Here is a 116,150-nt window from a genome sequence, read left to right as displayed (position 1 = left end):
GAACATATTGTTTATGCTAAATGCAGTACCTCTGAGGGTTTCTGGACAATATTTGTCATTGTTTTGTGTTGTTTACTGATTTCCAATAATAAATATATACATACATTTGCATAAAACAAGCATATTTACACACTCCAATGTTGATAAGAGTATTAAATACTTGACCAATCTCCCTTTATTTTTTTTATACTCTATTTTTTCCCTTTTTTCAAGGCTGTTTTCATTTATGCAATCCACTGTTTGTAATTACAACAGTCTATAAACCAACTTTTAAGTTGACAAATTTCTTAAGACAAATCTCCCTTTAAGGTACATTTTGAACAGATAGAAAAAATGTGTGATTAATTTGCGATTAGTCATGATTAATCACAGACAATCATGCAATTGATCGTGATTATATATTTTAATCGATCGACAGCTCTGATAATATTATATTTGTGGACAATGCCATTTATATCAAAAGCTATTTATTTTTTGTATTAACCAAATACACATTTATGTATAATTTAAATATATGTCATGATGCATGTAATGAAATGCATCCATCTGAAGTGGGATATGACATGATGATGTCATGCTGAATTAGGGTATACTAGCACCTGTATTTGGTCCTGACTACTATCATGCTTATTGGAAACACCACATCAATATAACAGTAATTGTGAATTATGACAGAGAATGTTGGCGCTTCTTTCAGTCTGTTCATTTCTTTTATGTAAGATGATATTGAAGTGGGTGCACTGTGCGGAACCTTCTCACTCGACCAGTGCTCCCACTCACTCACCCAGCACTCAGTACACTATCTCACACACACACACACACACACACACACCGAGAGCATTTTCTGTCTGTCTGTCTTTCATTCATCCCTCCTGGTGAAGGCTGCTGCTGCTGCTGCTCTCACTTTCTTCTTCTTCTTCTCTCCCTCCCTCCTCCTCCTCCTCCCTCCCTCACGCTGGGATATCTTACTTTGTTTTGGTGTTCCCTCCGCGGTGCCTTTCGGTCGGAGGAGTAGTAGTGGATGATATCAACAGAGCTACGCTTCTTCTTCTCCTTCTTCTTCTAATAGCTCCAGCGATACTACAGCACGGACCGGAGTCGCTAGAGGACACGCGCATCATCACGACAGCACGAGAGCAGCGCGAGGGAGTTTATTTTTTTTATTATTTTATTTTGGTGCGATTTAAAAAAAACAAGAAAATAAAGAGATCTGTATTGAAGAGCAGCGTCACCACGGACGCTCCACCGCCACCGGACCAGACTCGCGTTAAGTTTGTACGGATTGTACGGCACAGGTGCGTTAACGGAGTAAACCCAGACATTAGGCGGATGGTTGTCGGAGAGGAGTCGCTGCCTCTGCGCAAGGTGAGTGATGGACTACTGGTGGGAGATACTGACAGGAGTGTTTGCTCAACAGATGAATTATTGACCTGTATTGACCTCCTTGCTTTGACGTCTGGATCATTCTTCTGTCTGTTTTTGGCACCTTAAATCACTCAATATCTCTCTATGGGGATTCCTGCTGGGATATAGTGAGTGTCTGTGGAGTTTGTATAGCAACCTCTTGCAAACTTTGTTGTTTTTTTAATCTGTAGATAAATCTGAGGCATGATCTACATTTCCAAAAACGTACAGCATCTAACTTGCTGCATGATATAGTTTTTTCTATTGTGCTTATAATATCTTTCGTTTTATAGAACAATTTCTCATAAAAAAGAAGCATGTACAGTAGGTCCATGGGTGTGTTTCTGGAGTGTCTCAGGATGCTGACCATGAGGTGTTGGGACTAATGTAGTTTACGGCTGAAACTAATGATCAGTTCTGGTCAATAAAATGTCAGAAAATAGTGGCAAATGTCCATCACAGTATCCCAGAGTCCAAGTGTGAGATCCCCCTAAATGTGTTGTTTTGCAACAGTGCAAAAAGCCCAAAGATATTCAGTTTCCAGAGACACAAAGCAAGAGAAAAGCAGCTCATCCTTACATTAGAAAAAGATGAAACCAGAGAATGGCTGGTGTTTCTGCATGATAAATGACTTAAATGATTAATCGATTATCAATATAGTTGCATAGATGAATCTTCTGGCGATGGACTATTCTAATGATTAATCTTATTTCATTTCAGCTCTAGTTTTGAATGCATTTAGAGCAAGTTGGCAGCCCACTCCAGTTTGAATTAGATGCAGGGATTTTCCTCATGATTCAGAAACTTTTCACAGCGGTGCAAATCCAAGCTCTGGCACACCTTCAATAATGACTTTATGTAAAATATGAATATGAGACACATGTCAGATATATTATGGATTAGGTCTGATACTTGCTGCGTCTAGTTTCACTGGCTCCTATCCACCTATTGAGAGCGCGCTCATTGCAACTATTTGTCACTTTGGGAAGAATGCGTCAGTCTGGCACTGGGCATCTGTGGCAGGATGATACCAGCTTATGGCCTTTACACAGCACTCGCCTGCCTGTCACCAGGACTGACCCCACACACACACATACAAACACACACACACACACACACACACACACACATATACACACAGTGCAGGCTATCTCCAAATATCAGTCATTCAGACACAATGAGGTGTCATGAAGTAATAATTCAATGTATTTGTAGAAAAAATGCCTCACTGCAGTCTATACTCTGCCTTTTTAATTCCACTGAGTTGCACTGGGTCTATTTCCACATGTAGCCTGACCGCCTGTGCTGAGCTGTGCTCTGTTTACATACAGTTATTGATCAGCATGCGCCGTCTTCTACTGTACATCAGGTCACTGCAGCAGACAGAGAAGAGCAGAGTGTCTCAGAGGTTTCAACAGGAGAGAAATGCACCTTATACACCATATAGGAGCTGCAACTGATGATTGTTTTCGTTATAGTGAATCTTCCAGGTAATTAATTAATCGTTTGGTCCATAAAATGTCAGACATTTGTGAAAAATGCCCAGAGCCCAATAACACATCTTCAAAATGTCAACAGTTCTAAACTAGAGCTGGAACGATTAGTCGATTAATTGATTAGCAGCTAATTTTGATAATTGGTTAATTAAAAGTAAATTCAAGAAAAAAAATGACAAATATATCCCAGTTCCAGCCTCTCAATTGGGAGGATTTGCTTCTTTCTTTGTCTTGTGTGATCATCAACATCTTTATCTTTGGTTTTTGGAGTTTAGTCAGACACAACAAGACATTTGAAGATGGCATCTCGGGCTTCAGGAAATTGTGATGGACATTTATCACAATGTTCTAACTTTATGTAGAACAAATAATTAATCGATTAACCAAGAAAATAATTGGCACATTGATTGATAATGAAATAATCATTGATTGCAGCCCTATTATAAACTCAAAAACATTCAGTTTAGTATCTTGAAAGACAATGAAAAGCAGGAAATAACATTAGCGAGGCTGAAACCAGCAATTTGTCTTCGACTTTATGACTTTAAAATTAATCAAAATTGTTGCTGAATGCATTTCTGTAGATCGACTGATTGTTTCGGCTCTACGCCATATTCCATTTAGTTACAACTGAGGAAGATGTTTTTGTGTTTTTCATTATGCGACCCCCTTTTAAGTTTCGTAGAATATGCAGCAACACAGTAAAGGTAATGATACTGATTGTAACAGCTCGTATTTATGTCACTCCTCATGTACTGCCCTGTATGTAACTTCAGAGCTGATAAGTGAACATTTTAAGAGGAGCAAAAATGACAAAAGAAAAATAAAGCTAAGTTAATTAGCATGTTCACAATGTGGAACATATGCAGAGTAGCTGCTGCCAGCTCTGAGTCGTCTAGAAGTACAGGAGCCTATTTCATTCTCCCTCTTTCTGTCTCTCGTGAGGTGATGAACTGCATCTGGGGGGAGAATCTGATTAACCGACTGGCATAATTTACACAGTCCTGAAGGAATAAACGGAAAAGCCATGTTGTTCTTGCAAAGTGCCCGCTTGCCTTCTATACATACAAATAATGCACACACACATACATACAGAGTCCGAGAGCAATAATTGAGGCAGTGATGCTCCTGAAAAGTGGCGGCTGCTTCTTCATTTTTTAATAGGACATGGATTGATTGAACGGATGCGTACGTGTGTGTGTGTGTGTGCGCGTGTTTGTGTTCATCGGCGTGCAAGTGCTCTAGTTTCCTTAAGATTGATAGCGCATCATGAGTAGGTGTGTGTCTTTTATGTGTGTATGTTTTCCTCCAGTAGTGCTCCATAGCAACAGGCAGCATATCTTCTTCAAATATCTTTTTTCTCACACAACGTATGCTCTGACCTTTCTGCTGACTGAGTGCATGCGAGTCTTTGCATGGGTGCATCTGTGTTAATGTGTGTGCGTCCATGTACATCAGTGTGTGGGCCATTTGACCTTTCTTGGTGTACAGTCATTAATAGCTGCATAATGGCTAATATGGAGCCGCCCGCTGTGCCTGTCTACACGATCAAGTTATTGAATCGGTCTGTCTCATAGCAGCATCAGTGTGGTGCCAACCTTTTGCCAAAGAGGCTTTTTGTGCCTCTTTTCCCGCTCAAACAAAGCAGATATCGCCACCATTGTGCAGTATTGATGATAATTTGGCATGCTTTGAACAAGTGGCAGTTTATCTTTTTTAGCCTATTCCATGTATCCCGCAGTGGGAACAAGAAAGACATCTTAAATATATATCTTGACACGTTTTGCCTTGTTATGTTAATATCAGTGTTAGCCTAATATAACTGGTTGCATATTTCATATCCGGGAAAGAGCAGACAGAGCTCTTTAGAAATCAATTTTCTTTTGCTCCATCACCATGTTCGGAAACTGGCCTGCTGCCAGATAGGGAGGGGATGAGGGAAGGAGAGGGGGGATATTGTGGGTACATTAGTGAATGAGGAGAGAAAAATATGCTTATCAGATGTGAAATTCACGCTTTCCCATCTTTGAATTTGTCTAAATAAGTTATTCGCTTTCTCAAAACTTCATAGATATTCTCAAAAAACACACCAAGGAATAGATGCAAGAAGAAGCACAGTGCATGCACTTGATCATATGTCAAAGCTTCCTATTTATATAGGCTAGGGTCCTGCAAGGTCATGCCCTATTTAATCCATGCCAGTGTGTGTATGTGAGTGTGTGTCGCACAGCATGCGGTCCAAGCTCATACAGCAACAGCATATTCCTTTGTATGCATGAATGTGTGTGTGTGTGTGTGTGTGTGTGTGTGTGTTGGAGATGCACAGCATGCAGTCCAAGCTCATATCGATAGCATATTCCTTTCTGTGCATGTGTGTGTGTTTGGCCATAATTTACACAGCGCATGAGCACAGCGCAGTATGATGTTTATCTGTATGCTGTCTTTGTAGATGAGGGTACTGTTTGCATGTGGAGACTATATTATATATTATATACTCGTATAACAAATAACTCACCGCTCTATCGTAGAATCTGTGTTGTATGCATAAAGGCTGATGGTCTCTCGCTTTTCTTGGAAATGGTTCTGCAAGAGTAAAATAAACAAATGTTACCTTCTCATTTTTGCAATTCCCGTATCGTACTCATATTTAGAAAACATATTGTATTCTGTGAATCAAATTGCAAAAGGAGGCAGACTTCATGTGACCGACACTGGCAGTTGTTTTGTAGGGTGGTGTGTGGGTGATACTACAGTAGTATTATTATTATTTTTCTCATTTGACCTTATTTGATTGCTTAAAGGAGCAGTGCGTAGGATCTGGCAGTATCTTGCGGTGAGGTTGAAACTGCAACCAACTAAAGGAGAGATACAGTGGCACGACGAGAAAATTCAAATGGCCCTCTCTAGAGCCAGTTGTTGTAGTAGCGTCCGTTATTTGGAGCAGAGCCAGTGGTTAGAGTGTGTGTGTGTGTGTGTACGAAGGAAGTGAGTGGCGAAGCAAGAGAGAGAGAGCAGCAGTGACAGGAGCGAGTAACGTTATTGACTCCGGCCCAAGCATAGAAAGTTAAGTGTTTGGTTTGTCCGTTCTGGGCTACTGTAGAAACATGGCGGAGCAACATGGCGGACTTTGTGGAGAGGATCCGCTCCCTATGAAGACATAAACGGCTCATTCTAAGCTAACGAAAACACAACGATCATTATTTTCAGGTGATTATACACCAATAAAAACATATTTATTAATAGTATATTCCATTTCTGCTAATAGATTCCCCTAATTGTTAAACGCTGGTCCTTTAATCTAAAATAGCTCAAAGTTTGAGTTGCTTTTCTTTTCGTGTTGTTTTCAACATGGACTTTATTTCCTTTGTTTGATCACTTGATTGCCGTGATCAATGATCATTGATTGCCTCTCTGCTCTTGTAGCTCCAGTTTAGCTGGAGGCACTGTTCTCTAACAAACTCTCAAGGACCAAGCAAGCTCTAACAGTTGAACCCAAAAGCTAAAATCAATTCTTTCAATGTAACAACACTCACACTGTCTTAGAGAACACAGCTAGCTGCAAACTGAATAAGCAAAAATCTCTACAGTGTGAAAATTACAATCAATCCCGAGGATCGTGTAGTCAGCCCAGCGCGAAAACAACTGAACTTGTCCTTTAACACTATTGCACTTGCCTTACTTTACCCTGAACTTGACCTGTTTAATTATTCCAGCACAGTTGAACGGTAGGTCATGCAGGCGGCCATGCATACAACAGAAACCAAGGGTGTATTTGTGAGGTTTTATAAAAACACTGTTAAAGACACACGGATGCAGAGACACACACCTCTTACAAAAGGTGCATTTAATAGGCTGTTTTTAACCTTCGGCTTATTGTTGGGATGCCTGCAGGCATGACAACTTACATTCACTCAAGTTAACACACACACACACACTGACAGACACTTAAACACATATAGGAGACCTGTGATTGACAGTTGATCCTACAAGGATATTCGTGTACACGTCCCCTCAGGACCAAAATACATCGTTAACTCTCAGCTGTGTTGCACTAAAACTATTTATACACCTGCTTTATAGTCCAACCGTCATCTTGCCGTAATATTGGTATTGGTCGAGCCTTTTGTGCAACAGAACTATGAGCTTATTTTACTAATTAGTAGGAGGGAAAGTGTCATATTGTTAATTAGCTGTTTGCAGTCATATCAGTTCAATAATGGAGACAAATAGAAAGAGAGTGAGAGAGGATTGAGATTTGGAGAGAGGAAAGTCATTACAAAGCATTGTTTGGCTTGTGTCACTTCAGTTGTTCCACTTATTGCAATTTTATGCCTGATTTGTTTTCCTATTTTGCTTTTCTATATCTTTTTATTTAGTTTATTAGTTGTATGTCTCACTGCAGCCCAGTCTCTTAGGTAATGAATGTCTTTGTGTTGAGGTGCATGTTGCCTCATGGGAAATCTGTTTGCTCCCTCCTCCATTTTGCTCCAATCTGCCCTAGTGGTATAACACATACTGCAGGGCTGGACATTAAGCTTTTTCAGCCCTTCAAGCAAGTAGCTGAGATGTTTTACTTGACCGATAGCCAAACTGACTTGTCCGAAATGGAAAATATAGGCCAATTGAAAAATAAAACTAAATCAACAGGGATGTGGACGATTATTATAATTTATTATTATAGTACAAAACATGTTTTTGATATGCTCTCCTCAAAGCCACCAGACTCCATTGACAGAAAACATTAATTTTAAATTAATTGTAAAACACACATCATTCAAACTCGACAGAAACACAACAAAACTCATCGAAACTATCTCCTTTAGTCTTTCCACTGTTCCAACGATCACCAACTCTGTCTGCTTTCTACAGAAGAATGGCATTAGTTAGTTTTAATTATGTATTATAAGCTGTTTAGAGCTAGTGTTAGGAAGTTAAACAGGTCACAATTCCCTCTTTAATATATATATGTTATATTGCTGTGAAAACATCTCCTTCAAACAACTATATTTAACCAAGTTTCTCGCCAAAAACTAGATTTTACAAGATTATATTTCAACACATCATGATAGGGTTATAATTTACACTTGCCCATTTTACCATTTTTACTGAATAGGGCTTGATTATAATTCAACTCAATGTAATCGCTGTTAACGTTAGCTGTTAGCTCCGTTATTTAGTCAAGCAAGACTGTGTGTGCTGCCCAACGGCTGCAAACAGCTAACAGCTAACATTAACTAGCTCTGCTTCTGCCAATTTCAACACAGATTTGTTGTTCACAATGTAGCATTATCAAAGATCAGCGACTAGAAAGCATTAATGCCGATCTCCTGCTTGCATATTTTTCCGAATATCGGCCGAAGATCACATTTATTTTTCACTTGCCCGAACACAGAGTTTACTTGCCCCGGGCAAGCGTTAATGTCGAGCCCTGTATTGTACTTGGTTACTTACAATATAAGATTGCTCAAGTGCGGGTTTTTGTTTGGGTTTAGGAAAACACACAAGAAAATATTGGATTATAATATTATCATTATGTGCTCTGCACTCTCTGCTTATCAAAGGCAATGTGTGTATAACTGTGTGTGTATTATACTCAGACGACCACATGCTGCCAACAGTGAAAATCCTTGAAGTAAGTGCTTTTATGCTTAGCTTAATACCATTCTTAAAGACCCTCTTTTAATCGATCGCACCAATGCCTTGCTTTTGTTGAATCCTCCAACTTTGACATCAGTGCGGTCTCAGGTCCAATAAACTTGGTATTGAATCTGTGTGTTTAGTGCAAAAACACCAAGACGCTGTTTAGTCTATAATTGCTCTGCCGCTTTCAAGGGGAAAATATGGAGATGAGAACTGTGCCAGGAAAGTTAAACTAAAAAGAATAAGAACATTTTGGACAGAATGTGCCAGAGTATAAAAACATTGCAATTAGTTGCTAATGGAACAGATAGACCCCAACAGTTTTGTTGCCATTCAGCATAGCACCCCCCATATGGTACAGTAACATAACAACCACCGTTCAAACTTCAGGCTGCCTTCGTCTCCCCCCATTAACTCAGTTACTGAACACACACACTCAGATAGACACAGGGGGGTGGAGATGTGCTCGGTTAAACTGGGAAAACTCAACTTTGCCCGGGATAATAGTCTTCATTCACCCTCTAATGAATCCATATTGTGGCCTTAAGCGGTAGATCTGCTATTAATACCATTAACAAGTAATGGCCCAGAGAGAGATTTTCAGAGATAAAAGCACCACAGTACCCGCAGGAATAAAAAGGTCTGATAAAAGCAGAGAGGTTACAAAGTCTATCAAATAAATAAATAAATGAGATGAATAGAGTTGACAAATAGACAGCTTGCTTCACAAACTGCCTTGCCCTGAGAGAGCACTAGTGGGGACCTCCTGTTCAATCTCATTTATCCACTGATGAACAAATGTTCTTTACAACTGTAGAAACTCAACAAAGAGCCACGAAGAAATCAAACTTGTTTACTGTGCTATTCCACTGCAATATCTCCTATAAATGTGACTGAGACGGAACAAAAGAAGTGGTATCCAAGGACTTATTGCACTACTTATGCAATGTGTTGCATTGAGCTATCTGCTAACATCAGCATGCTGACATGCTCACAGTGACATTGCCACCAAATGTTAACATTTGCTGATTAGCACTAAGCACAAAATATAGCTGAGGCTGATGTGTCATTAAACCCAAATATTGGACAAATTGACATTTTTACCTGCTGATGGCATGAGAAAGGTCAGATGACCAGCAAAGTTATAACAATTCATCCTGGGAAGGGCATGAATGTGAGTACCAATAATTCATAGCAATCCATCCAATAATTTTTGAGACATTTCACTCAAAAAAAACCCCAAACAAACATAAATTTGCACTTCATGGTAGCGTTAGAGTAAGTGTTATGGGATGACTAAAGTCTAAGAAGCACAAATGTCTGTACAAAATGTTGTTGAAGAAGATTAATTATACGCACATCATGTACTGTAGGTGCGAGGCAATCAGAACAGCGTCAGTAAAGAAAAAGGTAACGCCTGCACACCACTCCATGCCACAATATTTGTATTGACTACGTTTCGATCCTGCTTGGATCTTCGTCAGGTCAAAGTGTTTAGTGCGCTAAGCTTAGCCGTCATAGAGCTTGTTTTGCCTATTGGTGTGCTTTATGTATAAATATGGGTACGGTTTCCACTTTTTCATATACTTTGACCTGATGAAGATCTAAGCAAGAACAAAATGTAGTCAATAAAAATATCGTGGCATGGAGTAGTGTGCAGGCGTGACCTTTTTCTGTACAAAATGTTGCGCCAATCCATCAAGTAGATGTTGAGATATTTCACAGCATAAGTGAAAGGGAAGTAAAAGTGAGAGTATTGTCGGACCCATCGCACATCCTCCACTCTGAGTATGAGCTCTTAAAATCTGGTAGAGGATACAGAGTCCTCAAATGCAAACTGAACCGTTTTAAAAACTAATTTGTGCCCATCTCGATCAAACTTTTAAATCTTAAATAATGTTTCCTGAGGCTGTAGGGTTGTGCACTAGCGTCATGGTGTTCTTATTCATGTTTTTTATCTCTTATTTATGCTGTTTTATATAGATCTTGTGCAATATGGGTAATGTGCAATATATGTTGTTTGTGGTTTACATTTTTATGTGTTTTTCTGTTTACATGTTGATTGATGTTTGCTTTTAATGTTTCTATTTATTGATACTACTGTTGAGGCAGCTGATGGTGTGCAGCATTGAGTCCAAGACAAATTTCCCCAAGGGGACAATAAAGTGTAGGCCTATCGTATTGTATCGTATCGTATCGTAAAACCTTGAACTGCTGGATCATCAAAGTCATTAGGATTCATAGCAGTATTAGCATGTTTCCTAAACTAAAACAGTTAACATGAAAAAGTCAGGGGATCACTAAAGCTATTACAACTCATCCTGAGGGGTACATGAATGTCTGAACCAAATTTCAGAACAACCCATCCAAAAGTTGTTGAGATATTTCAATATTGACCAAAGCGGTGGACAGACTGGCCGACCGATATTGCCGTCAATAGAGGCACGATGCTAGCGTGGCTAAAAAGACTACGATTCCAACATGCATCCAACACTTGGTTGTTTGATACTCTTCAATAGGCACATTTCAGTCGATGCCATATATGTTCTGTCCAGTCCTGGGGGTATTAACAAAAGCAAGAGTAATAATGCCTTTTCTTGTTTTTAGGCTGTATTTATTCAGTTTTGAAAGGGAGACTGTACACCCATCTAAAATATGATAAGGCTTATCTGCAAGTATCTCGAAGAGGAATTAGTGCCTCTAACTTCAAGTTGCATTGTAATTCATTCTAGTTGTAAGGTGCATAATACAGTAGCTTATCTACTTTTCTTTTGCAAGAGTAGATAAGTCGAGCCTACATCATTTCTCATGAATAATCCCTGCCCTCAAGGCCACAGTTCCACCACTGGGAGAGAAAAGAGCTAGAAGAGATGGGGAAACGGAGACAGAAAGATGACGAGCATAGAGTGAATATCTGTGACTGTTTTTGAGTTTGTCAATATCAAGATGCTCCATAATAACTCAGACAAGTCCAAAATAGAATTTGGGGCACGCCAAGCAGTGAGCAAAGGGAGAGAAAGAGTCATAAAAACACAGACACACACCCACTGACTCAGGGGGAGGAGTGTGTGACCTGACCTTGGCATTAAATGTGCTTTTTGTTTCCGTACCACACTCTGTCTCTTCCCAAGAATATCGTACCCTCTTGGTTTGACTGTGCTGAAGTGAACAATGGGGGAATACACAGGAACCCTAATCACATATTTGTCACTCATTTTGGATATTTAGCTTTTAGCTCTTAGTTGTATTTTCCATTGCGAGACTTGTGTGTTTGTACCCTGGCTGTATTTGAGTCTGTGTATGTTTGCAGTTTGCAGCTTTGAGCAAGAATAGTACAAAGCGAGCTCCTGCAGTGGAAACAGAATGAATGTGGATTTGGGTTCAGACTCGGGCTCCGGCTCCTTTGAAGATGTTATTCCCTCAGTCTAGTACCTTTGATTGCTACTGTACAAAGGGTAGGGTTGGAGCGAGTGTGAGGGGGGGGGGGGGGGGGGGGGGGGGGGGGGGGGGGGGGGGGGGGGGTGGTAGACGAAGGGAAAAGTGTCTGAAAGATTACATTACCAAGAGTGAAACAGGGAAGGAACTGTAATGTGGAACATCAAAGTGTCACGGCAGAATGCCTTTGCAATATAGGGGTTCCATATTATTAACCCTGCAACCCTTTCTCTTGTTATACCCACTAGTGACTCATTAGACAGGTCATTGGCTCACAGGCTGGTGTCAATATTTCATTGTCTGTATGCATAATTTGACAGTTAAATCAGAGCAGCACTTTCAAACGAGAAGGGAACTATTATATATAAAATGGGAGCACGGAAAGAGGGAGTGGGGAACAGAGTCTAGTTAACAGCCACTCTTCTGATGGGGCATAAATTCGAAAGATCGAGGGAACTTAAAGGGTAACTTTGGTATTTTTCAACCCTATTTGCCCATGTTTGTTGTGTCTAAGTGACGAATGGGGACAACAATTTCTGAAATTGCTCCAGTATTGAGCGAGAATGCTGCAGACGGCAGCGGCTAAACGGGCTGCAATGTAATCATATCGGGCAATTCCGCACCATCAATTTACGTCCACTAAAAGTGCTTGTTTTTGCCACTGGCAGGCTCAGATTGTTATTATAAGAGTCTGACAACAATATGGAAGGGACCCGACAGAGAAATAAAACATTTTTCTTTACCTTTCGCTTGATCCGGTTTGTTTGTTATTGTTATTGTGTCCTTTGACTTGTTGCCAGAAGAGTGAGTGAGAGTTAGAGAGATGAATGCCGGTGTTGTCAGTGGTTTTGTTGTGTTGGAGTACAGAAAGCGTACCTAAGTGTTATCTAAAATATTTTCAATGTCATGGCTGGATATTCAGCGGATTTCGACAATGTGGATGCCATGCAAGATTTCAAAAAGAGACTTCTCCTTGAGCGAGTCTTGGTTAGACACAAACACACACAAACAGACCGGATCAAGTGAAAGGCAAAGAAAAAAGTGTTTATTTCTCTGTAAGGTTGTTTCCATATTAGACACTTATAATAACAATCTGAGCCTGTCAGTGGCAAAAACAAGCACTTTTAGTGGACGTACACTGACGGTGCGGAATTGCCCGATATGATTACATTGCAGCCCGTTCAGCAGCTGCAGTTCTTGTTCAATACTGGACCAATTTCAAAAATAGTTGTCCCCATTAGTCATTTAGACACAAAAACATGAGATAAAAGGGTCCAGGTTGAAAAATACCAAAGATACCGTTAATAAGAAGCCCATCTGCCCCAACCACCTGCTGTTCTCTCTCTTTTTATCCCTCAGTCTCTAAGTGTGTGTGTCTCTCTCTAACTCTGTATGGTGTGGCACATTTTTTTGTCATTCACTAGTTCATCTCTTGTGTTCGTTATATCAGTATACCAGGGGCGTCAGTAGCTCAGTCCGTAGGGACTTGGCTTGGGCCCCGGACGGACAAGGTACATAGTGTGGACTGGTGACTGGAGAGGTGCCAGTTCACCTGGGCACTGCCGAGACGCCCTTGAGTAAGGCACCGAACCCCTAGCTGCTCGTGGCGCTATACTGCGGTATGTGTAAAACAAGAAAAAGAAAACAGCAGAATGAAAAAAATGAATTTCAAGGGGACAAATTAAGAACATTATTATTACCAATAAAGGTGTGTTTTCAGTTCATAACTGAGGATGTTAGGAGTAGAGTCTCTAAAGCTCCCCGTTGGTATAAAACATTACACTATATCACTGTCACTACAATAGGGCTCTCATTAACTACAACGCTATCTAGTTGCAAGTAATGCTACAAACTAATTAATATTCTAAGCCTATGCGACAGAGAACAGTCTAAGTGGTTGCATTTACTAGACAAGAACAGAAAGCCACGTCCAATTCAATGCCAGCTTTTTAATGAACGATGGGCCAGAGGCTGAGATTTGAGGGAGGGCTCAGAGTTCACATCCATGTTAAATACTTGATGTGGTCTTAAAGGAGAATCCCCTTAAGGTTCATTCTGTCTTTAGATGCCTCGGGCTTTCCTGCATTCATTAAGACTCATCTAGGTTTTGTAATCCTGTTTTTAATTGAGTTTTGTGCTTTTTTCATTTTTAATTTGAGCTGTAACTTTCATGTCTGTCCTCTGTCTGTCAAAGTTCAGAAAAACAACAAACAACAAAATCTAGTTTTTTTTAAAGTATTTAACACTGGGGTTTAAATTCTATACTAATCTGCTTCATCAGGACTGTGTGGGTGTAGTTTCATTTGATTGACAATGGCCTGACAACCCACCAACTGTCTTCAGATTGTGAATCACATATTGCAAAATCCTGCTTGGCGCAGTATGTAAATTTTTCTTACTGAGCTCCCGCCGACATAACAGCAAAGACAAGCTGTGGCTAGTATCGTCCAATCATACTCATGAAGGTGTATAACACGGCCAATAATACCTGACACACCAACACCGCTCCCTCCGCAACCCCAACTCCATCCTTATACGTGAGCTATATTTTTGGTGTTGTTGACTTACTAACATTCAATAATCATGTATGACTAGTTCTCCCGGCAAAATCACAGAATGTCAACATTATGAATGAAGCTTTGGACCGTATAGCCCTGGAAAACACCTGCTCGGATGATAGGCTATGACATGTTGCGGGTATGCAGACGTATTGGCGGGCCAGCTTTGCCGGTCTGGGAAATCTCCCCGCGTTGACTTTCCACCGTTCTGTCAGCTTAGTATTCCGTAAAAAGTTCTCAACCTTGTGTCCACGCTGCCAGCTAGACACATGGTGGAGGCCTGATGCACGGCTGCAGCTCCTAACGCTGCTGACTGAGCATCTCTGTCGGGCGCATCCAGGGCCCTCTGGTTGCGAATGTGAGTCACATGCTTTGAAAATACTCCATTCTGCTGATATCTAGAATATTACTACACATTGTTTTATTTCAGATCTTTATTTGATAGTAGATTGATTCAATTTCACGTGCTCAATCAAATTCTTAACGACCAATTAATCGAGCGTCGATTAATCGTTATCATCCCGACACCGAATGCACAACGTGCTCATTTTTTGTGGAGGCAAGCCTCGCCCTGGAAACAGCGCAGCGGAGCTCTTTGCTTGATGGAATTAGACGGGAAGACGCTTATTGTGACCAATCAAACTGTGGTTTGCATAGCTTGGTTCTCATGACTGGTAGTAGACGGTCAAACAATGGCGAATGTCAAGTATTTGTGATCATAAGCGGCAAAGCCCACTGATAATAATATATTTTGAAGGGAAGGGGTTGATAAACGTCATAAGAGTTCCCTCAAAGAGCAGAGCCTTTTCCGCCAAATCTAACTGTATAGTCTTTGCTATGACTGCTCAATAAATTTGGTCATCATTGATGACATAGTTTCCAGTGACCTCTGTGTGCATCTGAGCGGAAAATAAGATGTTAATTATACTGTAACTCTAGAATGCTGAAATATAAAGAAGGAATCGTAAGATGAACTGAAGTATCGCAGGTACTAAATATAACACATACCTATTTGTGGTTCATGCTGGTTTAGAAATTGCTGCTAAAGTTGCAATAATTAGAATCTCATAACATGCAGTAACAGCCCATTGAACAACTGCTCTGGTCTAATATGGTGGGATTGAAACCAGTTTTCCATTAAGACCTCTAAACCCTTGTAACATGAAGACATCACGTCCAGCGCACCAATTATAAACCTCCAGTCCCCCTCCCTCTCTTTTTTCCTCTCTCCTTACCTCTTTCATTTCCCCCCACTATCTGTCCCTCCATCTTTTCGCTTCGTTAGGCCTGCCATGCTATTAATCTCACCAACAGATTGCCTCTATTAATTAGTCTACATCTCTCATCTTGCATGTAATAATCGGAGGTAATAGAGATATTAGGGAGATAAGGACATTTCTGCCGTCACATTCACTTTTAATTAGCCTGAAGATTAAAGATAGGCTGGCTGACGTCCAGACAGACAAGGTCTTTTTCTTGCCACAAAAACTCTGGGAGGACACAAATTCTGCAGCAAATCCAATGTGTCAGTCTGCAAAACATATCTGTTCCATCGTGTCTCACAGGACACCTCACATAGTGACGGTAATAATGCGTCCATGCCTCTCTAGACAAAACAAGTTTCCAGCTTGTCATCAGTGACATTTTCAGAATGAATATTATCCCTCACAGACACGTATAACTCACTGAGCATACGTAAAGGTAATAATTCTAATTCAAATGTGTCTGCATTGCCATTTAATTTGTATGTACGTGGGTCGTACTGTACTGCAGGATCAACTAGATAATTGAGGAAGTGTCTATACAGCATGTCTGCGGTTAATTGGAAGGTCCAGGGTGCACTAAACAGACAGGGAGAACAGACAGGGGTAATTACCAGTAGTGTGTGTTCTCATATGTGTGTGTGTGAGAGTGTGTGCGTGGCTGTGCATTGGCTAAAAGGTAATTACACACTAGACTTGAAATAAATAATACCAATTACTGTCACAACTTTTCCCTGCTGACACATGGAGTAGATTTTATCTGATCTCATCACTAATGTTGCAATTCTCAGGATACCGTGTTGGATAAAAGACCCTATTCTTCTCAATGTTACTGGAGCTGACCTCTGCAGCATTCATGTATCGTGCTCTATAAAACACTTCGCCCCCGCAAGCACCCCTGTCCTGTCGCTTCCTCGGGGCGAGGGGCTCATCCAGTTTAATGGTTGATGTTCCTGGACCGTTCCCTCCAGACCCGTTACTCACCCTAACCCTGTCAGAGCACTGCCTACGGGGCACACATAATGAAGAGAATAGAAAATTGAACACAAGACCACAGAGCATCATTAAACCATTTTCTATTACGGTACTCAGTATAAAAGTGAAAGAAAACACTGCTGCCAGGTTGTTAAGAACCCAGAGCCACGGCTCCCAGTGGGATACTCAGGTCTCTATGGTTTTACTGGTTGGGGCAATTGTAGCGCCGACAAGGTTTTAAGACACCGTTTCTCACCGGGGGAATCTTGCTGGAGACCTTTTAACAATTTACTTCAGAGACTGGAGTCCTCACCGAAGTTGCTATTGGCTATACTGTACCGCTCTACGGCATGATTATTTCCTGCCACTGTTCAGAAATGTATGCAGAGGGTGAGAATGGTGGATAAGTATTTCTTAGCTTGCAAAATTGAACGTCAAAATTCTAATTTGGGTTGGCAAGACATGCTTTGTGATTGTTACTCACGAGAGCCCAGTGCACAAAAACTGTTGGAAAGTTGGGAGTGGAGCCGCAGAGCAGAGCTTTGGGAGGACTGTATGCTGACTCAGCGTGGAGTTGAAGAGATGAAAGTGTTTATCGCAGAAAAGCCAAGATATGACTTCTTTTTGAGTCCTCTTTGTTCTATTCACTTAAAGGCAGAGTCTGTGATCTTGAGAAACTATCTTGAGTAGACTAGATTTTTAAAAATGGTCCAACCAAAAAAAACTAACCCAGTGTTGCCAACTCTTCTTCCATTGAAAGTAGCGAGCAGCACTTGCTCCAAAAGTCCCTAAGTCTAGCAAGAAAGTTGCCAAGTCGGCAGCACTGACAGCCTGTCGCTTCAGGCCTCACTCCAATGCCACTCCCCCAAAATTAACATAATGAACGTAAACAACGAACATGGCTATTGTTAGCACTCACAACTGTCACAGCTTGTGGAAGACTCCAGTGAAGGGCAATGAGTGCACGGGCAGGCAGACAGGTAGCCCGTCCAATCATTACATTCGGGCCAAATGAAATTATTGGACGCTTATTACAGTCCCATGTCAACCAAAGATACCAGATTATTTTCTTTTTTTTAATCAGAGTATTTGATTTATTGATTGCTGTCAGGATGTAAAGAGAATTTCAACTAATATAACAAAAAATGTTTGTAAAATCTACCAAACCTTCCTTTAAATGCCAACACAATGATTACAATACCATCAATACATACGATGAGAGTGAATAAATACTGACAAAGACAACTCCTAATACTTCAACTGATACTCACCATTTCCAACTTAGAGCGCAAAGAAGCAACTGATAAAGATGGCTGGCAATATTTGGTCTTATAACCCGGCCGGAAAGCTAAAACCCAAGTTTCTAAAACTCTTAAAACAATGTTCCTTTGTTTAATTTGTATTACTGAAGGCAGAGGTGGAACGTGTCTAACATCCTGATTCACCACTGTTCAATTCACAGGGTAATATTGAAGTTGTGTTACTCCAATTTGTTTTTTATTGTAGTTAGTAGTTATATCACAGATTATTCTTTTATATACCAAATATATACACTGATAAATGTGATGCGTTTTTATAACTTAAACTCTCAACAAGGCATTATGTAGTTAAGATTAGGACCAGCTTGACCAACTACAACATAAACGTGCTTATAACACATTTATGTATCAATAAAGCAACATAAAAGGGCCCATTCTTTACAATGAGTACAGTACATAGCCTATACTTTTGATAATTAAATATTACTTTATAATGGAATGTATTTACATTTTGTTTTTGAAACAATTTAGATTTCACTGGTCTTTACATTATCAATAACCATAACTAAGGTCATCTTGTTTCTAACTCCATGTTGAGTGTTTTTTTAAAAGTTTATTGAGAAGTTAAATGCAGAAACTCAAGCCAGAGCCTCGGGCCACTGTTTCCAAGGCTGTAGCCAAAATCACCCATGAGAGGATGTTCTGACAGAGAGGATCAACGTATATTTGAGCTGGACTGTCACGATGAATCTGTCATTCTGAAGGAAAACTATTTCTAAATTGAGACGAGATACACGCATGCTCATGCACACCTCTAACACGCACTGTAAGGTTCACTGACATTTTATCCCGTCCTGCATTTTAATCATATTCATATCTGCGTATGTTTGGGCGTGTGTGTTTGTGTAGTCCCAGATGAAGATGAAGTCTGCGGGCGTCGTGGATGGAGGCTTGTTCACAGAGAGCTATTGTAACATCTGCAATGCCCAGCTCATCTCCGAGTCCCAGCGCACCGCTCACTACGAGGTGAGTCCGTCTCCGCTCACACAGGAATGTTCGCACAAAACAAAAACAAAAATGTTGCTGCGATCACTGCGTTGACGAGCAGATTCCTGCACTGTACACTTCATAAGGCATCAGCCTTATTTGTACCAATTTGTTCTAAGCAGTGCTCATCCATTATACATAGACTTAATGCAGCATGGTAATGCTAGTCAGTTGCACACAAACAAACAAACACACACACACACTTTTTTGTTTTAATGTAGTCTACCTCTCAGCAGACTCTCTAAGAGTAATTTAATGAATGGCCATTCAATAATCAGCCTTCTGCATTATTTAACCAGGATGTATTTGTGTGTGCATGTGTGTGAGCACATACGCGCGTGCGCTTGCGTGCATGCACTGCATTGAGGTTTTCCTTGATTACAAGACACAATTGGGATTAACAAGCATACTAATGAGGGCTAGACCCTTATCGGGAGAGAGTTAAGCAAGGACGACGACATTGTGCATTTGTCTGAGTGTACCGACCACATTCAATTGAAAGTTATCTTTGTCTGCCTCTCGACACGAGTCTGACAGGAACACACAGTCTTGAGTTGTGCGGGGAAATGGGCAAGCTGAGTCAGTGCATTTCCTCAGTGTCGCCCTTTACAAAAAAAGTCTCTGTAGAGGTCAGTAGATCAAGAAGACAAAGCAAGAAATCATCTGAAGGCAGGGAGTTTTTGCGTGTTAGTTTCAAGGATTCAAGGATAGAAGGCAAGGAAAGGCACATTTCAAACACAGGGTAACTGTTTTACGTAAGACGCAGAGGCAACAACAACAACAACAGGCTAAAGAAAGGAGTACTATCATGGGGGATGAATTATTGAGGAGTCCAGGGTTCAGGAGTTCTTCTCTACTTCAGACTATGACAGTAATGCACCTGAAGCTCTTCAATAACTGCCAAAAAAACAACAGAAGAATGGCTTGTGCACTTCAGCGGTTTAGTTACAACGAATAACAGTTAGTAATTCCAGCTAGCTAGCAACGACTATCCATAAACTGACTGACACATAGATGGACTACGAGTAAGACAAAAGTTTGAGTCTTGCTCATGTTGCTGCCTCACCTTTACACATCAATCCTCTCACCTTTAGATTATTCAATGTTCAAACTGTTCAGGGATCAGATAAAAACGCTGCATCAAACTCGTCATTTGAACCCCTGACCCCCATAGACAGTCAATGCACACCACTGTAACGAAATAGTGCAGTTCTTGGTGTTAAGGATGTGAATCTGATCGTGTGTGAGTGAGATACATTCTGCATGTGCATTCTACACAAACACGCAATGATGACGCAACATTTCATGATGACATTTTTTTATTATTATTTGTCCTCTGCCCTGCATGTCTGACTCCTCCAACTTGATTTGACACTAAAAACCAAGGAAGATGAGACAGAGAGACGTGCACAGTCCATTAGAGGAGGGTGTGCATCGAGGGTCAGTGCAGGGTAACCATGGTGACACAAGGTCCCGCTTTTAGCCCATATCCCAGAGCCATCAACTCCATGACCATTTATTTATACACCTATAAACACAAGGATACACTCAGCCACACAAACACACACTCGCACAAGCACTGACAAAATGCATTAAAGTAGTCTGACAAGTGAGGAGGCATGTGAGGTAGCGAGAGAGACGGGGGGCGGGGGTTTCATGTCCCGAGGGCAGACGATCCAATCTAAGCGCTGGAGCAGCAAGTACAGTGTCTTGTCAGAGTCTCCCATTTGCTTTCTTTGTGTCCTGTTCGGCCATGATATACACTTTAACTTACAAGTACATTTTCTTCTACAAAGCTTAACTCCACCAATCACATGATCCATGTGATTGGTGGAAACAGTAAAGTGATTCCCTCACAGGGACTTCTTGTTCTGGGTAAAGCCATCTTAAGACATTTGACACATTTGATCCAAAGTTTGACATTTGTCACCCTTGATTAAGCACAATCTTGTATCCCTGCATTCTGCCGTACAATAATATGTATTTGATTGCATGTGTGGCAGTAAAGATACAGCGTAAACACTTGCTTCTGGAAAATTGCCCCAGCCGTGGAATTCATAGATAATAATAGTTGTTATATGGTAGGCTGAATGTCACAGAGCTTGCCAATAAAAGGATAATGTATAGCGCAAGATAGCTGTGTCAACCTTGTACACAAAGAGCTGTCTAAAACACGTACACATGCACTAATCTTTAGCCGGCAGTATGGCCAGTGATTTTCAATGTTCTGCATTAAAGTGAAAGTTAGCAGCTTCAAGGACGGCTCACTGTCCTTTCATAGAAACACTACTTTACTGTATAGTTCTGCCCATTACAGATTACAGAGTTACAGAGGCAGACAAGAACACCCACAGACGGGTTGGTTGAAAATACAACAATAACAAATGACTTAGCAGCACGAACACACATCGACAGTACAGATGTGCACTTGAACCATCTTCTCACCCATAGCTTTTAATATGATGCAGACTCATTTCAGTCTATATATTAATATCTACAATTCTATTAATTGTTGATTCCACAAAAATAGTTTTTTAGAGGCACTTGAATATCATCGTTTCAATTTTACTGTAATTTGTGTAGGGCTGTGTATTGGCAAGAATTTGGCAACACAATTCGTATCATGATACAGGGGCTATGATTAGGGCTGTCAAAGGTAACGCGTTAATGCAAATTCGTTTTAACGCCACAAATTTCTTTAACGGACTCAGTCTTAAATCTAGAGTGAAGAGACTGGCATCTATGAAACTAGAAAACCTAAGGAATCCGTTGGTACAAGCCATATCATACTAGCTTGTTGCAAAGGAGGTTAAATAACGCTCCAATCATGCGCTAAATTTTGGCAAGAAAATACTGTCATGGCTATTTTCAAAGGGGTTTCTTGACCTCTGACTTCAAGATATGTGAATGAAAATGGGTCCTACGGGTACCCACGAGTCTCCCCTTTACAGACATACCCACCACCATGTTGATAAGAGTATTAAATACTAGACAAATCTGCATTTAAAGTACATCTTGAACAGATACAAAAAATGTTTGATTAATTTGCAAATAATCGCAACTAATCATGGACAATTGTGCAATTAATCAAGATTAAATATTTTAATCGATTGACAGCCCTAGTTACGATTCAATATATTGCGATATTTGCAATACTGTAAGCAAGGGGGGATATATTGTGATTTTTTAAATACATTTTTGGAAACCTGTCATGGTATAAAGAATACACCGCCATATGCATAAAATCTGAGTAAAAAAAGTTAACTTTTTTATTCAATCAGAACATTAAGATCTGCATTTGTATGTATCACAGTCCCTGTAACATCCAACATCACAGCACTACTTTGAGAGGGCTCACACACTGAGGAGGCAAATCTCTTTGCAAATAAAATAAAGTATTGACTGAGTTAATCTTTGCATATAAACTATTAATTAAAAATCAATACAGTGTTTTTAAGAATCTATACAGTATCATAAAACATAATATTGCAATACTCAATATTTTCTTACATGCCTAAATTTGAACCTTCCAAATTATTGCCTCACTTCCTTTGGCACATGTAACTCCGAACCACTTCCGCTTTCCCAACATCTTATTAAGGGGTTCCCAGAAAGCTGAGGTTGGCACAGGCCATTAGTCAACAAGCCGGGGGCAAAATGTCTGCTAGCATCATCAGCTGAAACAGAGATAAAAGCTTGGAGGGAGTAGTCAAGGTGGAGTGACAGTTATTGATTTTTGTTTTTCCTACTTGGCTCTCTTGATAAAATAAAACTCAGTTCACTGACTGACACTCTTTCTCTCTCTCTCTCTCTTTCTGTCTTTCTCTCAGAGTAAGAAACATGCCAACAAGGTGCGCCTGTTCTACATGCTTCACCCTGAAGACGGAGGACCACCTTCCAAGAGACTGCGGCCAGATAACCCAGTATGCTCCCACTGAGTGTGTGTTTCTGTGTCTGTGTTGCATAACATATTGTTTGAGATTTTCTCACTTCAAATGTATATTTTCTAACTTAATTCAGACTTTCAAGCTTTTAAGATTCATTCATGAACTAAATGACTCACAGATGTACCTGTTTAGATAGTGTAATCGCAAACTGAAGTAACTGAAGACAACTATTTGCATGCTGAACTGTGTGGAGCATGTTTTCATGTATGTAGATGACCTTAGTTGACTTTCCTCAGTCTAATCCTTTCCTGGGCCTGGCCACACTCAGGCTTGTCCACTGCAGCCAAATGGGAATATTTGTTTGATCTGCTGGGCAGTTGTGGGCTATAATTCTCTCAAGAGAGGCTATGCCTTAGCTGTGGTGTTTCTGGCAAGATTTAGTGGAGGCAGACGCCACCAAGCAGCTCTATATCAGACTATTGCAGGCTATGGCTAGGGAGGCCAGTGCTTTACCAATGTTTGTGTGTCTGTCTGTCTGTCTGCGGGTGTTGTAGGTGGGCCATTGTGTCTGTATATTTCTAGGGCCCTGTTCTGCAATTGTGGCGAATGCTGAGGCTGCATTTGCGTCCGAGGTGAATTGTTGGGCTTCGAACGTGAAGTGCAACGGCTATTTAGAGGGTCTTTGTGTGTGTTTATGAAAAAGGATTGTGAACGTAATAGACTATTGTGAAGGGGGAGCTTTACTATAGTACGTTGTGTGCCCCATTTATCCGGCAAGCCTACAAGTCCCACATGGCATAATACACATACACACACAGAATACATACAGTACACACTTTGAGGACACAGCTGGTGGAAAAATAAAGCTTATCAAACTAACTGACAAATCTAGCTGTGCCAGAGAGAGAGAGAGAGAGAGAGAGAGAGAGAGAGAGAGGAGGAGGAGAAAGGAGGGGAAGAGGTGGAGCGTCTCCAAAAACAGCGTAGTGCCACAGCCAAGACCCTGAGCCGGAGAGCAGGGCCAATTATCTCTGTACGGCAATGACCCCTCTGTCCTCCACTGACAGGAAAAGAGGACATTCATAATAAAAACTAAGAAATTAAAAATGGTTGCAACTTGATGAATGAGCAATGCAAAGTTTAAAACCCTGAAAATTACTGTTTGCGGCTGCAAGAAAACATCTTCAAAGGGAAACAGATTAAAGTTATTTCAGATTCCAACTCTCAATTAAATCCAGCAAGGCTAAAGCATAAAGACACATTCGGTTTAACTGTTTCAAATATCAGGAGCCATCTGTTTTGGTCACGTCATTGCAGACCAAAAACAAGCAAGCGGCAGAGTGTTGATCGATTGATGTTCTTTGCTCTGTTTTACTAATCGGAAATTCCTTGTGTCCATGGATGGGGTTTTTTTTCCTCAGAGTCGAGCTCGTCCACATTCCCAGGGCGTTGAATAGTGAGGCGATGTCACGGCCGTCCTTTGGTATGAAATGCTCCGGGCGTTCCATTAATTACAATGTAAACCTGCGGCAACAGTAAACGATTCGAGAAAGTGCGCCGGGAGTGTGGTGACGTAGTTTTAAGAGCGAAAAAGACACACACTGGGCGGGTGGGAGGGGGGTGAATAGGTCCAGCAAGCAAGGCTTTCATCCAGGAGACCGCTGTTTGTGTTCCGTGCGTCACGTTACAATCAGCTGTTCGTTCATGTCCTGTGTTCGCAACGTTCAGTGTCATTTTCACCGTACAAACGTAGTAGTTTTAAGCCCAACTGTGTAGTTCTTTCCTGAACCTAACTGTAATGGTTTTGATGCCTTATCCTAAAGTAACGCCAAGGGTAATACAGTGCTTTTGATGCTGAAAATAAAGCGACGCCAAGGGACGGCGGTATGTGATGAGTTGGTTATGACAACGTGTTGCACAGTCACATGTAGCGTGCGCCTCAGGGCTCCATTCTCTCACCATTTCCTTTATCCATATTTATCCAAAGTCTCTTTACATAATCAGCCAGAAACGCTCTCGGAATAGAACGCCATTACCCTTTTTTATCCACAGCAATGAGATCAGTCCTGAATAGTAAAACATTAAGGGCCAGGTTATGCTTAAAAAGAACTAGCTCGTATGACTCATATGGTGTGACAAGCCGGTCGTCAAAGAGAGGAGAGAGATAATTGCTTAAATGTTCGAATAACGCTAAATATTTAGACAGTCTCTCCTGGAAGGCATTTATAAAGTTGTCACTTTTGTACACATGAAAATTGCTGTGTAAAGAATAAAAAAAGGAGAGCTTGAGAGAGAAGTTCAAACCTGCTTACTATCTCACTGCCGCACGCCTGGACAATGGCTGTGTGAAGTGGGTGTGAAAGTTGGATTGTCGGCATCGGAAAGTTACAGAAATTGGCGGACACAGCCCTCCCGAACTCCCGACAACGGAGAGCTGTGGGGGAAAGTGGGTTTTTCGAAGCTGTTCAGAATCATTTCATACTCTCAAAGTCTTGGAATGGGAACGTATTATGTTTCTTACTCAACCAGTTTCTTAACACAAGCTGTGCACTAGATGTAAAAAAAGGTGATGCACGTGCACCACACTGCAGACACACAGGCATGTCAAGGGCACATGGGTTTACACAAACACACTCACACGTACTGTACTGTAGAAATATACACACCTGCGCCTCCATCTGTCTCCCTAAGTGAATAAGACGTGACTCAGCCCCTCCTGGCTTTCACCTCATATGGGACACTGAATACACACCAACAGATCGTGTGCACGCACAAGCACACACTCGCGTCATCTGCCGTACTGTGAGCGCCACAGCTAGCAATTTGTTCATAACCTTTCACGCGGAGATGTGACATTGATTATCTGACAATGCTGGAAAAACTGATATAAGATGAACGCTTCTCCAGAGATGAAATTCTCGCCAAACTATTTGGAATAAACTTCTTTCATCTCTTTCATCTTATTTTTCTCCCAGGGGAAGTTTGGCAAATCTTTCCTCTGCACTTCATCTTAGTGTTTTTGCCCCTCTGTTCCCGTACTGATGGACATGGTGCAGTCCAATGGGAACAGCAGAAAAGGATTTTCCGCAGAGTGAAGGAAATGCCAGCGTCTACCCAGTGTAAAAATGCCATGCCTTTAGGGTTGTGTTGTTTATGTGTAGGTGAAAGTGTTTGTCATAGAACAAAGATAGAGAAAGTAGGTCGTAAAGGTGCTCCCAGATGAAAGGGGAGGGGACTTTATCCCGTTTTCTCCCCTATTCTCCACCCTTCTCTCTCTCCGGCAGTTTTCAACCTGCGCAAAGGGCAAGAGATAACAAAACGCTTCTTTTTTTTTCTCGCCTTTTATTCTCCTCTAATGCTATATTTGCACTGTCGGTCCTTTCAATTTACACTTTCAACGCTTCTTCAAACTCCAAAGGAGAGCGTCTGTTTCCCTGTGCTGCTCCATGTGTATATTTAGCAATGTTTCCCACAGCGCCTCGACACTGAGCAGGGGGAGAACTAAGGAGGAGCGGAGAGAAAGCAAAACAGAAGGAGAGGAAGATTAACACAGCTAATTAGGAGTCTATTGTTAGGTGCATGAGCAGGATGAAGCCACCCAAACACAAAATATTCTGCGATACAGGCTCACTGTCTGTGATAAACAGGCATACATGCAGCGTGTGCGCGCACAAACAGAAGCACACTCTCGACAATTAGGTCGCATGCAAATCAGTCACAACAGATGTGCGAGGTGCGACAGGTAGAGACAGCGAGGGGCAAAATACAAAGATGAATATTGAAATGAGTGAACGCAGGAATCTAGAAATCAAAAATGAAGAAACGGAAAGGTTGATGACTTCCAGCGGAGACAGACGATGGAGGAAAACAGTGAGTCAGAGATGCTGTTTATTGTTTTAAGTGGTTCAGTAGAGTGGCAGCTGTAATGAGCTGACAATTATTCATATGTCAGTCACCCACACATACTTGTTTAAAACTTTCCCCGCACTGTCACTAAATCCCTCGTGTAACATCTGCCATTGAGCGACGGGACTTGTATTGCCGCCTTCTTTCAAGGAGATGCTTCTTTGTGTTTCAGTTCCATCTCTGTCGACTGATCCTTTTTACTTTACAGTGTGTTTTGACAGGTGAGACCACTGCAGGCTGCCACAGAGAATCATCTCAGCCTCATTGTCCAAAAAAGTCAAAATCCACAAAAAAAAGCATTCAGTTGTGGGACATTGGCTCACTACGGTATATTTTCCTCATCCTGGTACAAGAAGATTTGGGTAGAACAAGATCTCAGCAGCGCTGCCCATGGGAGGGAAGAAGTGGACGAAGTAGGCGATGGGGGGGGAGTGGAGGGAAAGAACAATAGGATGAATAGTGCAAGAGACAAGAGGAAGAGCAGAAAGTACATATTAGAGAGGAGGTGGAACAGAACAAGGAGAGATGGTAATGAGGAAGCAGGGGAGATGTAGGTGAGAGGGATGGATGGAGTGAGGGGGAGGGGGACTTTCTTTCAGAGGACAGGAGAGGAGACTTGTCCTCATGGGCGCTAACTAGGGGTGGGAAAAAAATCGATTCACCTATGTGTAGCAATTTTTATTTATTTTTTACGATTTTGAAATTGATTTTTTTAATGCCGGAATCCAACTTCATTTGAGTCGATGAGGAGGGAAAAGGAAGTTACCGCTTTTATTGTTGCAGTCTGAGTAACGTGACATCATATCAGTTCCGTATCCATCAACCAAAACAAACCACAGCTGGCTGCAACGAGGAAGTACAAAGCAGCGGAGGGTCCGCGTGGATACGACTTGAACCCTCACATATTAAATCCAAAGTGGTAAACACTACACATACAGTGAAGTATGGAAACACTTTGCCAGGAAAAGCAGAGCTAAACATCACGGCTAAAGCTGCATGCTAACTCTATCATGGACAGGAAACGTTATCCTATTGCGGTAGCGTGCGGTCAAGCCGGCCGTCACTCGCATCTCTGTGGTCAAATCGGCCGACGCTACAACTGTAGAGCACCCATGTACTGACATTTATGTTAAATGCATTTAAACGGAGCTGACCATGGATGTATAAAGAGAACAGAGCTGACGGGAGAGCTAGCGACGGACTTGGCAAAGATAGCGGAAGTATACATTTGTGACTACGTTCGGTTTTCAAAATAAGGTGTTAACAAAAGGAACTGTATATACTGGACAAAATACTTATATGGAAGTAAGATTGATGGATTATAATCACCAGAAGTATAAATGACAAAAAAGACAATGACTGATATATTTGACTACAGGACATTTCTGACTATGTACATGCTGAAAATCAAACATTTTAATGTATTAATTTAGATATTTTCCAAAGTAAAGGTCCCTAGAAGTGTATGATTCAACTTATTCTCATGGTCTAGTGTTAAAAAAGTTATCAATAATCACAATAAATCGCAATATCAAATCGCAATACATATCAAATTGGCACCCAAGTGTCGTGTATCGTCCCAGCCCTAGCGCTAACCATTTCTCCCATGCCATGAGACAATCATGAAATAAATATAGATAAGCTGTTTTTAGTACTTTATATACAAACACACTCACACACCCAAACAAATGTGCCTCTACTTTCTCTTCCTTTGGCAACATGAGACAATGCTTCACGCGCTAATAAAGCACAACGAAATTAATTTGTACCAACTGAGAAGGAGAAGTGAATTGAGTTGCTGGTGGAAATGGAGGAGGTGGGGTACGGGACAGTTCAGAGCAAGTCTTTAACATGATCACAGCGGGGACAGACACGGGGGAGGAGAAGAGGCGAGGCGGTGGAGGAGGAGGAGGAGAGGGGGTGGCGAGGGCCTGCCAATACAGATAAATATTTCATCCCACAACACAGAGAGAGTCACTGAGACTGGTGCCCAGAGGGGGAGGGAGGATGCAGGGAGGGAGAGAGAGAGAGAGAGAAAAAGGCTGAGTGAAGGCGAGGCAAAAAGACAAAAAGCTAGAGAAGAACAGAGCGAGAGAGAAAAAAAATAGAGAGAAGAAAAGAGAAAGAGAGAGATGGGACAGCTGAGGGACAAAGCTAGGCCTCGGAGGTAAAGGTGTCCTTAACTCTCACATCCACTGTCCGTGATGCTAACCAGGGCTGACACGAGACACACACACACACACACACACACATTCACACACCCACACACTTAGATATGGTGTCCCAGACACTTTTCTATTATTGTCCTCTATCTCGCCGAGACTGAGGTTTCTCTCCGTCGACTCGACTTGACACCTGGACTAGAGAGAGCGCTGGTGTGAAAAGAAAGAAAGAAACAAACACATAGAGAGAGAGTTCAGAAGAGGCAGACAGACTTAAAGAGAAATAAAGCCTGGATGAACAGACAGTGAGAGGGTGGAGGTTCAATATGAGCAGCGAGATGAAATAAGAAAGTGTAGAACTTAAAAGATTGCACTGAGAGCGTGAAATATTGCTTCACTTTGAAGACATACAGGATTTTTTATTTTTTTTTTACTTTAAGCCGTCCCTGTTTTAATTCACATATTTAAGTGTGTGGGCTGCCGAACATCACACCCATATGTGATTGTTTACAACAAGATCTCATTCCAACACCATGGATATTAATATGCTGTTCCTCTGGCAAGGCTGCCCACAAGATTTTGGAGCCTGGCTGCATGGATTTACTTCAGTTCAGCCGCAAGAGCATTAGTGAGGTCAGGGGCTGATGTTGGATGATACAGTAAGGTCTGGCTCACAGTCTGACCTGATGCATCCCAAAGGTGTTGGATGGGGTTGAGGTCAGGTCTTTGTGCAAGTTCTTTCTCTACAAACTGAGAAAAAGGATGTTTTTCTAAAAAGCTTGCTTTATGCATGGAACCAGGAAAGAGCCTTCCTCAAACTGTTGCCACAAAGTTGAAAACACACAACTATGTATTATTGTATGCTGTTTTTATTGTATAGCATTTTGATTTCCTTTAACTGGAACTACAAGGAGCTTAGCCCAAACCATGAAAAACACCAAAATATGTGGACACACACTTATAGTGTCTATATGACCCCCTTTACACCTTGCATTACAAGGCATATCGTATCCAGATTGTATCTATACAGTATATGATTAACATGCTGACATTTACACTTGGTGTTAATATGTCTCCCCAGTGTCCACATTGATATTCAATGATTTTCTCACATCTGTCCTATGGTTTGGCTGCCTGGTCCCAGGCCAACCTGTCTGTAGTAAAAATCCATAGTGTGTCTTTACAACAGGGCTCTGAAAATCTTGGACAAAAAGTAAAATAAGGTTCCATCATTGCCGCATTTTGAGTAAATACAAGATGTTAAGTTTTGCGAACTTTATTGATTACCATTATGTAAAGCTTTTGTTTAAATGTTTGAACGGACTTGCTCCTCTGCCTCTCTGCAAATACATCATGAGACTATAGGGCTGTAGTAGATCCACCAGAGCAGCTTCAAGTGGCAATTGTGAAGTTCCATTCTACAAAACAGCTTTTGCCCCAGACAGCTTTTTCTGTGAAAGGAGCGAAGTCTTGGGAACTCGTAACCTGATCACTTGAAATTTGCTGCAAACTTTACCACTTTTAAGAGAGCAACCAAATCCTGTTTAATTCAGCGACAAACCTGTACTCGTGTCTAATTTTGAAATGTGTGCTTTATTGTATTTATTTATTTTTCCTGTTCTCAGTTCTGTTTCAATCTCTTATTTTCACAAAAAGCCCTTCTGGGGACAGGTGTTGCAAATTAGCATCCGCTATAAGCATAATTGCATCAGATAGACGTTTTTAAGTTGTCTATGTACATTGCATATGTCCCTATCAAATAAACCATGAAATGAAATGATCCGATTGAGATCCGATTGAGATCCGATTGAGATCCGATTGAGATCCGATCGCTCTGTCTGAAAGGGCTGAGAGGAAGGCTGCATTACGCACAGGACTGCTGCTGGGCTCTGCCAGAGAGGTGGTGCGTAATGTGCGAACACATTAGCCTCAAAACGGCACTGGGGAAGAGGGCCAGTATGTCTACACTCGCACACAGAGAGGAGGAGACGAAGAGGAGACGCTGAGCACAGACAAAGCGATGATCTCTATGGTCACGGCGGTGCAGTGACTGGATGAGTGCACTGCAGGTTGAGCCCGGCGGAAGCTTTGAATATTCGCTGTTGATTACTACCGAAGCTCCAGAGCCTAAAAAATGGCGATCGGGACAACACTAGCATTACGCACTTTCGTCCACATAATTATTGTATGTGGATTGAAAACGCAACTGCATTTACGCTGGTGTTCAATGTGGTCACAATGTGTCCCTGAACACCTCCGGAGGTGGTTTGGCCGCTTGGATCACAATCAGTCCTCAATGCATTTTGGGTGCATTTACACCTGAACTTTCATGTGGTTAAGCACTATCCGATCACCCAAAACACATTTTAATGCCAGGTGTAAAGAGGGTCTCACTCTTCAAGCAGATCTTTGATATTCCCCTGCTCCGTTTCGTTCAACGCAGTTTTTGTTAGTAGTTTTGTGTTGTAGTTTTTCACATTCAAGAGCTTCTGTAGGGTTATTTCTCAGATTTTCTGAGTTATTAAACATGTGTGCCTGTTAAGGACAAGGTTTTTTTAGGCAAGTGCCATGATTCCATCAATCATTACTGGTAATTTCGGATGATTTAAAAAAAAAATGACTGGATTGGTGTCATTATTCCTGACATGCAGCCTACAGTATATTTTAGTTTTTCCTTGAGTTTAGTTAGTGTTTCTATAACGATGGGCAAAAACAAACAAAGAGAATCTAGAGAGAAGGAGGAATATTGCTTGATTTCATGTGCGTGTGTGTTTGTGTGTGTTCTTGCGTATTTGCATGGGTATTTGTGTTTGTACATTTGTGTCAATCAGGCGGTTGGTCTTTTTGTTTGTGTTCCCTCCCTCCCACGGGGAGCAACTCCCCCTCATCATTAGTAATGAACCAGCAGCGGTGAAAGGGCCAAGCCACAGTCTCAGCCCAGAGAGACAGATGAATATTTGATCAGCCTTCTCTTTGCTTTTGCGCGTGTGTGTGTGTGTGTGTGTGTGTGTTTGTGCGTGTGTGTGTGTGAGAAACAGACAAAGCCCACGAGGTCAGTGCAGAGTGTACAACTTTCCATTTCTCATCTTCCCTCCTTTTCTCACCTTCACCTCTCTCTGCCTCTCTTTTCACATCATGCCTTTCTCCTCCACCACCCTTTCCTCACCCGTGGTCCATTTTTGTCTCATAACACCTCTCCCTCTCCACCACTCTCGTTTACCATCTCCCCCTCCTCTCCTCCTGCAGGACTGTGCAGAGACTGAGGTGGACAGGAACAAGTGCTGTACCTTGTGTAATATGTTCTTCACCTCCGCCATTGTGGCCCAGTCACACTACCAGGGCAAAACCCATGCCAAGAGAGTCCGCCTGGTGCTGGGGGAGCCACCCAGCCTACCCACAGCCATGACCAGCCCTACAAACACAGGTATCTCTCACCTCCTACCTGTCTCGCTCGTAGCAACAAGATCAAACTCACTCTAACAGTACTACATCTAGAGCTGCAATGCTTTCATCTTGATCACAGCAGGTATACAGCAGCAAAAGAACTTGAAGGAGTGACTGAGTGCCAGTTGAGTTTTGGGAAAACAAAGAGAATAGACTATCAGTGCCAGTTAGTCTTTGTCTGTCTGTCTTCAAGTCAAACATGAAAGTGAAACTTGACACATCTAATCTTTAAAACATCCAAATATAAACTGGTGCTTTGCTGATCGATCAAGCCTTTCAGTCCTAGCTGATCAATACCTCTATTGGATTCCAATCATGGTGTTTGCACACAGCGCCTGTCCTCCCTCAAGACCAAGGCAAATAACTTGGTCGGAAAACACACCCTCACCTCTGCTCGCACATGTCCGTGTAATCCAGACATCTAGTATTTACAACATGTGTCGCTGGACTGCGAATCATTTTTAGTTCAAAGCGTATATTTTTATCGGAAGTGGATTCGGAAAGCATTAGTCATGCTTCAGTCAAAACGTCTAGCCTGGATATCAGAGGGAAATGTCTGCTAACGTGCCAGAGGCCAAACAAGTAAAACTTTGAAGGTGAAGCGCACAGGCAGCCTTTCATTTATAAAGGTCTTACAATTAGTAAAAAAAAATCCCCTTAACAAATCGAGGCATCCGCAAATTAATATTTTTGCTCATGATTGTTTAAGATTAGCTTTTTTTTTTTTTAAAGTGTCAGCGCTGGTGAGTCGTCTCCAGGGGAGCTTTACATAATGTGATTCAAATTGGATTCAAAGTGAAAATTCTCACAGCTATATGCACGCAATCGCTACAAAATGTGAGTGTTATAATCTAGCCCCTGAGTGACTTTTGCTAAACTTTGGCCTACTTTTTTGGAAAAGTGTCACTTCTGCGCAGCCGATGCCGTGGAGTTTCCGTGGGTTTTTGTGACAGTGGAACCTGGAGGAAAAGAAACAAGAGAACGAGAGCAAGAAAAGAGAGGAAGAGTGACCTGGGAGAGATGAAGAGGATTTCAGGAGAGATTAAAGTCAAAAGGAGCCTTCATGATCGCTCTGAGATGAGCGCTCCTACACGAGACGCACAGCCAAGTTGACAGGCTTGTGCACATAGAAACGCACACATGCAAGATGACTGATGCATGCAGATTCATGCTAGATATTCACATACATCTAAGGACACATGGACGCTAACATACATACAGAAACATACTCAAACACAAACCACAGTGAGGAGCGGGAAAGCAAGGGCCATGTGTGTTGGAGAAGCCCTTGAGAGGTGGAGAGCAGAGACTGTACCTGAGTTCCCCCTCCTTTCACACATCACACCACACACTCCAAACCACCTCCTCCTCCTCCTGTACACACACACACACACACACACACTATCACGCACACTCTCTGTGCCCCACTCCATGAAAAACACTTACTTCTGCTCCAGTGTGCAGAGATCACAGTCATGGGAAACGAAAGGGTGGGAAAACATGGAGGGATGGAGAGGGAAAATACACCCGAGGATCTCTCTCCCTGTTGCTGCCGCTCAGCACGTGTGCTGTACCACAGAGCTGTCACAGCTCAGGAGCTTCACTCATGCACGGGCACACACAAGCACACAGGAAGGCTGCACCAGAGAATTTAGGACGGCCTCGTCTTTGAGATTAATAGCAGAAAAACGACAGTGAAAGAGTTACAGGGTTGTAAGCGAGATGATGGTGCGGCGGCGAACACAAGCGAAGGGAATGTGAGTGGGTGTGGTTGGTGAGATGAGCGGAGACACAGCCATAGATACAGTAACTATGTGAACAGAGCCCGAAGACACATCAAGGTATGAGCAACCAATCAGCGTGCAGGGCTAGAGTCAAGTCAACACAGGCGCCGCACACACAAAAAAAAAATTATACATAAGCTAACACACCTCACACTCACTGACCTCGCAGGTCAACACTTCACGCATACTCTTCATTTGTTAGCAGTGAGCTGATGGTTGTTGTGAAAGAAGTGGTATGACTCATTCGGGCTTAAAAGCATGTGTGAGCGGGCTTTTATCCATGATATAAAATGTTGAAACATGCTGTATTGTGGCTGTGTAGTCACAGTCGCTAGAACTCTAGAGTCATTGACACATTGTACATGGCGAATCGGCACATTTGGACGAGCCATCTGGCATTATGAGCTTTCTCACACAATTTGGCTGTGGACCTAACACCCCCTCACTGTGATCAAATAAACAGTTTGAGCAGGGATGATGTCTTTGGTACACGTACTGTACCTTATACACACACAAGCTGCCTATTCTGGAGCTTCATTCATGCACACACACACATACATACAAGCCTTCACACATTTGCTCAAGCGTGGATTATACATTCAATCCGCCACCCAAACACCCACATGCACACGCAGACGCACGTGTGCAGCCGCACGCACATTCGCAGTCTTCGCTGCGTGAGCCACAACCGCGTCCTGTGGACAAGTCAGTGCCTGTTGGCTATTAATGGGCAATCACCATGGTAACCAGTGTCGTGTCACGAGTAGCAGGTCACCTGGAAGTCTGCCTTTTTTTTTTCATCCCCCAACAGGGAGGAGAGGAGAGAGGAGAGGAGAGGAGAAGAGAGGAGAGGAGAGGAGAGGATGTAGGAGCGGAGAGGAGAGGAGGATGTAGGTTAAAACAAAAAGATGAAGCTGTAAGATTCAGACGCTCAGTAGAAAGCCCTTGCAGACTGGTCCCTGGGGTGCTGATGGCTCCCTCCCGACCGTCGTCTATGTTCCACAGATGTGGCCCGAAGCAATCTATTGCTCTTTGCTTTCAGTCTCAATCAGTGTGATCTAAACCTAGAGCTTTCAAATGTACGATGTGTGTTTCATCTGTGTCTGTGAGAAAGACAGTGTGTGCATCTGTGCGAATTTGAATGCATTAACATTTTCATGTTAATGTAATGTCATGACACTATTTTCCATTTATGTCATTTTCGCCTTAAAACTCCATCTGCATTTGATTTTATGTTAATATGATTCCCAAATCTCTTCCTTCTTTTCCCCCCCATCCTCCCTCTGCAATCCCTCACCCCCCATCTCTACCTCCTATCTGTTCAATTCTTCCCCCAGATTCCTCCCCTTCCACCCCGCTGCCCACAGACCCCGCCGCGTGCCCCCCTCCTCCCCCTGACCTGGCTTGGCCTTTGGCGGTGGTCGGCGGGAACGGCGGAAGAGAGGCCGGGAAGTACTGCTGCCTGTGCGGAGCCTGGTTCAACAACCCGCTGATGGCCCAGCAGCATTACGAGGGCAAGAAACACCGCAGGAACGCAGCCAGAGCACGCCTCCTGGAGCAGCTAGCGGGCAGTCTGGATGCCACGGAGAGCACAGGTCAGCCACTTGGCCCCGCGCCCGACACAAGCGACAAGTGAAGGGCAGCATGGGGTGTTACGACTTTGTACGATGAAAGACGATAAGGGGGAGATCACATTCAAGATCTGTGGCAGTGAGGGTGGACTTCTGAAATGTTCCTATGCCTTTCAATGTGGTGTACATTTCACAGATATTATACTGAGGTAAACCACACCAGTTATTCACGGGTAAAATTAGCACCATCACCCCGTTAATGTAACGATCGGCTCAATCACAGTCACCAGACATTTGGATAAAAACAAGGGCTCTATGTGACCTACTGCCTTTCTCCTGTGTCCTTGAACCAAATGTGTTTCCATTAAATCAGTCCAGAGCTTCTCTCTTGGATCAACCCCCTCTACTGTCCCATTGTAGTAAAGGCTTTATAACCCACAGATGGCTGGAATACCTTCTTTAAATTTAGATGCAGAATTGTAAAGTTTTATAGTTTTGTGGGAGGGTCGTCATAATGTGAACTTTCCTGAATTAAAGAGGGACTCCAGTTTTATATGTCAAAGTCTGTCTGTGTGGAAACAGTTGTATAATGTTATTTGTGGCTCTGAAGGAGCTTTAACGACATTATCCAGATATATTGGCTTGGGTTTGGAGGCTATAGATTTTTATTAGAAAGCCTACGTAACAAACTGGGGCATGTAGTTTGAAACACATGGACGATTAACAGGTGTGGATCCAACGAGAAGACGCTATTGAGTTGCATTATTGTACCTGTAGGAAACAGCATTTCTGGGGCTTGACCCTTATTAGGGACACTAAGGACTATAAATCAGCATATCTCGGCGTCTGCTGAATCAACTCTGAACATTGATTTTTTAGTCCCTAATAGGGCTGGGTATTGTTTAAAAAATGACGATGCCAGTGCCAATACCAGTACCCTTAAAGTGATACCGATACCAATAGAGTACTTCATTCGATTCCCATCATGTAAATGGAAGCTGCGTGTGTCACACTGGCTAGCTAATAATGTCGTCACCCAACCCACAGTTGCAGGACAACCTTAATGGCCACCCTCCAGTCCCCCCCCTTCATGTTAAGTGTTAGCTCTGTCAGCGCTCTTGAGCAATGTTAGCTGCTAGCTGTCGGCTCAGAGATCTCCGTGTTCAGAGCCAAGTGCTGGCAGGCAATTCGGGCTGTATGACCCATACAGCTGCTGTAATAGTGGGCCAATCAAATGTCACAATAAACGGAAGGAGATTGCTTTGCTTTGCTTGCAGCCAATGCTTGGCTGCAAGCAAAGCAGTCATCTTTTTCTAGATCTGGGCACAAAAAGGATCAATGGCAGGTATCGTTTGACTGGAGAAGTTTCAATACTACTTGGTACTGGGTTGTTTCGGTTGACACCTCAAAGGTATTGAGTACCGGCACCCAGCACTAATCCCCAACTTAATGGAAATATAATACTAAATCATTAAAGTACTCTTTAAAAGACATTAACTGTGTAAATAATCTTATGGGTTGGACCCTAAGCAGATCAAATTAAAGAGCTCATCCATCATCACAAGCTAATAGTTGTCTCTCCCTAATTACCAGTGTATCTCAGCCCAACTGAAACGTTGACACATCATCTGTTTGCCACAGTCTAACCTTTCCATGTCGGTTGTCTGGGTTCACAGCCCGCCTCATATTACAGAACAGCTTTCACACTTCGTAGTACTAGCATTGCCATGTGTTAGACTGTCAAAAAAAAGTAATGGGACCTCTGTTGGCATGCTGTATATACTGCATACAGAAAATACGCTACACAGTGCAAACGCTCAGGCAGCTAAATAACAACACACTGATATTTCTGCTGAAGTTTGAACATAAGTCCCACATAGCATGTTACAATCAGGAACTTAAGTAAACCAAAATTATTTCTTAATGTACATTATTAATTGGTTAAACTGAGAACAAGTTACAGTTATCATAGCAAGTCCTGGGTTTTAATTACTATTTCATGTCTTCCTCTCCCCCTTTATTCCTCCCCTCTCCCACACAAACACTTCCACGCACAAATGTAGCAGCAAGAGGCCACTGATTCACATGCTCATACACACATTTATGCCAGAAGGGTATTCTAATGAAATTATTAATAGTCTTTGGCGCAGAAAGTGCTTTTTCCTTTTCTGGTTCCTATGAGTGAGATCGTCTAACATCATCCCACTGCGACACGCAGCCCAACATGCAGCATTAGTGCCACACTACACCTCCGCTGCACACGCATTCAAATTTGACGCACTCGTACCGCACGCATAGAGAATTCAAGTCCTCCGTGAGCCGAAGCCACGCCGTTCACTTTGTGCTCCAGGTGCCATGACACAAACCATCATCTCAAGAAGCCAATCATATTAAAAGCATGAGTCATGTTGCCGCCTACACTGGCTTAGAGGCTTTAAGTGGTGTCATGTTGGATATCGTTCTCCATCCACACACTGTGACCCACATCCCACAACCTCAGCTGTTTTTTTGGAGGTTTTGACTCCAAATCTCAGCATATACGTAACTACAGACGACATTTACAATTGTAACTATATAGCAGACATAAAAGTCAGACTTTCCTTTTGTTTGATCAAAGATACTTGCACTCAGCGATGCTCTACTGCAAAATCTATTACCCGTCTTCTTTTCAAGGGCAATGAACTGGTTTAAGATTTCTGATTGAGCTCGCCGCTGACGTGATCTATTATATGTGCCATCAATCAAGTGTTTGTTCTGGTGCCTTGAGTCTGAAACACTTTGCTCATCCTAATACGGCTCTGTTGTCAGCAGTCGTTTGTTCTTCTTCAGCAAGGCACAATTCCATTGGTGAAAGATTCTCACATCTGATTGGCTTTTGTCACCACTTCAGGTGTGAAGTCACAGGTGTGCCAGGTGTAATCTCAGAGGGAGGGTCGAAGGCGAGGTGGCAGCTGAGCTAAGAGAGAGAGAGGGGGGGGGGAGAAATGAGGAATTCTGTCTCAGCCAAGTTTCATCTCTGTCCTTTTGTCCTCCTTTTCCCGTTGTGGAACCGTTTTCTCTTTACACTCTGTTTATTCTTTTCCTACCCCCTTCGTGCTGCTGTACTCTGTCTTGTGTCCGTGCCTGTTGTTTCTGTGGTGGTTTTGTGTGTAAATGTGTGTGTGTACACCACTAGGGGCTCCGATCTCTCGTCATGTCTCATCTGTCATCCTCATTAGCTCCCCACGAGGCACAGGTGAATTATTTACACACCAATATTTCCTCTCTCTTTCTCTCTCCGAACCATGGCTGGAGAGCCTGCCTCGCTGTATTGTCTGGTTGTGTCCTATTGATGATACTGACCTTTACTTGTACTTGCATATTCTCTCTTTGTCTCTCCCCCTATTTGCTGCCCCCCGCTTTCACACTCTCACGACCGATACATTTCACAAAATCCCCATGACATTTATATCAACACCGTTTTTTACTCTTGGATTTTTTCTGGTGTAATTGCGCGGACAGGGCACAGGGGAGGCTGTCGTTATTTTCCACGGTTAGGTGCCAGACAAAACCCTTGGAGATGGATTACGTAGGTGGACGAGGGACTTGCGGTGGGGGTGGCTACTGACGTGGGATGGAGCCCGGCTGACACGGCTGTGTTTTTACATAAATCACGACAGGGGTAGAAACCCCTCAAGACAGATGCGGCGCATTGTCTCCTCTCTCTGGAGACTCAGTAGATAATTAGAAGCAGTGAGATAAGCGTCTAGGACTGGAGTGTGTATGTATGTGTGTATGTGTGTGTGTGTGTGTGTGTGTGTGTGTGTGTGTGTGTGTTTGCGTATGTGTGTATGCGTGAGGGCCCGAGAGAGGGTAAAGTACCAAAGCAGAGAAAATTGTGTGTAATTGATGACTGTGCCTGAGTTGGGAGACAGAGTTGACCTCCACTCCCATGAGACAACACTCGCCGTGACACAGTCGCACAGGCAAATCAAGCTTATATACATGCACACATAAACAAGATATGCTGTAGGCATTGTAGATCCTACATCTGAACTAGGTCTGGGTATCGAAGCTCAATAGTTTTTGAGTATCAACCGAAATGTGTCATTAACATCAAGTATTGAAAAGTGTCAAGTATTGAAAATTGGCATTTCATTCTTAGGCTTGTTTACTTATTCTTTGATCAGATATTTCCTGATTGACGTTAAAAATTCCTAACTTTAGACAAAGGTCTTATTTAAAGCTGCACTAACCAATATCTTTATGTCAACGATGGTTCAAATGACTACGAGCGAGGAGGGTGACTTGTAGTGAAAAAACTACAGAGAATTATCACCCGACTCTGCGGTTCCTCTAGGCTCTACGGAGCATTTTAGCGTTAACTTAGTAACTTCAGTGTTTTGATTGACTCTCACAGCTCTCATCAGTGTTGTTTCCAGATGCAGCTGTTTTCAGCAAAAAAGCTCTGCTGAACACACTAAATTTTGACGTCATGGCCCTATGGGAACGTCCACCTGGAGGGAAAAACAAAGCTGCACTCCACCGTCCGCTAATGACAGCTCAGCTTTTACAACACTGTTAGCCAAATTATTAAATAGTTGTTGTTCAATTTGATCCACGAACTGAAGAGAGGACAAGCCTGGGTTGTGCAGAATGAAAACCCAGAGGGGAGGAATGTGGATTTGTGCAATTAAGTTAGATATGCTGCCGTCCTTGGCGAGAGGCACACTAGCGGACTACACTGACTGAAACTGAACGCCCATGCAACCAATGACTACGACCAAGTTAACTGTCTCTCCCATTTCAATGGTCAAACTAGCTCATTTCATTTACATCATTTTCCAGATATTGCGTCGCGAACTACGTTACTACGTCTGCTCTGCCTGTGTCTGTCTCCAACTTTAGCGGCGGCTGGTTTAACCACGGTGATGCGAGTGACAGCTAGCTTGACTGCAGTAACCAAAATTAATTTATTGTCTTTGGCCTCTCAAACAAAAGCATTAGTGACCCATCCAGATCAAAAGAACTGATAACTGTAATGTTACACTTTCATCTTGGCAGCAGTATAAGGGATGGAGTCTCCACAAGATATAACGTTATGTAGCTAAACATCGCCAACGTACAGCTCCGGTACTAGCTAGCTACACTAGCTAACGCTGTTTGGTTATCGACTCCTTGATTATAACAGAATATAGTAACTTTCATCACTGCTCATTTTAGAAAGGCCGCCGCAAGAAAACGTCTTCTTTATTTAGATTATCAAACAGACAATGGATCATAGCTAGCACGCTAGCGAGCTAGCAAGAATTCATTTTCCCAGGATCGTGTCCAGTGGCAGACAGAATTGCATAGTGAAAGCGGAGCTTATAGGAAACTAATCTAAACGCACATTACATAAACAAAGAACACGTTTTCTTGCGGCGGCCTCTCTAAAATGAGCAGTGGTGAAAGTTATGACATTCTGCTATGATCAAGGATTCGGAGGTGAAAAGTTGTCTACTTCCACTTAAATGAGCAGGTACTGTATACAAGTCACACATGCCTACGACTTAAGGTTTTTATATATATCTTTGTTTTTCCTCATTTGAGAGGTGATCTAAACACTCGTGGGTTGTAAAAATGATTTGACAGGCTTTTGCAGTATCTCTATGGAGTTCCCAGTATTGGCTGCAAAGTTGGAACAGTGTTTTGCCTTCCAGGCTCTGCACCAGTCACGTGACTGAAACCTATGAATTGGCAGACAGACAGCAACAAGCTGCTGAACAAATTGGAGCATTTAACAGCTGAAGAATTCAATATTTCCCTCAGGAGTTGGTGGAGAGCGGATATTGGACATACACTTATCACCATCATCATCATCATCAGTTACATTGTGTGAACTACATGTGTAAATAAGCAACTGTTTGCAAACCATATCATCTTTCATACTGTATGTCTATCAATCTGTCAATTATTTACTTGCTTTCACAATGATGACATAAGCAGTATGGCATTTAGTTCAATGAAAAGGGGTTAAAGCATGTTTATATTTCCCAAACTAAGGTATTGAAAAGTTTTATTGGACGGTTTTGATATCAGTCCCAAAACTCAGGTATCCGATTGGTACTGATCAACACATCAAGCATATTGAAACAATACCCAGCCTCAATACATTCTATAGTCTACTTTGAGGAATGATTAATTGGTTAAGATGAGACAGTGGACAAACAACACAAACAAACTAATGAGCTTTGGCGTCAACCTGAAAAATGTAGAAGAATCTAGTCATTATATTTTGTGTATGATAATTTTTTTGTCTAAAACTGATAGTCTTTCCAATTACTGTCACGTTCTCTGCAAAACTAATTAGTCTCTCTATAGGTCCTTCAAAGTTTGTTGCTTGGTAAAATTCCACTTGGATTCAATCCTACTCTCACCCGAAGCTCAACCCCTCTGTGCTATGGTATTTGTGATATATTCCAGTGAGACGTACTGTCAAGCCTCTGCTTTGCATGCTGTTGGTTTTGATTGCATCTCAATGGGCCTCTTTTTGGATCCAGTTCCTTTTTAATCTTGCAAAGCGCATGGTGTACCACAGCACAAAGGCTCCGAGGAGCTCTGAAAACTATTATGCCTGCGTCCTCTGTGAATAAAACTACAGAGGAATACCATACAGTGAGATTCTCATCTGCAGTCCCGGCCCCATAGGAAGGGGAAAATAGAGGAAACTCTACCTTGAAATTATCCATATGTGACCTGATGTTAAGCAGTGGTTGTACAGTGTGTAAGGCTAATTTACTCTCTGCATCTTAAAACCATCCAACTGTTTAACCAACAATGTTCACGCAACACTACATTTTACAATCGTCAGCGCTGACCACGACCTATAAACCCTTGAGAGTCACAAACAAAAGGCTGCAGTTAGAGCTTGGCAGCGTCCTAATGGAAAGAGCCATGAACATCAAGCGGGGTCATTAATGTTGCTTGAGCTGAGACTTAGTTACACATATATCAGACTCTGAAGCTGCAGGAAGATGTTACATTTCTTTGCAACAAGGCTCTTGAAAAGAAAAACATTTCCCCAATTTTCTGTGCGCATAATGCAGCTCATTACTTTTTTGACAAGCATTTAGGCGTCTCTATACCAAAAGTGCCAGCAATGCCAGAGGACTCTGTGCATTAAACGACAGTCACCAAACTTCTCCACACCCACCGCCTCAGCTCATCTCACCCCCTCTTTTCTCTCTCCCTGGCATATCTTCTTGTGTAATTAACAAGGCTTAGAGCACCATCACAAATACTGCTCATGCCCCCCAAAAAAAACACATCCACAACCCAGTGCTGCATGCTGTCAGTTGCATCGCACACACACTTTCCCTGCATGTAATTAACATGGATTAGGGCACAGTGTTTTTTTATGCCGGGACTGCTTTATTAACCAAAAGCGCAGTGACACACACACATGGCCACATGCACAGACACTGTGCATGTGGCCATGTGTGTGTGTGTGTGTTTATGTTCAAAAGACTGGCACACGCGCACATTATCTGGCACAGACACAAACTGCAGCATATTGTACATCAGAGCTACTCGGCCAGGCAGTGGGGAGGTGACATCAATCAGGCTAAAAGCAGGGAAGCTGCCTTTGTGTGCGCGCACACACACTTAATCGTGTATACAAGAAAAGACCTCTTTGTGTAATCCTTGCAGCGGTATAGAATTACGAGGAAGAAAAAGGGGAAGGAGAACAAGTGAGAGAATTATCATTTCTTTCTTTTGCTAAATTATCTCGTTTCCAATTAATAGCCTTTTCATTAAGAGAGAACAGAAGTAATGGCATTTTGGCAGAAGAGGATGTACTATCTTATTTTTTTCCTCTCTTTCACGCATGCAGACCTGCTACTAATAGATACAAAATATCAACATTTAAGCCAAGACAACGCTTTCTCCAGGCAACTAATTCAGTCGTGGCTTTTTTGTAAATGTTTGTCCTAATCCCCCCACCCCCCTCCCCTGAAACAGACAGAGCAACTTGGACAACAGGGAGTAGATATGCCACATTATGCAGCTCCAGCCCAGTCTAAATGACCTGCCGCCACTCCTAACTATTTCACAACTTCATCTCCCAACATGCTTCACCAATTACCGCCGCAGAAGGTCAGAAAGGTGATGGAATACACAGACAACTCATAAATCTGAAGGACAGTAATGACAGCAGAGAAAAGGGCACCCACAAACAAGCGAGCACACCCAATTTCAGCCACCACACCCAGAATTACACAATCATCGTCAGAAAATTAAAAAAAGAAAACAAGGAGGGGAGGAAGCGTGGACAGGCGGGGGGGAAAGGGCTTCAAGCAATTAGTTTTTGACTGTTTTGTCACACAACCCTGAAGTGTCAAGGTTGTTCATCTCCGATGTCAGATCTGCAGTGATGGCTCTGCAGTGTGCAAAATGAGAGAAAACAAAAAAAAATAGCACTTCATTGCATCTCTGACAGAGAAGAATACGCAGCCAATTATGTCCTGTTGCTGATTGGCCTATGCTCGTCAACACAGAGAGCATTTCCTCCCGCTTCCTCTGCCCTCCTCGTGAAAGAAAGACGATTTGTGCTGCCATGCCGTAGTTACCACATGTGTAAGAGGATGTTTTTTGGGGGTGGGTGGGTACACAGGTCATGTTTCCTCCTGTGGTCATTAAAGCCCAGCGTACATTTTACATCACTGCCGCTGTGTGACAACTCATTATCCTTACCACGTCTCCGTTTCCTCCTTTTTATTCACATCTTATTCTTCTCCGGAAATGTTCCTCTTTTCACTCGTTCCATCTACCTAACCCTCCGCCTGCCCCTCCTCATCTCTCTTCACCCCACTCTGCTCCGTCAGTATCCCCATCCTCATCCATCTATTTTTGGGTGTTCATCTCGACCACCTGCAAACCCTCTAATTAGTTCACATCTGTGTCTGAGCCGCACCATCTCAATGATGCATTCACCGATACACAGAGCTACACATGTACACAACCCTAATGCACTGTTCTTTTCTTAACCCATAGTGTCCTAATTCGTCTCACCCTGTTGAAGTTCAAGTTTCAAAAGGCACCTTCACACACACACACGAACACACACGAGCACTAAAAAAGGAGCAGATGATCTAAGGATCTAAAAATGTAACTGGCTTTCTGCTAATGATCAGTCTGATCAAATCTTCCTCCAGATGCACTCTAATTAGGAAAATTACCCCGCACTGTGGAGTGTAAAAATAAGACCGTCTAAATAAGACTTGTCAGTTCAAATTTAAATTGTTGCTCATGTTGGTCTCACTGCTACTGCTGCCGATGATCCAGATGATGATGATGACCAGTCACACTTATTGAAAGTGCCCTTACAGTAACCGCTGTATCTGTGTGGTTGTGTCTCTCCAGGGCTGCGCAGTAGTTACTCTTGCAGTGTCTGCAGTGTGGTCCTCAACTCCATCGAGCAGTACCATGCGCACCTCCAGGGCTCCAAGCACCAGACCAAGTGAGTACAACGTAACGCTTGACTGGCTTCCCATCCAAAATGCTAAGAAAGTGAGACTTTCCAGAACAGACTATCCGACAATCACGTCCACTCTGTGCAGCGGTCGGCCAGGTGTGTGGAGGTGTGAGAGTAGGCAGGTTTGAACTTCACTCTCAAGGTCTTTCATTTTTCACACCACTTTTCATTGACCTGAGACTAAAAAGACACAAGCACTCTCAGTGAGAGAGATAAGGGAGGCAGTGTGGCGGAGGAGGCTATGACGACAAGGCTTTTCACCTGCAAGTTCGGCCATTTGAAACACGCAAAACCACTTTTAGAACTGAACACATATTCCTTTTCCTGTCCTGCCCTATAGAGTGTTCCAGGGATGACGTATTATTTGTAGGCCAACCAGGAAGTTAGCATCGCCCTGGTTCCCTCAACAAAAAGCCAATGATGATACTTACACATTTTGACACATAAAGGCTTCAAAATTCACGAGTGGGATATTTACTGATGTGGAACTAAATGTTAAAATCTCTAAAGCTTAAAAAACCCATTCAAAAAAATACATTGACTTCCAGAAAGGGGGAACCGGAAGTGCTAAAATGCTAACTCATTTCCGGGTTTTAGGACTCATACCTGTAGCACTCTATAGAGGTGATGCATATGATGTCACACTATGGTCACTGTCTGCCAGTGTGCATTCACATGAAAAAATAACGCAATGGTAAAAATCTGTCCTGCAATCAACTGTACAAACAGGTTGAGTAAGAATAAAGGTCTTTGCACACATATGTTTTATATGCGTTTTTTAAATCCGTCATCCGATAAAAATTGTTATGCACAGAAACCTTGCACACTCAGTCTGATGCGTTTTATTATTTCCTCTGTTGCGAAAATTCGCAATACGAGACAAAACTGAATTAATTATGTGGGTGCAATGGATAGCGCTAGTCCCAAATGGGGCTAATGAATGAATGACAATAGCAAGAAGCAATCGTAGAGAACATCACTACTGTCTAATCTTTGGTACAGCCTTTGTTTTGCAACTATTCCCGATTCCAAGCTGTTCTGTTCTTCAATCACCTGCCACAATCTATCTTTAAATCCTGCATCTCTGTATTCTTTTATTTCTTTATTGTAAAGTGCTTTGTACTGGGAGACAAAGTGAATTAACTTATCCGATGCCAAGTTGGATGACAACGTTTGCTCGAACGGTGATTCTGAGTGGTCAAACAACCCTCTTTTGCCTTCAGGGGGATGCGAAAAAATGCAGAAAATCGAACCTTTCGGGGAAACTTAAATGACGGCCGAAAGTCTCAGAGTTGGTGTTTTAACGTGATTGACACAATGTGAGGTCGTATTTATTTTTAAATGTGCCACAATTTCAGACAAAAAAATACGGATTTGGTGTTTAAAGGAATTAAGAATACGTTTTGTACAAACTGTCGAGGGCTAAAGACACAATGCATGGTTGGCATGGTTTGTCATTAATCATTAATCATTATTGATCCAGATGTATCCAAACATTAGACTATTTTAAACATGTAGGTTTCTTTCAGACAAGAAGATCATAGCCTCAGGATTTCTACTGCGTTTTTTGGTGGACAACAACACAGGGAAACAACTGATAGGACTGCCAGTTCCACTGGGCAGCATTAGATATTGCTTGTATTACAGTGTCGGATGCGGAGGGGTACATTTGAAATATCTGATGAGTGAAATGGCACAGCTGACATCCACTGAATGAAATTCATTTTTAATACACATATAAGCATGTGGAGCGCACTGAGGCAGCATAATGGAAACAGGGTTATTTATTATAAAGAATGGCGGTCGCACAATGAGATTTGGACGTTTTTCATTACCGATTTTAAAGAAATGTTATCACAGCCAATGTGAGGGAAATTATATTCAGCAGCATGGAAGACAGTGTGATATGGAACAGTTACATTTCATGCATTTACCATGAGATAGCTGTGAGCGTGGTTATAGGCGGTGTTGTGGCGTGTGTGCATGTGTGCATCCCTTTGTATTAAAAGCAATGTAATGGAAATTAAGTGTGTTATGAATGGAGTATTTCTTAGATAAAAGGTTGCTTGAGGATAAAAGTTTGTTGTTGCGGCTGTTTCTTCTTTTCCTTTTGTCTTTTTTTTTTTTAGAGAGAGAGTCAAAGCACTTCAGCTGAATTGTCTGTATTTATCCGCCCTAGAGCATAACTTGTCTGGGCTGCACATACCAAACTTCTGCAAACAAGTTAACTGTTAGAGAGTGGTGGGTGTAGTGAGAATAACAACGGCAATAACAAGGATGAGAAAGGCAAAGGCAGAGAGGGAAGGAGGGCAAGACGAGAACAGAAAGTTTCTAAATCCAAATGCTGGTCACTGGAAGGAGCAGAAGATTTATATTATTTAGATAGGAATCAGCTACATAGACTATACAATACAGTGTGTGCAATACACTGATCAGCCATAACATTATGACCATTGAGAGGTGAGGTGAATAACGTGGATTATCTCGTTACAATGGCACCTGGCAGTGGGGTGGAATATATATATTAGGCAGCAAGTGAACATTTTGTCCTTGAAGTTGATGTGTTGGAAGCAGAAAAAAAGGACAAGCGTAAGGATGTGAGTGACTTTGACATGGACCAAATTGTGCTGGCTAGATGACTGGGTCAGAGCATCTCCAGAACTGCAGCTCTTGTGGGATGTTCCCGGTCTGCAGTGGTCAGGACCTACCAAAAGTGGTCCAAGGAAGGAAAACTGGTGACCGGCGACAGGGTCAGACCCGAGGCTCATTGATGCACGTGGGGAGTGAAGGCTGGCCCGTGTTGTCCGATCCAATAGAAGAGCTACTGTAGCTCAAATTGCTGAAAAAGTTAACGCTGGTTCCGATAGAAAGGTGTCAGAACACACAGTACATCACAGTTTGTTGCGTATGGGGCTGCATAGCCGCAGACCGGTCAGGGTGCCCATGCTGACTCGTGTCCACCGCCAAAAGCGCCTACAATGGGCACGTGAGCATCAGAACTGGACCACGTAGCAATGGAATGTATCCTGGTCTGATGAATCACGTTTTCTTTTACATCAAGTGGATGGCAACGAGTTCGAGGTGTTGACTTGGCCTCCAAATTCTCCAGATCTCAATCCAATTGAGCATCTGTAAGATGTGCTGGACAAACAAGTCCAATCCACGGAGGCCCCACTTCGCAACTTACAGGACTTAAAGGATCTGCTACTGACGGCTTGGTGCCAGATACCACAGCAGACCTTCAGAGGTCGAGTGGAGTCCATGCCTCGACGGGTCAAGGCTGTTTTGGCGCCAAAAGGGGGACCTACTCAATATTAGGCAGGTGGTCATAATGTTATGGCTGATCGGTGTAAATGGACAATAGCTATAATTGTCACATTTTTCTCCTGTCCGATGGGCCTGACAAAGCGTCCGTAATTTACGCTCTGGGAATGAGAACGGACTGGCAGTGCTCCATTTAAAATGGTTTGTTTAAGGACACAATTCTTGATATAATGGTCAACCTCATCTGAACTGAAAAACTAAATTTGTGTAAATGAATGACGCTAAAGCTAGAGGTGAAGTATAGAGGTAAAATTGTGTCAAACTGGGCTGAAAACAGCACAACCTAAGACATTCAAGGGAAAGTTTAACCCGAAGCCCAACAGTTAAACTTATTTTTCTCATACCCAGAATACTATCTGTCAATTCAGAGAGCTTCAGTGTGATTTGCTGAGGTGCAGAGATAGCAGCTCACATCGGTACAACAGAACGTAACTGGAATTTGGTTTATGGACGTCAAAGCATCAGAAGGTACATTAAACATTTTCAAACAGAATTGAAAGATTACTTGATGTACTGCACAGAAGCTCATGTGTTTTTTCTTTCTTAGCAGAGATAGACATTTGTCAGGTGTAGTTTGGTAGAAAGTTCTCAGCAAAACTTCAAGACAAGGTTTGGAAATGTCCATAAATAACTGCATTATCATATTCGCAAAGAGATGTTGTTGAGTAGCAGGAAAGTATGTTTTGTGTTTTTAGATGAGACTAAAGGTTACAGAATTTATGTTTGCAGAAGGCATCATCAACTACCACATGCCACTAAGCCAGATACTGAACGCCTAATACAGCTCTTCACTCACTCTAAGTCAGCCTGGATATGAGCGTCAGCTAAACTCCTAAAAGCGTGATTGTTGAGATGTATAATCTCTCTGCACAGAGGCTGTAAATCAAGGAAAAGATGGTGTTTCATAACTCTCTCCTTCTGTCAGTTTTACTGCCGTAAAGCGGAAAAGAGGGCGAAGCGAGAGTAAGCAAGACTGATAGACACAGGAGAGACAGCATGCACCACAGATGCAGAGAGACAGAAAGACACATCATGTTTTGAGACAGGGGCAAAACAAATAAAAAAGCATAGAGATGGAAAAAGCAGGAAAAAGTAAAACTAAAATGCTGCTGAGAGAAAATATCCTTAAATTGAAGTGAAAAGTGGAGCCAGAGAGATAAGGAGCAGATTTGGAGTGTAAATTGAGGTGAACCCAGTGTTGCTGACAGCTGCAGGGCTCTGCTGCTTAGGATGGAGAGGACGGATTGACAGGACATTGACGGATAGAGGGCAGTGAGAGACAGACAGAGAGAGGTACCAGGGAGATTTACAGGGGTATTGCTGATAGGTCACTGGATAGAAGGGGAGAACGTACCTCATCCACCTTTATCAGACAGGCTTACAGGAAGTGGAGGAAGTTTGGTGGAGACGTGTGCACAGCTGTTCAGTCATAATACTGACGTTTTGGCACACAATGAGAGTTTGGTGACATCTTAAAGGAAAAGGAGTTTCGGTAAGGTAAGGAAAGGGACCTCATGATGTGTCTGTGGTAAAAGATAGATTATCAAATGGTTTACTGAAAAGAGAGGAGAGCAGGATTGTGAGACATAAGGCAAGTTTGGAAAGAACATAACAGCCCCAGCTCAGTGTCCTTAAAGTGGAAACAGCGTTTCCTAGTGGCTTTATTGTTGGCGCCGCTGTCGCAAAGACAACGAGATCGCTTTCCGTATTCCTCAGAGCCCAGCAACTATCAACAACACAAGAAACAATGCATTTTGTTTTCCACAGTTACTTTGGTTGTTCCACCATATGCCATTTCTGCTACTGGGAATAGTGACTGAACGTACATTGATACTCTGGGGGTAACTGGGGATAGCTACCGATAGCTACCTGGGAAAACAAAAGCTCCATCCTCTTCCTGTTTTGGTTGCGCAATTGTTGTCGTACCTCCTTTGTGCCGTAAATCAAGCCTTTATTTTCCCAAGAGATCGTACACGGTAGCACACAGAATTGCATAGTGAAAGCAAAGAACATATGTTGATAAAAAGTGAAATCCAATTGGTCACTCCATTGCAACGTCAGCGCCCAGCAGCAGTGCTCCGCTTCTGGCATTTTGGACTGAATGCGACTATCGGACACCAGTAAAACGTCCGCCTACAAAGTGCTGTACAAAAGTAAAACAAAATGATTTCTATTCTATTGTCATAATTTTAATGTCTCTACTGAAATGGCCTGTGTTGAACAATAAAAATATTATAAATATGCATACTATTATAACTATTTACTTACTTACGTATCTATTTACTAAACTTTTTTGCCTGGCCGCTTCCCAGACGAGCATAAAGTGAGCGATGGACATAAATGGAAGTTAGAAAAATCTAGCACACAGATTTTGAGAGCAATCTCAAACATTTTCATGTCAGGGATCTCCAAAATGGATGTCCAATAGACCGCAGACCTTGGATGTATAAGAGGTTATGCCTGTGTGTTAGTGAATAGCCTACAACTACATTAAATTCTGTTTATGTCATGCTACTAGCACTACTAGCTACTGGCCGATAGCCGGTTGTTTGGGAACAAAGATGTTAATACATCCACCATGGTACATTCCATGGGTGTATTATAAGATAATAAAAATGATGAATTACAGCCAATATATCCATTATAACAGCTAGCAGGAAGCTGGCAGAACCGGATATGTCATATGAGCGTGCAGGGCGGTGCAGTATTGTGGGTCTGATACACGTTCATTATTCCAAGGAAAATAACTCTGGATTCAGCGTTTAGTTCGTTTTACAACTTTTAGGACATAACGATTTAAATGAGGGCTGTTTAAGTGTTCATACTGGGAAGTTGATTTATATAAAAAAAAAAACATCCTACTTTTATGCAGTATATTATTAATGTAACATCACTTAAAATATGACAATTGGGGCTGAATCATTTCATGATATTAGACTCATATCTCACATGTAGTTGTATATTGTGTTTATATGTAGTTTAATAGCAGAATAGCAATTTTGTATGACCAATTATATTTAGAAGTTAGGACTCTCGATTTCTAATGTCATGGATTGTGTTAAGTTCCCTTAAGCAGCTTCTGCAAGATTGCAGACTTACAGACGGTGTGCGTAAAGTGTGAAAAAGTCCATGAGAGAGCCCTCAAAGCACGAGAGATTGTACAGTGCAACAGCCCTCGCAGACTTATTTTGCAAACGCGTGCTGAATTCTGCTAAGTCCGTGAGGGTGAACACTGGCACTGGAAATAAGTCTTGCCAGCTCTGTTGCACTGCGGGATCGATCCTCTGGGAAAAATAGAACAAGAACAAAGGTTCCAGCTCATCGACCTCACTTCCTCTCCCTTCACCCAGTCAGTCAGGTGAAACACAATACGGGAAATGTGTGTTAGAAACCGCTTCAGGCTAAGTCTCTCTCACTCACACACACACACACACACACACACATACCCTAACCATCCCTACATCAATGTGCATTACATCTTAGCCTTTGCAACGCAGTAGTAGCAGGATATCGTAGCAGATATTGCCCCTTTCACACTGTAGATAAGTGTCATTTTTCTGCTGATATGAGAGTGTAAATACTCTCATGCACGCACACATGCATGATCACTCTGGCTGCAGCATAAACATAAGACTAGAAATCCTCTAAGGCATTGCAAGTTTGGAAATAAGAGGACATGAGGGCCCTTGACTGAGGTGTGTGTGCATTAGTGTGAACAAGCTGTCTGATTATGGAGTGTTGTGCCGCTACGTGTATATGTGTGTGTGCATGTAGAAACGTGTGTGTGAGTACTTATGGAAAAGAGGCTATTGAGATTGTTCCGTTCATATCTCTGGGTTGTTTACAGGGTGGACAAGGCTTTGCCAAAGTGACGCAAGCTCTTCCACCCTAACTTTGACTGAGTGTGTGTACGTGTGTGTGTATTTTTGTGGGTCGAGTGTGTGTGTTCTTTCACACTCAGGATGAGCTTTGGCTTGTGTAAGGAGCTTTCCGGAAGAGACGAAAGCACGGCTGACAGCGGCAGGGGGATTAGCTCTCACCGAAGAAACATCCATGAAAACTGTGTATGTGTATCTACGTCTGTTTATGCGTATATGTGTATGTGAGATGTTTGGCATTAGGAATGTCACAAGAGGGACCAAGTGCGCACATCCAGGCAAAGATACTCAGGTGCAAGACAAAAATACGTAACCGCAGGGCAGAAAAAGAGAAATAAATATTCATTTGGAGCATAACAGTGTTCAGACCTCCTCTGTGCCCTGGCATTAGGAATGTGTCATCATAAAATAACAACAGATATTCTCTGTTCTTTAAACAGCTGGATGCATCTATCTGCCAGCTCTTCTTATCTGTACCATGCATCTGCTTCACACACAGTCAGCTGCAGGTCTTTTTGAAAGGCTGCAGACTGTCACACAGTTGCTACAGACTGGCTGTTGTAATTGGACCTGTACAGGATGATGACAGTAGAGATATAACTAGATCAACTTGGCAGAACATTTTCACAGTTTACGGTGTGTTGCAATTAAGCCAATGCACTTAGCTGGCCAGCAGACAGGCACACAAGTGGGCAGCGGACAGAACTGAACCAGATAGATGAATATTAAATCCTCAATCCCCATGTTGGTTCCTGACTCAAGTACCACTAGTAAAAACTAATGGCTAGTTTAAAAAAGTGGCAATTAAAGTATGAACATAAGGCCGTCAGCAGAGAGGAGCTGAATTGGTTTTTACAACCTTAAGAAATCTAGTAAATTATCTGATGATGGCAAGCTGTTCCCAGCGGTGACTGTATGCCTGCGCTCATAAAGGAGGTTATTTTTAATCAAGTTTTAAAAGTGTAAATGTATAGGCCTTACACTGACTCAAATAGCTGGATCGGATATCGTTGACAATGGGGCTGATCCATTCAATTCAGCTCTATGTTTATATACTATATAAATTATAGACCTGAATTGTAATTCCTGTTCATTTTTTTATATTTTTTTACCAAGTTGCTGGTGTATGATTTATTATTCGAATGATAAATAATCAGTAAATGTACATATAAGTATTTATCTGTCACATTTAGTTTGAGCAAATTAGGAAAGAGATGTTTAAGTCAAGTCTGACGTTGCTTTAAACATAAAGGAATGATCCCAGTCACTTTCACACAGTGAGCCAAACAGCTCATTAATTAAACACTGGTATCAGATCAGTACTTGGTATCAGCCGATACCCAAAGTCCAGATATCGCTAACGGTATCGGGACTGAAACAGTTGGATCGGTGCATCCCTAATGTGTGCTGCAATTACTGTTTGTATCTACTAGGGGCGTTACGATTCTCCAAATCCACGATTTGATTTGACTTTTGATTTGAACGTCACGATTCGATTTTCGATTTAAACATGCCATTGTTAGACTTTAAAAAGAGAACTGAACTCCCTTTTAATTTAGAAAGTGTTTCAAAAATTAGACTACAACAGTCTACAATATAAAAGCCGCATCTTTTCAAAATCAGTATCTGTGTGACCCACCTCAGTACATAATCATTACAAAAACAAAACAGAAATCCTTCTGCAGTGCATCAGAGTGTGCTGAAATCTACAAAAATGCGGTTTTGTTGTCATTTACTGTCACGCTTGTTTCTCTCCTCTCTTTCCTCTCTCTGTCCTCTGATCGCTGTTTGTCGCCTATGGGTGTCACCGAGCATATAGGCGGAGCTCGAGTCCACAGAGCTGGGAGACGAGACGGCACACAGCTTCGCTACCAATATCAGCTGCTCTGATTCAAAAATGTTGAGCAGAAAAAAACGTGCATGTAGGCTGAAACTCAACTGTGGTGTTCTTCTGTCGGGAGATGTAGTGACTTGATGTTATACCAAGTAAGAATAGAAGAGCTGTGAGTAAGGAAAAGTAACTAACCAACTAAAGTCCGCCAGGCTAATTCATGCAATGTAAAACGCCATAGGCATGCAGGAAGTGCCCTGAGTATTGTAGCGATTTTTTCCTTAAAATGTATACAAGTAGGCGGAGGCGGAGAGAAAGAAAAACACTGATCCTGCTTTTAATTTTGATGGCCGAAATCGAAAGCTAATTTCGATCGATATCTGATTTAGAATCGTGACACCCCTAGTACCTACTGTACTGACATTAATGCCAATCATATCTGCTTATTAGCATGCTGATCTATCAGTCAGGTTCTATTATATAGATCCTTCTCTGCCTTGTTAAACATTGTTCCTATTAATAGTATCCAGTAGTCTGAGCAGGAACAAGTGCTGTTTGAGAGCTCCTAGTCACAGTACAGAATATCCTCAAGGCTATGGTGGCTTTACATAATGATTACCAGCCTGAAAAGTTTTTGTCCAAGTATACATGCATTAAAAATATATTTTTAAAAACAGAACAAAACAAAACAAAACAGGGAACTAATTAACTCCTTGGGAGTCCAGAAGAGAAAACAAAGCAACCATGTAATGCACAGTTTACTTGATGGGAACTGTCAGCAAGGGTTGTATCTCTGACCAATGACGCTGTGTGGCTTCAACTACCCGTATAATATTATTCATGCTCACATTGCTCTCTGGGATTGTATGGCCTTTGCTCTCTGGTTGCTTTTTGCGTTACACAATTTCCGACCTCTGGCCTGCCTTTGTGTGCGTTTATGTGCATAGCGTGTGCTTGTGTATGAGTGTGTGTTTGATGTTGATGCTGATGTTAAGGCAGGCCCCGAGGGTACGACGCTGAGGTCGGGGACAATCCATTTAGCCTACTCACCCTGGTAATTATTCAGCATCAGTATCACAGAAGACACATACACACAAACTACAAAACAAACTAATGCACATTTAAGAGGGAAAGGCACAGAGAGAGAGAGAGAGAGAGAGAGAGAGAGAGAGAGAGAGAGAGAGAGAGAGAGAGAGAGAGAGAGAGAGAGAGAGAGAGAGAGAGAGCGGCAACGAGTGTGAGAGATTACAGTGCTTAGTGTAAAGCAACTCTGAATGCAAATGGTTGTTATCGACCTGCTAATAGAGCAGGTTTGCTGCGTGTATGCGTGTGTCGTGGTAGAGTATGCGTGTGTGCGTCCTCTCCCTGCTCGAGGCAAGGTGAAAGGTTAATTCAGGACTGTCGCCGGTCAGCTCTCCTCTCGCATGCCTCCTCTGTCACACCTGAACACACACACATACATGCCTGCCTTCAGCTCTCCTCATCTGCCCCAAAGGCACTTGTCGTCGTGTTGCCTCACACCTTCCAACCAAAACTCACATAAACACAGTTTTTTGTTTACACACAGTCCTAAGCATCACTGTCTGTGATGTTAATAAGGTGAGGGCGGTGAGAGGGGGGGAATCATGCCTGAATCATGACTCACAGCTCCGCTCCCTTAGCAACTGCCCGACTGCGTTTACCTGGCGCACACACACACACACACACGCAGCGTGCCAAGGTGACCTTCACAGCCTCACAAACACTTCCCTTGGACACAGAGGCACATGCACTCTCTCTGCCCTCTCTCTCACACGTCCTCGTATATATCACACGTCCCACATGTGTGGCCCTGGGACAGATTATTGGATTAATTTATTAACACTCTCAGACCGTAACCCGTCTTTCACCCCCACCTCCTACCTCCGATTCTACCTCCCTGCATTGCACTGTCCTTGGCTCCGTCACCTTTCCTACCCTCCTCCTACCATTCCTCCCCTTTCACCTTCTTGCTCAGACGCTCACTGCATCCAAATTGTACAATCCACATACTAATAATAGTGTCAGTATGAAGACATGTATGAAAAGCACTGTATGTGCAAAATACAAGAAAGTATTGGGTATGTAGCCGACGCTCACTACACAGTCAAAACAGTCCAATGATTCTTTGTACCATGTTGTTCCCATAGAAACAGCCAAATCAGAGGCACTTTCAAAACAATATGACAGATAACAGTGGGAGGAGTGGCAGCTGGAATCTGTTAGCTCAAATTTATTATTATTGAACAACTTTGTGACAAACGTATAGAGCTGAATCTAAATCTAACACATTTCTTTTTCTGGCATTATGAACGCTCCCTGCTGCTTCCACAAAAGTTCTGAGACAATCAGTTAATTCATTGATTTGTCTATAAATTACTCGTCAATCTATTAATCTACTTAGTCATAAAGCAAAAATGCCAGACATCTGTTGGTTCAAGCTCGTAAAAATGTGAAGACTTTCTGCATTTCTCTGTTTTATATCATTGTAAATTGAATATCTTCGACTGTTCGACCTTGGGCTGTAGGAAACGGAGGTCCAAACATAAATCTGAGCGGTCCCAAGATGATTAAAGGGATAAAAAAGTTATAAGTAAATGTTTTTTATCTGTGTGCTTTTCTTACTTTCGAAATGATTTTCTTTTTTTCTTGTGAGTATTGGATATTTTCACCTCTTTACTTTTCTAAAAAAAAGCTTCATATGAAACAAGCTGACAACAAGGGAAAATCACTATTTGGTTGAGCTGCTCATGAGAGCAGAAACTATTATTCAATGAACCCGTTAGTTAAATCCACAGAAAATTAATCAACTATTTTGATAATTGATGAATCCTTACAAGTCAGAAAAAAATGCCAATCATTCTCTGGATGCAGCTTCTCAAATATGTTTGCTGCACTCCTTCGTTTTATATCATTGTACAATGAAAATGATTGTTTTTTAGACTGTCGGTCGCACTGTTGGATCTCCCTCCATCTTTGACCCCTCTTTCTGCCCCCATACTGTTTTTCCTCTGCCCCTCTCCTCTTGTTGTCCTACCTGTCCCCTCCCAGAGAACAATACAGGCTACTAGAGTCACGCCATCCCACCCCTCACGGAGCCCAAAGTGCTAGATGAGTCCTGACAGAGCAGACAGGGTGAAGAGGCCACTGTTTTAACAGCCATTACCGGGATAGGTGCTGACAGCTAGGGTGCCTGTGCATCCCTCCCTCTTTCGCTCTCTCCGTCTCAGCGTTGAAAGTGTGTGTGTGTGGGGCAACGCTCCAAATAGGACACAACGGAGGAGTGGCATTTTAACAAGGACTGTGATGAAAATGGCGGAATTTGTTGTGCTGCTTGGGGGACGAGTTTTCATCTCAGGATCAGACCGATGGCCACAAATGGAGACAAACATCTTATTCTCACTTTATGTGTGTCTGATTTTGTTTGTATATCTCTGAACAAACGCAACACCAGACAGCGCTAAGCTCATACTGAGGAGAAAACATTTCAAAACTGCATCCCGAAACAAAGTTAAAAAAGCTTCTCAATCTAACAAGAGGAACAATTATAGAAAAAGCTGCCAAGATGAAAAAGGTATTGTTTTACATGCGCTTTATTGTTAGGTTAGGATTTATGTTGTAACAATCAGGCAATAGAATAAATGAGTCCATGCTTGATATTGTTGTTTCAGTTCTACTTTGCAGATGAGCTTTACTGCCTTCAAATCCCCCTGTCCTATGGGGAAGGGGGGGGTCCAAATAGATTTCACTAAAAAAATGCTTACTCAATTAGGTGGGTGTTGCTTGGCATGAGCTTCAATCCAACTTATCTCTCTGCTTTAATTAAATGTGCCGTGTTTGCCTCTGGAGTTGCTTTGTTTCACGGTGATAAAGCTACAGAATGCAGCCACAGCGCCTGTCATCATGAAAAACAATCAGCAGCCGAAGATAAAGGCCAAATCCACAGTAATTATTGCACCTTAAACACAAGGGTTTATGCTCATATCTTTCTCCTTTGTTTTAATTTGGGGAACAGCCAGATAGAAGGCGTAATAGACGGCTGTAATTATGAGAAGATTGTGAAACAGGATTATTGGTTAATGCTTCACATACATTGCAGCGGAGCCGTCATTCCCGGCGAGAGGAAATCCTTTTTCGGGTGCAGCAGAGGAAATAAAGCGAAAGCTGGGTTGCAGTGCGACATAGACTGCACATTTATCTTGATGCATTAGCAATGAGGAAGTTGTTTATTCTGTTATATTGAGAATGGCATGAGACATGAGATTTACAGGTAAATTAGATTACTTCCCAAGGACGGAGCATGGCAGAAACACAATATCTTTCCCCCAGAGGGCTGTGTGGTTAAAGAGCCCTGTCTTGTTGGATATGTTTGTGTCAGAGGCAAAACAAGACTAACAAATGATTTCCTGTGTTTTGTTTTCAGCCTGAAGCAACACCAGCAGTAAGCCACAGAGACAGGGCCACTCTGGAGAGAAGAAGCGACGAGGACAGAGATTATTGGAATAAACAACTTCAGAAAAAAGGACTTGTGTCAGAAACCGAAGAGTATGAGAAAGTAGTGCAGAGTAACTTCAGTGTGCGTGCGTCTATGTGTGTGTGTGAGAGTGTGTGTGTGTGAGTGCGTGCGTGTGTATGGGCGTCGTCATGGCATCCATGCACGCATCTGCAGTACGCATGTGTGGGTCATTGTGAGTGTGTTTATTTCTATCTTTGATCTAAAAATATATCTCTGAGATTTATTCAGCACCTAAGTGTTAAGTGATATGAGTTCTCGACACCAACAGCCGTCAGAAGAAGCGGCTGCATATTGCCATATAACTCCTGTGTGAACCACAATCCTAAAATTGAACTGATGTCAGTGCGTTGCCCAGAGTGGTAATAATCATTACAATGATAGTCATAGAGCAGCAGTAATAATAACTCTGTAACTAGCCGTCCCCCAAGTGCTCTGACAGTGATCCAGATCTCCTGTTTCTACATGCATTTCATACAAAGCGATGGTGGCACATGCATGGATCACTTTCAGACCACTTGAGTCTTACTCAGGCCTAGACCTTTAAATCCAAGGGACAAGAAACCATCCCAACGACCTCAGCCATTACAGATTGCATGAATTTCCATAACTTTAAAAAGGTATTTTTGGTTTGAATCTTGTGTTGTCTAGTGGATTGGTGTCCCTTTATTTCAACTGGTGGATGTGTCATTTTGATAAAACCCATCTTTTTATGTATTCCATATAATCAAAACATTGAGATGTGGCATTGTTACAGTACAGAAGGCAGTGGAGAAAAAGCAGCACAAAGACTTTTTAAACTGCTCTGAGGTGAGGGTCAACTTTGTGAATCATCTACTGTTGAAAACATTCCCACAGCACTGAATACTGATGTCAGATGCAGTCCGGAGGTGACAGAAATTATCTTCTCTGTTGAGATGGAGGATATGTAGATAATATTTTTTTATTTTATGGACAGAGAAAAAAAAACTTCACTCCCAATTCATGTAGCAGCCAATGTACAATACAACCGGGATGTAATTCAATGCATGCAAAATGTAAAATGTTGCATTCACTTGCCTTTTTGAAACCTATTGCTTGCGCGTTTTGGCAATAGCGCTGCTTTCTAGTGATAGCATCGTAATGCATTACTGCACATGCTTGCACCTGAGCAAAGAGGTCACCTTTTAATGCTGAACTGGCTTCTTTTCTAAATCTAATTTACTCATCAAAAAATGAAAACCTTTTGATACCTAGAAATTAGTCACCGCTGTATAACACCCTTCATCTGTGCGTCTTTAGAACGTCTGTTAAAGTGAGATTCAACGATGGTTTGTAGCATCATAAGGCAACACGCTCCACTTTCCTGCGCTGGCACTGAGCAGCATTTCTCTCTAAGCTGAGGAAAGGACTGAAGAACACAGCAGTCAATGCTAAGCTATCAGCTGTTTTTTTTCCCTCTGTAAACACATTAAAATGTTGTTTTTTTTGTGCTTTGTTCATTTCACGGTGACGAGCGGTAACAACGAGTGACCTGATTAAAAAATTGTTTTTCCCTCTGCAGACATATGGATGAGTAATGGTTTTATGCAATCACAGTGTAATATTAACAACCATACAATGAGGGTTTGAAGTTACAAGCAGTTTGTGTAAATAAGCAGTAGCTGCAGGTGAAGTTTGTGTTTTAAGAAGTACAAGAGTTTTTGTATTCATAGTGTTTATCTGCACTGAGCTACAGGGCGATAAGGGAAATGTGTTTCTTATGGATATAATTGAAAAATACAAATATGCTGGCACTGAAATGAGAATAAAATGTCTTTTGGTGGGTCGTGTTTTTGAATGGAAAACTTTCAGTGAAAATAAGCTCATCCCGAGTCGAGGAGTCGGTGATGATGGACCAAAATCCAGCGTGTGGAAGACAGTGAGTGATCATGGAGGGATTTTGATAACCGCCGTTTTCATGAAGACAACCACAGTCACCACAAAGACCCGCCCCCCTCAGAGAAACATCTATATGTGACTGTTTGCCAGTGGATTCATAAAGAACAGCCAAAAATGATGATGCAGGACTACAAACTGTTGGATTTTAACATTAGGTCTAAAACTACCAACCCCTCTGTTGTTGGTAATGCCATAAGAAAAACACAGAACAAGAAGTCATTTGGCGTTTTCGATGTGCACCATGACTGTTTTGATGACTATTTACACTGACTCCTTTCTCTCCAGCACTGGTGTGTTCACAATGGCAGCGGCGTCTGTGTGTGCCGATAACACGGTCTGTGCAGGAGATGACTGTGCCATGAGTCACATAGTTTACCAGATGTTACATAATATATGACAGAGATGTATCTATGAGTAGGATTTTTGTGATATGATGCTTGCGGGTGTGTCTGTGTATGTGAAGCTGTCAACTGCACTGTCAGTGGGAGGCTCGCTGTGAGCTGTGTACCATGAGCACATTTGTAAACACACCTGATGATGAATACAATGAAGATGACAACTATATCTATTTTCTCTTGCAAAATCCAGACCTGCGTTTTTTTTTTTCTTTTTCTGTGTGTGTTTGCATCACCATGTAGGGGGTGTGAAATGTTGCTTTTACTGGCAGCGATCATCTGTTACCACACATGCACAACCTCGAGCTTTGCAGTATCAACTACACAATAATATTTAGATTATTAATGTTGTTAATTAATCTCCTTTTACTTTTAGTGTCTCTATCACTTTGTCTCGTCATTCTCGTTCCAAAACCTTCTTCTCTTTCTGTATAACTATCATGCAGCACCTCAGGCAAAAGGTACATCAATAAGAGATATGAGATGTGGAATATGAGATACAGAAATCCAATGATTTCAATGAATATTTGTAGAAGAGTAATAACATGGGCCAACAGTGTGGACAACCCCAGGCTGTATAATCTGACTGGCTGGTGGCAAAGAACTCACAGATATGTTATGAATCAGAGATGGCAGCATTGAACGCATTCTCCTCCGACTGAATTTTAAAATATCCTGCTAATTGGTGAATAAATCCCACTTAATATTAAAAACAGTCAGAAAGCAGGATCGCTATGGAGAAAAAAAAGTATGAAAAATACAACAGAATTAAACAAGCTTGATGACGAACCGCGAGGAGCAGAACCCAGTGCTAACGGGAAAGATGGCGGAAGGCAGAAATGCAACGAAAACGCAAAGGTGACCATGAAAAGGATTCTACAGGAGATTCTAAGACTTCCGAAAAGAGAACAACCGCCAGCTGGACGATATTAAAGACGAGCTCAACGAGACAAACCAGAGAATCGGGGGAAGCAGAAGACCGCATTGATGCGGTGGAAACCAGACTGCAAACAGTGGAGCAGGTGGTGAGGAATAGGCTAAAGGTTCAAACTCAGCATGACGTTGTCGATCAAGAAGGAAGATCAAGGAGAGAGATTATCAGAATAGGTAAAAACAATACGAGCTTCGCTGACGGCTGGTAATAAGACAAGATGCATCAGGATCAGTCTGAATCAGCTCAGCAGGAGACAGAGATTGATTGATCACATCATACATTTGCTTCGCAGTAATTAATCAGAGCAGCACAAACTTATGAAAAATGAAAACCTTCTAAAGTCTTGCAAGTCAGGAGAGGTAGAAAGAACAAATTTCCTGGTGGAAACCTTTAATTAAAGGGGGACATTTTAATTGTCAATGCTTTCTGGTGGACAAACTGTGTTATGGTGACACTGTTTCCAAATGACCTCAAACAGTTTTGGAATTTAAATAACAATTTCTTACATGCCGGTACCAATATATCTGTAACAAGCTCAAATCGGCTGATAATATTGACCATGCTGACGCGTCATTCATGCTCTAACGTATAACGATCTGATGTTTTTTTCATGGGACCGGCTGCAGGCACTCCCAACCACCTTCATAAACCTACAGTATTGATTCAAAACTCATATAGACTCAGCAGGAGCTTGTTCTTGTTCCTGTTATAACACTGGATTGTCTTATGCACATAACATACTTTCACCATGGTGACATCTCATCATTAACTCATACAGAAAAGTAGAAAAGCACATGAAACGTGACAAGCATTAGAGGTGTGATCTGAACTGCGTGTGTGTGTCTGTCACTTGTGGTGGAAGATCTAAAAAAAAAAGAGAAAAAAAAGGCAGAAAACAAGCCATTTGTTCTGATCAAGCAATTAGCTGCAAAGCTTAGTTTCTTAAACAAAGTTTCCATAGTAACAATAGCCTTTTCTGCTGGGTGAGGAAAGAGAAGCGGAAAGTTTGAGGTACGCTAAGAGCACCATCGCATAAAAAAAACACACATGCCTTCTTTAAAATCTAGTTGAAATAAATGAGTATAATAACCGACCGACTTTCATTATGAGTGCAGTTACACTGAGCTGCAAAATGTCTCCATAATGGAGCAAAATGTTCATCATCTTTCTTGTAATTTCCTTGAATGGAAACTAAACTTGTTGTTTACAAAGAGCAGAACAGTAAAATGCATGAAAAAAACAAGTGCAAGCGAGAGAGAGAGAGAGAGAGAGAGAAGAGACGGCAGCAGGAGGGAGAGGAAATCAGTGCGAATGGGAGCTGCTGTGCGCTCTTAATGGCCCACTGTAGTCAACAGGAGATGAAGTAAATAAAACATTAAAGCTGGTATTATGTCTTTTCCACTGCGCCATCCAACCTCTGTGTATCATAAGTCAGTGTGTGTGAGAATACTAGGCCACCACTCCACTTAGCTCACAGTAGGGCATGTTATCTCTGCTCATCCATATTCATGACCGTATCACTGTAACCCTGGGATGCGTTTTCTGCAAAGGTAACCTCTCTGCTGCACGGTAGGTGCAGCTCACAGCTCGGCTTCTTGAACTCCTTCATTTGATTCGACGTTAGCGTGGATCAGCCTCACTTTGGGGTTTGGTACTGAATTAGCGGTGCTAATTGATTGTGTTCCACACCACATGAAGGAGTATCAGTGAGTCACATTAATGGTAGCCGGAGAACCAGTAGATTGGATGTTACAGTTTCCTCTCTGTGACCCCCGCACGACTGCATCATTATGAGAAGCATTTGTTGAAAATGTCAAGATGGAGATATGGCTTAAGTTGACATTTTAAAAGGACAAAAAGGGACACAGGGGTCGCACAAAGCCAAATATCTTCAGAAAAGACAGCAGAGTGACGATTTCATTACAGCACGGCACTGTCTCTTTTATGAGTGTGAGGCAAATCGTAAACACTGAGTCACCCCTCCTGACAACTGGTAAATAAACAAACAAGAATTGCTTTCCGGGGAGAACAACGCTGGCTGCTAACATTTCTGAACTTCTCTTTGATTTAATTGTACTTTTGTTTAATAGAGTAATAACAATCCCCGCCTGATGGAAAAGGTTACCCTGATGATGTCGGTGTAGAGAGACTAATATTAATTCATAAAAAAATCTCTTTCAATAATCACAAAGACCAGACGACGAGCACAGGACAACCTTTCTTTTGGTCTCTGAATACACATAAGAGTCATTTAGCCATGCACATTTGAATAAACCATTCCATAAATCAAAGACAACAAGGCTTATAGTTTAGGTGTCTCTCACGTCAAACCGTCACATGTTGTGTCTGCACGCCCCTAACTGGCTGTAGCCGTTGTCAGCGGTGATGTGACCCTAAACAGCCCAGTAGCAACAGATTTCCACTCCGCCGCTCTGCTCCACGCAGCAGGCTGCTCATTGTCAGAGCCCGTCAGAGCTTCCCCGTCAAAAATCATTGTCGCCATCACAATGTTCAGCCCCACAGCCCCGGCTGGCATTTTAGACAGTGGATCACAGGCTGGCGGGTGACACAAGCAGCCAGACACATAAGCGGCACGCAGCACCGAATGCATCTAGCATCAACACCAAGGTACTTTGGTGTTGTGCTAATTCTTGAGGACAGAGATAGGATGTTAGAGCAGCAATCTAACATCTCTGCAGAGGTACCTGACCTGTCCGGCTTGATTTATTCATGCAGGGCTACAGGCTGACCTTAGACCTGCTGGCACACATTAACTGTTCTTTTAAAAGGTCGAGGCAGCTGAATCAGGTGAGAAGTGAGGATAAAATGTACAGTTCTGGATCACTGTTGTCACAGATTAGACCATATTAAAGTGAATATTTGGTACTATTAATGGGTTGAGCTTGAGCAAATTGTCTGATCCTACACACAGCATCCTTTTAAAGCTCCTGATGGTTTAGAAATAAATGGGTTGTAGGTATAATTGTTTGTATCAATTATTTGAAATTCTCATAATAAAGTCATAGCTAAAAGTTAAGTTGGTTATTTCCATCATAAGACATTCAAAAAGTAATTTCCCTGCAAAAAATATATAATTTAGTCAGGAAATAAATGAAAATTATTTTGTTCATACTTTTTCTGAAAGACGTTGTTGCCAGTGCCAATTATTGCAATAAAACAAGAATACACAGCCATGCTAGTGGCTCTGTAAAGCTGCACTACAGTGGCTATTTGAGCGAAATGCTAACACCGCATGCTAACATGTTCACAATGACAATGCTAACATGCTGATGTTTAGCAGATGTAATGTTTACCATGTTCACCATCTTAGTTCAGCGTGTTAGCCTGCTAACATCTGCTAATTAGCACAAAACACAAAGTACAGCTGGGACGGGAATGGGAATCAGTTTTGCAGGTATTTAGTCATGAGTCCAGTATTGGATAAATGAAAATGTTGGCCTGATGGGGGAGCTACATGAAAAGTTGAGGGATCACCAAAGTGATTATAATTCATCCTGACGGGGGCATGAATGTGTGCACCAAATTTCATGACAAGGAGAAGTCAGGGGATCACTAAAGTCATTAGGATTCATCCTCTGTGGACCATAAATGTTTGTATAACATTTCAATCCATCCAAAAGTCATTAAGATACTTCAGTCTGCAGCAAAGTGGTGGACCGACAGACCAACATTGCCATCCCTAGTAGGGGTGCACGATATATATCGGGCGATAAATTAACGCCCGATAATACGAAGCCATATTGCTTTTATTGACTTAACAAGCGCAGCATCTACACACTCCGATACAGTAGGTTGCGGTATGTATGCACCTTTATATTTGGTTTGCAATCCACCAATTAACGCAGACGAGAGAGCCAAACATGTCGTCGCCGGTGTGGATGTTTTTCACAGTTTCAGAGGAAGACATAAAGACATAAACTAGAGGTTATGAACTTCTTTTTAAAATACAAAAATGTGAAATTATCAGTTATCTTTTCAGTATCAGCCATAAGAAGCAGGTAAGAATCGGTTATCGTATCGTCTGAAAAAAATCCCTATCGTGCATCCCTAATCCCTAGAAGAGACATGCCGCTAGCATGACTAAAGATGGTTTCAAAGCAGTAACTACAAGTCACGGTATGACAGTTTTAAAACATATCTTGCCCTAAATTAAAAGCTTAAAACAGTTAAAACTACATCTATCTAAATCTCAACCTATTATTACCTACCTATCCTATTTTCCCATGTAAGGAAAACAAGATTCAAGACTCAGCAGTGGACCAAACGGTTTGAGTGACTCATACAACAATTTTACAGTCCAGCTGTGTTCAAGGTCAACTGAAACAATAAAGCTCAGTAAAATAGCAATACTAATGTCAAATACTGTGTTAACATGAATGTCCCTGTTGTAAATTGATGTCCTATCTGCTTTTGTGGCCAAGGACAATAGTTACATAATAATGGAATTATATCTTCATGAGTAACCCTGGCAGATTACTCCAGTATTTTTAACCTTGTTTTAAGCTAAAGACAACAAGGCTGTAGCTCCAGTCAAGCAGAGACATTGTTATGGCTTCTGCTATAATCCAAATCTGTCTCTTGCTGTTTTTGAAATGAGGAAGCTTTGCCAAGTGCCAAACACTCCTCCAGTAAAAAGCTTTTTGCTGTTCATGCTCCACGGCTGGCCAGAGAAGCTGTAATTAAAACTCTGATCCGACTGTTTCAGCCCCTGAATGCACCAGCGCACATTAAGAGGGAGTATGTGAATGTGAACGTGAGTGCAAATACAGGTGTTTATTGCACATTTATGTATATATGTAAAGTTGTGTGTTCGTATGTATATTTGTGTTTGTGTTAAGATTCATGTGAGTGTTTTGGCAGATATTTTTTCCGATGAGCGTGCACCCTAAAAAATTCATTACAAGATGCACGCTCAGTCTAAAATCTATTGCACCATCTGGAGACAAATCCATCTTTCCTCAAAGGAAAAGTCATTCAGTTTAAATAAAAGGGGGCATCAAGTTAACATTTGATACAGAAAAAAAGTTAGATTTACTGTCTAAAACTATTTACATTGAAACAAAAAGGGATAGAGTGTAAGCATGTTACAGGGACGTCCCACAACACCAATACTCTTCCGAACTAGACTATGTCTAAACTGGGCCAGTGAGGCAGCATTTGGCCTAATAGCGTATGTATCTGGGCCTCGACTCAGGAGGGGGACAGGCGGTGTAATAAGTCTGTCTGTCAGCTGACGGCTACATCTGACGGTTTCCCCCCTGTGACTGCTGTCATCTCAGCATCCTGCTCCCTGCCTGCAGAGCGCACCCCGAACCAGGAATCTAAATCTGTAACCAGCATGCAGACATACACACAGATACATACACAGACAGCCCGTCTGCAGCTGAAATTAGGTTGTCAAATGCTAACAAGCAGCTAGTCGGGTGCTTTGCCTCCCTGTTAACCAAATCCAATCAATGACCACAATTGCTGGAGCCAACGTGCAATAGCCGAAATGTATCTATGAATAACAGGAAAATCTAACTTGTCTCATAAAATGCAACGTCAACATTTAAGAGTTTTTGTCATTTAATTTTTTCCCCATTGAGGAGAGAACTATGTTTGGGGCATTTTTTGCTTTGACTGACAGGTGCTTGTTTATTCACTGCTCTTCAGCTCCATTTAGTTTGCTCATCGTTGCCTAAATTTAGCTTTCTGTCTTCATATTTCTGACAGGATGGCAGCAAGACTGTGTATCGAATCCAGATTATACTATTCAGCACATTATAATCTTTATACGGTAGTTTAATATTTCAGCAGTTAGCATGGGGTAAATTAATGCATCTTAAAGACGTGCATCAACAGACTGCGACTTTGTAAATGTAATGTGAATTAGATTTATAGTCAAGCAAACGATTTTCCAAAGACATCATGCTTGAGTCTGATTTTTCCTGATCTTTCTGGAGCTGAGCTGAGCACTAAGTGCACTTTGTCTTAATATTTTAGCTGTAAGCAGCAGCTCCATTTCCAGTCTTAATTGCATCATGGGAGAATAGTGTCAATCAACACCACTCTCAAGAGTCAGTCACAATTGAGTATGCATACTGACAGCTTTAAGTACACTTAATTTTGTCAGTTTTCAAGTGTTAACAGACCAAATGCTAGAAAGACATTGAGGAAGAAGCAGGTTGTACCTTGAAATTGGGACAAAGATCCAACATCAAAACATCCCTCCAGAAACAAATGGGTGATGTCAAATAGGGGTGGGTATCACAGATTATTTCACGATACAATACCATCCCGTCAACTCTATCATAGCGATGGTATCATGATACAGCGATTCTGCGATACTCCATACATTGCAAGACAATCATCTACAATACATCACAATATCTGTGTAACTGAAGAAAAAAGGTAAAGAGCAGGAATCATGTATTTATTCACTGCATTGTGGTGTCCGGTCACAGAATGTGAGAACTGAGGTGAAACAATTTACAACAAAAGTGCATAGAGTCTTAGCTTAGTGCCTCTTTAACACACACACACACACACACACACACTGACTTCAACTTGTCCATCTCCACGTGTGCCATCACTCTGATATAAAATAACGCCAGACTGCCAGAAAGCAGAACTGTTCTAGGGTTAAAATGCTTAAAGGAAGGATACAAATATGCCCCACTAAAATCTTTCTAATCTAAACTGATAACTCCTTCATAAGGTTTTCAATGTAAATATTTGAAATAGAGTGTAGAGAAATAAATATCTACACTATCAAATAAGAACAATGTGTGTGGCTGCTTCTTGAATCTGCTTTGTTACGGGCATCCTGGCAGCTCACTTACCACAAAGGCTGAGTCCTACGGGGTTTGAGTCCGGCCCAGGGTCCTTAGCTGCATCTCATCCCCTCTCTCTGCTGTGCCTCTCTAGTCTCTCTCTAGTCTCTCTCTAGTCTCTCTCTATCAAAATAAAGCAGAAATGCAAAAATAATTATCTTTAAAAAAAAAAAAAAAGAAATGGTGTGATTTGAGGCCCGAAGACAAACCAGATGTTTTTATACACACAAATACATTTTGATCAAGTAATAAAAGGCGGGGTCAGAGGTCAGTTTGTGTCAGATGTTGAATAGAGGAAGTGGTGAGTGGTTGCCATGCAGAGTTAGAAATTAGCCTGAAAGGCGGTAGATCTAGTGAGAGCAATACCTAGGAGCACCCCTATCGTTTCGCTTAAAGCCGGAAGATCGATATCAATAAATATACGACAGACTAAATTATTATACCCGCTAGTAAGTAATGTTGAAATAATGGTTTGAGAGCACCGTGAGTGATTCTCATCGGCCGTTTAAAGAGCCGAAAGACCTTCACTATGATAAAAAAACAATGTGAGGCTGCATTTGCTCATTAAATGTTAGTAATGTGCTGTTTATGGGACCTAGAGTCAGACTCTCCTCCACCCACGAGGTTCTGGATTTGAAGCAGCCACTCGGCATCCGTGCTAAAGATGCTAACATAGCTAACTAGTTTCTTTTCAGCCGTTCCGACACAGCCGTTTAGAATGCCTGCATGTTTTAACAAATATATCGATATTTGACACTAGTGTATTGATAACGTATCGCAAAAGGAAGTAATACAATATATTCCTATAACAATATTTTGTCCCACCCCAAATGTCAAAGATGCTACTTCCATGCTTTACTATACTCGTGCAAATTATACACATGCTACATCTACCTCTGGGGCGTCTGTAGCTGAGTGGGTTCAGTGGGTTCAGTGGTCGTCCTCTAACCCCAAGGTTGGCATTGAGCGTTGGCGTCCTTGAGCGAGACGCTGAACTCCAGGCTGCTCCACAGGCACTTCACAGCAGCCCACTGCTCCTAAAGAAGGTTAAATGCAGAGGACAAATTTCATGTATGAAGCCTGTATGTATATGATGAATCTAATAAAGTAGAAGTTTTACTAATGGAGATTACATCAGTGCACACCTGTCTGGGTGTGGTGACTCTGCTGCAAAACGTGTAAGATGTCAGACGAAAACTGATTCTTGGGCAGAAACACCAAGAAACCCACAGTTTCAATTATGAGTTTCAGCTAAGCAGAAAATTACCTTACAATCATGAACACGGCCAAATTAAAGGTGTGCACAGTAACAGAACAATGCACCAGGTTTTGTAATGGGTCAGCATTATTTGTGTGAGAGAGAAAGAGCGAGAGAAAGGGATCGTCAGGCAGAGAGAGAGAGAAGCCCTAGCTGTATTGGAATAACACTTCTCAGACTTCTCACCAACAAATACAGTGCCGTCAGTAACAGACACATTTTCTGTTGTTTGTGGCTTTTGTACTCCAGCGTATTACATTTGAAGTTAAAGGAAATCTTTGAGGTAAAGTGCTGAAATTCAGCAACTGTGTTGTGCAAACGGTGCTGACACCCTTACTGGGTGAACAGTGTCGAAATTGAAGCCATTTTTGTACCTATTCTGTTCATTTCAATGCTATTGCAGCAGGACAATAATCCTACATACAACCAAAGTAACAAAGGAGTTTTTATGACTGGACTGTGGAATATTCATGATTGACACTGAAGATCAAACTGAAGAAACAGACCCTGAAAAAAGCCAGAAGTAAAGATGGATACACTACAGTCCAGGAAGAGCGTCACAAAGTAAGATATCAGATGTCAATATATTTTGGTGGTCTAAAACTGGAGAACTGTGTATTACAAAGACTACACAACTCATCTAAAGTGAATGTTATCCGTACTTTAACCTCAGACTTACAGTTGTGTCATTCTCAATCAAATTTGCTGGAGTACAGACTAGAAATATATCACAACAAAAATGTGTCACTGTCCCTATTGCTCACAGACTGCACTGTAACTCGGGACGCAACAAATAATTGTCGTAGTCGACAAAAATCGATGACTAAATTAGTTGCCGATGAATTTAATTAGCGATTAATTGACGATGGTAGCAACAACGCTGAGTGAAGTGAAATGCGTAAGCTCGATGGCAACACCGATCACGACCAAAAACCTCCAACGTGTGGGAGAATTTCATTCTTAAAATCCAATCCACACTCACGTCCACGTCTTTGCGCGATTTAAACAGCTGTCTGTGTTTGGGAGTCCCAGCCGTCTCTCCGCACCAGCTCCATCGTTAGTCAACACATGCCCTTAAACAACCTCAAGTTAAATGTAAAAGCTGAAAGCTAAATAAGAGCCATTGCGCAATTCATAATCCGATTATGAAAATAGTCGTCGCAGCCCACAACTGTAACTGAGCAGCAACATTGAAACCATTCTCTGGAGTGTCCATCACAAATGTAAAATACATCATTACACTGACTCAATTTGAAGCCCTTTACTATAGGCTTCATGTGTTTAAGGCCTTAAAAGTTGCATAAAATGAATAATTTAACACTGAAATGGGTGAACTCTATATGTGATATACAACCCTCTCCTCTTTAAAGCCATATATTAATGGGTCTTGGCCTCAATCAGCCACTGTTGTAAAAGCGAACCGAATGAGACGGAGTATAATGCAGAGCCATTAGAACACTTAAATGCACTTAGCCTTCATTAGAGGAGGAAAAAAGTGGGAAGTGACTACATGGCAAGCAGACTCATCTTTTGTGCTGGTAAATGTAAAAGGCCGGGGAGTTAACTGGGCCGAGCTCCTCCATGAGGAGAAGATATATAATCTTTTAGGTCACAAACCAGAGGGCGGCTGTCATCACAATCGCTGTGGGATGAAAAACACTGCAAGGGTTTCAATAGACTGCTAATAGATCTCAGATCCCAAGGGTGGATGATGTCATTCCCAAAATGTGCGGCCGGTTTGACGTCCGTGCGAAGGCAGTTGACAGTTCGCACATGTGAATCACAAGCGCCGCTTCTTGCGTGTCGACACAACAAACCAAAACAAGGATGTTGATTCTGTTTGTGGACTAATCCAAAAGTAAAATGGCACGATTAAGCACGACCGCCTGTAAAAAGTTTGCAGAAGAATTCAAAACAGTGACAACTGATATGAATGAAAACCTTAAGAATGGTAAACATATTATTTATGCACTGGCATTCACGCTCCTGTCATCAGATAGTGCACACACACGAGCACACGAGCACACGAGCACACGAGCACACGAGCACACGAGCACACGAGCACACGAGCACACGAGCACACGAGCACACGAGCACACGAGCACACGAGCACACGAGCACACGAGCACATACTCCATGACAGGTGCCATCTTTCTGAGCCATAAGATCCTTAGAGATTAAATGTGACCACGTCAGCTTACAGGCATTACGGCTACCTCACTGTTCAAAGCTGTAACAAGGTCGCCCTCACCTTGAACAACAGCTGCAGTAACATCAAAGTTGAACTGAATCTCATGTGCAGACTGATTTTAAAAGTCTTGTAAGACAATAGATTTATTAATTGCAATTTCTTACCAATCATTTGTGCCACTACAATTGTAATACAGCTCATCAGTGACAGCGTGTTTATGTGATTACATCTTCTTTCCAGAACGCAAAGGACTAATTGCAAGCATCTTTTGCCAATCAGGCCTTTCATTTAAAGATAACTGTTTGCCAACAAGCAGTAAACAGATGCATTCATCTGCAAAGTAAATGAGAGGCTCGTTACTCCGGCTTTGCGAATGCGTCTCCGTCTGAAAATTTGCATTAAACAAACACAGCCTCCTACCAACTTCTCGGTAACAGCTTACTTAAGATTCTGTGCACAGAATTGTGAGAAATTGCATCACAACTATGTGACAGGTGACAGAGCGGCAGAGAGTCACAGAGGCAGTTGGATGGACGGGGACAGCGGAGGCACTGTTACTGATTGGACCGCTTACCCTGTGGGTACAAATAGCAGCAGAGAGAGAGCGAACGTGAGAAGGGAAAGGAAAGTATGTTTTCGCATTACGGCTTTGGCCAAACACAGGTTTCCTATTAGATGACAGATGACACGCTTCACACCCTGCACACTGCAGATATCACTCAGCACTGCCTTTACCTCCTCCTCCCTCCCTTCTCCCTCACCTCTCCATCTGGCTACCGCCTCATCCCAATTTTACCCCCTGCCCGCCGCCGTATACATTCATACATTGTCTATTTCTCTATCAGCATGTCTTCCTTTCCAGTGCCGAAGCTCTAGCCAGGTATGTTAATGAAGATAATCGGATTGTCGCCTGCGGGGAAGCAGCACAACTTTCACAAAGTTCCCAGTTAATTTTACCTTAATTCAATCAGCAGTTGTCTGTCTTCCTCCATTTTGTGTGTGTGTGCGCATGGAGGGACAAAGGGGGGTGTGTGTCTTTTGTGTTTGTGTCTATGTGTTTGGACGAGTCTTTTCCTCCCTGAGCTGCATTACCAGCAGTTTGGCAGAAAATCATCCATAATCATATTTGCCACTCTCCCTCTTCGTCTGCCGCGAGCACAAATGTGGGACAGAATTAGCAGCGAGTTTCCTTCCCAGTAATCTGGCGCCTGTGATCAACTCTCCTGACAAAGACGGCGGCTTAAGTGTTGACAAAGACCGCTCTTAAGGGTTGTGTAAAGTGTAGATAAAGACACTCTGAAACTGACACAGGAGCTTATTGGCACAGAATCGCCACTCAAGACATTTGAAATCTCTAAAGTGATGACCTTGTCTCGGCTTGTCGCCGTGGCCGCTCGGTAATGACATGAACCAGGTGTCAGAGGTTAGTGGCCAGACGGCGGCGGCAGCGCTAGCAACCCCCATGCATTGCTACAAGGGAACCCCCTGAGGATCATGCGGCCCAGAAAAAAGGGCGTTACATATTTCACTCACTCACAAGTCACCAACACATCCACACTGCATACCATTGTCTCACCATGGTCCTTCACCCTGTGGCCTTGGTTCCAACTGTGTGTGTGTGTGTGTGTGTGCGGGGGAGGAGGCATGACTGAGGTAGTTCACTATGTGCCACAGATTTTATAAGCAGTGGCAGGTCCCTCCATATTTATTCTCCCCTGACAGTGACCTTGCTGCGCTGTCTCCACACTGTCTCCGTACTGTCTCCGCCCCCTAAGTCTGAATGCCAGTGCTGTCAATCAAACGGCTTCCTCACTCACCCCCCCAGCGCTACCTTAGGGGCTATTCTAATGAGGTACATGTCGACATTATGGGACAAAAGGCTGCCGGTGAGACTGTTTCATACAAGGGCAGTCATTACCATGTGTGTGTGGAAATAAAATAGAGACAGTGATAGCAACTTTGGTCCTGCTGTTCGGTACATAAGCACAAAAAAAAAAATCTTTTTTTTCTCTAGTAGTGCAATACAGCACATAATAAGAGGACTGGATATTTTTCAATACAATCCCTGGTACAAAAAAAATGCTTTTTGCATTCAATACTTTATCATTTTAAGAAATATGAACATGTTTTTCTGCAAAACCTTTATTCTAGGGCTGTCAAAGTTAACGTGATAATAACACCTTAACGCAAATTTGTTTTAACGCCGCTAATTTCTTTAACCCGTTAACGCAATCGATCTTTCGGAGGATGTAGAGGACTCAGTTTTAAAGCTAGAGTGATGATACTGGTATCATATGAAACTAGAAAACCTTGTCAGAAAGGAAGTTAAATAACGCTCAAAACTTGTGCAAAATTTTGGCAAGGAAAAAAGGTCATGGCCGTTTTGAAAAGGTCCCTTGACCTGAAAACGGGTCCTAAGGGTACCCACGAGTCTCCCCTTTACAGACATGCCCACTTTATGATAATCACATGCAGTTTGGGGCAAGTCATAGTCAAGTCAGCACACTGACACACTGACAGCTGTTGTTGCCTGTTGGGCTGCAGTTTGACATGTTATGATTTGAGTATATTTTTTATGCTAAACGCAGTACCTTTGTCATTGTTTTGTGTTGAATTGATTTTCAATAATAAATATTTACATACATTTGCATAAAGCAAGCATATTTCCCCACTCCATGTTGATTATTAGTATTAAATATTTGACGAATCTCTCTTAAAAGGTACATTTTGAACTGAAAAAAGTGTGATAATTTGCGATTATTTGCGATCAACCATGGATAGTTGTGCGATTAATCGATTAACTATTTTAATCGATTGACAGCCCTACTTTTTTCATTTAACAAAAGGAGTCCAAATTGTTCTATCTAAACACAAACAGCTGTACAAGAACTACGCCTGAATAAAAGAAGGCATAAAATTGGCAACATTTTGATTTAAATCAGGACCTATCTGCTCTTTGTCCCGGTCCAGTCATCCCTCGATATCCAGCCCTGCACACTGAAGGTAAACATTTACCTCATCTGCCCATTTTTAATTATCCAAAGTTCAATTTGTTGTCACTTTGTCTCCTCTAAGACTCAATTTCCGCTGCCAAACACTGTTTGAGGAGACTTGGCATGAGTGTGTGTTTGTGGATCTGCAGCAACAAACGGTGAGAAAGTAGTGCCAGCTGTTTGCAGTCCAGGCATACAGAGGAACAAGCTTCCCGGGAATTAGTGGCGGTCACACTGGTATTCTCAAACACACACACACACACACTCACACCTTCCCCTCACAGCAAACTCTGAGACAGACGATCAAAGAGGATTTACTGTTGCAGTGTCAAACCTGCTTCCCATTTCTCCTTTTTTCTGATCTTTCCACTTACACACATGGCTCTCGTGCATGCTCACACACATACACATACACCATAAACTGCGTCTTAAAAGGTGGTCGATCAAACATTTAATTTTCCTCCAGTGCTGACAAAGGCCTCTCACCAGCGAACAGAGACAAGACGCTTTTATCGACTGGCGTCCAGAGGGCCCCGGCAGCTATTATAGCAGCAATGAGTGACTGGACCAGTCAATAGACTTTCTATTAGTGGACTGCTCAGTGCTCCCTCAGCCCCACGCCAGCACACACACAGTGAGAGTGAGAGAGCAGGGAGGAGAGACTTGGGAGCTCTATGAAGGTCGGGGAAGGAGCAGCAAACCCCCTGAGGGGAAATGTGCTGTGTGGGAGCGAGTGTGTGTGAGAGAGAGGACCAGGAGCAGATCAATAAGAGGAATAAATAGGCGCTGACACCAAGCTCACATATCAAGAGACATGGAAACGAGCAACTCCTAGATACACGGGCGAGTCCTTCCTCATCACACATGCACGCAAAAACAAACAGATTACTCTCTTATTGACACATTAGTAAAGGATGAATTCTATCCACCCACAAAGTCATGTTTACGCTGCAGTCCGACACAGTAACACATGACCTTAGTTCTTATATATAGTAAGCAGCGTGTGAATGTAATGGCAAGGCTTCAGTGACCTTGGTCCTGCCTTGCCCGAGGCAAATTTAGACTGATCTAGATGAGTTGTGAGGTGCTCACGCTGCTTCGCTCTAACAGAGGGAGTAATAGCCAAGGCTAACACCCTCATTCATCTCTGAGCATCTCACATAATCCCACCTAGCATTAATGATGCTACACGGCTTAAACAGACAAAGATTAATCTGTCAGAACAGAAGAGAGAGAGAGAGAGTCAAACAGAAAAACAGCAAGGAGCAGGAGCTCTCCAGACTTTGACTCAAGCTCCGTTTAGTGGACTTTCAGTCCATGTTGAGATACGTTAGCTACCGCAAAACAAGTGTCTAACTTCACATTAAAATCCGGAGATTCTGACTTTCACCTCAATTCATTTCAGATAAGATAATATAAAACCTTATTTATCCCAAGGGAAATTGCTGGGAAATGTCAAGAGTCAGTAAACTCATGTGGAACATGTCATCATGTGAATCATTAATTTAAAATCTATCAGCAGCCATTGTTGTTGTTGAAGATCTACAATAACTCTTATGCAGCTGTTGCAAGTGAAGTTTGTGAGAAAAAAGAGCAGGAATATGTATGAGTGATGGATACTAATGCACCTTACCACAATATACCTTCAGTATATGTTAGCTGGTTGGCATCAAATGTGGCTGAATTAGCAAATAATACCACATTTGGATGTAAATATTAATGTAAATGTCCCATGAATTTAATGGGTAATTTTTCGGATATTGTTTTATTCTTGTTTTTTATTTGTTCTTTTTTAAGAAAATCTGTCTCTGGCTTGTGTTATTTGTTAACTAGTGGTGCAATCCCGATTGAAACTGTATTTGGGATGATGCTCAACTTAACTTGAGAATATAATATATATGATACATACAAAAATATATGTATTTATTAACAAAGCAATTGCTAATTAATAGTTAAGTGTCATTTAGTACACGAGTCAGTCATGTAACTCATTATCTAATTTACTATTTCTACATTTACCTTGTTTTTATTTAGAGTTGACATTTAGCAGTTAGTTCAAGTCTGTTCCTCACTAGTTCCTTATTAAGGATTGTATGTACCTTGTTATGGAAGTGTGCATACTAATACAGAAAGTTATGGATAATTGAGTCACAAAAGCAAATAAATATAAATAAAGATATAAATAAAAATATGCAACTCAAATGACCACTTTGTTAATTTTTGGGATATGAACATTACGGCTGGCTATCACTGCATTACCTCACAATCTGATTTTGATTCAGGGTTCTACGATTTGATTATTTATGCGTCATAAACAGCAGACATTTTGGCTTGTCAAAGTAGGAAAAGCCCAGGCGTTACTGATAACATTAACGATGGCTCTGATCTATTCTGTGAGCCGTAACAGTGTGACAGTGAGCCAGCATGCACAACACCACAACCCTGAAACTAAAGCAGCTGAATCATTTCAAACACATCAGATTTAAACTAAAAACTTGGCAGTTTTCATGTGGGCAAAGATAAAACTTTTAAAGTTTGACAGTGTAGCAGATTAAATGTTCATGCTCCATTGTGCTTTTCTATCCAAACAAATCGATTAATAACACGTATTAAAAAGAAATGCTTCAGCAAAAATGACAGAATGACAGAAAAGTCCAGGGTCGAACCACACAAATGGAGGAGGCAAAGTAGCCAAGGTCTTTAATGAATACATGAGAAAAATGTGTGCACACTAAGAAAGCCTTGGCTCAAAAGCGTGCTTCTGAATCAAAACATTGAGACTGAAAATAAATAGCTAAACAATGTATTAGAAAGGCATAGTAACTCATGAATTAAACTGGCAAAGGCTAGTGATACAAAAGAGATGTGAGCGCAGCACAGATAGGCTGAATCGTTGTGAAGCTGCCGTCTCTCTAAAGCCTCCTGATCTTTCAGTGTTCAAGACAGATGACCAAAGTCCGACCAACGCTTTCAGTCTGTAGATGTAAAATGTCAAGCTGGGATTAAAATCCAAAGAAACAGACTGTTGCATTTCAGACGCGATCTCTGTTCCTTCTGTGCCTCTCTGATGTGGTGCCTGTCTGTGTACAGAGCAATGACCACAATGCGTCACTAACAGCTATTTGACAAAAAGCACATTTCTTACTATTTTCTTATTCTTAGAAACTGCTCTTTACTATGCAGCGTGCAGTATTCACTCTAGGGGCTGCAAATGGGAGCAACACAACAACCTTGTTCTTGATGTAATTACAATGAATATGCATTTACTTTCAGGCTCCATGTATGTTCCTTTTGCACATAATCGGATGGGGCAGCAGCGCAGCTGAGCACAAGGACAAACTAAACAGGAGCAAAATTAGGAAAGACGTAGAGGAGAAAGCTTTCACTTTCATTTGAATAAGTTGTGACAGTCACCCAGAGCTCAGATGCTGTGTACATACAGCTGCACACAGGACTTACACTAAAAGAACAGCAGTCATCGGTCTATCCTTCAGTGGAAATTAAAACTCCACTGAAGTTCAACGCTTAATAGTGCTTTGATCCAATACATTCAAGTGTCCTAAACTAATGATATAATAGAGGAAAGATCTGAAATAATTAGATTTGTTTTAGTTACAAAATATGAGATGTTTGACAGAAAATGTATGCACATTTTTTCCCATTTGGGAAAAGGGTGAAATGAAACCTGAGAAAGTAGAAAAACATGGATGGCACATCTTGCAAGTGACCTACTGTAGATTTCTAAAGGGATATTTTTAGGTTTGTGCTTGTCAAAGTCTTCTTTTGGTCAGGATCTAGAGGCTTTTAGTGGAGCAGTATCAGAAGGCCACTCTGCATTATCTTCCTCATGTAAACATGTTTGGTGCCTCTGAGATAGAACTACCAGTTCAGGGGTTAAATCTGTTTTTGTTTGTTTGTCTTATACATTCAAAGTTAAGTTTCAACAGAACTGTTAGGTGGATAGATAATTAGAGAATAAGATTTGCATTTTTCATGTTCATTTCTTTTTGAACTTCTCACCCAATCTCTTTGTGTAATGTACATGGGAGCCTGGATTAACTCTGGTCTCTGGGGTAAATACAGCAGTGGTAATCTGCTGAGGTGTTTGGTACCGTCTGTGTATTCAGCTAAGCACAATAGAGCCAGTTGGACTGCCAAACTCAGAGATTTAGAGGGAGAAAGCTACATGGGAAATGAGAAGACAGCCGGATATCATGCCACCTGACACTGGAGAAGAGTTTCTGTGGGAGGGGGAAGGATGAAGATAACTGATGAATACAACTTTGTCTTCAAGGTTTTGTTCATTCAAGTGGCATTACTCCAACACTGACTGGTGTTATTGCAGAAAACACACACACTGCTGCAAAACGCACAATCAAATGGTGATGCCAGGTACACAATACAACACTAGCATAAGTGGTGTGATTTTCAAGACATAAGACATTAGCATTCAGACGGAATTCACACACCCATTCACGAGAACAAGTCACACCGTTTGAAACACTTACAAACACAATGCAGCTATAGAAAGGGAGAATTATTGTTTTGTTGTGTGTATATTTACCAGCATGCTCGGGAGGAAGAGTGTCCAAACCCTTTCTCTTTTTGTCTCACACACAAAAACACTTTCATTCCACTGTCTCTTACTTTGAGTGCAAATTCCTGCAGGCAAAGACATTAGCAGCAACCTTCTGACGGCTTAATCATGCGTCACAAAAATGTGACGGCCGAAATTAGAGGGACAATTCAGGAACACTGACTTCACAGGACTTTTCAACGTGTTGGTTCCTTATGCTTCATTAACACAGTCACCTTACCACACACACATTACACCGACACTTTCACCCCTCACTTACTCCTTGTGTGTGTGTGCAGTATGTGTCTTGTCATTTCAAGGGCGTTGAGCACAGTCCTCTCACCTTTAGGTGATTTAGATAATTTAGGTATAAGGTTAGAGTTCATTTTAGATAATGAGCATTAAGGTTGGCTTGTTATGTGGAGGGTTATTAACATCTCTGTGATTTCTGACCAGTGTGCCATCGCAGACTTAGGTGCCTTCAAACTTAAAATTTAAATAAAGAACTCTGAATATACGTAAGGAAATTATGATAATTTGGATTTCTTAGTAGCCGAATGGGTAATGACAAGTTCCAGATGTCATCTCATAGCAAACCTCATCACTTTTTACTGGATGCCAGGTAGCACAAGTCTTTCTGCAAGTTTTTGCAAAGTCATCATTTCAATTGCAAAGTCAGCTCGAATAAGGCAGAGCAGGACAGTTTGAAAATCAAATTCAGTAATCTAAATATGGACCATTTCCGGTTGTGTGGAAAATAATAGAAAGCCAGACAGTACCATGCATTATACTCCTAGTTTTTAACAGGTCCTCATAGCTTAACAATGATATAGGTCATTTGTGCATTCCAAAAACACATGAGCTGTTTCTGATACGCTGGCCTGTGGCCATGGTAAGATTTATTTATTTAACTAGAACACTTAGTTAAGGTAAAGAACGGATCAGCATCATGTTTCAGGGAAGCCAATGTTGACAGACCCACACACACACAAAGTTACACGTTGTGCTGATTAGTGCTGTCGTTTTTTTCTTCTCCCAAAACTACCATTTTAAACTATTTTCAAAACTGACTTGATATAGAAAGCATCTATTCTTTAAAGCAATTATCTTATACAGGGTAGTGAGGGCTGGACATATCCCATAATGCAGCTGGGTGACTCAGTATGGAGCAGACACTTTCACTTTCAGATTGTAGCGTCCTTCGTCCGACTATGTATTGATAACGTGGCGCTGCTGCTCGAAAATGAACTAAATGGGTTTCATTTCTGTAAAAATGAAACCCATTTTTTTTTTTACAGAAAGGAAATCATTGTATGCCCGAACACCGTGTAACACCGGTAATACCGATTACTGCGGCAAGCCTTGTGTGTGCGCAGTAGTGCGGCAGCGGCACTGTCCCGGCAATGAAACAGGGGAGAAGGAGAACGACAGACAGAAACACATGACAGCCTGCTGCGCTGCACCGCAAAGCAATGGTATTCGGGACAGCCCTCGACTACTCATGTCTAGTGTGTCATGAGCATTGTGATCAGTATTGTACAAACACATTGACAACGGGACAGTATGAAAATATAAACAACGGCCCAAACCTGAGGGGTGTCATGGAAATTGATGTGGTTGATGACAGTCTACACAGAAATATAAAGACACGGGAAGGTGCATACAGTATTTAAAGCTATGAGCGTATTACCAGAGAGCCCTTTCCTGAGCTCAGCAGCAACCGCAGCACTACCAACAACACTGACAGCGGTTGACGGTGCTGCTCTTAGAGGCAGAGTGCACCATCACTAATCATAAATACCACCTCAGCAGCTCAGCAGCTCTCTCATTATGGGACACTAACAGCTGTTGTGCCCTGCTCAGGGAAGGTTGGGGATAATTGTTGTGGGTGTGGGGGTAATCCTTGTGCTTTTGAAACAATTTCCAAAAACCCAGATTGGCTTGGCAAAGATAGGGAGACACTGTGAGCAGCAGGGATTGTGTACGAGTCTGTAAGTAAAGGCGCGAAAGAGAGGAGAGGGAAGGAAAAGAGAGCAGGGAGGGATGGAAGAGGGATGAAGCACGGGCTGCAGAAAAAAGAAAGCGAGAATCGTAGATAGAGAGGTGGAATAATGGGAGGATGAGGCATCAGCCAGATGGAGGGGAGAAAGAAGAAAGAAAGATATGAGCAGGAAGAGAGAGCATGTGCCATACATGCACGTGCCAGTGCATGTGAAGTGTGTGCATCTGTGCTCGCTCTCTCGCTCTAGTGTGTGTGTGTGAGTGTGTGCTTGTGCACCAGACTGAGTAAGCCTCCCTTTATTTGCTGTAAGGATTAAGAGGACAGCTCCAACACATGCACATTCTCGGGCTTAACGCGGTGCCAGACTCTGAGGCACACTCACAACAGCGGGTGTGTGAAAAAACTGTGCACACACAGGCACACGGCTGCAGAAATGATGAGCACATTCAACAACTCTTGTTGAAGGCTCCACCACAGGATCAGAAGTGGAGACAAAGACAGTTTAATACACGGAGTGGGACGCTTTGAGGGCCAAGACATGCTGTTGACACTTCAAGAGGGTTGTGAAGTGATTAGCATTGGTGTCCTGGGGACATTTCATATCTTTAATTTTGAAATTGGGGGCTGTTGAGCAAAAGTTTCTTCCATCATCTGATTCTGTGTCTCCCTGAGGCGGAGCTGTGTGCTCCTGCATGAGGAAGCTTAACCCAGTATGGTCACACAGGTCAAACACTATCATACCAATTCCCTGGGTTTGAGTAGCTGCTAATCTCAGCTGGCTCGGGACTGGATTATCCAATTAAAAAACCCTGACCCCTGCAATGACCCACTCAGCACCAAGCACAGAAGCACATACGACTGCCACCATGAGAGATAAAAGGACCAGGATTGGATTATTTCAGAGGGGGGACAGGTTCTGTATTGTATCTGAAACAGGTATTGGTAAGATTTTCAGCAATTACTTTCTGCATCATGTTGGAGAAAAAAATGGGTGAAATTGCATCTAAATTTGGGCTATTGAAAGGATTATTTTCTTTCTCATTCAATCTCATTTTTTGGCTTCACTTGAAAAGGTACGCTCACTGGTTGAATTATAGTGCCAATTGCACCCCCAAGTCCTCAAATTTCCAATTTTAACACACTTAAGTTTCAAAAAACGTTGAACATTTAGAGCTGAAACGATTAGACGAGTTACTATAATCAACAGAAAATGAATCTGCTGCTATTTAGATGATTGCTTATAGTCTGATCAAAACATCAGTGGTTTCAGCTTCTTCAATGTGAACATCTGCGCTAGTTTCTTAATTATTTTATGATATTAAATTGAATATCTTTGAGTTTTGGATTGTTAGTCGGCCAAATCAAGACATTTGAATAAATTAACATATTGGTTATGAAAAGTCGTGATGGGCCTTTTTCATTATTTCCTGACATTTTATAGATTAAATAATAATTGATTAATCAAGAGAATAATAAGCAGATTAATCGATAAAAAAACAATCAGTTGATGCCTAGGCTTGCCACAGACGTTGGTGTTACCGGTGTTACACAGTGGCATATCAGCGTTATCAATAGTTATATGTCAATATATAGTCAGACGACGGTCGTTACAAACTGAAAGTGAAAGTGTACAGAGTCTCAGCACAGAGAAGCAGGAGTCAGATTTCACACACTGGACGAGAGAGAGTTGACAGACAAGAAGATGGTGGAGGATTTGGTGTCAAAGCGAAAAGCAAAAGCTCTTATTTGGCAATATGTTGGATTTAAACCCAACGCTATAAGAGAACCATAACGTTAATGAGGCAATCGCCGTGTAGAGGATGGAGTCGCCACAGCCGGTATGCAGCCCCAAGTGGAAACCTGGGTGCCTAGCAGCGAAGCTCAACCAAAGAGGCCAGACACACAGTCATCCAACGTTAAAGATCAAAGTAAGCGCTGTACAGATATTGAGCACCATCTTTTCTTGTAAAATATCTGTTGTAATCGGTAACGTGTTGTCACAAGCACTGTTGTCAACCGGTGGGAAAATGTCCTCACCGTGGCATTCCTATTGTAGCCTTAAATTTGCATATTGAAAAAGAAGAGTGCTGAATTTAGACTTTGAGTTTAAGCTCTCATCTTGGTGCTGATAAGTTAATCACCACAAGAATTTTGATAATTATTTATCAAGAAAAAATTGCAACATTGCTGGATCAAGTTGTTAAAATATGAATGATTTGCTGTTTTTCTTTCTTTAAACAAGGAATTTGAAGAGTGTGGGCTTTGGGAAAATGTGACGGGCATCTTTCAACTTTTCATGGCCTGAACTTAACTTAGACTAACTTAGACTAATTGTCATGCAGTTGCAGCCTCACTTGTTATTCCGAAGCCATGAGGGAAGATGTTTTATTGAGCTTTCACCGCCAGATTTGATTTGTGATGTTATCAGTGTGCAGCTTTACAGACTACGGAAAGAATAACAAAGAGAATAATCATCATTAACAGCATGCAGGCTGATTTTGTGGATGTCACATCTGAGTCTTGAACGTTAAATGTAAAAGCCATACACTCCCCTGTTAATAACTTGTGAAGACAAGCTGCTGCAAAAGTGGTTACAGATGGAAGTGTCAAGTCTCTCTTAAAGTCTCTCCTTGGATAAAATACTAAAAAAAGTATGCAGTGACACCAACTAATAAAGAATTCTAATACGTACCATCTAATCAATGTCTTCCAGGCTGCAAATGAAAATCTTCAAATATTTAGAAACTTGTGTTATCGGTTACTTTATTAGTTCAACTCATTTATTTGCACAATTTAAAATTCCATCTCGTCTTGTTCATTATTTCCTTTTGCCTAAGTAGACAGCGTCAGTCAACTGTGCCCTCGCTGATTTGATCAGAGGAAATTGTTTTCATTTTCATAATCAGAAACCAATTTCAGAGGCTTCCAACAGATTCACGGCAAGGCTGCTGCATAACTTCACTGTGCACTGATGTTTGTTTACTGCGCTCACTTCACAGCACGAGAGATTTGCCAGTCAGACACACACATCATCTTCACATAAACACAAACTCATGTCTGTGACCTATATATGAGTAAATTGGCAATGCGGCAACTCTTTCACCTCAGAATCCAAACAGACTGAGCCCTTATTCTACCTCATGGAGCAAAAAACATCACTGTTTGTAAAGTCATTCCTGATATTAGCTATTACCAACAGATTCCGTTTCATTCAGAAATACATGAGAGTAAAAGAGTCGAACTTCCTTCACTGCCGCCACTATTGCACAATGCTTCTTCTGCAAGGCATTGTTGCACCATGTAAAAATAAAAAATCAGTCTTGCATCATCTAAATGGACAGAGAGGTGTACCGGTTTTCAGATATTTTCTTCAGCTGCCACCTGGCCTGACCCAAAACACTAGTCTGCCAAACAAATTAGGAATAATTGTGTGTATTTATATAAAATATGTGCAAAATGCTGGTCCGGTGGCGTAAAGTCATGTTAAAATCTGGTTCTTATCTCCATTGTACTCCTTGCACATGCAAATATCAACGCCCACATGTTGAACACTCAGCCCACGTATTCAAATACAAATTAGAAGGCAGAAGGTAAAGTGCAAACCTCCGCCAACGCTGAACAGTACACAGCATCCCATAATAATTCATGCGTGTGCACTGTTTGACTTTCTGACAAAACAACAGTGGACTGAAACGCCCCTTGGCAGAAGACTAGAAATTCTCTGATGTCAAACTTTTTTCCCCAAGCACACAAACGAAGCATAATAATAGTGTGAAAACATGTAAAAGAAGAAAATGTACGCGTCACGTTTGTGAGCACTAATAGAAACTCGACTGAGGAAAAAAGGTATGCACACACTTTGCCAAGGACTTGGGCCTGTTCACTGTGTGAGAGGGAGCGAGTTAAATGTGCGCATGAGTGCTTGTATGTGATGCAAGCAGGGTGTAACCAGAGCTGAGAAAGTTTCCTTTAACTCAGAGTGTCATGCTGGCTTCTTGTCCCACACCTTCTCGCATCAAAGACGAGCCAAGAAGAACAGACGCATGAGAGGACGGGGATGAGAGCCAAGCTGAGGGGAAAAAAAAGAAAAACAGATGCAACGCTTTTTCTATGACGGATAGCTTAACCTCCTTCTGTGACTACTGCCAATTTTAGAAACAGGCGGTACAAATACAGGTTTGCTTTATCCTCAAGGTCAAGGTAACAGCAGCTTGATAATAGATTTGAAAATAAAGATTTTCCTTGCTAGTTTTTGAAGAGCAGCACAAGCACAATATAAAAAGGTGAGAAAAACCCTTTTATATTAGAAACACAAAGACAATCTGTGATTACAGAGCAGGCCAAAAACTTGTACACTTTCTTTCTCAAGGTTCTCCTGTGCCTTTGATTTTGCGCTTTTATAATAGATAGTATTGTAGTGAAAAAAAATTGCTTTCAACCTCTGGTCACAACTGGAGGATTCCTTCCAGCGCCACCAAACCTCCCTTACTTTCACTGAAGGTCACGCCGCTCTGAATGAATTCCAGCCACCTCACAAAGCCCCCAAATAAAGACGCAAGTTATGGTTTCTCTATTTTTTGGGTCAGTGCTTTTATGAGCGCAGGTTTTTGGCCCGGAGAGAAAGAGAGGCAGTTGGTGGACGGAGAACAAAGGAGCAGGAGAACAAATGAATAGAATAGCTGAATAATTTAATTTGGAGAGCAGAAATGTCATCTCAATTAGACCGTGAGATGAACTCAGCACCTCGCACGCACAACCGTACGCGCACGTTGAATGGTAGGTTTGTGGGAAATAGAGGTGACCTGAGTTGGAGGGATAGATGGAAACATAAAGAGAGAAAGAGACAGAGGGAGCCATCTGCCTCTTGCATTAGTGCATTAGGAGCTGCAGACTCGCTCCAAGAGAGCAGTGCTTGAAGAGAAAACAAAACCTCACACACTCATCACTCTCAACTGAGCCCCTTGTCCAAGACACACACACTACTAGTGCATGCATGTATACAGACACACACTCACATTGAGAGACCTATGAAAGCATGTCCTGCCCTCCAATAATAAGCCTCTATTTGACAGCTCGGAAACCACATTTACACCATCGCTCTCCATCCATCCCCGGCTTGCAGATCTCGGTGCAGTATATTTTAGGCAGAGGGATGAGAGAAGCAGCGGAGGATGAATCCTCTGATTAATGCAACTCTCATCCCTACTCTAATCCCTGATTCAAGCACCTGTCAAAACAGGAGATTTCACTTGCACTTGTGAAAACCTTCACTTAAATCACACGCACACACAGGAGGCGCATGAGGGTCACGGCATACTTGCTTAACCAATATACAGGGTTGCACACTAAAAGACGTATAGGTCCAAGATTTAAAGGCTTTGTACAGAGAAGGAGATAACACGGATTCACATCCTGGGGCCACAGAGTTCAAAACCAGCTGACCCTTCTAACCTGTGGCATCACTGGTACTTATTTACAACCTGTGGTGCATTCTTGCTTCACGAATAGGTATTGACGCCTTTATTTCCACTAGTCCACGTCTCATTAACTAACCCCAGGAGGCTGTGTGTGTGTGTGTGCAGAATCCTGTGTAAGCATGGGGCAAATCCCAGGCTCTGGGGCAGATTAGTGGCAAGTTACGCTGGCACCTTGGTGGAAAGGCACAGTAAATCTGAGGCATTCACAACCCAGCAGGCACATGGTCTATATCAGCATCGGCCTAGCACAAGATTTAGTGAGTGAGTCAAGGCCTGGCATCACAACAAGCAATAGTGACAGGGACTGGGCGGGCGATATGACAATATATATCATCAAAACAATATTAAAAAGATCTATCGTTTGTATTGTTCTATATCATTTCTATCATGATGTCGAAAAACCAGCAGCTGAACTGCGTTACGGCAATATTTACGTCATTTGGATGACACTTTACATTCTGATCATCGTAACGTTATCATGATGTGTGCAAATGTAGTCTTGTAAAATGTAGTTGTTTGAAGGAGATCTTTTAAAGGGAGCATTTGTAACTTTCAGAAATGCTTGTTGACAGCGACACCTGTGGCCGTTAAGTCAGCAAAAGTCAGCGTCGGGCTCGCGCTTGCTCGCTCTAAATAGACATGAACGAGCATCGCTCAAAACAGTGAGGCGACACACGTCAGCTAAAACCACAATATCACTCTATATTTCACCTGCTTGGCAGCAATGTTAGCTGACAAGACGAAGGTCTCTCAATGAATCACTGCTGATCCTAGAGTTGGCTTTGAGGCTGAAGCAGGAAGAGAAACGTTATCGCCTCCGACCGCAGCCGGAGAGAACAGGGGAGACACCGGCACCCGGTCGGAGACGGTAACGTTTCTCTTCCCGCTTCAGCCCCGCTGCAGGAAGAGAAACATTACCGTCTCCGACCGGGTGCCGGTGATAACGTTTCTCGCTGCGGAGCCCCGTCACTTCACAAGACACGGAAAACCTCTGTTGGTCTGGAGGAGCTGCAGCATTTATTTCTGCACAAATGTCCACTGTACATTCACTAGATATTCTCAGAGCTAAACTAACTCTTCTGCAGCGTGGAGCGAGAACGCGCGCTGTCTGAGTGAAGGCAAGCAGGCAGAGGAGCAGAGACTTCAGCCACACGCAATCGCTCATACGCGAGCGCATACGCAAGCGCGCATGTGTCCCGACTCGGTACATTTATACACTTAAAAAGTTACAAACAGTCCCTTTAACAGCATTATAAAATAGATATTAGAGAGGGACTTATGACCTGTTTAACTTTTTAACAAAAACCAGCATGCAAACAATAATAAAGAAGTAGATGTTGAAGTACCTACTTTTGTTTTTTACCATGGTTTTGAATTGGTATCGAGAATCATGGAATTTTTTTGGTGCACCTAAATGAAAACGTTAGGTGCACCAGTGCAATGTAAAAAGTTGGTCTGGGGCCCTGCTTATGTAGGTACAGTATCTCTGTTGAACAACATACAACGGTTAACGGATATATAAAATAATCTATGGAAAAGCCGTGCACAAGCCCAGATAACACAGATAATAATTAAATGTATAGTGGTGCATTTTCGATTGGTATGAATGTTTGACGGTATCACCCTACATGTCAATTACATGTACTGTACATTGCAATGACACCGAATGTAAACAAAGCACAAAAAGCTACTCGCTAACCTTCGTTATTATAACCAATGATATAATAATCAGTGAAGTTATGAAGGCTTTACATGCAGTTTATTCATACCAGGATGTGCATATGTATACATTATTATGGGATTTAATATCTCCCACCTGTCCTGTAAAATCCCTTTATCAGCTGTTTTTGATTCATATTACATTTGCTGTCCCTTGGCTTGGCTGTTCATTTTGGACTGAAGTTCTTAATAAAATGAGAAAATACTCAGTACTTTTCATTTGTCAAGTAATGAATTCACACAGGAGTAGACAAAAATAGGCTTTACCATGTGGCTTATAGATTATTTATTTATTAAATTACCAGAAAATGTGCTATATCATGATATATATATATCGGAATAGAAGATTCTGGCCTTATCGCTCAGCCTTACTACAATGCTTTGTTACCCTCCCCCATAAATCCTCCCATTTGATAGAGATCAAGGGAAGAACGCTGGATAGGAAAGCCCACATAAAGGAGGTTAATGAGATGAGAAACATGCAGTGCATTTACATACAGTTAAGCAACCTGGTTATTGTCAGCTTTCTGCTGTTACCTGATTTTATTAAATGTTATTTAAATGAAAAACCCAGTTTCAGGTTTACTGAGTTATCTGGATAACTTTCTGAATAAAACCCAAAGCCCCACACATCTGGAACATGAAGTGACTCATTTCAGTCTGACACGCATATCATCCCAGAGCCCTGTTTTGCAAACAACGTTTTGGATTGACAGACAGATATCGCCCTCCCGAGAGCCATATCACTGATAAAAAGCAGAGCTGTAGATATTCATTTTTAACACTTATTGTTAGAGATGGTTGCCGCAAGAAAATAAAAGCCAATAAACAATAGTAAATCGTGTTGCAATTCTTGTTAGGCAACTCAGCAGAGATGTGAGAAGAAAACTCATTTATTATTTGTAAAAACCCAGAAGTGATATTCATTTTGCATGCTAGGGGTAATAAACAGAACGGTCTCATTACACAAAACATTGAAATCAAGGTTATGAGTCTGCCAAACTGCGATATTATACAGAATCTCAAAGAAACAAATGACAAAGTAGAATTTCCCAAACTTATGTTCTCTGTGTTGTTTTTTCCAGATTATGAGCTATAGCGGATGTCATACCATGTGTGAGGTGTTGCTCAGGGAGGGGGATGGAGAAGAGAGGGGGGTTGATTTCATGACTAAAACAAGCCCCCAGGCCTCTCCAGATGCCTCATCTGAATAAATGAGTCCTTTTAATCAATAAGTCATCCACCCTCTGTGAAGAGTACTGAGGCTACACAATCATCCAAGATAAATACACATCACATCCATATACACGCTTGAATATAAAACACATTCATACTCGTGAGAGAGAGAAACGGAGAATGCCAAAAACAAAGACAACTGTTTTTATCATGTCGAAATCCTCCAAGATAAAGCACGCTTCTATTCATAATGATGGATAAGGAGGGATTTTATCACTGGGAATCATTTTCTTCTTCTTTTAATTAAACCTTGTGTTTTGTGTGTATACCATTTCACATTGGCGGAGCTTGTAATGCGTCGTCTTTGTTATGGAGCATCTTTGACCAAGGCTATGCCAAAAAATCACTCCCTCGTTCACTCATTCACTACCCCCATACAGTATATAGTAGACATTACGCAACAGCAATTTCAGTATAGCTTCAGTCTTCATCCTAAACTGACTTAGCCACAATCAGCCTCAAAAAGTGAAAACATTAGTGTGGGTACATGGCCTTTAATAGTCAAGTTAGCCTATGGACTGACAAGAAATAGCAATAAAAATCATAAAATGGAGAAATCAGACTTGTGTTTATTGTTTTTTGCATTGATGAATTAACAGAGCACCTTTCTGCTCTATTAATTGTGGTGTAAACACAAAAGCCATTTTGCTTATTAATAAGGTAGCTGTCAAGTTGTCAGAACAGAAACGTTTACTGCACATATTACTGTATTAATCTCTGTATATAAAATATAAATATACCTGTATGAAGACATGAATGATCAATGAATAATCATCAAATCATTTTTTAATATAAGATGACTATAGTCAACATGTTTAACAGTATTTGAGTTACTATGTTTAAATTCACTACATGTTGAAATACAGTCACTGAATATTGTTGAGCTAGATTTTTAAATATAAAACACTTTTTAACCAAGTCTCCTTTTCAACTGCACTTCCAGAAATCATTATTACTAGGGTTGCAAAAGGGAAATTTTCCCTTTTTTTCAGCACATCACTGATGTAGCATGCCAAAGGCAGGGTTTCCGCCAGTGTATTGCAAGCCCGCCGACCCGCTGTCCCTAAAATGACTCCCCGCCTGGCCTAACTCAGCGTGAACATACTCAGAGTTGATTGAAGTATCCCTGTCTGATCAGCTGTTCTGAAACCCAAAAATCATTACCCATCCCAAGTGTCTCAATAAACCAGTGTGACAGCATGCACATTACCACGACCCTGAAATTGAAGCAGCTAAATTCAGCCATCATTAATTTTGATTATTTACACCTGTGCTTTTCCTACTGTGACATGTCAAAATGTCTTCTGACAGGATTTCCAGACTAAAACAGCAAAATAAACCAGGCCAAGGTGTAAACATGTCTTTCAAAAGACATAGAAGTAATCCAACTCTGTACTAAATATAGTTGTGGCTGGTTGTTTATTGATATGTCACTTTAAGTTCTAATAAGAAAACCTGGTTGTTTACATGACAGTAATAATAGAAATATTTGTGTTACTCACATTCTAAGCAAATCATTAAAATGCATGTAAATACACCGATATGCAATATTATTGGAATCAGAATTGACCTTTACTATATAACTTATATTTATTACAAATAAAAAAAATACTATGACGACAAAAAAACATGTCTAAGAATTGCCCTTTACTATCTGACTGATATCTGTTATCACAATTGTTTTTTAAATCACAAAGATTTAAAGGGACTATTTGTAACTTTCAGAAATGCTTCTTAACAGCGACACCTGTGGCCGTGAAATCAACGAAAGTCAGCGTCGGGCTCGCGCCTGCTCGCTCTAAATATACCTGAACGAGCATCGTTCAAAACAGTGAGGCGACACACGTCAGCTAAAAGCACAATATCACTCTATATTTCAGCTGCTTGGCAGCAATGTTAGCTGACCAGACGAAGGTCTCTCCATGAACATGATTTAGATCTGGTCTTAGTGTTGGCTTTTCCTGCCTAAGTGCAGGCTGATGCAGCGGGGCTCTGCAGCATGTCTCCTCTGCTCTCTCCGCCCGCAGCCGGAGAGAGCAGGGAGACACCGGCACCCGGTCGGTAACGAGAGGGTAACATAACTCTCTGAAAAGCTCCTTCACTTCACAAGACACGGGAAACCTCTGTTGGTCTGGAGGAACTGCAGAATTTATTTCTGCACAAACGTCCCCTGTGCATTCACTAGATATTCTCAGAGCTAAACTCTTCTGCAGTGTGTAGTGAGCGCGCGTTCACGTCTAGAGGTGGAGCGAGACAGCGAGGACGCGCGCGCATTCTGAGTGAAGGAGAGCATGCAGCGGAGACGAGGCTCCAGCCACACGCGAGCGCGCATATGCGAACGCGCACGTGTGACGACCCGCTACATTTATGCACGTACAAAGTTACAAATAGTCCCTTTAAGAAAAAAACATGATTTGCACTTTCATTTGATTATCATGTTCAGCAACTTGAAAAAAAAAACAGTCTCTGTGTGGACAATAATATTCCCTTCTTAGTGTTTGAAAGCTTTTTTCAGGTGTTAAGTGTCTCTGAAACTGAACACAACTAATCCACTGGCTGAACCTCTTGAAAAGCACTTATACTTCTCCATGTAGCATCACCCCATAGTGCAGCAGCTCCATGACTTCAAAGCTATTTAGCATTTCATTCACCTTCAGTTTGTCAGCTGGGATGGTGCCAAGTCTTTTTTACCCGCTGCCATAGAGATATCGCCAACAGTGCTGAAGTGACAGCCGCCGGAGAAACAATGGAAAGAGATGAAGAGAGGGGGAGGAGGAGGAGGAGGAGAGAGATGGTAAAAGACAGACAGTTTTGAAAGAGGGTGAAGGGATAAGATGAGCTCCTCCTGTTCAAATAGCCAATAGGTGCAAGGAGAGTCCATCTGTCCCGAATGAGGGCGTGGACGCCATGGAAATTTGGATGGAGGCTTGTGACGAAATGACAACAGTTCTCTTCTCCATCCTCATCTCTCTGTCTCTCTCTGTCAAAGAAAGCTCTCTATAGTCATGAATATTTAATTTCATACTTCTGAAAAAGAGAAGTGTGCCGTTTGTACTTCTACTGCTCTGCATACTAACGAGAAGCTCTTCCCTTTTTGGGGGAAAAAAAATCCTCTTGTGAAGTAAATCGATGTGATGAGGAGGAGGAATGAAGATGAGGGATGGAGTAAGGGAGAGAAGGCAGGGGGAGCCTCATCAGTGAAATCAAATTTGCGCTCTGTTCCACTGATTGAACAATTTTGCAGAATTAATCTCACTCTATTGTGAAGGTAGCCCTGAGTGAAGGCCTTCCCTGCCTAAATCTCCAAGGCTTTGAACAGTCTGCTAGGCTTCGATTGGGGTCGTGCCCTGTCTGTATCGTGCACAAGAACAGCGAGCTATCTCTTTTTGTTACCGGACAGCCATTTTAGCCATTAACTTAAAATTCAGAGTTTTTACTTTAAAAAGTAATGAAAAAACTACCAGCCCAAACTTAGGGCTGTCAAAGTTAACGCAATAATAACATGTTAATGCAAAGTTGTTTTAAGGCCACTAATTTCTTTAACGCATTAACGCATTAACGCATTCGATCTTCCGGAGCTTGTACCAAGCTCAATTTTCAAGATAGAGTGAAGATACTGGCATCATATGAATCTAAAAAACATAAATCCGTTGGTACCAACCATGTCATACTAGCTTGTCGCGAAAGAGTATAAATAACTTACGCCAAACTTACGCTAAATTTTGGCGAGGAAAAAATGTCAAGGCCATTTTCAAAGGGGTCCTTTGACCTCTGACCTCAAGATATGTGAATGAAAATGGGTTCTATGGGTACCCACGGGTTGAGACAATATTTGTCATCATTTTGTGTTGTTGATTGATTTCCAATAATAAATATATACATACATTTGCATAAAGCAAGCATATTTGCACACTCCCATGTTGATAAGAGTATTAAATACTTGACAAATCTCCCTTTAAGGTACATTTTGAATAGATAAAAAATGTGTGATTATTCGTGATTAATCATGGACAATCATGCGATCAATCGTGATTAAATATATTAAGCGATTGACAGCCCTAGTAAAGAGGATTGTGGCTTTAATATAGTGTAGATCCTGCCTCACATCCATGCCTTACACACTTACAACTCAGGACAACCTTGATTGGTTACAAGTTACAACCTACTTCTCTAGGTCAAAGTCATACCTTCACATAAGGCAAAACTGAATAGGCCAGATGTGCAAATCATTCAATGTAGGAGATTACTGATGGGATTTTACATCTACCTTTGTCCTTACTTTCTCCACTGCTATTCAGTCTCGCATTGACCATCTTTCCATTATTCACTCTATCATTTAAGCCTTTTTTCCCTCTAAATTATGTCCTTTTTTCTTTTACTTTCAGTCTTTTCATCTCTAGGATGTGCCTCTTTTCCCTGTTCACTTTTCTTGCAAAGCGCTCATCTTATTTCAGAGGTATTAAGAGTGTGATTCATAAAACATCCAAGGACATCCCCGTGTGAGTGTGTGAGTGTGTGTGTGTGTGTGTCCAAGGAGAAGAGCAGCATGGTGCTGCTGAGGCCTAAATCTGTCTCGAACTCTTAATTAAACCCTGGACTCCAGTGGCCCTAACTTATTAAAGACCCACAGTATGTAACACCCACACACACACACACACATCTAGACACGCACATATACACAGAGCCAGGCTGATGTACTCACACATCTCCTTTAAGCTCACAACATCCCACCTTTAAGCTACCAATGCATTAATGCATCTCAATATTTCACCTTCCGCTGCTGCTTAGTGACCCACTTTTAGAGAAATAAATTATTTCCTGGATTCTTTTAGTTCAGAAGTACTGGAGGAGATTCTGCAGGAACAGCTACTGAGTGGAGTTTACCATTTTAATGGAATTTGTGCTTTATAATTATGCGCAGCTAGGAAAGTGGCAGAGAAGTTCAAAGAAAGAGAACGCAAAGTATGCAACAAACTTAGCTTTTAGAAAATTGTAAAATGTGATTAAGGTGAAAAGGGGAAAGGTTTGTCATCATCGTTAAATGATAAAAATGTCTATGTTGGCTTCTAATACGAGGCACAGAGACACCAGGCTACCAAAGGTAAAAGCTTATACAGCCATCCACAACTCTTACTTCACACGTGAATACCACCCTACTTCCTGCTTTGAAACTGAATGTTGACATTTAGGTAAATCACTACTGCAGGAACACTTACGTATATGACCACAACTCATAGGAGACAGTTTTATTCTCTTTACAGTATGTGCCCACAGGAGACGCACATAAAGGATGTACGGTCAAACACTGTACATTAAATTAATTTTCCCTCCGGTGTAACACAGGCACAGCATGTCAAAATATCAACATCCTTACATCATCAATTCCCACCAGCAAAGCATCCATATTCATTCAAATATTATTGATTGCATCCAACAATCGAAACACTGATTCCCACATGATTTATTCTCAGTGTGCTTCCTGACTGTCACTGTCAGCTGCAGTCATTAACAACAAAGTCTGGAAATAGGAACATAAAATGACTTGCACATACTCACGGCTTGTATTATTAAAATGGCAAATCACAATCTTTTATAGCACACTGTTCACACAGAGCCTTCCTACATATATTGATAATCAGTTAAATTCAAATTAGCTCTCACATTAACACTCAAATCGGCCCACTAAATACTCAACAAGATGAAGGTCTATATGCAATCTCATAACGCCATCCCTGAGAAAGATAATGCAATGAAGATAATGCAATAAAATATAAATCACTGAGAGTGCCCGCACACCTTAAATATCCATATTTTGCCCTTGAAACAAAAATAAGTAGCCTATAAGTTAACCATATAGGTTTCATCCATTCACATTTGCAGCTTCTGAAAAGTCTGGTTTCACACACAACTATAGATTTAAGAAATTATAAAGTCCCAATGTTATATGCCTGCATATGTGTTTTTATGTGCTTATGTGTGGTGAAGCATGTGTACCGAGCATGTGTGTATGGGGATATATATATATATATGTTTGTGTATGCATTGTGTTCAGTTAAACACATTTATGTATTTGTTTTTATCATCTTGTTCTACCATTTTACCATTTATTATTATTGATATGTTCTGTGATGTTCTTTTAACAGCTAGCTACCATATTTTTTACTTTATTTATCTGATTTTATTGTCTTGTGCAGCACTTTGTAACATCTGTTTTGAAAAGTGCAATTTAAATAAATGTATTATTGTTATTATTATCATTATTATACACACACACACACACACACACACAAACTCCAGCTGCTCTAATGTCAACTTCATCTCTGCAATGTCCATCTCTCAGATTTATATATATAAGAGATGAGGTTGTCATTAACCACAGATCAAAAACACAAAGCTAACACACACATGTAAACTCCTAAACCACCTGCTGTTTGCCCACAAAAACACACACTCATATCAGATGCGTGGTGGGTGGCACAAACAAACACATGCTTTAATACAGGATTTAATTAGTAAACTGAATTCAGCTGCAGTGGACCATAAAAGGAAACTTCATGTATATGCACACCAGTGAATCAGTCACCATACATCTGTTGGTGACAACTCTGTCAAACCTGAATTACACTGATATACAGACAACCAATTAGCAAAGCATTTATCACAGCTCATAAAAACAACAAAACACATTGACACACTGTGACAGAGGGAGCAGTCTCACCTGAAACACTTGTGTTCATTTTCTTGCTAGCATGTGTTCAAATCCTCGTACTTCCAGAAGTACACTTCAATGTAGTGCACTTTGTGCATTCTGTACTAACTTGAGTAGTGCGTGCATTTCAGCGGGATAGGGTCGTCTCAAATCGAATACTCTGCGGCGCACTGACCGGAAATGACGATCGCAACATTTGACCGCGGCTCACTACCCGCCAAAATATCTTCTGAAAAAAAATGAAAGCAGAGTGGAAATTACGTTTCCAACGTCGTCGCCTACGATGTGTCCTCCTGTTGGCTGAAAATGCACCGGAATGTTTACGTATTGTATTGTTTTATTCTGTTACCTACGTATGTTTGAATAGTGGTCGTGGCTCCGCCCCTTCCGCTGCGTAGCCAAGATGGCGACAGTTGAGTGTGGAACGTGTCTCAACGATCTGACCGTTTTGAGTACAACATCCGGGTACTTTGAGTGCACTGCATTTTGCCGTACTTCCCAGGGTGAACGCACTTATGCACTCAAAGTAGTGAGTGTAAGTACAGAAGTACGCGGATTGGAACACTGGACTTGGTTAGCCCGCCAACGGAAGTCAACGTGAACAACTCTGATGGTACGTGTCCACAGGGGCGTTTTTTATCGCGAGGGGACGCGACGCTTCCCAACATTGGACGCTTGGTGGGCTGTCCCTAGAAACAAGGCACTCAGCTCCTGATTGGACGAACGCTTTCCCTCCGTTGGCTGCTGCTCAAACCGGAACCAGTATGGAGGCTCGTTTGGAAACTATCTTCTCTTATTTCACGTAAATAGTTCACTGAAATGTGTTTCTGAAAACATTTGAGGCGAGAAATAATCCATGCAGTTGATGAATCTGTCTTTATTTTGGCTCGACAACGTTTAGTTTAAAAGATTATCGGGAGTTTCGAGAGGCGGCGCGTCGCGTCGGACGCCCGTGATTTGCATAAAGTAGCCAGGACTTCAACTTTATGCAAATGAGGAGCGGGCTTCCTGCACGCCTAGTCTCTCGAATCGCGACACCACGCTACCAGAATGCATTGCGCGGCTGCTTGCATAGACAATGAATGGGGAGCGTGGAAAGCACGGAGCCTGTGGACACGTACCGTGAGGTCATTACTCTGTGTGTGCAGCAGCGCCACCCTCTGGTGGGCAGAGTAGAAGCAGACACAGGTGTTATGGTGAAGTCTGTTACCCCGTCAAATAGTGTTTCCCTGCTCTTAAAATGGTGGTTAGGGTTGGTTCCTTCAGGTTTAATGGTGCCTTCAAATGAAACTCGTGAGCTTGTGTTATGGGAAGTCGTGTACACGATATGCTTGGCGTTCCAGTGAATAAGTCGTGAGAACACTGCTGCTAAGCAACGGCAATATTAACGTTACTGTCGGCGTCTAGAAGCCACAAAGGTAACAAGTTAGCAAGCTAGCAAGTGGGTAACATAATGCAGGAAATACAAAGCCATAATGACAGAGGAGAAAGATGAGGCCGTTGGGAATATCAACATTTTCGGAGCTTTTCGAAACTTTCCACTTACGAGGTCGTGAAAACCACAAGAGGGGAGGGCGTTCATACGGTCACTTCCCGTGAACACGGTAAACACGACCCCATTTGAAGGCACCATTAAAGGGACTGTTTGTAACTTCTTACACGTATAAATCACCCGGGTCGGTGTCCCATGCGCGCTCGCATATGCTCGCTCGCGTGTGGCTACGCTGTTCAGACAAGACTCCAACACAAACTACACGGAAGCACCAAAACCGCAAAGTTGTATCTAGTGAAGCCCGTCTTGCAAAACAGTGTTGGCCGCGTTCGGAGTACGCGGGGGAGACTGTAGCTTTGGTCTCCAGGACCGGAGTCTCTGCTCCTCTGCTCTTCTGCTCCTCTGCCTGCTTGCCTTCGCTCAGCTCGCTCCACCTCACGTGCTTGCGCGCACACTACACACTGCAGAAGATTTTGTAGCTCTGAGAATATCTAGTGAATGTACAGTGGACATTTGTGCAGAAATAACTGCTGCAGCTCCTCCAGACCAACAGAGGTTTTCCCTGTCCTGTGAAGTGACGGGGCTCCGCAGCAAGAAACGTTATCGTCTCCGACCGGGTGCCGGTGTCTCCCTCCGAACGCGGTCGGGAGGCTGAGGGCAGGAAAGGCCAACACTAGGATCAGCAGTGATTCATGGAGAGACCTTCGTCTGGTCAGCTAACATTACCGCCAAGCAGGTGAAATATAGTGATATTGTGGTTTTAGCTGACGTGTGTCGCCTCACTGTTTTGAGCAATGCTCGTTCATGTCTATGTAGAGCGAGTGACGCTGACTTTCGTTGACTTAACGGCCACAGGTGTCACTGTTAACAAGCATTTCTAATTCTTACAAACAGTCCCTTTAAAGTAGGGGGAAACACATATCCACGGGGAAACAGTATTCGACACAACACCTGCAACTTCTTCTTCTTCTTCTCTCGGTTTACTGGCAGTTCGCAAACAACTTTAAGGTGCATACCGCCACCTACTGTACAAGAGTGTGTAACATCATGCCATTTTACAAACCAATAGATATCTTGTCATGTCCCAGTAGGAAAAACACAGGTGTAAATAATCAAATTAATGATGGCGGATTTCAATTTAGCTGCTTTGGCTAAACATCTCGCTGTAGGCACTGGAATAGAACAGAGACATCGTTTAATGTAATGTGGAACATCTGTGCTTTTCCTACTATGTCAGTCAAAATGTCTGCTGTGAAACAAGCATATAAAGAGGGCTTTGAACCTGGTTTGAATAGACATAGCATGCACCGTGTGCTTTATTATCTGCCAATGTTTATTCTGTGATGTGCAGCAGCTTGTGAGTCTGTGAGTTATGCATTAGTCACTCCTATTTTATTTATAACATAGCACCTGTGTAGACTTTTTTTCACAGCAGACATCTTGACTATCTATGTAGCACAGGTGTAATTAGTGACATAAATGATGGCCGGGGCTTTTACTCAGGCACTTAAATGTAATGTATTCATGTCATTATAGTAGCCGAACATCTGTGCTTTTCCTGCTATGACAAGTGAAAATGTCTGCTATGAAAAAAGTCTACATTCAAAATGATCAGTATTACACAAGTTTAACTGTGTAAAGTTTATCAGTTAAAAATATCATAATGCAATATGGTGTTTTAAAGCCCCCATTCACTGCATCTTCCACTCAGCCAGTACATTAATGCCAATACATTTCTGGGAGATTATAAAGTCATGCAAAAGGCATGTCAATACACATCAGTGCTTACAGAAATCACACTCATTTTATCCACGAAGTGCTTCTCTAGTTAAAAATTGCCTTTCAAAATAAACATTGCCCTTAATATTGACCCTCCGTTGAACGCCCTGTCATTTGGATAGATGGAGGTCACCACGGGTGGCTGTTTTGTAGCTACTAAATAGAAGCAAACTGATTTGCATAAGACAGTTTTCAGATATCTTACAGTTTTTGTTTGCTGTCTTTATTCATTGACAATGCAGAATAATAATAAGAACAAACATGTCAGCTGGTGCCTTCCTCTACAAGCAGGCTGAATAATTTGTACAGTCCTACCTCGTTAAATTGGTAAACAGAATCAGGTGCAAACGTTTGAAATGATAAACATGCATGGCACATTTCAAAGGAAAGGGTGTGTCAGTCTTAAAGTTTAGACAATCTGCATCAGATGTTAAAAGAAAATAATATTAATGTTAACTGCGGGAGTGAAAAGTAAAGAAAATTTGAATTTAAATGTAATTTGTAACCCCTCATGGGCTCATCAATAATAACCTCAGCTCTTTTAAAAAAAAAAAAAGCTAAACTCCAATCTCCATTCCAAGAATAACATCAACACATTTTAGTATTCATTAAACTTCTGACAGATTTGCCGGCTCTCTGTTGAATTCCACTTTCTCTTTTCTGAATTCATATATTAAAAATACAAACTTACTGGATGTGTGGAGAATTTTAAATGCAACAGGTAGAGAATACTCATTTCATTCTCAAGTTCACAATGTATACACCAGAATAGACTACTTCTTGTTGGATGCCAAACTCCTGCCTGGAGTTCAGAATGCGAAATACCACGACATTGTCATTTCTGACCACTGTCCCGTCTCTCTCTCACTGAGGCTGCTCGAGGCTGAAAAGACCTATAGATCCTGGAGGTTTGATCCCCAACTGCTTACGAGAAAACGCTTTTGTGAGTACTTAGAGACTCAGATGAAGTTGTTTTTTGAGACGAATGATAAAGATGATATTTCACCGACTTTGTTGTGGGAAACTTTTAAAGCATATATAAGAGGATGTGTCATTTCCTTTCAATCCTCACAAAAAAAGCGCGACCGTTTTGAAAGATCACAGCTGGAGGACCAAATACGAAAATTAGACGCAGAAAACGCTGCCCAACTGTCCATTGAGGCGCATAATAAAATTTCAGCCCTCAAATACAAGCTCAATCAATTACTCTGAAAAAATCTCAAGAGCTTTCATATTTACTAAACAGACATTTTTTGAATTTGGCGATAAACCGCACAAGTTGCTGGCAAGGCAGCTGCGGAAAAGGGAAAGTGATAGGACCATTCATAAGATAAAATCGGACTCTGGAACTCATATTACCTCACATAGTGACATAAACAGTACCTTTCGGCAATTCTATGAAAAGTTGTACACCTCCCAAGCCCAGGCACCACCCGAGGTTATGGACCATTTTTTACAGGCATGTGATTTGCCCACATTATCACCGAGGGATCAAAATTCCTTGGAGACAGAAATTACATGTGAGGAAATAAAGAAGACGATCAAGTCTTTAAAAAGTGGTAAAAGCCCAGGACCAGATGGGTTTTGCAATGAGTTTTATAAAAAGTTTGATAATATGCTAGCCCCATACTTGTTGAGAATGTACAGAAAGGCATTTGAGGTTGGCACACTACCACCAACACTAAATGAAGCTACTATAACAGTTATTCCAAAGAAAGGGAAAGATTTAGAGCAGGTAGGGTCATATAGGCCAGTGTCACTATTAAACACAGACCAAAAAATATTGGCCAAATCCTTAGCTAACAGACTCGGTCCTTATATGGCTAAATTGATACACCCGGATCAGACAGGGTTCATTCCGAAAAGACATTCGTTTAATAACTTCAGACGCCTTTTTAATATTATGTACTCTCCCAGACATCCTAAGGAAGATTTGTTCATCTTGAGCTTAGATGCGGAAAAGGCCTTTGACTGTGTGGAATGGCCCTACCTATATGCAGTACTAGAAAAATACGAATTTGGCACAAAATTTATTGCATGGGTTAAGATATTGTATAACAATCCCAGTGCTAGAATCCTTACTAACCGGACAGTTTCAGATGCATTCAACCTTTGTAGGGGCACTAGGCAGGGTTGTGCTCTGAGTCCCTTGCTGTTTGCTCTAGCATTGGAGCCTCTTGCAGAAACAATCAGGGCTCACACTGAGATTTTTGGTTATAACACGGAATATACTTCAAATAAAATTTCGCTGTATGCGGACGATATTTTGATGTACATAACGAGGCCACTGACTTCTATTCCTATCATATTGGAGACGATTGACTTATTTAGCTCCTTTTCGGGATATAAGATAAATTGGAGCAAGAGCGAACTGATGCCGGTGCGGTGTAAAGAGCCAAGTATGCTCGAACAGATTCCATTTAAACTGGCTTTGGAAAAATTTACATATTTGGGGGTAGAGATCACGAAGAAATATAACTCCCTATTTGAAGCAAATTTTATGACTATGTTAGACAAGTTTAAAACCAAACTAGAGTTTTGGAAAACCCTTCCAATTTCTCTGATAGGTAGAGTGAATGCAATTAAAATGATCTGTCTCCCTCAACTGTTATACCTCTTTCAAAACATACCTATATATCTTACTAAGAGCTTTTTTAAAAAACTCGACTCCATAATTCTACCATTTATCTGGAATTATAAATCCCATAGAATTAGGAAAGACCACCTGTGCAAGCCTAAGGGGGACGGGGGACTGGCTCTACCAGATTTCAGGCTATATTATTGGGCAGCAAACATTCGATGTGTTTCCTATTGGCTGGATGAAACGATTGTTCTCGACAGCTGGTTGGATATGGAGCGAGAGGACTGTCTACCCAGCTCACTTGGTGCTATTGTAATGTCTCCCATTCGTCTCAAAAAAGCATGTTATAATTACAATCCGATTATTCATAGCACTACTCAAATTTGGAAACAAATAACCAAACATTTTAAACTTAGAGCTCTATCCTTTACACTTCCGATATCGGCAAACCCATCTTTTACCCCTTCAACCCTAGATGGAGCCTTTGATCAATGGAAAGAATCAGGACTGAGTAGTGTTGGGGACTTGTACATTCGGGGTACGTTTGCTTCCTTTCAGCAGCTTCGGGAGAAGTATGGGCTGTCAAAAACAGATTTTTTCAGATATCTGCAGATTAGACACTTTGTGAAAACTCATCTTCACAATTTTGAGGTTGCAACACCTGATAAACTAGACCAGTGTCTGAGAGACTGTATAATAGATAAACATTCAGTTTCATTTGTATACAATACATTGCAAGACCTTCAACAAGTAGATGTGAGCTCTATAAAAAAGGGCTGGGAAAAAGACCTCGGGATAGAAATAACGGAGAACATTTGGGACAGGATTTTGAACTATGTTCACATCTGTTCTTTGAATGCCAGACACTGTTTGATACAGTTTAAGATTCTGCACAGGCTACATTACTCTAAAGTAAAGCTACATAAAATCTTTCCAGAAACGTCACCAAGTTGTGAGAAATGTGCCCAAGCAGATGCAGATTTACTTCAGAGCTATGCACTATGCCCTAAAATACAGGACTTTTGGGTTGCAATATTTTCATTCTTTTCTAAGATTTTTAAAGTCCAATTAAAACCTGATCCACTTTTGGTTATACTAGGAGCTTCCGAAAGCTCTAAAATCCTACAGAACACACAATATCATCTCCTGTCCTATGGTCTCCTTTGTGCAAAGAAACTGATTCTCTTGTTCTGGAAAGGGACAGAGGTGCCAACATTTAAATCCTGGATAACAACACTGACTGATACCCTCCACCTAGAAAGGATCCGATACACCCTTAAAGACAGACTGGAGGTATTTGAAAGGATTTGGAGACCGATGATCTCCTTTATAGGAGGGACAGACAATTAAGACGCAATAGACACATAGTCTTTAGTACCCGAGGTAGCACTGCTCAGGGATGGGAGGGTTCGGGAGGGGGGGTGGGTTACACCGGTTTATGTATATACTGTATGTCGCCAATGTCTCCCTGATTTGTTTGCCTTAGGGTGCTGTCTGTGTTTTTTTTTTGTTTTTTTTCTGTTTTGTTTTGTTTTCCTATCATTACGTATGTTTTTTGTATTTGCTTGTCTCCATTTTGTTTGCCCTTAGTTCCTAGTTTCGTCTGTTTTTGTTGTTATGTATAAAAAATGAGGCATGAAAAACACCCCACAAAGTTTGTATCACTGATATGCACATGCTTCTCAATAAAAATATTTGAAACGAATTCCACTTTCTCAATTTAAAATCATAGTCGCCAGAGAGAGAGCTCGGCGGCAGCAGGAGGGAGAACAGAGGAGTGTCAGAGGAGACGAGACAAGGGATGGGTCCACGGGGGAAATTGACAGACCGAAAGATGAATCATCTTTGCACCGAGAATGAATTGGTCATTTAGCTCCATGTGTGTGTTGAGTGAGGAGGTTGTTTGTGTCTTTATGTGTGTGTGTGTGTGTGTGTGTGTGTGTGTGTGTGTGTCATGCCAGCGCTGGAGGAGACAGCAGCATTTGCCCTGTGACGAGGCCGTGCAGATTGGTGTGAAGTGAGAAGCCAGTTCAGATCTGCGTAGCAGCACTGTGCATGTCACATTGGATCTGATGGCACTGAGTTAAAGGGGAAACAGCGGGGCCGTCACATTTAATAGCCCCTCTGTTCTGCTGATGACGATGGAGGGACGAGTCCAGCAGAACACACACTCTGTCCACTAGGACAAGCCAGAGGTGTATGAACCTCTGGTGCTGCTGCACACAAGGTGAAAGAGACCAAAGTCATACTAAATAAAACTGTTAAGGTTAAGTAATGGACTGAGGGACGCTTTGAGGTGTTTGTACTTTGCTTGAGTATTTCCATTTGACTTTATATTTCTACTACACTTCATTTAACTGACAGCTAGTTTCTAATTACTTTAGAGATCAAGATATTATATACAAAACTATGATCAGCCTCTAAAATACGATGAACAGCTTAAAGTAGTTATAATTCACTCCTCCTCAACCAAGTGCAAAAGTATAATGTTGCTTATATGCATCTGTAATAATAATACTAGGGCTGTCAAAGTTAACACGATAATAACGCGTTAACGCAACTTGTGATTTTTAGGTTGTAGTGGGCTCAGTTTTAAAGCTAGAGTGAAGAGAAAACCTAAAGAATTCATTGATACCAACCATGTCATTCTAGCTTGTCGCAAAGGTGGCTAAATAACGCTCCAAACTTGCGCTAAATTTTTGCGAGTAAAAATTGGCATGGCCATTTTCAAAGGAGTCCCTTGACCTCTGACCTAGAGATATGTGAATGAAAATGGGTTCTATAGGTACCCACGAGTCTCCCCTTTACAGGCATGCCCACTTTATGATAATCACATGCAGTTTGGGGCAAATCATAGTCAAGTCAGCACACTGACACACTGACAGCTGTTGTTGCCTGTTGGGCTGCAGTTTACCATGTTATGATTTGAGCATATTCTTTATACTAAATGCAGTACCTGTGAGGGTTTCTGGACAATATCTGTCATTGTTTTGTGTTGTTAATTGATTTCCAATAATATACATATACATACATTTGCATGAAGCAGCAAATTTTTCCACTCCCATGTTGATAAGAGTATTAAATACTTAGACAAATCTCCTTTTTAAGGTATATTTTATAACAGATAAAAAATGTGTGATTAATTTGAGATGAATTGCAATTAACTATGGACAATCATGCGATTAAACGCGATTAGATATTTTAATCAATTGACAGCTCTAAATAATACAATAATGTAATAAACATAAAAACACTCTAAACGGGGCCGTTCTTTATAATGAGCACTTTTGATGCTTTAGGCACATTTTCCTGATAATATTTTTGTACTTTCACATACAGATTGCCTCGAGACATCTAAGAATATTCTTGTGTCTGATGTGTTCTTCCACAAAAAAAGTTCAATAAACTACTTAGAAATTAAAACTCCTTCTCCCTCTTTCCGGAATTAATGACTATGCAACTATTTTCTTTTCATTTCAGGTTAACATCAATCAGTTGAGAGATAAATGTACATCTCCAGTATGGCTTATAGCAGTCAAAAGTGCAAGGCTGGGAAATCATGATGCAATTATGTGAAAGCTCACAGCTGTCAATCATACCTCTGACAGTGAGAGAAAAGAGATTGAGTTGGAGTTAGAGAGAAATAGAGAGACAGAAAGATGCAGAGAATCTGATCAAAGAGGCATAATGGAAGAGGATAGAGGGCAGAGGAGGGCATCAGTTGTTGTGCTGACTATTCAGATATGAACAGTGGAAAGAAACAGAATGTGAGGGTCTGAAATGAGGCAATGGGCCCTGCTGTAAGGCAATCACATGCTGGTGATAAGAAACCACTGGCTCTGCTCTGCTGTTGTCACTGGTCAGGACGAACTGATAGATGCATCATCCATAAACTTTGTTTTATGAATGTCCTTCACAACTGTTGGTATCTAGTGTCCTCTCCTTTGCTGCAACGCTCTCTATGATTAAAACATATAAACAAAGTGGTGGATAAATGGCGCCAGCTCCAGCCAGAGAGCTAATGAGGGAAAAAAAAGTTCAGTATTCATGTTTGCTTGAAGACCCATGGTGACGCGTGCCCCTCGTCCATCATTTGATGACATCGCGGCCACTACCCAGATGGGGGGGGACACTTTGATTTCCTGCTCTGCTCAAAAAAACTCCCAGAAACCCCGGAGATTTAATTAATCTTCATTTCCCTCCCGCTGGTTTGTGCCGTGTCCCCGTCTCTCTCTGCAGCATCACCTCTCTCCATCTCCGAAATGAAACCTCATGTGGAAAAGCTTCCTGCTGAGCGAGGTTGACATGCTGTGTGCGTGTTTGCGTAAAAAAGAACCAGCCCGCGTGCATGCATGAGCAAACTGGTGGATTCACATCGCCGACGTTGTGAACACGAGCCGTGAGTGTGAAGCAGTCATTTAAAACCAGAATTACAATCTTGGATCCGATTCAAAAACATGAGGACTTTGTGTGCTCTGAAGAGGAGAGACGCTATACCTGGGAGGAAGTTATTAGTCCTTGCTAACATAAATAGCACCTGTCATCTGAGCGCAAGGGTTTAGTCACAACATCAATATGCATGTAGGTCTCAGTGGCTCAATGCTTCCCACCACATTAACTATGAGGACAAACACAGAGCAAGAGAACAAGATGAGCAAATCACACCAATTCCTCCACAACTCCTGACCTTTCACCTGTGCTTTCCTCACCAGATGCTGAAATAACCTCAACATGTGATTTACATCATCTGGCTTCTCCCCTGCATCCATCTCTCCATCCACTCGGCCTGTCGTTGCCGTCTCCAGCGTGGATCCAGACTGAATAATTGAACAGTGAACAGAAGATTCATGAAAAGACTGGCTGCCAGAGCGCTCCAGGGGGTCCGATGCTCAACACAAATCTCCAGAAACTGTGAGAGAAAGCAACAAACTCATCCATATTTACTGTCTCATCACATCGCTGTGTGCTCAGGGAGGGAGAGAGGCTGTGTGCTTCGGTGTGTGAAGGTACAGGTGATCCAAATTATAATACTGTATACAGTATAAGGCTGTGGTGCTGAAGTGGTGTTTCAAATGGCTGCTAGCAGTGCGAAACTGCCTTTAAAGGTCCGTAAGTTTGGAAATCATCAAAGTAGGAAACAACAAGAACATCATGCATAGTGAATGTGTGCATCAGAGAGACAGAAGGAGGTGATGACAGAAACAGTGACAACAGAGCAGTTAAGAGACGATACACTAAATGACTGTAGTCCAAAAGGATCCTTTGTGGCATGCAATATGTTGTGTATACATCCATCCATTATCTGTAACCGCTTACCTTATTCATGGTCGCGGGGGGGGCTGGCTTGAGCCGATCCCAGCTGACACTGGGCAAAGCCGGGGTACACCGTGGACATGTCCTCAGACTATCACATGGCTGACACAGAGAGACAGACAACCATTCACACTCACATTCACACCTACGGGCAATTTAGAGTCAACAAGTCCAAGTCCAAGACTGTGGGAGAAAGCCGGAGAACACGCAGAGAACATGCAAACTCAAAACAGAAGGGCCCCAAGGATTCCCAGATTCCAACCTGAGGCGAAAATAACATACAATATGGAAAATCTGGATGACAATATTATAGATTTATTGTAAACATACAGTATATGAAGAATATGGATCCAGAAGGAAGTCAAGTAACGTACATGCAACACATTCTCATCCCAACTCATCACATACTGTCAGACCCCTCGGCTTCACTTTTTGGTCGCAGTAAACACGTGCTTAATGTTGTGAAATAAACAAAAACACTAGGTTTAGGCGACAAAGCAACTATAGTTAGGTTTAGGAATAAAGCAACATAGTTGGGCTTAAAATTACTACATTTTTACAGTGAAAATGTGACTTGAACACAGGATACGAACTAACAGCTCATTGTAAAGTGAAACGTGATGACACAAACAGCGGCCTTGTGATCGTTGAAGAGAAAGAAAGGGGAGGAAACAAGAAAGAAGGGGCAGCATGTAGTGATAGAGAGCAAATATCGTGCCACCCATTTGCTGATATATTTGTTCTCCTCCTTCAACCCGTCTCTCTCCTCCCTTCTGTTTATACCCGACGATCAAAGTTCGGCCCCCCGAGTCTAATCCACAGCCACACACACAGCGTGAAAAAACAGATCAACGCTCTGAGCTTCAGCACGTTTCTTCTGAAGATTCACAGGGTTTAATGAAGCACAGTCAGAACCATAAATCATTCACACACATGCACATACACTAACGTGTAGTAGAGCTGTATCTTTCAGTATAATTAGAGCAGATCTGGTGTGAAATGTCACGGTGATGGAAAGGTGTCATGACAGAAATCTAAGAGAGAGACATATGGACAGAGAGAGAAGTGGAAGCGGTGGCACCGTCATTTGATATCTTTGTATAAAGTCACTCAGACAGAGTTACTATATATATATATATATATATATATATAACATGCATGCATATATTTCTCAGTTTGTGACATTGTAAATCATCCTTAAAAGGTCACACTTGTGTGTTTCTATGCAGAAACATAACAGGTTAACAGAGTTGGAAAAAGTGGCATCATACGAACAAATTTCTTTCAGCTCAAATTGAATTAAAGCACACACCATCACACAATACTCACATGCGCAGCACACATACACACTCATTATGTGTGAGAATTCATTCATTGTTTGTAAATTACATTAGATAATGGTGCAGATTAATGTAGTAAGATAAATGTAATATATTTATTTTTTGTTTAATTTTATTATTTTTACCATGCATATATAGGAGTCATTTCATTTATTATTACTATTATTAAAATTATTATTATTATTATTATTATTATTATTATTATTATTATGACTATTATTATTATTATTATTATCACCATAATCATCATTTTACATATATTCTATTTTTATTTATATTTATATTATTATTTGTATTATCCATATATAGGAGTCATTTAATTTGTTGCCTATAATGTGACAATGTTTATATAAAAATTCAATAAAATATTCATTTTTAAAAAAAAAATACAAATAACAGAATCAGGTACAGGTTTGGATCCAGATGGCTGGAAATCAAAGTCATAAGTATCAATGGGAATCTGGCAAAGTGTGGGTGGAAATGGGTGATTATATATACTGCCAGGCTGATTAGGGAAATGGGAAGCAGGTGAGTATGGGGATGTGGAGGGTCAGGTGATGGAAAAGGCCGGAGAGGGGTTACTGCAGGGCAGGAGGGAGTGGCTGGATGGATCTGAAATGATGATGATGAGGACTGGGACAGGTGAGAAAGTCTGAGGGCATCTGGTGGATGGATGGAGAATGGCAATGCAGGGGGGCTCTGAGTGGTAGTAAGTACAAATGAAAACTTGAGAAAACATACTAGCAAAAGAAAGAGACCAAGCCTATACATCCAGGATCACTGTAGGTAAAAACAATATTGTCATAATATCTGCTTTTATATAATTATATAAAGCATTCAGTTTAAAATCCATTTAAATGAATACCTTGTGAACATACTGGGTCATCACTGTGGGGGTGCGCCTGACAAAAAGGTTTGGGAACCACTGCTTTAAATTATTTATTCATAGAGCATAGCAATGTTGTATATTTTTAATATTCCTACCATGCAGACGTACCATCAGTGAGTGAGCATGTTCACTGTTGCTCATGCTTATTAGTAGTTTCTCTAAACTCACCGCTGACTGGCACTGTTTCTGAGACATTTTCCATTATGCAAGTCTTTCATCCGCTCATTCTGTTTAAAATCACGTTATATTATCGTTAATTCTGTTTCAGGCACAGAGAACGAAGTCCTCTCACTTCACTCCATTTTCTTTTTTTGTGAAGCTATTTGTGAAAATCAACAATCATGAAGTCCTAAGTAAACTTGCTATGAACTAATCAATGCAAAGTGTCATTTCTGTAATTGTGTTCTGCTCATCAGCCGCCTACTTGTTACTGCCTGAAAGAGGCCATCAGTCGCACGCCATTGTGTTTCACGGGCCAATTCAAAAACATTCAATAACCGTCACAAAAGCTTCTCTTTGTGGGTTTGACAGACTGAATTGAACGTGATTGGATTTTTCAATGCCTCTCTGCAATAGGGGGGGAAACTGATTACGTTTCAGAAGCAAAAGAAATTCTTGTGCTGTTTGGAATGAGGCGGGAACGCAGTTATTGCTTGAGTTGGTCTGAGCACAATAAAGAGGCATTTTCACAATAAACGCTGCAAACCTCTTCGGGGCTAAAGTGAATAGAGATGTGAGAAGCTGACAACTGCTTATGGAGAAAATTGGCTAACCTTGAAATCACTGTGAGATGACAGCCGCCCCCCCCACCCCCCCACCACCACCCCTTCACTCCTCATCTCACACTATACATCTCCTGCTAATGTCCTATAGGCCCTATATTATATCTGAGTCTAATTATTGATTGATGCAGAGCTAAGAGCTACAGAAAAATAAAGTAATAGTCATAATTAATGCAAGGATCCATTAGAGCCATCTTAAAGTGTCATAACTAAGACATCTAATGGATGCATTAAATCAGTCCCACCAGATGTGATGCATGTTGAACTAGGACCTGACCTACTCTCTGAAATGATGCTCACACTCCTGCGGATATAAATCCTGATAAAAAAAACAAAAAACAACAGCAGACTTTCTAACAAGGCTGCCCATTTCAGCTCCATACCGTGTCTGTCAGTCATTTATCACACTGGCCACTTTTTCAGACCACTCACAACCAGTTATATGTACATGTGACACTCTGCCAACCTAGGCCATTTACTGCTGTTTAAAAGCCATTTTTGGCACCAACCACCCACTTGTCTTCTATACCTCAAATAACTTCTCTTTCTCAAAGTGACAACGCCCACAGGGGACTGCGTTCAGACATATTTGCGTTTGCAGCATTTGAATTAGTCCCTTTGAAGCCAGTAATGTGAATGCAAAGTGATGGGGAAGGAGACGTCTGCAAAGGTGCATGGTTTCATCTGCCGCACACGTGTCCTCACATCAGATTGGGGAGGGTTAGAGGGCTTCAGGGGTCTTTTTCCATTAAGGATCTCATTCGTTTTAGCCCGCCGTCACATCTTCCCTGCGAGCTACAGACCGACTTCAAAGCTGTTTGGTGGAAACAGTCTTAACTGGTTTCTATTCTTGGGCCTCCATCCTTTAAAGTGCTGTCTTAGCATGTCATATAAAACACACTCACATATTTGCTCTGCTTTGTTCTTATTTCTGAAATGAGTTGAAAGTATGTACGTGACGGGATGTTCATTATTATATAGCTACCTACATGTGTTGGATTTACTTCTTGGGACACAACCAGGCTAAGAGTGTGCGCATGCTAACATTCGATAATTAGCACAAAACACAAAGTACAGCTGAGGCTGATGGGAACGGCATTGGTTAGTAAGATTTAGTCATAAATTGAAGTGTTGGACAATTTGAAAATCTGGCTCTACATAAAAAGTCAGGGGATCACCAAAGTTATTACAATTCATCCTGAGGAGAACATTAGTGGGTGTACTAATAATGGTAATGCATCCAATAATTACTGAGACATTTCACATTTACCCTCTAAAATAACGTGTAAAATTACTACTTTATAATACTATTACTTTATTCTGACAATATTTTGACTTAATCTCGTAATATTACGACTTTTTGTCTTGTAAAGTTATGACTGTATTCTCATAATAGGATGACTATATTGTCATAATATGATGACTTTATTCTCATCATATTATGACATTTTTCTTGTAAAGTTATGACTTTACTCTCTTAATATAATGACTTTATTCTCATAATATTATGACTTTATTCTCATAATATTACGACTTTTTTTCTTGTAACAATATGATTTTATTCTTGTAAATTATGACTTTTGAAATACTTACTTCTTGAAATAGTAAGAATTTATTCTCAAAATCTCTGTTTTTTTCCCCCCCTCAATGTTGCCCTAATACTCCGTTGTAAATGTGAACCTTGTGGTGGTGCTAGAGGAAAAGTCACTTTGGGATCACCAAAGTCATTTAGGATTCATCATGCACTAGCCTATAAGTAAATGTCTGTTCCACATTTAATGGCAATTCATCCAAACGTTGTTGAGATATTTCACCAAAAGCCAAAAATGTCAACCTGCTGGTGACATCAGGGGAAAGGTTGTGGGATCCCCAGTCAGTAGGTTTCATCCTCTGAAGGACCATGAATGCCCGTGCAAAATTTCATGGCAGTTCATTCAGTAGTTGATGAAATATTTGGACTAAAGTGGTGGACACTGGTTAAAAACTACAAATGTGTTAATACTGTACATCTACTATGTGTTATACACTTTATTATTCCCCACAACAGCACAGCATAGACAGACTGAGGAGTGACCATAATAAATAAATAAAAACCTGACACCAACCCCTCCCTTTATTTACTTGTCTTCTCATAATTGTATTTATCTATTTATTTATTTTATTTTATATTGTTCCAGATTTGCCTGTGTGTTCATTTTGTCCGTGTAAATATGCTCTTTCAGTGGCACATCTAAAAGCTATAGCTCTGGGGTATAATACAGAGGGATTATGAGATGACAATAATGATCTCTCTTTAATGTTTGTCCTTGCCTCATGTACTTGTGACTTTGATGTTTAGACCAGGATGGGGATATTTAAAGTGTGGGCTGGACATAATACATATCTGATGTATTGGTCCCATGTTCTGTCTGTTGGTATATAGAAATACTTTAGTGGGAGAAGAGGGATAACTGAAAAAATAAATTCTCTGAGGACCTGCCTTTTATGTAGGCTACTCTATTCTTTTCCCATAAAATCATATTGAAAAAAAGAAGGAGTTGAAGCTATGAAAATGAGCCACCCCACTTTATCACTTGCGTCTGCCAGTAAGCACTTTCAGTTTCCACTATTCAGCACCACTTTTCCCTCCGAAAAAGACCTAAATCATCGCACCCGTCGAACCACTGCAGAGCTGCTTTTGTACTCACAAGACTTCATGTTTATGTTTGGGTGAATTTGTGTCACTTTGTGGGCTGCATGCAAGCATCCGCATACTGTATGTGTGTCACAAAGTGTCCCCATCCCCGAGGTTTTGTAGCTGCGACAGACTCTGTGAAATTCAAAAAGGTCACTGAACAAACTGCTGTCCTGTGTTGTGCTGTGCTCTGCCACATGTCTCTAACAGGTATCATCCTCCTCCACGGGAGAAAACAAAGCTCGAGGAACGCTGAACTCTCTTATATAGCATAAGGGCGTCAGCTGCGCAACTTTAAATCTGTGCGCCCATGCATGTTACTGCATGCGTGCAAGCAAAAGCACGGCGCCTGCATGCCCGCTTTCTTCATTAACTCAAGGTTGCTCTGTGTATACTGTGTCACTGGCTCTGAGGTCTGTTTCGGACTGAATTATTCAGATGTGCTTTCCCTCCTTAGTTCCAACCCAGTGGTACATGTTAATGTGAAATTAGTCCCACTTTACCCCGCTGATCTTTATGTGCACATGCTGTTATTGCACATCACAATAAACCAGCCAGATCTCTGAATAAATCAATGTTGTATCATGTCAAGTTGTGTGAGTTGATGGGACGTGAGCGAAGAGTTTTCTCCTGATGTCGTTTAAAACAATTTGTGCTAATTGTGCCGCCGATGCTGCATCGACAATGTTTGTTCACCCGCAGTGAAGTGTTTTAACTGTTCACTACTTCATGGTTGAAATTACCACAAAAACAAACACCGTGAAATGTAGTGTGCATTAAACTAAAATAATACAGGGGTTTTACACTCTGCCCTGCTATTTTACTATAACCAACTCTCCTATGTTTAATAAAAATGAAAAGTACAGTATGCACACTGACAAACAGACTGTTTTTTGTCTCCTTTTAAATCTAGCTTGAGCTAAGGGTGGTGAAGCTCAGGCGCTGTGTGATTGAAGGTTTGTTCTGCCATTAGCCAGCTTGAGCACGCAATCCCAACCATAAATCATATATATTGAAACCCTTCCGTTTTTTGTGCTCCCATTATACAGTATATTTGTAAGAGAGGGATGTAATTTCAGTCATTTATATCAATAGCTTAGCTGTTCTTTCATCCTACTTACTCCATTTATTGATATATATAATGATTGATATAATAATTACCAGTACAACTTGTGCTACTACGGGTGTGCTATACATTTTCGATTGTCTTTGCATTGTGATAATGAAGCTCCAATCTCAAAGGAGGACAAGCCGGAGAGGCTGATCAGATCATAAGCAAGAAAAAGTGGCTTGGTCTTCCCAGGTGTACTTTTCCCAGGTGGCTCAGCAGCATAGGGCTCTATATGGCAAATGAGTCCTAGAGCTACCCATCTTCAGTCTCACAGTGGAGTACAAAAGTGCACCAAAGTAAGACTGGAGATGATGCAAACTGAGTCACGTGATCCACCGAGGCCACAGGCAGAAAATGGACCCTCATCAGAAGCAAAACAGCAGCCAAAGGTGGTGCTAAAACACCGGGACATCATGGGCCACGTGCAGCAAGGGAGGGGTGGCCTAGGCCTTGGGAAGAAAATGATGTCCTGGAAAGAGCTGTGGGAATATGGAGACATTCAGAGGGAACTTCAGCATCAAGACTGCCTATGATGTCTTGCCATCTCCAAAGAATCTCAGCCAGTGGTACGGAAAAGACCCCACGTGCTCCCTCTGCCCTACACCAGCAACACTAAAACACATCCTAATGGGCCTCACTCAAGGCAGACACACCTGGCGGCACAGGCTTAGGCAGGGCACATGCATGATTGAAAGATGGTGGGAGATTTAGGCCTGAGGCTCTGCTTCCTAGCTGCGATTGCGTCAACCAACCTCAGACCATGTGCTATGGTCGGCCTCACTCATCTTGTTTACATCGTCGAGCTTGCCCCGAGAGGATGCAAGAGTGCAAGAAACTGAGGTACGCTGAAGCTTGCAGCTGACACTCAACAAAGTGGCCGGAAGGCAAATGTCGGTCCAGTTGGGGTAGACTTCAGAGCGTTCATAGCCGCATCCACATCAAGGCTACTCCGGGAGACAGGAGTTCGAGGCAAGTAGCAGTCAAATATCTCTCCAGAGCTGCTGAAAAGGTCTGTCAGTGGCTCTGGATGAAGTGAAAGGACTTCACCTGGGC

General features: G+C 41.6%; 1 protein-coding gene across 2 annotated transcripts; it reads left to right on the top strand.

The window, feature by feature from the left end:
• Nucleotides 1-860: 860 nt before the first annotated feature.
• Nucleotides 861-61,397, top strand: zgc:171482 (zinc finger protein). Of its 2 annotated transcripts, XM_037782748.1 has the most exons (7): nucleotides 865-1,365; nucleotides 18,939-19,055; nucleotides 22,907-22,999; nucleotides 32,278-32,455; nucleotides 35,597-35,854; nucleotides 45,215-45,311; nucleotides 58,801-61,397. In XM_037782748.1, exons 1-7 carry the CDS (start codon nucleotides 1,330-1,332, stop codon nucleotides 58,820-58,822), a joined length of 801 nt encoding a protein of 266 aa, XP_037638676.1. In that variant the 5' UTR covers nucleotides 865-1,329; the 3' UTR covers nucleotides 58,823-61,397. The 2 variants fall into 2 exon arrangements, with proteins under 2 accessions (XP_037638677.1, XP_037638676.1); XM_037782749.1 differs by lacking the exon at nucleotides 18,939-19,055 and having other exon boundaries at nucleotides 861-1,365.
• The last annotated feature ends 54,753 nt before the right edge of the window (nucleotides 61,398-116,150 follow it).

The sequence above is a fragment of the Sebastes umbrosus genome, chromosome 10 (genome assembly GCF_015220745.1).
Source record: "Sebastes umbrosus isolate fSebUmb1 chromosome 10, fSebUmb1.pri, whole genome shotgun sequence".
NCBI lineage: Eukaryota > Metazoa > Chordata > Actinopteri > Perciformes > Sebastidae > Sebastes > Sebastes umbrosus.
This window is presented reverse-complemented; position numbering and strand designations above follow the sequence as displayed.

What these genes read in the sequence shown, in the direction of transcription:
- zgc:171482 (XM_037782748.1), top strand. Translation starts at nt 1,330, where the DNA reads ATGGTTGTCGGAGAGGAGTCGCTGCCTCTGCGCAAG. An exon ending in GACTGCGGCCAGATAACCCA is followed by an intron (nt 23,000 to 32,277) that starts GTATGCTCCCAC and finishes CTCCTCCTGCAG; the next exon opens with GACTGTGCAGAGACTGAGGT. An exon ending in GGATGCCACGGAGAGCACAG is followed by an intron (nt 35,855 to 45,214) that starts GTCAGCCACTTG and finishes GTGTCTCTCCAG; the next exon opens with GGCTGCGCAGTAGTTACTCT.